Raw genomic sequence first — 121,896 nt, forward strand, 5'->3', positions numbered from 1 at the left:
CAGTATCTCTTACAGCTCTTTCAATTTCTTATTACTATGTATAGACCTCAATATGATTTAAGTATATATTTGTGTGTAATTGTCATTGATATTTATTCATCTGGCTGGTGCGTTGTATAGTTAATAATAAGAATTAAAAGACTCACAGATTTGTGCATATGCTTTACAGTGCGATATAATAAGATTACAACAGCAGTGTGGTTAGGGCCTTAAACCCTTTTCCATAAGCAATTCTGGTCTCAGATCCCAAGTGGAGACACCTCTGGACCCTTATTCCAGCAAACACAACTGCATTAATGGCTGCCAAACTATATACAGTATATATAGACACCCAAACAGGTCATTGTAATTGTCATAAATTCATTTGGATTAAAGTGACAGACAAATTAATTAATAAAAAAACAAACATCCTAGTGTAAAAATTACACAGTGTAGGAGAGTACAAACAGCATGAGTAACGAACTGTGTGAGTGAGGTGTGGTAATTACAGTATAAATCTGAACACAAAAAACTGTCTCCCATTAGGAATGACAAATGATTAATAGTTACTTTGCTGCAAAATAATCATTTAGAACCGGATTACAGTACTGACAGGTCTATTGGAAGGTAGCTAATGTAGCATTTGTGTTTGCACAATCATCTTAAATAGGAAAAACAAGCTACTGTGCCGGTTTGCTTTGGTTTTTGTCTGTTCAGATAGCACTAAGCCAAAAAGTCATACACGGATGAAACCACTGTTTTTCATTAAATGCATCTTGTTGAAAATCAACGGCAATTTTGTTTTTAATTACTATAGGACGCCCAATATAAAAAAAACTTGACTAGCTTCTAGAATGATTTGCTCTGTGTCAGATTAATTTAAAATCCATTATTATCTCATTACAGAAAATAGCTCAACCTGCCATTTTACTAATTAAGAGACAGCGACAGCTACTGCATCCATGATTTTTACAGTGCAGACTAAAATATGAGGACAGTGTTCCAGTTTTCCTTCTACTCTGCCAAATTATTTGAAATGAAAAATAAAATATTTCTGCCCCTTCTGGCAAAACAAATATAATTCATTCAGGTAAGTCCAAAGGCAAATGAAATATTAATGTCAGTGGTACTAATTACATTTGCTTAAATGTGCTTTTAATCACTTCTTTAATGGCCTAAGGAGTTCCAGGCAGCAACTAAGAGTGGGGTTTAGCTTGTTCCCCAAAAAATAATCGATCAACTTTTCAAAACTGTTCACTGCAGTGCAACGTTAGCCCTGTTTCTTCTAACTCCAAATAGGTCTGCTATTTTTGTTAAATTCGGTGGAATATATTTCTCTTTTCCAAACATACACTGCTTTGCATCTTTTTTAGTGGCTTTTACAATGCCGGATGGAAATGTTTTAATCTTAAATGAAAAGTCGTTTTGAAAATCTGTTTCTGTTTAACAAATTGCATGTCTCCTAGGATGATTAGGCCTATTTCCTTAAAGTGTGCATGTCTATAATTCTATATTTCTATAATTTCTCAATCAAGTGAGGTACATGCAGGAATTCTTCACAGCTGTTTGGCTGAATAATGCCTCCCATGATTTTTATGTTAAGTAACAGAGTGAAACACACTGAGGCTTGCGTTTGATGAAGGCTTCAACTTGCCCACCAATTGCAAATTACAAACTCAGCACTTCATGTGGTATTTCCATCACATAGACATAAGAAGCCTCCAGCAAACACAAAACCATTGTCAAGTACCTGGGATCTGTCATTTGGTTTGGTAGGAGGGCTAAAGTTTTAATTTGAATCTGGTCTAAGACTCCAAGAAGGAAAATGACAAAATATGCTTCACTGGCAGTACACCAGTTGGAAAGTTTTTGTACATCCGCCTTCATTTAAAGCAAATTATCACAACTTCATTCCTGAGGTATCCTGAAACTCTTTGAATCCTCTGTCAAATTAAGGCACCACTGAATTCAAGATGTGTCAGACATTTGAAAAACATGGTTTATTGCGCTGAGACAAGTCCTTTTTCCCCCCCTCAACGAGCCATAATTGGGAATCATTTCGCATCAATGTGGAACTCCCCTCTGTAGATTTCCAGACAATCCACCCCAAAACGAACGCTGAACGTGTCAAATTCAATCAGACAACCTGGAATTAGGCATACATATTCATAGAATTTTTGTGATTAATTAAAAAAACAATTCCCAAAACAAAAGCACTGATTTTTTAAGGTTTTTTATTATTAGCACTATTGCTATTATTATTATTACTACTACATATCTTGATTTCCTGCATAGCATGCCATTTATCCGAGTTTATTCTGCCATGTTCTTATAAAGAACTTGCTAAATGCAACATAAACAAATCAGCTGAGCCACCACAGCCTAATCAAGGCAATCAGTGGTGTTTTCAAACGTGTACATCACTTGATACGTAGGGCTGGTTTAATCTTTGTCTATGGTTTAATTACTTGTTTTTGCATTTTTATGTGGGAGGGTGATGATGTTTCAGACATCTTATCACCTAGCTGGGAGGATAAAGGACTTTTCAATTACTTTGTTTAGATGCTAATGATTGTATTTCATTAGTAGCCACTCTCATCCCTCATCATCCGTAAATGAATGAATATGCTGTAATTTAAATTATTCGAATTATGAAAATTGCTTTAAAAGGCGACACCGGTATCATCATTTTCAGCTGTGACATAATGTCATTTTAATTTAGATAATTGTTTTAATTGTCAGCGGTCCCATGGTGCACTAATTATTTAATTGTATTGTCTTTTCTGCCCTCTTTTTTTTCCCTCTAACTGAAGGGTATTGCATCTCAATAGGAATCTCTTCAAGAAGTAAAAGAGAAGAGAGTGGGAAAAACATGAAAGTTTCAATACGATGCACCAAGAAGGCCTGCTGCCTTCCAAGTTTCCTAGATTAGTTCTGTTACATTTATGTTATCTTTAGAAAGCCTGCATCAGAAATAGCAATAGTGGTTATCCCAAGTTTTGAACAGGACGTGCAATTTCTTCCTAGCAGATACTTTTATGAACATAGTATATCACATACAGTAGTACCTAACTCTTTAATGCTGTATATTTGTCTTAATCTCTGACTTGACACAGCAATGTATCACTGGTATTTTGTACAGATATCAGCATAGCAGATGAGTCGATCAATGCTTCTTAAATTAATTTATGTAACAGGACAGAGCTGTAGTGATATAAGCTCATTTTTCCCTCTGTGTAAGCTTATTATTCCCAGACTCATTATGTGAACTTGGATCACATAAATCCATGTTAGATGTGTCACTATAGCCAGCAGCAAGAAACACGCTGAAGGTGTGACAAGACAGGTACCTGAAAAAAAGGATAAAATGGAGCATTAATACATTGTTAGTATGCAACTCTAAGGAGGAAATTAATTGCTATTGAAAGAAATGGAAAAAATCACAGGAATTAAGTAATGTCTATTAATTCATATCAAAGTCTCTGAAACACTGGTCTTGCACAAGCAGAGAAGCAGAATGTGCAAGCAGAGTATGTGTGGTTTATCAGACAAAGTACTCAACTAAGATTTTTCAAGTATCAACATACCTGAAACACATCTAATTAAGTGCTAGATTTCCATTCATACATCTTCTAAATGCCTTAACCAATTCCGAGTCGCAGGGGAGCCAGAGCCTTCCTTGGCGAGCAATGGGCGCAAGGCAGAATACACCCTGGATGGGACGCCAGTCCATCACAGGGTAGACGCAGGCAAACAATGACATGTACACACTCACACCAGGGCCATTTTTCCCAGGAGTAAATTTACCTACCAGGATGTCTTTGGACTGTGGGAGGAAACTGGAGCTCCCTGAGGAAACCAAAGCACCCGAAGGAAACCCGCATGAGCCAGGAGAGAACATACAAACTCCACACAGACAGCACTGCAGGTCTGGAATTGAACCCAGGGCCCCAGCGCTGTGAGGCCACACTGCGCCACCCAGAGCTAGATTTCTTTTTCATTAATTCTGCACATGTAGACAAAATGGCCACTGAAACCAAAACAGAATTAAGATCAAATAGACACTTAATTTATGTTATATTAAGGGAATAAAACTCTTCTTGATGAGTGCAGGGTTTAAAGGAATGGCATTATATCATATAAGCATTGATTCTTCAATTGGATGGATGTCTTTTAACTAATCAGTTTTAAAATACATTTTTTTTTACTAATAATAGTATTAATAAATTTAACACAAAGGCTAACATTATGCATATCACATGTGAGCATAGTTTGGAATGAAAAACAAAATGCTATACTGCTCAAAATATAAGATTAACAAATGGAACACTTAGTCATTCCACTAAATACACGGGATGAAGGTTTGCTTTAAAATCAGTAAAAAACAACAGTTGTGGCATACTGTAGTTGTGTATTACAGTACAGTTCTCATAGATTTCTACAACCTGGCAAAATATACGTCTTATACACCATCATTTCTTGGCAGAATTGGAAATGAAAACAGAAATGGCAAGATGCCTAGTTAATCCAGCTTAATTAATTTCTATAATCACAGAGAAAATGTTATTTATTTACAAAACAGCAAAAAATCAAAAATGCATTGAATGCTTTTTAAAGTGATGTATTTATTAGCATAATTATTACAAACAAATTTCCTGACAAATCTGAATAAGAAATAAGAAAAGTCATATATGTACTTTTCCCTATTTTGTATAGTAATATTTTGTATTGAACAGTGTTTTATAAAGGCTTTTTAATGTTCAGAAGATGTTTTGAATTTCCTGGACAACAGATCCTTTAAATATGCTCAGAAAAATCTGATCAATGCAGCATCAGTGTAGAAATATCTAATCACATTCACTTAGCAGCTCCAGTTTAAGTAATGAGTGGTTGAGGCACACTGGAGAGAACAGTCACCTGTCATTACTAGTGATCTATTGCATTGATTGTTTTCATGAGCAGTATAAACAACAATGTTTACTGTATATACCCACAAAAATCACTCCACAACCAATCAGTGGATTTTTTCAGTGAATGTATGACCATAACACTTATTTAATAAACATATGGTATATACAATGTTTTAAATCAAAAATACTTTATGGAAACTTTGTTTTTCTTGGATTGGGTGAAATCTTTCTGCCAGCTAGTGTTGTCAGGTAATTTCCTGCACAATACTGCAGATACCATAGCAGTAAATATGTATGTTAATGGAATTAATAAGAACTATGGCATAACCAATACAAATACAAGAAAGCTTTAATTCTCTAACATGTCAATGTCCAATAAACCCATTAAAAATTAATCTCCTCTGATAAATGCAGCTTATGCACTATAGAGACAAAGTACAAGGGTGTCCAATATATATGTGACACTTTTATACTTAACATATTTGAGCACAGTTATAACATTGACTCATGTTATTTTTTTGTCTTTTACAGGTGAGCCCACAAAGATTTGAATGATGGATTACGATGTGTCAACAAGAATTACACTGGTTAAACTCTACTTTAAATATACTGTAGTAGTGTTGCTGCTTTTAGAGAGGAATTATCATGCAAAAATGTTTTGTGCTGTAAAATGTGATGTGTTAAGCGTACAGTAAAACAAAACTCCCATATTTGTACTTCAGTGTAATTTAAAAAAAAATGTGGTTTTCTTTAACAGTCTTTTTTGTTTAATTACAAAAATAATTGCATTCGAAATAAATGGGACACCTTGTATCAACTCACTCCATTGCATTTAACACCTCTACTTCCGGAAACGTCCAGAAACAAACATAGAATGATATTACAATTTGCAAATGTACAGTATCAATTGTGCAAACAAAACAGCTCTAGAACTCCAAAGGAGATAAGGCAAGTTTGTGGTCCATATAAATCCAATATCATTTCTGATAAGTGTGATACTAAACTCAGAAGCACAGTGCATACATCAAACATACACCCTTGATGGAATTCCAGTCCATCAGGGGTACATACACAACATAAAATAACACAGCACAGCACACAGAAACAATTTGGAGACCCCAATTAATCTCATTGTCTTGTCTTTGGGAGATGGAAGGAAACTAGTACTCAATCCAAATCTGATTATATAAAAATATCAAAAACTAATTTACTGTTTTCAAGATATTGATTGACATCACATGAAAAAGCTCTGTACAGTACAAAGCTAAAAATTCATCAACACAAAGATGGCCAAGACTTTTCACCAAATACCCATCCTTTGTCTCAATATTGTCTAACCGCTTTATCCATTACAGAGTTAATGGGAGCTGGAGCCTATACAGGCAAGCACAGGACACAAATCAGGACACACCATGGTTAGCCCATTGCAGGGCTCACAGACACATATACTGTACGCACGCACTCACATCAGGGCCAGTTCTCCCAGAAGCCAATTAACCACAATCTCTTAAATTCACTCATTACCTTAGAAATACAGAGCATAACAGAAATGCATGGTTATACTTTATAAATATTTATTTCACTATTGTCAATGAAATTAATAAGACCACAAAATAATAATATCTGGTACTATTTAAATTATTCTTTGTAAAGTTATCCCCCTGATAAAGAACAATTCAATTATATTACTTACAGTACATGAATATATCATAATTTAACATACATTAAAAGGGGGAAAATAATCTTAAAAACTTGAAACCAAAATTAAGCAGCCTAGGTGTCTAACAAGTTGAATTGAGGACATATTTCTATGGTAAACAACTTAAAAATTGAAAAATTATAAATCAATCACCACGTTTACTGCTATATTTTCTAGGACATTCTACATACAAATCTTAGATCTTGACACTGGCCAAGAGGTAAATGCAAAACTTTGACTAGACTAGATTTGGTTGAAATCATCATTATGTCCATCTGTAATCATTCCCAAAGGCTCCACAGTTCTATTAAAATGAAAGCTTCTAATTATTTCTGCATCCTATTGACACTTATTAGATTTACTGTGTCTCGGTACAGTGCAGGCTTAATTGGCATCCCAAATCATTAGAAATCGATTTTTTGCTTCTTAATGCTAACATTAAAACATGAAATTACCCATGTAACAGACAGGCAGTGTATCTTTGATGTGGGTTCTAACTAACCAAAAGCACATTGTATTCTGTATCTTCCTCCTCTTTCTCATCCGCACCTTACAGTTCATCTGATAAAACCAGGAAGCTGTTACAGCTTCTAGTTTCTCGTGAAAGCTAAGTAATGCTTCTCGATATCCGATTGGTTAAAAAATATATTGTGTATTGTGTACTTACAAAAAACGTCTTTCAATTATTTAAATTATTTTTCAAATATTCCACTGCGCGTCTGTATTATAATTCAGTCGGAATTGTTTGCTCGTTTTCACTCCACATATTAACAGAACACACAAATGTTGACTAGAAATTAAAGGAAATAGGACTCGAAATGCATGGTCTTGTTTAAATAAACACAAATGGCAGTTGGTTAACGGCATAATATCTTAAGGATTTTAAAGGAATGTGCATTGATCAATCCGAAAAAGAAAGTGATTAGTGATTGATATTTAAAAAACCTAAATTACAAATTCAAATGTATATATTTGTTTAGATATATAGTATAAATCACGTACTCATTTAAAGTCATTATTATACATTCTTTATGTCACATATTGGGTTCACATAAAACCTGCTACTACATTTTATGAACTCATAATTAATGTTACACCTGATTTATGCAATATATATATATAATTCTTGTACTGTATTTTTAAACCATTGAAATACAATAACTCTTCAAAAAAGCTTAATAACAATAAAAACACAGTCCCTTGCTATTGCGAGGCCTGAGGTTGCGTGCACCGAGATTCACTTCGTGCTTCTGCGTGTGCAGATGAACGGAGAGCTTGTGAAATTCTCAGATATGTAAACTAGTTTTTCCACTTGAGCTCTCGTGTAGACACACAATCAGGGCAAATTGCCCAAGTAGCCGGCCCTCATCAGAGAGACAAAGGTAGATGGTTAAAATAGATGAAAGAGTAATTTTTGTAACAAAAGCCCCAGATTTATAACAGAATAGCTGGAGAGAGCGTGTCCCTAATAAAAGAAACAGGACGCGTTTTAAATCGTTAGCTCTCCTATTCGTACGTACAGTTAAAAACTTTCTTTCACCTAGTACATGGTTGCAAGTTATCTTTTCTGGAAATACACTACGTACCATTTTCTAAAATTAAAAATTAATTTTAGCCTTATTTAGGAGATTTTGCATTCACAACTTAAGCCATGTTATCAACAATGTTAGGTCGTTGTTTTCCACGTAGTTTTCTACTTTCTACGTACTGTAGTTCTTACTCATATGTGGTCGACTGAGAAGATAAAGAATTTTAATGTTGACACCTATTTTAACTGTAACAGTGCTCTTCATTTTTTGTATTTATATCGTTTCGATGCCTCAAACTAACCTTGGTCTGGTTTCGTTTCACAGTTAAATGTATCACAAGTCTTTTAATTTTGAAGTAACATTAACTGCTTTTCATTGATTATCGATATCCTAAATATAGTTTGAGGGTGCCGTTGACCAGCAGTCTCAGAACCCGTTTTAACTCGGAGTCCTGCATTTTTTCTATTTAGACCTGGTAGTTTTCTATGGTTGTGTGTTGATTTTCATCAGAATCCGAAGAACACGATATTCCTTTGATTAGAACGAAGATGTGTGTAGTGTGCAATACAAACAATTTAAAAACTTAATCAAATTTCAAAGGTGGCGATTTCTCAATAAATTAGGATGCGTGACAAATGTAGTTGAAAACTGGGTTTTTCAACTTAAAAAGTAAGGTAGACTGGTACTAAATTAACACAATAAACGAGGAGCACGAAAAACAGTTATTTTGAGTCCTGACAACAGTGTCATTTACAGTAATTCATAGCTTTATATGTTTTATCAAATCCCCAGTTTTCCTTCACAGAATACTTTTTGTAAAATGGGAGCTATAATATAACTCCAGCCAGTGCTTTCGTCAATGTATTGAAAACATATTGGTGGATGCATTTAAAAACTAAGAGGTCTATAGGCATGCAGGCCATACTCTTTATTTAGAACAACTATTTTACACATTTCATGTTCTTATCACTCTCTCTTAAATGTAATATCATACTTATAAGACTTAAGAGACCGTTCTTCCCCTAACTTTTTGCTACCTAGCAGTTAGTTATTAACTGAAGTTCTGAAAGAATACCAAAGATAAGTCAATCTCACACATCTGTAACTAATCACCATCATTACAAAACTGGTTACATATACCGAACTCAACGGCCTCCTTTTGCATTTGTCTCAGGGGTCCCTTCTCTGCCTAGTTTCTGCCTTGCTACCCCTTGGTTCACTTAGTCTGAACGGGGTTTGAGCCTTGCTGTCCTAATGCCAGGAGGCTGCATAGTAACTAAGCGGGTTAAGTCAAACTTATCTCACCAAGTATTCCAAACATTCTCAAAGCATTAAAATTCTTGGATGTTATTGCCCTTAGTGAAATTTTTTTAGCTTTGTTTTTTTGGTTTAATATTTGCTGTGTCTGTAGTTAAACAGGAAAAGACTTTACGGTATCTTTTTCTGTATACACATTAATGTGCGTCATATATTCAAGAGTAGCCTTCAGCTGTCACTATGTCTTTATTAAGACTTTCTTTCAAGCTATTTTGACTAGGCAGTGTTCCAGTTTAGCCCAGCTCTTTCTGTCTGTAGACCAACAAAAATGTACTCAAGTCAAAATTGACATTTTTACAACAATATACAAAATTACCAAACAATACAACATCACAACCATAACCAACAAAGAGGTCAGGAAAAAACTATTTCGGGAACACATTCTGTGAAAACTATAATAAAATCAATAAGAAAATAATATATAATGAATAATCATCTATCAATTTTCTAACAACTTCATCCAATTCAGGGTCATGGGGAAGCTGGAGTCTATCCTGACAAGCAACAGGCACAATGCAGGATACACCCTGGCCAGGATGCTACTCCATCACAGGGCAAACACATGCTAACACCAGGCCAATTTTCCCAGAGGCCAAATAGCCTGCCAGTAGGTCTTTCTGACTATAGGAAAAAACCAGAGCACCCAGAGGAAACCCATGCAAACTTGACGAGAACATGCAAACTCCATACAGATAGCACCCCAGGTCTGGAATTGATTATGTAATTTGGAACTATTTTAAAATGTATTTCTCCAAATGATGCCTGGCTATGTCATTTTACCTTTAAATCTGTTTTTTTGCTAGCACAGCCATAAATTACCCATATTCATTGTGATTAGTGAATATAGATCAGTCTACTGGTTTAATTCATTGATATAATGCTGTGGGTCTGAAGCCAGAGAGCTTTTCGACCAGGCAGGAAGATAGATGCTGGAATTATTTGGAAGCTACAAATTAACCCTTCTCATTAATTCTGTAGAGAATTAAGAACACTTCAGTTACAGCAAACAGTGTAAATGTTATCTGTAGCACTGCTTCTGATTATTCAGGCTCTATTTTCTAAATAGAAACTCTTGATTCTGACTTGTTTAAACAAACAAAAAGAGAAAATAAACATGTTTTGAGAGAAATAATGTATTAGTAATGGCCAATGCAGTCAAAAGAGTTCACTTATCAGAATACTCTACTGTTTCACTTTCACTATTTATTTGGTCATTCTCCAGGCTGCTCATAATTTATTTTGCTCTTTTAGGGAAATAATTAAGACAATAGACTGCCCATCCATCCATTTTCTAACCACTTCTCCCAACCCAGGGTTGCAGGGGAGCCAGAGCCTATCCCACCAGGCAATCAGCACAAGACAGGATATACCTATGACGGGACACCAGACCATCACAGGTCAGAGTGACACACACACTAATGCCTGGGCCCGTTTTCCCAGAAGCCAATTAACACACCAGTATGTCTTTGGACTGTGGGAGGAAGCCCATGCGAAAATATGGTGAACATGCAAACTCCACACAAAGAGCACCCCAGTTCTAGAATTGAACCAAAGACTCCAGCAATGCTAACCACTGCACAACCGTTCCGCACTTTTACCAGTGCTGAAAGATAAACCTGTTGATCCCTGATGCCTACAGAGATGGACTGACTTGGCTATGTTACCTGATCTAAATTAATGTCATTTACTATGGACTTCTGAAGGATCAAGTAAACACATTAAATAGGAACTGGTTGCAAGTAAGAGGAGGTCCATCTAGCACTTTTAGTAGTTCGTGGCTAATTTATCGCAGGCCCTCATCCAGCTGCTTCTTGAAAGAAGCCAGTGTATTGGCTTCACCAACATGACTGGGTGGATTCTTGTTGAAGCCGATACCTTGGCTCCCTTGTACTAGAAACAGGGCACTTACAGTATCTCCTCTAGTTTCGATCTGTCAAATACTTTATCCATGCCAGCTTTTATATCATCATTTGAATCATGTCGGTTTTGGAAAATTCCCACAGGTATTTAGTTAGGAGATAAAAAATCAAGTACAATTATTGTAGGGGTTGAAGCAAAGGGGATTTTTTCTTGGCATTTTAGTTTTCAAGTATGCCAGCTTCCCCAGTCCCTCACTTCGTAATCTCTATATAGAAATTTAGAAATGTCCTTGTAAAACAATTAAGACACCTTTTGTGTAGTTCTCTGCAGGCAAGGAAACTGCTCAATAGTAATACTTTTGAGCAAATCTCCAAATATCTTTTTTCAGATATTTGTACAGACTCCTGTATCACGAGGATACAGAAATACATGGTAGCATTTGTGTTTTTTTCACTGTAGGAATGAGCTAAACACACTTGGAAAATTTAGTCTACATATGATCAAAAACATTCATGGGTATCAAAGACCGAACCATGTGTGAAAGAGGAGTAACAAATGTCTTGAGTGACCGAAGTATACATTACTGCTTCCTTATGCAGTTCCCTCCTCTTGAAGAATCTGTCAAACATTGTGCACCATCATTACATACAGTAAAGTCAAAACACTGTTAGACCCTCTTCCAAATCAGTCACAAAACATCAAAGCAGAAAATGTACCACCAAGTAAGGGAACGTCACATACACAGATAAACTCCACTTTGTCCCACTTTGCCCACAGAAATAGAAAATGAGACACACAATCAAGGGTATGTGCTCAGCAAATAAAAAATAATAATGGTCACAAACACAGTGCCCCTGTAAAAAATTGATTTCTGAACAGTATCACTAAATGTAGAACAATACTAAGGTCACAATCTGAGCTCTCAAAAACAACCATCAATAAAAAGAACTATCATAGTTAATGAAACCTCCAATTCCTGCCTCAAAGTAAATGCCTGGAAACTAAACAGGAAATAGTTTTTCTTCCAAAAATCCCATTGGAGCAGATGCTGTTCCTTCCTCGTCAACAGCCCTGCGTTCCAGACTTTCCAGTTGTTTGAGCATTAAGCTCCTTTTCCTATTCCCTTATGTTCACACAAAAGCAAAATCAGTTTCAAGATCAGTTGGTGAGCAGCAGCCACTGGACAGCTCGAGTCAAAATCTAGCCCAGCAACCTTTGAGCACATTGTCACCAACCCAGTTTTTACAACTAAGGGCTGCTGCTCTATTGACTGTGTGAGTATAGCAGCCATTTCAGCTAGCAGAGCTGAGTGTAGTTCTTACAGTTTCTTCTTCATTGGGGGTGAAATGAAGTGAGGTGACGATTTGAGTCCCTGAACTTTGTAATACCTTGTGATCTCCTTCTAGCACTTTCTAAGTACTAGCATCTTCCTCACTTTAGAACATGCTGGATTATCTAATCTGTAGCAATTGTGACTGCTAGGTACTGTAACACAACACTGTAAATAGTACTTCCAAGAGAACCAAGTATGTCTTACTTGATTTCAGCACAAGAAAAAATGAATTCTGCTCATTTCCCTGAAAGGAAACTTTAAAATACAATAAATAAATAAATAAATAAATAAATAAATAAATAAATAAATAAATAAATAAATAAAAGCAGACTCCACTGACCTGTGTTGAAAATCATCCGTTTGTAAAGGGCAAAGATCTACAACCTACTATTTTGCATTTGAACATTTTAATGCAATTTTCAACAAGAACACTTACCTGACCCACTCTTGAACTCTGAGAATATAAAGAGAGTCTCAGCTTTGTCAGTCAGCAGCAGCTCAAGCCCTCCTCTAAGTTGAGAGCAGAGAAGCAGCCTGGCTCTTCAAGCACGGTTCCTTTTTGTTGTTGTTGTTTTGTAAATATGATTCAAGCAGCACACGAAGAAAAATCCACTAAATTAATCAAGACTAAGGGGTTTGAAAAAAAAATTGCTCATTTGTTCAGTTCTACAAAAAGAAACATTTTGGCCAGGCATTATGAACATTCTCAACATGCACAAAAATAGAGATGTAAGGAGATTTAAGTGTTAAGGAAAAAAAGACACAGATTACAACAGCTGCTTTTGAACACCAAGCAAGACGTTCTCCCACCACAAGCTATGGTACAGTCACAGACAGTTAGAATGGGAGGTTTGCTTTATATCAAAGCCACCAAAAATACTCCAAATAATTGGGAAAAGGTAATGGACCAACTATACCACTGTGAAGGAGGAGATTTCCTCATTCACAGGGCCCTCATACTTTGTTAATGATCTCTGTTCAGGTGACAGGCATCTACTGCTGATTATATTCTGCTAAAAGCAGTGTGAAAGGCTTAGTTATTCTTAATGTTAAGCCAAGCCAATGAGAGGAACATTTAAGAGGTATTTGTTAGAAAGGTATTCACCTTTGGCCATCTCAGAAATTCTCTCAATGTGAGGATAATTATTGAGCTAAGAAAGTGTACGGTTATATAAATCCATATAATGTACAACCTTAAGATGGACATTGCAATCCTAAATTTAGGAATTTACATTAATTGTAGTTTGTGTGACATCTTAATATTTAGCAATAGCAATCGAATATGACTGTATTTTATGGAAGAAGAAAAACCTAAACTGGTTATATACTTTTTCAATGAGAAATTCAGACTCATCATTACACTGCTACTGACATTTCATATAGTATTTTATAAAGACAAATCAAGACGCACTCATATGAATAAATACATTTCACAGGCAGGGGATGTTTTTCCTTTCACAAAATATGAATACATTTTCAATGTGCTGTTCACTTGGCATAACACAGGATTTAGTTTTTTTTAATCACTTTTACTTAAATTCTTACTACATTGCAAACAATATTTTAATACACCTTATACTACCAAACAGCATGCTATTCTATATAGTGTCATTGTTATTTTTTTTAAATATTCTCTACAAACCTCTGGTGTTTAAAACTCATTTTTCTCCATTTGTAAAAGTCATTTATCGGTCTCCAACATAGATTAAGATATATACATCACTAAAAAACATTTCTGTAAATTTGAGTTATACATGAGGATGCATTTCTCTAATCAGATTTAAGTGCTGCATCTCACTGAGAGCACCCATTCCTTCCGTAACTTTGATTTGTTGTGCAGACCAGGTCGAACTACTATTACTGTAAATAAACATTATCAAAATGGACAGTAATAGCAAATATGGGCTTCAATATTGGCAGAAAATCAACTGATGAAAACTTTATATTCTAAATCCATCATACAAACCGTCTTTAAGTATAAAACAGGATCTCTGTAAGAAGTTTAAATGGAATAATAACTAATTTCTTAACTCACAACTGGCAACCCACTGAAGCTAAGCAGGTGTGAGCCTGGTCAGTACCTGGATGAGAGACCTCCTGGGAAAAACTAAGGTTGCTCCTGGAAGAGGTGTTAGTGGGGCCAGCAGGGGGTGCTCACCCTGCGGTCCATGTGGGTCCTAATGCCCCAGTATAATGACAGGAACACTAAACTGTAAACAGGCGCCATCCTTCGGATGAGATGTAAAACCAAGGTCCTGACTCTCTTTGGTCATTAAAAATCCCAGGGTGTTTCTCGAAAAGAGTAGGGGTGTTGCCCCGGTGTCCTGGCCAAATTTCCCATTGGCCCTTAGCAATCATGGCCTCCTAATAATCCCCATCTATGAATTGGCTTCATTACTCTGCTCTCCTCCCACAGATAGCTGGAGTGTGGTGAGAGCACTGGCACACTATGGCTGCCGTCGCATCATCCAGGTGGATGCTGCACATTGGTAGTGATGGAGGGGAGTCCTCAAAAGCGCTTTGAGTGGAATGTCCAGAAAAGCGTTATGTAAGTGTAAGCAATTATTATTATTATTATTATTATTATTATTATCATCAATAATAATAATAATAATAATAATTTTTGCAGCATATAGACATGTACATTGTGTGCAAAACTCAACAAATGACAACTCTTGGTATGCTAATATTATTTTGCATAACACAAGCACATATTTTTAACATTTTTACTGATCTACAGTGACTAACATTTGCATCTACTAACACCGCTGGAATTGTTTCTGAAACAAGTTAAGTCCAACATTGCTCAAAAGTATTATAGCAGTGTCTTAACTGCATTTTGAACCAAAAAAACTTTCTAATAGCCCACGTTTCTAACCCCTACTCCACACTGCTGTTTCAATGTAAGAGCCTAAAAACATCTATATTCGGTTCCTTTTTCTGCTATGGACCAGAGTTACAGTGATGGAGACGAGATGAGGAAGGAGGAGTTGTCGTGAGGCACAGGCCGAGAGCAAAGATCAGGTGGTGAAGAGGAGGAGAGTAACAGCTCTTCTCAAGTCATTGCCCGCAACCGCAGTCAACTGCTCTCGTGTATTAATTCATGAGTGCTGTGTGATTGCGCCATCTACTGGTGAAGAGCCATGGATAGAGCCATGGATGCAATTCTTTAGCAATGGCTGATGGGGGTTAGAAATGTTTTAGCACATTTAATTCTTTCTATTAAACTATTAAACAGGAAACACGAATTACTCAATTAACAAACACGGAATAAGTCATAATGCGCAACTGTTTCTTTCATCAATTGAACTAGTACGCTCACATGGCACATCAATAAAAAAAATGGAAAAATCCGTTTTAATAGGAAATTAATAATAAGATACAGTTTGCCACTGGATCTGAGATACAAAGTCTTAGGGGCGAGGAGAGAGTTGGGAGAAACGTGCTTGTTTTGTAGGAGCAAGCTGTTAGTGTCACTCTATTCAAGTCAGCCGAGCAGCATGCAGCAATCTACTGAGGTGGCTAAACCTCCCTCCTCTTCAGTGCCCCCTGCTGGTCAAGAGAGAGGTGACGCATATGCTCCTCTTCAGAGCAGCAGGAAAGCACTGCTGGTTCATGTCGCTGGGTGGTCCAGGAACTTAGAACATTAAGATCACTCATAAAATACGCATGTTCACTTTCTATGTGTAAGGGAAGGTGTACACAGAATTTTGCGCTTTTTGAGAATGTTATCTAACAACAGATATAACTCATGGAACCTAATGTATACACATGTATACACTACTGTTTCAAAGCATGCTACGAATTCAGGTGACTAGGCACTGTAAACCTCTACAGCAGAATGGTGAAGATGGAGTTACGATTCAGATAGTTCCAAAAGTAGTAAAACCTTTGATGAACAGGAATCATTTGGACTGTGGCTTAAGGTTAGAATTAAAACGTTCAGTTCAATGTATTTTAAATTTCAAGAATTTTAACATAAATTTCTAGAATGAAAAGAGTCTATATTGACACATTTTAAAAGCTGCTAGGGAACATTGCCAAAATTGTAGAAATAAATAAAAAAAGAGTTTAGAATACCAAATGGCACTAGGGGAATTTTGGCAGAAAGGGAGCTAGAGTAACATGATTTTATGACATATCTGTGAAACTGTTAATTAAAGTGCCCGTATTTGAAACTCAGGCATGCAGATGAAAAAAAATGGAACCTTTTCTGCAACAAAGCACAGAAAGACCTGCAATCTAACATCACCGTTAAACCTACAGTGCTCTGAAATGAACATCTCTGCACTCAGCGTATTAGTTTATTTGGAAAAGGGGGGCATTTTGTGTAATTCAATCACTCAAGAAAAGGTTTCAGCTAATAGCAAGTCTCTCTGATCTATGTTATAGCACAGCTGGGGTACTGCTTATGAGTGAATTTACTGTATATATATAGAAAGCCGTAGTTTTTCTGAGAATGTTCTTTACATTCAAAACCATTTGCGCACTTACACAGGAACAGTACACTGGGGTCTTACATTATATATCGGCACAAAGAGAGGTCAGGTAGTCAGGTAAAAGGAAACAGATTGGTGTTGTACTTTCTGTGTATATGTCGTGTTTAATAAGATCATCGGTTATTGCAATGCACACTTACGACAGTCCACAGTACCTCCGATTCTCAGCACTGCCTGGTTTTAGATTGTCATTAGCTCAAGCAAGATCTGCATCTGTTGGATATGTTAGAGGACAGGCTTTTGTCTCTTCCCCCATCACATGTATTTCCTCAAGTGTTCCTGGAATCATTTATTCGGCTGCCTTCCACACGAAACTGTGGTTCGGTTTCTGCTGCAAACACAGAGCCGGATTTTATTTTTTCTAAATCGTATTAAAGATCAAAGTTTGATTTTTTTTTCATTATATATATATATTTTTTTTTGGATACTAAACGTTTTATTAGTCAGAACAATCATGCATTGTATTTGTATATTAAAGTGTTTTCCCTCTGCTTTTCAGCGAATTATGTTTGTGGTGCAATAGAAATCAGATAAATAAATAAGCATGTCCACAATTTAGTAGTATTTATTATTTCGCAAAGGCTAAAATTATTTAGGAATTTGTAGTTGGGCGGTACAGTATACAGACCTAAATGTGCACTATTATAAAATCAAATAATGCATGTCACAGTCAGCCCTAGGCTTTGATGTGTTTGATGGAAATCAGTTGTGAATATGAATTTTATCTTGATCAACAACCAACATTCAAGCTAATTTCTCAGCATGTTTGGTTAAATTTTTTAGCATCTCTTCAACAATCCTGCTGACTAGAAGCTCACCAAATCTGTCCAGTCACTCAAATCCTGACCGCATTACAACACCCAAGCATACGTCTTTCAGTTTAAATTTTCCGCAGTTGCTTTAGTAACCTATACTGACTCAAAAGTTAGAAGAAACACCTAACTATAATTAGGACGTTAGATCATTATTCTCCTTTATACTCACTGTAAATCCCTTGTGTATTAGTAAGTATACTGTGTAAGTCCATGATCAGGTATCACATCAGACAAACCAACAGTACTGTCCTAAAATGCCTTAGAATTGATCAGAAAACACACACAAACGACTGCAGGTGTCAGTCTGGCTGGCTTGACCATGGAAGCAAACCTGCACTCTTTTACCTTTCAACAGCTAAATTTACAAAATGTCAAGCCCATTATGGTCCAACCCACTTGCTGTGCTGAGACATAGAGCTGAAGGCTCTTCACTGACAATGACATCAAACTGGCTGGTGATGTAATTTCATGCCAGATCCTCTTGTGGTCTTACACCGTAACAGAAAAGTTTAGTGTATATTCAATTCTTGGAATCCACCCATCCATCTATTTCCTCACTACTTTGTCTAAAATAAGGTCACGGGGGAGCCAGGGCCTGTCCTGACAAGAAATGGGCACAAGGCAGGACACACCCTGGACAGAACACCAGTTCACACATTACACACAGACACAAACACCCACACACTTACACCAGGGCCAATTTTCCCAGAAACCAATTAACCTACCAGCATATCTTTTGACTGTGGGAGGAATTCAGAGCACCAAGCGAAAACCGATGTGAATATGGGGAGGTAATGCAAACTCCATGCAGATAGCACCCCAGCACTGAAAGGCAGAAATGTTTTGAGAAGCAGAAGATTCCTGCAGTGGAACAGCTTTACTGAAGCACCCCATATAAAGACATTTTATCACAGGAATCTTGTTAATTTAGGAGTGATCATGACAGGCTGTTAAAGACGAATCACAGGAGGAAAAACGATTAATAAAACGCTGAATAAAAATATTTCTGAGCTGTCAGAAACGGTCTCTGGCTCAACCTCTGCATCCTCCTGGTTACACTCTTGAACCACTCCATTCACTGTAGGCTGATCACTCATCTACATCCTGCACCACGTAATGTGTTACATCTACTGCCAGAAACAGAAAAAAAATTGTTGTTCAAAACAAAAGAGAGGAGCATCATGTCTTAATTGCTAATGAGTTGTTCTCCATGAAAGTGTAATTAAGACGATTAAATGTACATCCCAACAGTTTGGAGGGGGCATTAACATCCGCTAGTGTTTTTTGAAGCGCTGTATTGAGTGTTTGTGGTACTTCAGTTTCCTGCACTGAGACTGGGCAGGTTATCCACTGTGCTGCTCCCAGTGATCTGGGAAGAAATAAGGAAAAGATTAACAAATCCATACTCGGTCAGGTATTCAAAATTCCAAAAGCTTTGCCACTTTATGTATCCAGATTGATATCACTTCATGAGAATGAAATGCTGTACTAGGCCATCTATCTGCTATGTTGAATTCAATAGTTTGGTAAAACTATGACAAGACGGGATGATGATTATAAAGGGACAGTGTACTTAACATCTTGGTGTGTCGTCTCAGGAAATGACAGCTCTTGCCATACGGTCAACAGTGACAAACTCCTCTTACATGCAAAGATTGAACCAGGGAGGCAGCTTCTTGGGGGAAGTTGGGGGGGGGGGGGGAGGGAGGGGTACTGGTAAAGATAATGTAGAAATCTGGACAACAGTTATACAGTACTTTACTTAATTAAATGTGATTTTACGTGTAAGAGCAAGAAGTTCAAGATTTCAATTTGTCCTCTTCTGTTCTGAAATTCTGTTTAACAACGCCATAAATCTTTTTGTGTGTCATAATCATTAAGCCAAACAAGGGATACAAATGCACCTATCTATAACAGATAACAAAAGATAACAAACTTCAATTAATACCTGTACACTACTGCTGCCTAGTCCAAAAAACTGTCCCCTCTATGAGCAGCAGAAGTGTGGAATTTGACATGTCAGGCAACAAAACAAGAAAAGCAACAGTGAGATGAATGGGAAATGCTAAATAGGTTTTGAGTCAGGTGCGAATTGCAAGAATAGAATCAGAATCAGAATAAGTGTGTCTCATGACCTGAAAAATCCCAGAATTCAGTTTGCATTAAAATGCTGCCATGTGCGATTTTAGAAGGAGTCCATTCCAAATGCACTGAAGATCTAATATGGTGTATAACGCATGCCCTGAGGTGTCTGTTACTAAATTAGCCATTGCATTGAGCCCAAGTAAGCATTGATTTTGTTGAATGATACCATTCCCTTGTCATTTTTTAGTCAAAACTGCCTTTTATATTAGTTGAAAACACTACTGTTTTACAGTATCACTTCTTAACAATCACAAACATTAAATAAAAAATAGGTGTGTTGGAAAATTTAGGGTAACTGAACACTATATCCAATGATTAAATACAGTTTTAACTGAGGTATTTAATAAATAACATTAATAAAAAAACATTATTTGCAATGTATACTTGATTTCAATTACTTATGGTCCTGAGACTGCCTCCTGTTTTGATAACAAACTGTCTGTGGATCACAATTGGATGGGTCAACCCCAATCACAGCAGGCTAACAGGTAGCTGGGACAGATAAATAATTGCAAGGTGAGGTATTAAAGAAAGGACTGTTAGTTTGGTGGCATGGTGGTGCAGAGGTTAGCAATACTGCCTCACAATGCTGGGGGCCTGGGTTAAATTCCAGACCTGGAGTGTTATCTGTGTGGAGTTTGTATGTTCTCCCTGTGTTCATGTGCGTTTGCTCCCACAGTCCAAAAACATGCAGGAAGGTTAATTGGCGCCTGGAAAAATTGGCCCTAGGCATGAATGAGAGCATGTCTGTTTATGTCTGTTTGTGTGCCCTGTGATAGACTGGCATCCATCCTGTCAAGGGTGAGCTCTGCCTCGCACCCGTTGCTTGCTGGGATAGTCTCTGGCTTCCCCATGACCCTCTATTGGATAAAAAAAAAGAATGGATGGATGGACTGCTAATTCACCTCACACACACAGGCTAGGATGTGACATTCTGTACAACTCAGAAAACAACCAGCAGAAAAACTCAGTCTTTAAACAGGACAGCTGAGTGTATTGCTGGGCTGTCCTAAGTAAAGCTTCGTTTGTCTCCCCTTTAACTAAATAAAAGAGCACAGCGTAAGCAGAGCTCATTAAATCTGGATGTGTACCAAGAGGGGGGCATAGGGGATTGAGTTACTGAATCTAATTCTTTGCTATAATGACAGTAATAGTAATATAAAAAGCAGGCAGCCGACCCAACCAATTAAGCCTCATGAACATCCTGAACCACAACGTTTTTGTTAACAGAGGCCGGCTGCAGGTGCATAGCAAGAAAGAAAGAAGCAATGAGGGTTGTAAACAAAACGCCACAGACCGTCACGACTTGCACGACACCACACGACAGAGCGCCCGATTTCCCGTTCAAAGAAAACGCATCTTGCAAAAGCAAATCACTTGAGAAAAGACGCATTTGAAATAGTTTGCTAACAATGTCCACGTAATTGACTATTTCTTAAAATAGGCTGGAATCGCTAGAATTTCTATGTGGTATAGTAGAACAGTTTCAGGTTTTTTAAAGGGTCTCCAATTCCAGCACTGACCTGATGGAGAATTGCTTAACGTCTTGGGATTTGATGAGATCAAGCTACAAGGTTTTCTATTTTTCAGGATCAACAGTATGACTTCACACACCATCAAAGCATTTCTGCATTCTTATACAGCTATGCATACAATTCCCTTTTTTGATATATATGTACTGTATATGAAGAGTGCAGGGATTTGTGTAAAAACCTAAAATTTAATAGATATTTAAACCCTGTGTGGATTCTGCTGTACACATCCTTTACACCACACAGTGTCTCTATCTTCTGCACAACATGCATTCCCTTCTCATTTATATTTATTCCTGCTAATAAAATCAAGGTAATTTCTGACTTGTATTACATTTTTTAATTTTTTCTGATGTTAAAAGTTATTTTCTGCCTAAACTGAGAGTTTTTAAGGTATCAAAGATCATAGATAAAATAAGTATATCACATATTTAGTATTATAATAGAAAACTGCTAGAAACTAAAATATACTGCAAAATTTTTAGGAATCAATGCTTAAAATACCTATTCATCAAAGGAGAACTTTATGCTCAAATCATAAAAGTAAAGTGAGTTTGAATTTCTTCCGTGACCTGTTTTTTACAATCTGGATAAAGCAGAAAGTTTAAGGGTAAGGCCAGTTTCTTCAAAACTATGCATCAGACAAAAATCACACTATTTAAATTATCTCCATACTGAGCAATTTGGAAAATTAGGCCCTTGAAAATTGATTGACTGGCTTTTTAGCCACAGACCTAGGTGGTAATGTGCTGCTCACACACATTGAAAGACTGTTTTACATTTACGTTTTGCAGTAATGAGATCAAAGTGGTACAATATGCTTCTGTGGCCAAGCCATACCTTTTATAAGTAGGTTTTATTCATTTATCTTAATGTAACAATAAAAAAGCACTCAGGCTCCATTTAAATTATTCCTTTTTCTGCAGGAAGGACAGAATAGGTATGAAAGGTTACATTCATTCAAATATCTGTTCTTAAAAATGCAAAAACCTTCTATTCAATGAGAAAATAAAAATTACAGTTCACCAGTTTCAGTGTGAGATATTGTGCTGCTGCCTCTGACATTGGGCTATTTAACTTTAAATTTTGTGATGTGACTGAACTGCATTTTTAAGTATGCTGCATAACAACAACAATGAACTATTAAGCATATGAGCACACAAGAAAGTGTACAGATTGCAGATCTTGCATTAGTTCATTAGTTCAGTTCTGTGTACACAGATGAACCAGAATTGCCTGATCAGATCTGGCTAATAACCCTGTAGAAGCCAGAATACTTATACACCACTATGATTCAATAACGATATTAACACATGGAGAAAAAAACAAAATTCTGTTTTAGGTTTAAGTAAGACTGAAATAACATTAGAACGCATGATTTGGTTAAAATGTTTTAGTGTTTCAGCACATAGTGTCGTTTTTAAGTAGTGTTTTTAACACTTATAGAGAGCGAAAACAAGCAGGACTACTGACAAAGACCAGCTTTCTTGTTATAACATACATGTACGACCCAGATGGTTCAAATATCGCAACCTAACACTGTGCACGAGAATGATGTTAATGCTTTAATTTCTTGCATATTATGCACATTCTAATGAGATTCAACTTACCCAAAGACAAGCTATTAATGCAGAGTAAGTGGAAATAAGAAGAAATACCTATTGTGTGCCTTCTTGTCAATTAGATCTTTTTATCATAATCTTGTATGGGGCCCTTTTCTTGAAAGGGTACACAGTATTTTCATGCCACTTGCCTTAATGAGCTGGGTAACAGGCTAAACCTCTGCAGACAGAACCCTTTGAGAGCCATTATGTCCCAGTCCTGCATTGTTCAATTGCTCTAGCATATTTTGAAAATAAACTCAGATAAAAGTATGGTTTTGCACCAACACAATGAATCAGGGCTGTTGCTGTGCCTCATCAAGATTGAAGCAAATCTAAGACAATCTGTATTATCTATGATGTTTTATAGGCTAAATACTGACTGCTTATATTAATAGATTTTTCTATTGCTGGCTGATTTGTATCTAGAACGTGACATATACATTTGCTTTTTGAAAATACAGTATTTGCTCCCAGCAAAGGATGCACCCATCTTTATTTTATAGTTTTTAAGGGGGAGTTTACATAGAAATGTACTGTAGCATTCTTGCCAATTACTGTTAACCTTTCCTAAATGGTAAATATGAAAATGTTCAGTCTGGTTCAGTGTAGATTAATGAATAGAGCTGTGGTGACATGCTACTCACAAATATTCTAATATACAGTACGTTAAACAGCGGGGACTGCTATTCATCTAGTGCTTCCGCTCTGATAAAATCAGATTTAACCAATTTATCTTTAATAATTAATCTATTTTTCCTTTGAGTTCACTCTGCACCTGCTGTATAAATATCAATATTTTGCACTTTCAGGCAGCTCATTATGCAAAAGACTAATCTACCTAAAAGTGCTGTGTATATTCTAAATGTGCTTGGTCTGCCAGATTGTGTTCTTTGTGTGATGTTACGTAGCTTGTCAGTACCGCACATATTAATATGGCATGCATAGCTCTATAATATTATATTCATTACCTGTATTGATCAAATATTCCTTCGTATTTATCTGTTTATTTTAAAATTTAGTTCCCTTTAAGCACGCCAGAAGATTTCTTTCATCTCTGCCAGCTTGCCACTATTTTGTGATCAAGCATGCGAAAACACAGAAACGCTAGCTCTTTTGCAGACTCTCATCCCCTTTCCCTTTCCATTCACACTGTGAACACTACAAAAGTGGCAAAAACAAACTTGGCCTCATAGGCAAAAATGAAAATAATCAAACGAAGGCTCCCCCAGATAGATAGATATTTTATTGATCCCGGGAGGGTAATTGCAGTACAACAGCAGCTTAACACAATCAACACAGCAACAGTGTAACGAAATGATACAATAATACAACAATACAATACATACAATACAATCAGTACAGTCAGTGAGAAGTACACTTAAAAGAGTTGCTCACAGTCTAGAATATACAAAGAACAAACCCTATCATGAAACAGCGAGCCCATGTCTGCTGTGGGCTCTTTACGAAGGAGAAACTGCTCCCCATCCCAGACAAAACTCTGAAGAGACAACATTCATCCCTCCAGCAGGCAAATTTCTTTGTCAAAAATAGCACCTAGTTCCTCTTACTAATTTACCCCAAACATCATCATATGGATGAAATGCATGGAATGGCTTAAAATAAAATCAGCCCAGGCCTTGGAAGTTTTTCCAGGGTGGAAAATATCCATTAAGGGAAGTCCCTTAGTTCAATGGAAGGTAATGACTAGATAATTGGCCTTTTTATTTATGCACACTGGTAGCAAAGACATTAAGCTTGGCGCCTGCAGTGCCTGGAATACACTCTAAGCCTCTAGCTTGGTAACCCTTAGCTGTTTACTGAATACATTGAGAGAGCAAAGCAGTGCTGAGACAGATGTCTGCTCCTGGCTTTACTGCACAGCTCCACTTCTGTGCACCTTTCACAGCTGAAGACTCTTTGAAGAGGCCTGAGATAGGAACAGTGCAGCAGGGGCCCCAGGACGTGAAGAGCATTCATTAAAACATGTAAATAGCCCCTACAGCGCCTGGGTTTGTTACCTCTTTCTCCTTTCTCTGTACTTTATCCTGCTCCACACATAGGAAGGCCTTCTGTCTGCCAAGCCAGGGAATTCACAGGGCTCCTGAAAGGTTGATGAGATTTTTTTTCTGTGTATGTATGTTTGCATTTGGGTCTTTCAGTGAAAAAGAGCCTTCCAACTTGTTATGGATGGGGGGTGGGGAGTTGGGTGGGGGTGCTGGTAGATTGTAATAGTCTCTGTATTCAATTCGTGACAGGAGAGCGTTTATGTCTGCCAGTGTTCATCATCTACTGTATTTGTTTCAGTTTTTTACACAGATCATACTCGATGTTGATACTTGCAGATAGATATTTATTGGGCTACTTCCCTCAAATGGCCATTTGGCTAAAGGGCCTGTAACAGAAAACTATTCAGACTCTTCCAGCATATCCACTGTTTTTCTGAGAAGGATGTCAACAAGCAGTGTAACTCAGTTTTGGTTCTCTCTGATAAGAAGGAGAAAGTCAACCTCTTTGGAATGTAAGAAGCAAAGAATAAATAAAAATAGTCCACCAGAAAATCAACTAATGAGTGAGACATAGTTGCTTATTTCAGCCAGTTACTCAGCTGATGGGGCCGCAGTGAGAAATGTAGCTGGAAAGAAACACTGTGCTGGTCCTGGATCCCTCACTGAACCCCTCTGGCTTTCTCTTCTTATTAGTAACTGATATAATTGAACCCCCCCCCCCCCCACACACACACACACAGACACACACATCTCCCTCCCGCCTGGCCTCTCGTGTACAGTAGCTCAGTTCCCACTGTGGAGGGCAGAATCCTACTTGGCGAACAAGAAGTCTGAAGTGACGCCAACCACTTGGGCTGACTTGGCAGAGCTAATTCTCTGTGATGCATCTTGGGTTGCAAACATGTTTTTCCCTGCTCCTCTTTGCTTATACTGTATGTTTTTTATGCAGAGGAAATGAACTAAAAATCACTTTTACCTACAAACATAAAATATTACCAAGCTGACAAATTATTGGTATAAATTTATTGATGACTTTAGTAAGCACATGCAATTCATATTCATTAATCAAGCTAATGGCAAATCATAGGCCCAGATAATGTAGTGCACATCACTTTTAAGATATAAGGTGATGGTCACCTTTACAAAATATATAATTAACAGTCACTATGAGTACTACAGAATTACAGAGTGTTATACTCCAAGTCAAATAACAAGAAACACACTTTCAAGGAACCATGTTGACCATGTTGTTACGTTTTAATGTTTTCCCATCTAAACTGAGATGCAATAATAACTAAGGATGGTAAATGAACACCACCTTGCTACAAGCATCCAATAAATTTCAAATCATAAAGTATTTCAATAAATCTGCATGCTACAGAAATCAAATGATAATGTTTTTACTGTCAGTAATAAGAGTTCACCTTAGTGAAAAATAGGACCTGCACAGACAGTATGTAAGACAAGAATTTAAATAAATGAACTAAATTTCTGGCATCTGTGTCATGAGATATTATACATGGCACAAGTCCTCCTTCCCAAATATTCACTGTGAAAATTCACTAAGTGAAAACAGACTATAAGGTTTGTAAGCAGAAGTAAAAAAAAGAGCAATGAAAATGTCAGTATTTCAGGATGATTTCTCTGGGTTTTTGTTTCTGGGACTTTAAGTGCTATTTTCAGGTATGTTACCTGGAAGAGAGTTAACTGTCTACACTAGCCTACAGTGCTTAGGGCCTCTCTGTGTGTGTCGATCCAGAACAAATTAAAACTCGTCTGGTGTAAGAGGTGCTGGTACAAAACTGGGGGTCTGGGTTGACCCTCCTTTGCACTGCTGTCACCTCCCCTTTCCCCTTCCTGCTGTGTGGGCTTTGTGAGGCCTTTGTAACCATTTTGTTTCAAACATACGGAGGGATTTAGGAAAGCACGGCCCGGCAGCTGATGTTTTTGTGAAAGAGTTCAAAAGGTCAGGGAGATTGTGTCGTGACTAATTCCCCCTTTGAACGTCTTCACCAAGGAGTCTATAATGATGGTGAAGAAAGCAGAGGGGCTCAGCGGTCAGATTATCATACAGCTACCACGGAGGCTGCTTTCGTGTTACAGACGGCCTCCCTCCTCGCTTGGCTGTTCCAACAGGAAAAGAGAGGGAACGCCTGCCGGTCTAGAAATCTGCACTGCAGACAGAAACGTCTGGAGAGCAGTGAAGATAGACAGTCGTGCACCTGACTAAAACCGTCAGCTACTACTGCAGCAGTCCAAGTCTTTCATTGCTGTGGATACACTGGCACACTAACAGTATAACTTCAGATAAATACTATTTTAATACCTTGCCTAGCCTATTTTAATTTCTAGGGCAGAAAAAAACATTCTCGTTTTCTTTTCATACTGATGTTGCTAGATTTGTTGCTAGATCCGGAATGTTACAATTTTAAAACAGGGGGGAATCTGTTTCTTTTGAAGAAACCCACTTGTTAATTCACACAGTCCACATAACAGCAAATCTACCTCTGTCGAAAGGATTGTTGTTGTCTGCACAACAAGGATTGTTTTCGGTGCCCTGACGTGCCTTTGAACCAGGAAGCGCAATCTCATTTTCAGCGCCATGTTAAAAGTAGCTTCTGGCGACTAAAATGTTAAATTTTTCTGCCATGCTGTCTCGCAATAATGCCTTCATTTGCCCGGACTAAGACAAGTACCTTTACCAAATCACATAAACAAGACAAAAAAAGAGCTTCTAGCTTTTAATTATGCAGCACAAAACAACATATTTCCCCCTTTCATTACATCAAACTCCAATCAAACGTGTTCTGTTACTGCAAATTTGCCTATTAAATGGACCACATTGGTCCATCTCTTTTGGTTTTCGAAGTGTATTGTTAAAATGGACCTCCTGCTAGGAAACCTATGACAGTCTGCAGCCTAGCAAAGCTTTTCTTTCCACCTCATTTAACTGCATGCAAGCTTGGCCAAACAGTGTTAAGTGGGAAAGTACATGCACTGAAGAGAGTATGTAATTATGTCTTTAGTGAAAGGTAGCCATCAGTGTCTGCACCTCCCCTAAGGAAAAGGACTAGCCATAAAAGTGCAGTCTGTACTCTTCCAAGCAAATGTCAGGCTCTTCCCCCTGTATTAAGACTGGACGGACTTCTTTTAGCAATCAGAAAACAGGAGAGAGAAAAAAATTTGGCTGCCATGGAGAATGGCAATCAGGGCTGTTTACACGTCTCCCTCACTATGTCCCACAATACTCAATCAAGCCCAGAGAATCCAGGCTAATTGGCTACCTTCTGTATCCTACAGCAAGTGCGGCAGGAAGCAAAAGGAGGGTAAAATGACTTGTTTGTCGCAAGTTTCAATAAGAACCAGGGGAGGTGGGGGTATAATACTCCAGCCACCCCCTTCTACCCTTTCCCTTTCTCTTCGTTTCTTGCAACTGCTAGAATCAATGAAGGATTACCAGCCTAGCCAAGGTCTTTGTCAGCAGCACCCAGCGCTGTTCTCCCAATTTAGTTCCAGCCCTCTGTAATCCGGCGGTAGCATGGACTTTTGTCAGGATCCAAAGCTGGAAACAGAAGCAATCGACAACAGACGAGCACAGTTGAAAAAGGTGGGAAGCTGGGTGTCATTTCAATGAAGTAGACAACTGTTTAAGTCCTGTTGTCCAACAGCAGAGTTTTAGACACAGATAAACAATGAGAATCCCTTTCAGTGTTGTCCCATCCAGGGTGTATCCGGCCTTGCGTCTGTTGGTTGCCGGGGTAGGTTCCTGTATTGGATGAAGCTGTTAGAAAATGGATGGATGTACATTTTTCAGAGCTCATTTGTAAACTGTTCAAGAATTATTTGTGCATTTCAAACACAGTGCTAGCATGAATAAATTAGGTGCTTCAGAGCCATGCATAGGTGTCTAAGCATTGTGTAAAATGAACTGGACAGAAGCAGAGTGTAGATTATTCGAAATTGCTTTCCAATCAGACTTGATGTCAAATGCATGTACATTTGCATTTTAATGCAATTAAATGACAAGGTTGATTTTTTTTAAAATTCACACGTGATATTTGCAGATTCCGAGCTACAAGTTATTTGGATTTATTTTTTAAATACAAACAGGTGGCTTCAACAATATTTCAAATGTGCTGTGAACAATCTTCAACAACATTCAAGCTAAATTCAGATCCTTTAGAATCACAACGTGTGCTCTCAATGCACTGAACCATCACCATGAATGATCATCACACACTTTCAAGTGCAGAGGAAAGACAATTTTTGCAAGAAAAGTAGGTCATTTCCATCATGCAGTTGGTACTTTCCAGATGTATCCTTCAAAACAGAATAAAGTGAACTGTGTATTAAACTGTAAACAGAATAAAGTGAACTGTGTATTATACTGTACGTATCATTATTATGTATCTATACCTGTAGTCAATTATAAATAATTAGGTAATGTGATTATACATTAATGTATAGATTTATTAAGGGAAATGTATTTTTGTTTGCCTTGGATAAAGGCGTCACCCATTTTAAGACTATTCTAATTCTAGGTATGCTTCAATTATGTATGTTTGTTGGCACTGTAATTACTACAAAGTACTGCAGTATATCTGAGAAACATGCAAGATTATTTTATGGGATATTAATACAGCAAGGCTATTGTATAGGGGTACAGTGAGGAGAAAAAATAGTTACTATTTTAGGTTAAGGTTTAGCATTTAGTAAAGCTAAGGTTTTGCATTAAAGTTACAGTGGAATGTTTCAATGCAGTATTGCCAATATTAATCCCAACAGTTTTAATTCTATAAACCAATGTTACCAGTGGGGAACTCTGATTTAGAGACCCTCAATCATAATAAACCTGTGGTTCCTCTCATGCTGAGCAGTTACTATCTCCACAACACATCATCAGTAGGATAAAACTGACCTGTTGCACGATGGCCTAATCCCAGCTCAAAACAAAAAACATGAAAAAAACAAATACATTTAAAATCCATTCATGATATAAGTCCATGTCGCTATGAAAAACCACCATATTCTCTCTGTAATAAATACCCTTTTAAGTAAACACATTTCTATTAAGGATAAAACTTATGAAGTTCCAATGAAAACTCTAATAATAATGATATTTTCTCAGTTCTTTTGTAAAAGGTGACTTTTTACCCGAACATTGGCTCAGTGTTAAGAGTTCTCTGGATCAGACTTATGATGAGCAGAAATTCCAGCATGGGGCTACAGCAGCTACATTTTCTTAGCTGTGATATAGTGATTCATTGAACTGCTCTCATTCGGCAGATTGCAGTGCTTTGAAACAGCAATTTAGCACATGCACTTGAGTGCAGAGGATTGGAATTAGTTTTACAGCCTGCAAACATTTACATTCCTATACAGAACACACTCATCTTATTTAACACCGTACAATAATTAGAATAAACTAGAAAATGACAGCGCAATGCCATCATCTTTGATCACTGTTCTGAACTCGGCAGCTGTGAGGAGATTCAAAGTGCCAGAGACTTCATAAGATGAATAGTTTTTAAAATCTTTCATTTTTGTGTTTTTACCTGTAAATGGTTGAGTAACACTTCTACCAATCCACCGGGTGGCTTGAACACTGCCACAATCAACATAACACTTATGGCATGACACCTCCATACCATTTAAACTCTCCTTGTCAATACTGTGCATTGTAACGCATACGGCCTCCATTGCTTGCGAGAGCTGGCTTACCAGAACGGTGACATCACCGCCCTTCTCTGTGGATAGCAGGGACCGCAGCCGTCGGGCTGACAGGAAAGAGGCTGGGTCCCTGTTGAGTGACGCTGGAGGCCTGGGTTTGAGTCCCCGACGGTGGGGGGCTGACCTGATGCGGCAGCGGCGAGGGCGCCTACGTGAATCCTGTAGCTTTACAGTATGAATGCTACAGTCATTTTCTGGGTGTGAGGGGTATTTCCTCCTGAAGCATCTTGTACTGTAGACACCAAAGTATGAAAACAAAAGCACAGATGCATCAGAAACATATACCTCTCAACTCTCTGCCTTCCAGGATGTGGTCTGTCTTGTTCTCTGAGCCATGTCTCTCACTGACAGGCCACCTACAGTCATGGTGGCAGCAACCAGGTGGTCTGCATGGCAGGGCATGGTCACACCTCTTACTGTTAATTAAAGTCAGGTCATTAAGTGTTTGTCACGCAGATTCTTCAATAATTAATTTGGACAAATTAAATGCTACACAAAAACTGAATACTCAGAATCCAACATTTTTATTAAATTACATGATTTGAACTCAATAATACATCTCCATGAACAGTACAATGAACACCAAAACCTTCTCACAAATTAAAATGTAAATAACAGTACATATTAGCATGATGAGCTACTGAAGTAAAACTGTTGCATTATTGGGCTTTATCATTTATAAAATAAAAAAACCTTTAAAATATTCATATTTACAATGACAAAATGAAGAATTGTAAATGTAGAGCTAATGGAAGTATAGTAAGAATACTAGTACCAGTACCAGTTCAGACAGAAATAAGTAACATAAAACCAGAAAGAACTCAAGTAAAAGAGTTTGAAAATAGTACAAAGCAGGATAAAAAAACATGGATATACAGTAAGCTCCCTCTTAATTCCCACTTTTATCTAATAAAAGGGAAAACTGTCACAGAAAAATAAGTCAATTATTTCCCTTTCCTGGCACAATGGATGGGAAAACAACAAATACTTCCTATAATGAGCTCTTGATCCAGTGATAGCATCATTAATATAAACCTGGCATTTTTTTGTGAAAGTTCAAGTAGGCTGAAAAGCCTATTTAACATTCATGACACAATTAACGGATTAAAATGGATGAGATGCCTATCAACACTTCTACTTTTGTTTATCGCAACCGTATTTACACGGCCATGCCTCGTTGCGATGGCCCAGGGTGACAGCCTGGCATCTTATCCACCCTGCTCCCAGGAGGCTCCTTGACAGGCTTTATTCACACATCTGGAATCATTTCCAACATCTGGAGACCACCGAAAGGTGCTTTTACATTCATGCTGGATGCAACCCTTTCAGATTGCAGCTTTCTGGAGCAAGTCTGTCAAAAGTGGATCAGGCTCTTCAAGGAAGCCAACTGGTTCATGTTAATGAAATGGCCTCTCCGGGCAGTACAGTTCGCATCGCTGTCTCTGTGATGGACTGGCATCCCATCCAGGGTATATCCTGCCTTGCACCTATTGTGTGCCGGGATAGACTCTGGCTTCCCTGTTACCCTGAATTGGATGAAGTGGTTAGAAAACAGATGGATGAAATTGTCTCACTTCTGTATTCTGTATACTGTCACTTCTGTATTAATCTGATTGGAAAATACCCATTTATTTTTCTGCCATACACAGTTGCAGTCATTGTGAACACAACATGCACTACTTTATTAAGTATAATAAAATTGTTTTGTGAATGTACACTTACTGCATTGGACACTGAACATTTTCCTGAGGTGATTGAACACTAGTTTGTTCAAACAAGTGGAAGTTAAAATTGTCATCTGTGAATTAATGTAAGTGAAAAAGTGCCAAAGCTTACATCTGCAGCATTAAGTGAGAACAACTTTTCAGAATCAGTTTTGGATTTTTTTTTCAGATAGGCGTGTCACATTTTGAACTGCATGCGTGTTCTTTGCTGGCCTTTATGGAAGAAACTGCAAAAAGAATACCTCCATAGTTCTAAGACAGACATTCCAAGAGTTGTTTTCAATCAAGAGCAACTTTGTATTTTGTTTAGCTGTAGAATGTGAAAAGTATATTGTTGTATATTGTTGTTTAAATTCTTAAAAGTTCACAGTAGTAGACCTTTTCTGCTTTACAGAGACACTCTTGGCAGCAATAGAACAAATCTGTCTAAGAGACTTGCATGGTGATTTTTGTTTTCCTTGACTCTTAAGATGTATCAAAAGATTGATATTCCAGAATGTTTCACTAAGACAAGCACATTATTTTAACATATTTCTGCTATTTCACCTTTGTCTCAGCTGCACACAGAAATCTTACCAAGTAAAATTGTCTCTGAAACTCATGACCCGTATGGTCAGTGATGCCAGTTTTCCATTTTCAAAACTCTGACAGGAACGATGAAAATCAGCACTTCTTAGTCTCTGTCATCTTGCTTAAGTAAAAAAAAGGGTTCTCCGCGTCTCATTACTCTCCTTTTGTTTTCAGTAAGTAGCACATCTGAGCGTCTGTGATTCTGAATACATTTCTCATTATTCTTCCGTAAAAACAAACAAGCAGTGAATTAATAAGAAAACAAATCACTGCGCCATGTGAAGCAAGACTTGTGAGAAAAAGAAAAGAAAAGCATCCAGAATTCCATCTGCACTCTAATTGTTCCATCTGGACCAAGCAGTTAACTGAAATTGAGTTAGAAAAAGAATGCTGTCTTTAACAGCTGATACAGTAACTGTAGATACACAACCTTCGTATCAGAAGTACCCATATTGTAGATTAATATGGCTAGTTTAGTGTCTGTAGTTAGTGAGAATGTGCACACTGTCTTATCTGTTTTACATAAATTGTGTTCATTAATATTCTTTCCCTTTAGAAAGGGTGTACTTTCTCCCAGGCAGAATGCTGATTCTGACTCAAAGCAGGCCAGAGATGGCACATTCATTGGTGGATTTCTACTGTTGTCTGGGTGCCAAAATAAGTGGTATTCCAGTGCTGGGCCAGTGCCTCTCATGTTGTTGGACCAGCCTTAGCTGTTCTAGAGGGCTACAGGCAAAACATCCTTTAGTTGTGTAAAAACTCATGTGTAATACAGTAAGGAAAAATCAAGTTGAAAATCTGTTTTCTCTCATTTTCCATTTAAATATGTTGTGTACACTGAGAAACAAAATCGGCAGACTTTTTTTGTCTTGCAAATGTCAAAACCCAGATATTTTACAAATATAATTTTCAGCCTCCATACTATAGAAATTGCATGTATTTATACACATACATTTTCACACATCCACAATTACTAACAAAGCCTTGTGCTCAGCTGTACCTCTGTAGAAATCTAAGGCTAATAGAGTGTATTTTGTCTACACTTTTTAATCTACTACAATTTATTGACATGTGATAGGCTTTCTATTTCCAAGCTTTCAAAAACAAAGATCTATGATTATTACACGAGTACTATACACACAACAGATAAATGAGACTTTTCTGGAACTGGATGGCATTATTTTCTATTAAGGATTTGTTATGCAGTAAAACAGGAATATAAGACTTGCTATGTTTTTAATAATATAACTCTGCAATTAATTTATGTACACATATGGTACAGGAATAAAAGAAGGCTCTCTGAAGGGTTCTTACAAGTATCTGCTTAATAAAGGAAACCATTTTTTTCTATATGTACTACTAAATTGAGATAATATAGGTTTCTATGTTGTTAATACAGTTTTTTATTGGCAAGATAGCTTCAACAGGCACAAGGACAATGCAATATGCTTCCTTTTCATGTTTTTGTTTCATTTCAGTTATTTTTTTTCCGGGTGACTGTATCATTTATTCATGTTCTTCAAGCACGGGGGCTCTGACAAGGCCAGAAGATAATAGGCAAACTCATTTATTCCGAGCTTTTTGAGCGATCATGTTTAATTCGTGATGACAGCTGTCTCCCATCCATTAGCATTGCAAATGAAGGCATTGTGAAAGGGACAAGCTACCGAGCATGACTCAATTAGCTCCTGTATCCAAACGAAGGCGCAGTGAATAGGGCGGGGTGGGTGGAGGGGGTGTCGTGGGGGGCCTGTTGATGTTGTGGGGCTGGAAACGGACATTAGTTGCCCCTGCCATTTTGTTTTGCTTCCTCCCTGCAACCTTCTAAGCAAAGAAAAAAACGAACACCCAGAACCACTCTCAAACTGTCTTCAACTTTAGTTTGGAATCGGTGTGTTAGAAGGAGGTCTGAGGTGAGGGTGAGGGTGAGGTCTGGGGGGAAGGGGGGGTGAGTGGACTGGGGCCTTTTTTCTACCCCTTTAATTTACCTCTCCCCTCCAAAGCACAGCCTGAAAATCGGCCGGGGAGGCCTTGTTTGTTTGTCCATTTGGAGTGAAGGTGGAGTGACAGATACTATACGGTTGTGCAACTTAACCAGCTGGAGAAGCATTCTCTGGGGGAACCTGTTGGGTTGAGGCTGTTGGTTGAAACCCCTCTGGGCTACTGCATTCAGTGGCAAGGTCTCTTTTTACGACAAAATATGTTGTACCTCGTGGAACAAAAAGAAACCCAGTGATTCCACATAGAACACAAGACCTAGACTTTTTTTTTAGGAAAACCCTTTCAGTAATTGTTAACAAATGCATGAATACAAATGTATGGATTATTGCTGTAATACTGCATGTATCAATGTCTCAAAACTCTCCCTGAATTTAAAAGGCAAATTTGTCATTTTTTTAAATTCAAACTTTACAAGCACGCAGTGTTTCTATGCCATTCTTCTGCATGAAACTAGATGTTTTTTTTAAAATAATTGCTAAGGAGGGGAGGACTTTGTTTTTGTGCTCAAGCCGAGCCTCATCATTATTTATATTGTAAGGGAGAAGACAAAAATATCATCGTCCACAATACCATTCCAAAGGGCCATTGTCATAGTAACCAAGCTGCACTTAAAAAGCAGCACAATAGAATGAATAAAACACGCCAGACATCATATCCAATAAAGAGACATTCATATACATCTTAAGCAGCAACAAAATGTGTTTTTCATTTTGAAAAATTAACATGTATTTTAGACATGAATAAGAGGGGGCGTTGATTATTGCTGACTGAGTAAATCATTTCCTTCACTGGACATGTTCCTTGATATTTTGTCCCCGTTTTGAAGTTCTTGGGTCAGTGCTGCTGTGTTATTTTGATCTTATGCAAACGTGGTGTACAAGTTTTGTACACCAGATGCTTTTGTAGCTGTGGAGGGGAGAAATAAGTTGTCTTTACCTAGAAGGCAAAACTACATTTAAGCTGACTTTAATACAAAATACACTTGCAAACCATTTCACAATCCCTTTGCCCCTAGCTGCAGATAAAGTCAGTATCGACTGATTACAGGGGAAAGGAGAAGGTTCAAAACTTAATGAAAATAGGAGAACTGTTTTTCAAAATCTCCCTTGCCTTAATATTTCACCATGGATAGCACATATATTAAAATTAAATACTCCTGTCATATTTTCTCATCCTGGGGGGAGAAAAGGACATTCACATTGTTTCATTGCAAAATCGTGAATCTGACACCCTTGAAAACCATGACTTATGGTGTCTTCTTTATAGTAGATGCAGTTGGGTTTGGAGAATCTATAAAGAAGTTATGTCTTTTTAAAGAATTCAAAAGCAAATCCCAGACGGTAATCAAAACATGAAAATTGTTATCTCTTGTATATTTTTAAGAAAGGAATTCATCAGGCTTTACCTATCAAAATATATTCTCTGTGCCTTGTATTAATATTCAGTTGATTAGCATTATATATATTTCCTATATCCCTTTATACAGATGACACATTTCAAAAATCAGATATGAATTTTTTATTATTCATTGTTTAACCAGCACATTAAACAAATTGATTACTTGTGTCTTGTATCCATGTTCTGAACTACAGTAGACCCTTTGACGCTGAAAACAAAAATACCACCTCTCATTTCTTTAAAGATCCAGGCTAAATTCTTATAATTCTTAGAATACATTTGAGTTAAATACTTTATTACCAAACATTTAAATGAGACACAGCATATGGAGTGCAGATTTATTTTGAACCTCAATAGAAATCTATGAAATTCAGTAATCCTACCTGACTTCAATTAGTTACATCACTAAAAAAATTATCACTTCGTGGGGTGAGTGGGTGTTCAGAAAACCTAGAAGAGCTATCATTGTCCATCAGCTTTGGTTTAACAAATACTATTTAATGTGGCTAAGTGAATTACCACATTAATGAGTTTAAGGAGGTCAAATCTCCCATTAGTTGTCAGTTTTCAAGTAGTTTTATTTACCTCCAGGATAGGCATTTCAGGCATTTCATAATCCTACAAAGTAAGAACAACATACGCATACCACAGAAATAAATTATTGGTCTAAAGAAAATCGATATTTTTTCTTGTTTTTTTATAAGAACATTAATTCTGCAATTACATTGGGCTGTATTTTACTTTGCTTTCACGTTGACTGGGAGTTTTAAACTAGAATATGTTGTTCCGTTTTTATATTTTAAGAGTGTTACACATTGAAAGTACCAGTTTTCTCAGAAATAGCAAATGCAAAGAACACTGCATTTTCCTTGGTGATCCTCAATCGAAAGATGGCAGTTCTACTTTCTAAAGAGTTAAGAGGGTGTTTTTTTAAGACCAGACTCATTCAAGGAAATTCCCCGACCGACAACTTTCCCAGTCTGACGACCGCTGTTTACTTTGTTAAAGACACAATGGACAGGAAATGCCGAGGTCACACGGCCTGGCCCCTTATGTCAGCTGATTTATATTGTATCAACCCGACGGCCCCTCGCCAGCACTTTGGCCTGAAGTATCATTTGTCGTTGTTCTCTTTTCTAAATTACTGATGGATGCCCATATAGGTGAAAAGTGCTGAGCGAGGCCGTTGAAGGCACAATCATTTTAATGTTGCCTGTCAGCCTGTCAATTACACGCGGTTTCTCATAGTTCAGGGAAAACCTTATATCCCGGGATACGTCTGGGACCCGCCTTTCACCACTAAACAAACCGGCAAAGAACGATAACTTAAAAATGTGAGATGAGGACCGATTAATGACGTGGGCTGTATTCCTGTGTATCGAGAGTGGATTGGGCTTTATATCTCCAAACCTTTTATCCATCATTAAATGAACAGTGGTAATGGCTGTTGGATGTTCAGTGAAAACGTCAGCCAGCTTGTAAGTACAGTAGCTGCAAACAATGGGGGGACCAGGTGTAGACTGGAAAAAGCCGTGAAAAGTGCATCTCTTCCAGTTTTTTTCCTCTTAAAAGGGTTTAATTCAGGTTTAAGGCTTTATTGTTTTAAAAATAAATGAAAACAGGGCCCAAAAAAAAAACGTTTTTACAGTTTAAAATATACTTTTAAAAACTTTTAGATGTAAATGTAATTATTTGTAATGTTTTAGTTATTTTGCGCACTAGATCTTCACGTAATTGAAGTGCATGATTTCTTATACTGCAATGCCATCATGAATTGTTTTTCATTCCATAACAGGAGAGCATGCAAGCTCAGTTAACGAATAGTTAACAATTTAGTTCTGCACTAAACTCATCCCCCAGCACAGAGAAGAAAAAAATCTATTTTAAGACCATATGTTACAAGTAACTTCAAAGCAATACTGTAACATTGTAACACTGTAACAAAACTTACAATACTGTAAGTTAAACATTATAGGTATCCATAAAACAATTGAGGTTGCCTTGCATTGGCCAAACTGTATTGGTATGAAAATCAAATTACCTGGATATTACTGATGCTTTTATTAGATCCCTGGCATATTAAAATGAGAAACTGAAATAAAAATAATACCTATGACAAAAGTTACGCACAGAATGGATCAAACAGGCACTGAGGGTTTGTGGGGAAAACACATGATTCTGGACATTCTGGGAGTGATGTTTGCAATATGCTAGAGGTTTTTTATATTAAAAGAAATTGTGCAATAAGAACACGTTAGTGACACCAGGAAAATACATTTAAAAACCTCACGTTAACTGCAAGTTGAGATCCTCATGTCAGTCACCTTCTACAACCAAGTGAGCAATCTCCTCTTGTTTCTTGCATTCTTCATTACCTAATAAGCTCTCAATAGAGGTTAAAATGAAAGAGATTGAAGTAAAGTGATATATATATATAAAGGAACGTATACGTAATATTGAAATTACAAGTAATAGTCCATCAGATGGCTCTACCCCATTTTCCTAAGTTGTAGGAGACACCCAGCTGTTATAGTTTAGGCACCAGAAAGCAAAGGAGAAAACCAGGAAGAACTAGGGAGCTTGAGGACAGCTGAAGAGAGCTAGCGTGAGAGTAAGATGTCGGATCGGTAGTGTAATGTTCTCTACAACCAAACTTTAATATACTGTATATAGTTCATTGTTCCACACCTGCCTCCATGTCATTCTTTGCTTCATGTGAAGATACAACAGAGATGGCTATCCAGAACTGTGCCAGGTTCATGTGGCACTGTTTAGGAATATCTGACCATCCATTTTCCAACCGTTTTATCCAATTCAGGGTCACGGAGGAGCGGGAGTCTGTCCCAGCCAGCAGTAGGCAGGATAAAACCCTGGACAGGATGCCACTCCAATCAAAGGCCATATACAGACACAGACACGCTTACACCTGGGTCAATTTTGCCAGAAGCAAAGTAATAACCTACCAATATGTCAATATGTGAGAGGAAACCGGTATATCTAGAGAAAAGCCACATGAACACATGGAGAACATACAAACTCTGCACAGATAGCACCCCAGGTCAGGAATTGACCAGGGCCCCACTGCAGAGATGCAGTAATGCTTACCATGATGCCACTGTGCCTCCCCATTTAGAAAGATCTGTTATCAAATAAGGTCAAGTGTGTTACATTAAAGGCAAATGCCAAGTAGTTTTTTTCCCATGGTCATAAATTTGCACTTATTTCTGACTGCTCCGCCAAGATTGCAGCAATGTGCTTACTTGTTTCCCAATCAAGATACTGTACACAGAGGATTGTTCAGTATGATATCATGCTTCTATGGTTTTGAAATTTGAAATTGCTCCGTTTGTTTTATTGTATACCCATCATATTTGAAGCTGCTATTTGTTTTAAGACAGAAGCCCTGTAAACCACTCAGGAGAAAATATAGACATCTACTGTCGACATTATCTGCTGATCTGTCCACCTGCAAAACCAATAATCGTTTGACAATCTGCAAGTTCTACAAATCCTTACAGGAGAGTTAGTGACAATTAGAGAAAAATATGACTGGTATATCACAGGAGTTGCTGTTACACTGGCAATTGAGAGGACTCTGGCTGAATCTGTCTCATGGATCCATTTTACATCTACCCCAGATGCAACCTGCCAATGGCAAACGTGAAATTGCTAGAGCTAATTAATATTAACATTCCCATAAGCCATAGCAAGGTATGCTTGCTCTAGCCCTGAATGGTGTTTCTTGTAACATATATGCAAGTCGGTTTCGCTGGTCAGCTGTATCATGCCCTAATAAGGGGTGTCTGTGACTACTTTCTTTTTAGAACAATTAGAAGTCTGTTTTTAAACTTCTGTTTACCAGCAATGTGAAATGGTCATTTTTTTCCCAAAATGTCCATAATTCACAGTGACTTCTGTTTAGTCTTGACACCATAATCTGACCACCATGCACGTTTTTTCCTTGTAAAATAAATTAGATGGATAGAACCAGAAACAAGCCTTTGGAAATGTGAAAAAAAAACCAGATTATCATGCTTGTAAGATTTGTAAACATTTTGGTAAAGGAATGGTGTCTGTTACAGGCTGCTATTTGGTTAATTGTGCTTTTCTTGTGTTTTCCCGCTCTGTCTCGTCATCTCTTTTTGATCCACTGTGAGGATGAGTATACTGTGGGAAACCTTGTGAGTTTCCAGTCCCCGCTATGGGAAGCTGAGGGACAGAAAGCTCACTAAGTACGCTGGATGACAAAGGGGGTGCTCATTGTAACATCAATAATAATATTAGACTGGGAACACCTGATGTTGTGTGGAGATCACACAAGGAGCTAGCTGCCATGCTTTGTCAACCCCCCCAGTTTGGAATAGAAATATATTGATGTGATGATTAGTAAGCGCTATATGTTTTGATTTTCTTATATGTTTTTTCACAAGCAAACTTCAGTTCATACATGTTTTGTAACAGATAGGTAACAAAATCTCTACAATCTATGGGAATACTGCATCATACAATCATATTTGACCTGTCAACACAGCTGATTATACAATAAAAATCTGTCAAGTTAAACAGCGGTCTGTGTTGTTGTGTAGGAGAAGGTTAGATTTTGCACTACACTGTGTGTTTGCACAAAGAGGGTTGCTGTCTCATGGTAAACCTTCTATGTCTCTTCATTAGCAACCTCTCAGCCCAAGCTAGTGTCAGCTGACCCTCATTCAGCCTCAGTCGGTCTCACCTGGTCTCAGTTGCACTTAAACACAGTGAGGACACAGCAGGAGGATGTTGATCGCAGACTTTTATCCTGCACCTTCCTACATTGAGGAGCCGTGGTAGCTCAGATGGCAAGGGCGTTTAGCTCCTGACTGGAAGATCCCACGTTCAATCCCAGGTAGGGGCAAGCGATGTAGCTCCCAGGTCCACTCAGCCTGCTTTCCAAATGAGGACTGGGGGTTAATCCTTCTGGGGGTAATAAGCTGGCGTGTGATGTTGTCCATATCACCTCCACCTCTGGTGCTGGATGGCCTGAAAAGGGGACCTACCCTACCTACCTACATTGAGTCATGAGAGCAGTGTCTCCAACCGCAAGAGCAGGTCCCTTTAAAAGTAAGCAAAGAAACATAAAGAAGCCTGTTATTCTACATTTAGCGTTCTGAAGCCCCCTCTTGATCTTCATGATTAAATTGCGAGCTACTGTAAAAGGCAACCTGATTGCATGCAGGTGTGGACGAAAGTTATATACAAAAGATCTTAATTGAAAAATAAAAGTGTTGAGATGAATTATATTTTTGGTGTGCTACATATACATCCTCTTTTCCTAAGTTTTCTGCAAAAAGCAGTGTGCACAGAAAAGTTAGGGGGACTCTGCATGCCTGTGCATTGTGAAACTAGTGCTATAGCAACATCTGTTTAATTGATGTAGCCTCTCACTTAATAGGAGAGTCATGTGGACAGGTAGGTCAGAAAATGCAAGATTTGAAGTGCCAAATCATTTAAATATGAAAAAGTATTGGCATATTGAAAGTATCTGTAAAGAAAAAGAAAGCATTAACCATTTCCTCTCCGAAATATGGAAGGAAACAGACTGCTATTCATACTTTTGTGTGCACCAGACATTCAGAATAAAAATACCATCATGTGTAACATGTTTTTACATGTGCAACATCTTGTGTTATGTTTATTTAGCTGTCCTAAGTGTATGCACATTTTCTTCATGATTTTAATTATTAATAGCTTGGGGCTAAATATTAATTAAGACATCTTTGAAATAGTACCTTTTAAATTTACTTTCACTTCAATAGAATCAGCTTGGATTGATAAAATTAAGAACAATGAAAATTAGCCTTGGTTGAGTCAGGGAATGTTTTGTTTGATGCCTTACATTAAAAGATCAGTTGTTTTCTATCATCTTTTAGTTGCGTCAGTGACATTCAGCCGGCCAGATAAATGAAAATAAACAGGACCCGCAGGCACAAACAGCCCAGAAAGATCGAGGTTCAGCAGGTAGACCTTGATTTCTGAAATCTTCTCATTATACTGTGACATGAATGACCCCCCCCACCTCGGGAACCGGCATCCATGGGACCTACTCGCATTCCTGCACTGTCCCAGAGTGTCCGAGTCAATTAAGAAGACATTGTCTCCTCCCCCAGGCCCACCCGACATTGAGGCCACCCAGGAGTCTGGCCTGATCACGCTCAAAAGCATCTCTGGTGGCCCATTGAAATGCAGTCTCCTTAAAAAAGAGAAGACTGAATAGAGAGTGTCGCCATGTCTCTGCTGCCCAGTCAAAACGGTGGCCAGCTGACACAGAGAACAGAGCCCCCCCACCCTCTCCCCGCGCACACACACACACAGCGCCCTTCCACAACCCCTCACAAAGCTACGAAGCGGAGTCCCTCAGTGATGCCGAAGAGGGGAGAAAGAACTCGGTGCCCTAATCTTGTTCAGAACAGGCGCTGCTCTGTGCAAAGCCTTGATTGCCGGGAAGGATCACACAAAGCACTGTTTACTCTGCATTCTTCTGCCTCTTAGCGCAGGGCAGCCTGGGTGTGATCACCCGCCACAATTAGGAAGGGGATTTCTCCCGCCTCTCCCAGGAGCAGCCTGTGATCTGCCGACTAGCAGTGTCCAGTGAGGGGATCCAACAGGGTTCTGCATTTAATCCGGCGACGACAACACAACACGCTCCCAATTTCTTTGACCTTATTTTATCTCTAAATTTCCTCTTCTGTATATGGTGTTATTAGGACGGGTTGTGTTAAGTTGTGCGGACTAGCCAACTGTGGGTTACCGAACTCTGTTAGTTTGTTGGCTTAGGCAAAATAGCAGCCCCTATAGTAGTTTGCCTGCTGCCTGCTGAGGGAGGCTCACAGTTACAACAGTTAGAGCTGGCTTGCTCTTTTAAATGGACCTGACTCTCCAATGGAGATGGTTGCCTATGATTGCCATTCTTGGGTGCTGTTATTTCTTGTAAAATCAGCTACGCTTTCAGAGATAGGAAAAACTGCCTGATTAAGGTCAAAACTAGTTGCATCACATACTCTAATTAACAGCTTGATTCAAAAAACAACCAGATGACACTAGTCAATACATCAGCTGATTGCTACTGACTCAAGAGCATAGTGCATTTCAGAGAGACTATTCCATGATGTCAGCAGAGTATATTTTTCTTAAGAGATTTCAATGTCCAACGTTGCATCACATCTTCACTGCTTTGGAATGAGTCAGGTTTTCCTCTTGAATGACACTAGTGCGTGAAACACTGCCTGAGAAGTCTGCATTCTTTTATTCATTGCAAAGCACTGAACCGCATTCAGATTTTCAGGTTCTGACATCTTGGCTGAAAGTTCCTGATACATCTTTATAATGAACGTAATTAATGGCATCAGTCCTTTATCCTCAAGCTTCCTATTTGTTGGGCTGGAGGTTATAAAGTAGAAAGGATGCACACATAGTTGAAATGGTTGTGTGACATCATATTGTGTGACATCACATTGTGAGACATTACGGATGGTGTTCCCCTCCCGCCACCTAAAATACGAGGGCTGAGACTGTGCATTCCAGTGAACTGTTCTCTTGCAGGAAAGCGCTCAAAGACAAACCCCTCAAGCAGCTCGATGCACGGATAATGAAGGGAGAGTGAGAGAGAGAGAGGGATGCAGGGGACGGCGCTTACTCCTGTGAGACATCAGAATGAAGATGAGGAGGGGGAGGGTTGAAAAAAACCAGCGCGATATGAAACATAAACAGCACAGGCCCAATCGGGGCAGGGTTTCGCTCACTGCAGAGCAGGAGATTGTACGGACAAAGAAAAACACTTTGATCTCTTGAGAACTAATTACTCATCTCTGGCTTCACTGTGCTGTCTATTAGGTAGCTTTCTCCTCAGATGGAGCTGCTCTATTGTGGAGGCACTACAGAAAATTTGACATTTTGTATCAAAGACTGGCACAGGTCTGGACCACAATAACAGGGCAGAGGGAGGTTAATACAGAGAGGAAAGAGGAAAAGGGGGCTTTTTATGCAGTGGATTAAAGTATCTGTCGAGTCGTACTGCCCCATATTTTACACAGAAGCCTAATAGCAATTACAGCTCTTTTTTACATGTTACTACTAAATTCTTTCACCAATTTGATCAAATTGCTGAGAGAAATTGGCACAGAGACGTTATTTCCCAGAGACTCCATTTTAAATAATAAGGGCAATGCTTATAAACAGTAAAAATGAGCTTCTACCTGGGTTTATATCTGGGAGTAATTTCATTATATAAATGCTACCTCTCCTTTCCAGATCTTCAACAATTTGTTTTCAGATTATTAGCTTAGAATTTGGTGTGGATTCTCAGACTTTTTCCACACAGATCTTGTCTAAACAGAGATATTATATGTGATTGCTAATATGAAATGCCTTTGACAACAGTGCAAATAAATACCACAAAGTACTTCCATCCCCAGCACATCATTAATCATATGTTTGTAGCAGTTTCTGACCTTTTTTGCTTATGAAACAAGTTCTCAATCCACTAGAGCTGATGACAAACACTCTGAAAATATTCAGTCAAGGAAAAAAACAACAAGAGTTAACAATAAATACCAAAACAGAAAAAAATCTAAGGAAACAGACAATGGGTTCCCAAAAGGTCTGCTCAAATGTGACTTATTTAGGTTTCAGCTCATCAGTTCAGTGGACAGAGTGCAAAAGATATCAACCAGAACAACATCAAACAATCCTACAGTATGTGAAGGCCACAGCAAAACAATTCACACTGGTGCTTTGTGTCATTGTTTGCTTGTGGTCTAAAATAAGAGCTAACAGAAAGCTCCTTCCAGATGAAAAGAGATAGTTAAGGGTTCAAGGCTGTTGATGCATGACTTTCGATTGTCCAGATAACATTTTTCTTGGAGTGGGTTTCAGACAGTGAGGATGAACTGAAGACTTGGTATTGATAAATTGTCATTCTGACAGAAGCTCCTATTTTTAATGGTTGTCTAATTGACTGCAAAACTGTAATGAAAAAAGTGAAGCTCAGGAAGCCCCTGAACAGGAAAAGGTGCAGGTTGGGTTCCTACAGCTGTGGAGTCAGTGTTGTCACTCACTGCAAGTAGAACTACTTGCCTTGGTGGAGTGAGGGGGCCAGGCTGTCTTTGTTATAATTTGATGTTTTTTGTGAAAGGAAAGAGATCGTTCAGATGTCTCAAAGTCAAAAAAAGAAAGCCTGCTAGGGCTCTTCCATCGACACTGAGAAAAAGAAGAGAGCTCTTCTTTGGAAAGCAGCATCAGGGCTGAAATTAGGAGATTTTTCTGAATTCGCCAAAACATGAGGAGAGCATACAAATAAATCAGAATGCACGCCTTCAAATTTAAAAAGTGGAAAAACAGTAGAGATGTGGGAGGTGGCGGGGGTTCAGAAAATTAATATTGAAAATCGAGTTGGAGCACTTTTAAAAAAAAACCTGAAGCTTTTAATGACCTCTAAATTCCCTGCCTGGTCCACTTTACAACCCATTAAGCCCTAACAATGGTACTCCACTTTTTTTAAACCCCAATCTTAATTAGCTCTACTAGATGAAAAGATACTCTGCCCTTGTTCGCGTTTGGGCCTACTGGTAAACATGTACACTAGTTACCATGGTGTCCCATTCACACACCTCCAGGGTGTTGAGAATGTCATTTGTTACAAGAAGCAAAGCAATACAAGAGGTGTCCTGGGACCAGACTCCTCTGTGGGAAAAGTTTCAAGTGTCAATATACAGGGCACCTCAACACCATGTAAAATAAGGAGGGGGGTTGTATATTCCTAGGGCTGAAGTATCACCAGGGGTCCCCTTTCTTGCCTTGTATTTAGGTGTTACTCCTGCCCCTTAATTTAGCTTGAATTGTTTCTTTTTTGGTTGAACCTTAATTTTTAAATGATCAGGCATCTAACAAAGAAAGGTATCTATAGCACAAGTATGGGGAGAGAAATGTAAATAAAAAAACACTCTGACAGATTCATCTGCTGGAGGAACTTGGTTTTGCCTCGTTTCTTGCTCAGAAGAACACTGTGAGTTGATGGATGAGCTGGAGTTTGACGTGAGAGCTTGCTGGTAATCAGTCCTTTCCCTTTAATTAAAAGTGGAAAATGAGTTAAACTTTTTTTCCTTCAGTTTAATCTTTGCTTTCTGCTACTTGGGTGTTGTGATTATAGAAGCTTGGAAATACTAACATTCACACAAACATGTGGAATAAAGTATTCTCCCAACTTCCCAGTGAAGCAAAAGGCTGAAATGTTTATACTGGATAATATGATGTATAAATGTGCATGTCTCAGGCCTCAGGACTGGACATGATGCTGAGAGGACAGGAAATACTATTCCCTTCTATTCTATTTTCTTCCTTTGAAATGTTTCAGCTACCCTCCACTCGACAAGCCGGAGGAACTGAACCCTTTTAGTCTTGAACTTTGAGTTTTGGAATTATCTGGATTTCTGCGTGTATGGCTCCTAAAATGTGATCTGATCTTCTTCTAAGTCATAATAATAAATACAGTCTTATTTAACAGACAATACACACAGCATTTTACATTGTTATATTTTTTTATTGAACAAATGGTTTAAACAATAATGGTCATTGATGGAAAAAGTACCTATTTTATTGTGTGCACTCCCATTCTTTGTATGCTTTTTTTGTGTTGTGTTGATTTATACTAAACAAAAACCTGTCACAAAAAAGGCTGGCATCAATCACCTAAACTAAAGCAGCTAAATTATTACATTATTATTAGTCAGATAAAACGAAAGTGTCTGAACAAAAGGAACTCCACAATGAGGATGTCTTTTGCAGCTCTACAGTGCTGTAGTTCACTTTTAGGTGTTACATGATTAATTGGAAACATCTAACACCTCTGTCCAGGCCTGAAAAGAGTTGGACACCTTCTGCACCATGAATGAAGTGTGCCTTCTAAATCAAATTCAGAAGGCCTTCATGTGTAATTAAAACCAGGATAGGAGACTGAGGGCCCTGATTGAGGTGTTAAACAGAGAAGGTGCCAACCTAAATTAGGACTGGCAGCAGTCCTGACTTGAGTCCGAGCTGCTCTCCATGGGTGATCCCCAACTCAACCATGACCCACACAGCTCACAACCTTCACTGGATCTCCAGATCAAAAGATCAGCCCAGTTTGGAAAGAAAACATGGGGTGGATTTGTCCAACAGGTCTCTATTACGTCACGGATAGGCTGTGACCCTCAACTGAACAAGCGGTTATTGAAAGTGATGTAATGATCATGATGTATCTATTGCTAGGATGTCTACAGGGAAGTATTACATGATTTCAGTGGGTCTCCTTTGGAAAGCAATCACTCTTGAAGTAATCCTTGGGCCAAACAGGCAAGGATGGGGATGGTTTCATTTAAAGAATGGTTCATCTGAGTGGGGAGATGGGGGCATCTATGAGCGTACTCATCACTTAGGGGATGGGGTGGTACTGACTTTTCCAAAACTTCTAAAGCCTTATTTGCAGGTTTTAAAAAAACAAATGCAGGTTTTCGGGGTGCATGATACAGGTCACTTGACATTTTTGTTACTGCAACATATTGCAATTAAAGAATCAGTGGCTCTTATCCAACCTTTCAGTGTGTGTGACAGTTTCAAGTGGGACTGTTTAAACAGAAGGGATATAAAAGCAGCTGATGCTTCAATGAAAAACTCTTATCCTGCAGATCAGACACAGGTCAATAGTGCCCTCTTCTGGCCAAAACAATAATATGTCTTTGAAAAGGGGAAAAATGAAGCTCATAAATTAAAGATAGATTGATACTTTATTGATCCCGTGAGGGAAATTGCAGTGCAACAGCAGCATAACACACACAACACAGCCACAGTGTAACGAATTATATAATAATAGTACAATACATACAATATAATAGAGTTACTCACAGTCTGGACACACAAGAACAAACTAGAACAGAACAGTACACAGAAAAATCGTATCACACATATGAATATAAATATAGATGAAACTATAGATATAAATATAAATGTATTGCACAGGTCCCTGGCATATATTGCACAAAAAATGGTTGTAAACGGGAAAAAGAAAGAGAAAGAGAACAGATGTAGCAGTAGATGTGTAGATGCGTTTAGAAGAGATATAAACTTCCTAGGATCACCTTTTACCCTCTTCTTACTGTACAGTCACAAGATAAAATTGTACCCATAGATGTGATTGGCACCAGTTTCCTCAATGTGTCTGTACAGTAGCTAAAACAGGACGTTCAAAGTAGAGCAATATCTGCTCGTTTCATAATCTTTGAAGCATGCACAAGTTAGTAGCACAGTATCTCCTTCCTAAACAGAGATTACTGGTTCAAAGCCATGCTATGTTACCAGCTGTTACAAAGATTCCTCAAAAATAAGCACAAACATAGCTGCTGGGTTGGGGTAGAAGCTGATCTCTTCTTGCTTTGCAACGGTTAAGTAGCTTGATTGCCAGTGTAGTGTTGCAGCCCCAGTGGCAGTTAGAATTGTTGAATCACTGCTGTTGGGGATTAGTTTTGAACCGATGCAGTGTGTAGTTTGCATGTTTTCCCTAGGGTTTTTGTGGGTTTCCTCCAGGTCCTCCGTTCTATTCACTGTACCACCTCAGAGGCATTGGCTCATTGGCTAGTCTTGGTTGTACCCCCCTGGAGTTTCCTCCCTGGTCCCCAAGACATGATCAAGCTTAGCGTCTCCAGATCACTCACCTGCTCGTGCCCACAGGCCCAAGTGCTTGTTTCCCACGGCGAAGGGTGCTGGCTAAAGTGCTGGCGAAGGATTTGGACTAAAAGTAAACATTCAGTGATGAGACAAACAAAATCAAAGCTGACCTAGACAATTTTATTGAACATCAGACAAGAAACGGTAACTTTTTTTAATACAAAGGTTTAAAAACTTTAAGCCCTTTAAATTGCTTAAACAACTTTTTAAAATTGTAACCCCCGACACACAATGTTCTTTCTGAATCAAGAAAAGCAAGCAATGTACGCAAACACAAACATTATTTCAACGTGACTAGTTTACAAATACAATTATTTTTGAGCCCTCACAAAGCAGGCCCAAGTTGATACAACTTATTCAGTCATCTCCTACGCAATCAGGTAGGCTTCTCAAACGTGCCAGAGAAAGTATATTAGGTTGCTCTTTTGAAAACGTATGTTCTTGAAAAATACCAACCATTTCCTAGTTACTTTAAATAAATAATTTGCATTATAAAATCCTGTCAAACCTTCCACCACCATTACAGAGCAATTACCATATATTATATATTTCTATATTTTTATGGCTTAGCCTTTATGTACAGCATCAAGAAAAAAACACTTTTTTCATTTTTTGTGATCCACAAATAATCAATGTTCTTTATCAAATACGTTAATACACATGAAGTTCTAGCCCAGCTAGAAAAAAATGTAAATCCCTATTTTCAACCCTCAACATTTCAATTTACTACATAATAACTGTCATTTTCCACATTGAATACAGATCAAAGTGTTTATGTACTCAGGAAACTTTGACAGTCACTGAAATTAATTTTTCAAACAGGCCTGTTGAACAAAAATGCCCATTGACACTGTGTACTGCTGCATGCTGACAGGAAGATACCTCGCTGTTTAGAGGGTGCAGCATCCACACACATTCAAAAATACTTTATAAACCCCCAGTAAATTAATATTGGGGTGGCTGAAGTCTGTAATCCAGATGTCACAAGTTTCAGGTTGGGTCATGTAATTTATGAATTTATGTCATTTATGTGAACACACATAAAGCTGCTGGACCTGATGGTATCCCTGGCCTGGTACTCAGAACATGTGCCTGGCAGATAGCTGATGTCTGTACCAACATCTTCAACATGTCCTTGGCCCAGGCCACTGTACCTACTGTAGCTGCTTCAAGACAACCACCATCGTGCCAGTACCAGAAAATCAGCCCCCACATGCCTAAACAACTACCGCCCTATTGCGCTCACCCCCATCATAATGAAGTGCTTTGAAAAACTACTTATTCCGCACATTAAAGCCAGCATTCCAAAAACACTGGATCCTCTCCAGTTTGCCTGGAAAACCGCTCCACAGAGGATGCAATCTCTATAGCTTTACACACCACACTAACCCACCTGGATAAAAGGAACACCTACTGTATACAAGAATGCTTTTCATTGACTTTAGCTCAGCATTTAACACCATCATACCCATAAAACTTTCTACCAAACTCTGGGCTCTAGGTTTAGATACAACCCTCTGCATCTGGATCCTAGACTTCCTCACCAGCAGACCCCAGACTGTCAGGATTGGCAACCTCACCTCCAACACACTCACCCTTAACACCGGTGCCCCTCAAGGCTGTGTGCTCAGCCCACTGCTTTACTCCCTGTTCACCCACGACAAGTTCAGCACAAACACCATCACCAAGTATGCTGACGATACCACAGTCGTGGGCCTGATCACTGACAACGATGAGACTGCTTACAGGGAGGAGATAAAACAACTCGCAGACTGGTGCTGAACCAGTGTAACCTGTGTAAGTTTAATGCCAATAAAGTTGAATTGAATTGAATGTAAGGAGCTGGGTGGTGGTGCAATATGGTAACTATGGTAACAAGTCAACCAGCAGCTTGCCGAGGATTGGCTGGCCAAGGGCTATAAGTGAAACAGTGACCCCTGCAGGCTTGTGGTGATGTCAGCGTGGGGCGCAACACTGCCACTTGTCACTGAGCCCCCAATACATCATTGCAGAGCTTGGAGTGCCTGATGGGTAGGCAGGTCGAAGGAGACTGTCCTCTCCTTCTTCTTCTCTTGCAAGTAATGCCATGAGCCACACCGTAAACAGAAGAAAATAAAGCTTACAAACAAGAGGAGGTCCATCAAGATTGTTTGGTTCCAGTATCTAATGAAGCCAAGCATTTCATCCTGCTCTTGAAATAAACAAAGGTATCTATCACCTTCAACAGCATGACTGGGAAGCTTGTTCCATACACCCACAACCCTTTGTGTAAAGAAGTGCCTCCTGTTCACACTTCCTCAGTCAGTCAGTAATTTTAAATTCAGTGGTTACAAAGTAAAAAGTAACCAGAAATATTTAAAAGAATTAAGAAAGTGTGCCTTCACTGTCTTATAAAAAGATCCCCCTCATGATAAAAGAAGAAAATGGTGATGGATTTCCCAAAGAGCTCTACATCCATCCAATCCCAACAGAAGTAATGCCCACAAACCTTACAGAAACAGTTGCATGGCATGGCAAGAGGTTTTCACCATCCTTTTAAAATGCAGTTTTTTGGTGTGCCAAGAGGCTTTACTCATGACACTGAGGAATTTTCATCTCTGATTGCCCTTTCAAACTCCTTCACACTACTGAATGAAAGCAGTCGATGCGTTATCTATTTCCTTTCTGTAAGGTTAATAATAATAATAATAATAATAATAATAATAAACTTTATTTTATATAGCGCCTTTAAAGGTGGCTTCTCAAAGCGCTTTACAGGATGACAATAACAATAAATAAGAAGACTACAACAATAAATAAGAAGATTTCACAAGATAGGACACAATTATAATTACAACAATACAACAATAACAATAGAGGAGACCGTGGAAGGTGGTATTAAGAAGAGCAGAGGGGTGAAGAATGGAACCAGTTAAGTAAAGGCTTTTCTGAAGAAGAAGGTTTTGAGTCTGGATTTGAAGGAGTTTAGAGAAGGTGACTCTCTAATATCCTTGGGCAAAGAGTTCCAGAGCTTGGGGGCATAGCAGGAGAAGGCCCTGTCGCCCATACAATGTAGACGGGCTTGGGGGACAGTAAGGAGGGCAGAATTTGAAGAGTGGAGGTTGCGAGGTGGGGAGTAGGGCGATAAAAGTTCAGACAGGTATTGAGGTGCCAAGCCATGTAAAGCCTTATAGGTGAGCATGAGGATTTTAAAGTCTACGCGGAATTTGACCGGAAGCCAGTGCAAGGACTCCAGGATAGAAGTAATGTGAACACTTGCACTAGACCTGGTCAGGATTCTGGCTGCTGAATTTTGGACATACTGCAGCTTGTTCAGAGTAGATTTAGATACCCCAGGGAGTAGAGCATTGCAGTAGTCAATTCGAGAGAATACAAATATGTTGATCAGCTTTTCAGCCACAGTTAATGATAGCAAAGGGCGTAGTCTTGCGATATTTCTAAGGTGAAAAAAAGATGTTTTGACAGTATGCTGTACATGTGGGTCGAATGTTAAGCCAGAATCGAATATAACCCCAAGGTTTTTCAATTTTGATTGAAGCTCAAGTACAGAGCCATCTACAGACAGGGTTACAGGACTGGCTTTACGAAGTTGATGGGGGGTACCAATAAGCATGACTTCAGTCTTGTCACAGTTAAGATGAAGGAAGTTTTGAGTCATTCAAATTTTTATGTCAGAGATGCAATTAGATAGAATAGAGACAGCCACATCAGTGTCGGGTTTGGTATGGATGTATATTTGAGTATCGTCAGCGTAAAAATGAAAGCTGAGGCCATGTGATCTTAAAAGCTGACCAAGTGGGAACATGTAAATGCTGAAGAGCAAGGGGCCCAGTATTGAGCCCTGGGGGACACCAGACTTGACAAGACCAATTTCAGACCTGTACCCATTGAGAGAGACAAAGTGACAGCGATCAGTGAGGTAAGACTTAAACCATTTGAGGGCAATGTCAGAGACTCCAAACACAGTCTCGAGACGAGAAAGTAAGATGTTATGGTCAACAGTGTCAAAGGCAGCACTGAGATCAAGAAGGATGAGTATGGAAAGAGAACCAAAATCAGAAGCTATTAGGAGATCGTTGGTGGCTTTGACTAGGGCGGTTTCTGTGCTGTGAAGTTGATGGAAGCCAGATTGGAGGGGTTCGAAAAGGTTGTTTGTCATGAGGTGGTTATGTAACTGAAGTGTGATAGCACATTCTAGAATTTTAGAGAGAAAGGGTAAGTTGGAGATGGGGCGAAAGTTGTTAAGATTGTCGAGAGCCATGTTAGGCTTCTTTGGCACGGGAGTAATAGCAGCAGTTTTGAGGACCGTTGGTACAATGCCGGTGCTCAAGGATTCATGTATTATATTGAGGACAATGGGACAGAGAGAAGAGAAACAGGACTGGAATAAAGTGGTGGGAATGGGATCTAAAATATATGTGGTGGGTTTCATGCACGTAACTAGTTTGTTTAGGGATGCTGAGTCAAGAAGAGAGAAGCTGGAGAGACGGGAACCAGAGAAGTTGGATGAGGAAGGAGGAGGTATGGAAATTATATCCGTAGTGGAGAGAATGTGATGCCGGATGTTGTCAATCTTAGAACTAAAGAAATCTAAGAATGTGTTGCAAAGTTGTGATGAGGCAGGTAATGTGGTAGGGCAGTTTGGCTTGAGCAGTCTGTTGATGGTGGAGAAAAGATGTCTGGGATTGTTTTGGTGATTTTCAATGATGTTAATGATGTCTCCAGAGTTGTCCCCTTCAATTTATCTGAAGCTGACCATTTACCATGACTGAAGAGACCAACTGCATTTTAAAGTAAGTTCTATTAAGTTCAATTACTAAGTTATAAGTATACAAGAGTTATATGTGTTAACAAATCGAATGTGCACAATACTACAAGTACTGTCCAGTTGTACTGTAGGTTTATTTCATACACCTGTTTCTTGGTAAGAGATTAATGCTTGCTGTTTGAGCTGCTGTTCTATGTGTGGCTATGCACTGAAAGAAAAGGGAACAGCTCCCTCTCTATAAAAACCTGGGCAGACCTTTTTTTCCCCCTGAGAGCATCTCCCTCAATGGCAGTTAAAAAGCTGAAACATCTACAGATGCCATCCCTATGTCTGGCTTTCTTGATGGTTAAGACATAAGATTACATTACCCAATTAACTGTACTGCTCACAGGAAAATAAATGCTCTACCAACAGACAAAAATGGAAACAGCTAGATATAGTCATGTTATTTTATTTAATAACTAGGTGTAGTAGTAGGAGTAGGAGTAGAACTATGGTTATCATCATCATTCAGAAAAAAAACACCGGCTGAAATTATAAAGTGCATCACTAACACATTAACCTTTCCCTTTTGAGCTTCAAGTCCAGTTCATACTGCATTTTTTGGTATCAGTTTTCTAGGCCCAGATTGGATAATGGCTGGCTACTCTTTGGCAACGCTGAAGACAAGCACTGCACTCTCTAACAGAATGAGGAAGCAGAGTGTGCACAACATCTCCAAATCACACCCCCCTGCCCTTTCGCACTGAAAAATACATTTTTTGTTCAACAACTTTCAGCATTAAAAAGCTGGTAGAGCAGTTGTGGATTAGTTTCATGCTGCTTATATTAAAGACAGAGTAAATCTATTGCGTATTACCTAATTTGTTCAAGTGTCGCACTCAGCAGCTCACTTCATGTTTATTTCAATAGCTTTCTTTCACCAAGAAAAAAGGAGAAATTAGTTGCTATTGTGCCCAAACACCTGATGCTCTATGATATGGACTTTAATAGAAACCTGACTGAAGGACATTGCTTTTCTGTTAGATCACTCGCAACATGTCCAATTTAACAGTCATCCTGATTAAAGACATGCACAAGACATTGTACTTGTTATTATTTAATTAGCATCTAGAGCAATGGTTCCCAACCTTGATCCTGGAAGAACACAGTGTCTTATTGCTGCAGCGCACTGCAGTTCTTGATCACAGGCTAATTTTTCTGTTTTTTATTTGAGACATATTTGTAAACATGTTTTCAGCTCTTAAAAGGTCCAATGGGATCTGGAATTGGTGTGAACCCTATACTCATTTCTGAATTTTAGAAAGGCCTACATTTAGGTATCCTGCCTGTAATGTAACCAACTTGATCTTTACAGAAGGAGAAAGTTCATAATGGGAGCATAACGATGCAATCATTCCCATTGGGGGTGTAGCTGATACAGAGTCACTCCCACCTGTGCCCATCATCAATTGATCAAATAGTAAGAGCTATTCAGTTGGAAGTCACATCAATTAATCTGAGGAAAGGATGGGTAAAGATCTGTGTGCAGACATTGTGTGCTGAGTACCCATGAAGTCAGGTATTTTTGCTGTACTCAGGATTGGCTGAAGAAAAATTTTAAACAAACAAGAAACTCGATTACTATTGGAAATTCAGAGCTTAGTCAGCATGACAACTAGCATTGCTCTGCCTCATCAGGAGGGTTATTTAAATCGCATAATGGAGCCCATTTATAAATTAATTAAAAAAGAAAGGTGATTCAGTGAGGAAAAAAACTGTTAAATAATATCACCTGAAAAAGTCAGATAATCTCTATATTACTGTTTGGACCAGAAAGTAACTCGCTCACAACTTCAACATCTAATTCCACTTTTTTTTTCCTAGCACAGCAATGTCTTCAATATCTTAAAGTACCATAAGAGTGAATAAAGAGAAGCTCCAGCTTCTTGCCTGTCATGGACATCGTCATCTGATTGCTGTCCGCAAACTAAACCAGTAACTTCTGCTACATATATATGTACCTAAATACTTCTTATATATATATGTTTTTTACCAACGTGTATAGATAACTTAACATTCTCTGCAAATATGTTTATGGAAAATAAGGTATGTGGATCCCGGCATAATTTGGATTAATCATGGAGTGTCGGTGATACACTCAAGCGACTGAAGCATAAGCATTAAATCACTTCATTAGTGAGAGAGCAGATCGGGCGCAGGGTGTCATTACTGCACTTCTCTTGTGGTGACTGACGGAAACCTGACTTCATAGAGCTTCACTGACTTCACGAGCTGCTCTCCCTTTGGGCTTACCCTGAGAAGACAACTCTACCGCAGTACAACACAAACCCTCAGCTTTCTTGGGAGACGAAAACGAGGCAGTTAGGCTGTGGGTGGCTGGCCTTGAGCTCCACTGAACTGTCATGGGATGAGCAGGGATGACGTGTTGCATCTTGGATTCAGAGACTAGTGCAGCTCTATGAGAGAAGACAGTATCTTTCTAGTGCAAAACAGGATTTACAGCCTGTATTGCTTCACACAGTACAGTACAGCAGACCCCGTTACTCAGCCCTGCTGGCGACAAATGATAATGAGCACAATGAATTTACCCCTGTGCTGTCTGTTCAATGAAGCCTTGGAACACCTGTTATAGAAATGATAGTCATTTTCCTGATAACTATGGAAATGTGTTGCAGTTATAAGTGCTAAGTTTCTCTAGATGCTCAGTACATAAAGAAATGTTCTATAAAACACTGGCTTTTGTTAAAATGTTAAAAGATCCATATGATTCCTCTACCAGTGCAAAATTCTAAAGAACCTGTTTTTAACCTTATCAATCTCTCACACCAAAAATAAAATGCTGATTTGTTTCATTACTCCAGCATTTTTAAAGATCCTTTTCTAAACATGGAGAAGAATCAGAGGCACAATGGAAGCTACAGTACAGCCAAAGAGCCTATCTAGCACTGCTTTCTTTAAATACGACCATCGTCTAAAAATAAGCTTAGAGATAACTCACAGGCACACAGTCAATGTTTAATGTCACTTCAAAATCCCAAATTATCTCACCTTTGCTACCTTAGGCGGCTTGCACTGTAGCTGGAGTCAAAATATGAAAGAGATTTTGTTTTACACAAAGTCTGGACAGCATTTCAGCATGCCCAGCTGTTAAACTGACACATCAGTGCAGACAATTCATTTTCTGATAGAGGAATAATGCTGAGCTCCTTACTAAAAACTGGCAAAGTTATTGGATTTAAAATGACAAAATCCTCCCTCTCTGAGGTTTTTGGATAGTATTTGATTTTCTATTTGGCTATGTCTCAACAGGCTTACAGCAGCTGCCAACTACAATGGAATGCACCCTATCCCTCCTCAAATCATGCACCAGGAAATAGGAACAGGAAATTTGCATGCCATCAACGGGACAGGATTTTGCAGTGCCTGTGAGAAAGGTCTGCACTATACAACAGTAAGGTACACATGACCCTTTTTTCACCCTTCAGATGGGTCCAAAGCCTTCTTCTTTAAATAAAGGTAAAAGCACAGAATCCTGTATTGACTTAAACATCTCACTCCTAATATTTCAAATACAATTATTTTTATTGTGGAATACACATATTACCCATGAAACACTGAAGTGCTAAAGCAGTGAGAAAAGAGAGTTCTTCAAAGTTCTTTAATCGGAACCAGAGCACAGTACACCTGGAACAGATGCAGACTGCTATATGCAAGTCATATCCCACTCAACACTGAATTAGTGTGACAGAAGAGTGCCAAGAGAACTACAAGGGAAATACACAAAGAACGAGAGATCATGCATGGATCTTATCTTGCTTTAGGAACAGGTACTGTACAGGTACTGTTGGATGAAGCGGTTAGAAAAGGGATAGATGGATGGATCTAAAAATTACTTTAGAAATTTAATGTTTGGACAGCAATAGTCAGACATAGGATGCTTCATGGGTATTGGCTGTAAAACACAATGAAAAGGTAAAGAAGTACAAGTTAACCGATTTTTTATTAGTTGGTAGAGATCATGTAAACTTTTCTATTAAACAATAAGGTACCTGACTGTAAGAGTAACAAAACAGATTAGTGTTAATCCTTGTTTCGAATAAGAGAACTAAAATAGGAAGATTTCTGTGGTTCTGTTAGAGCAAATGCACTGATAAGCTCTAGTTAATGAATTCAACAATTTAATATTATGAGTCTACCTGAAATGTCCAGAGAAATTGGAAATAAGCTATTGTTTTGAGAACTAGGCACTGATTGGCCCGGGACTTAAGTGCTCATGGGTCACGTTTTTGGATCATCTCAGGAAAGAAAGATGCATACTGTAACTAGACATATCTATATCTAATAAAAGAATGAAACTGGACACTATTCCTGGCAAACATCAAATTTATCTATTTACTGCTAGCGAACTCACAGCTACCATCTGCAGACAAAATCAAACTGCAGTTCTCTCACTGGTGGAGGGGAGTCCTAAGATATAGACAACCGTGTCAAAAGATGATGAAAGACTAAATCACTAAAAAGAGAAATCCAGTCTCCATAGTGCTCTCTGAACTGTAGCACGTGCAAATGTCTGCTGTACTTAAATAAATCAAGCACCAGCCAAGAGTTTATCGGCCATCCCTCGATGAACACAGAGTTTCACCAATTTTCACTGTAACAAAACTCCATTTTCAGATTTGTTTTCAATTTCAATTAGGGCACATCCTTTCCAGCTGGATGGAAAAAAAAACATCCTCATAGCGTAACCTCCCACAACAGAGGTTCTATATATTTGTCTATGTTCTTAGACTTTTAACTCAATTCATTTATCTTACCTGTTTATCGCGTGAACTACTGTACTTGGGTAAACTGGATAATTATCACAAACAAGAGTGTTCTCACTTTGATGATTCAGGGCTCTGATACAGCTCTGTAAATGATATTCGGAGATTTTCTAGACACTGGGGAAGAAATGGCAAGTTTTATACGTAAAGTAATGGGAATGTAATTTTCGGTTTCCAAATTTGTAGCTTACTAAAAGTTTGAAAAATAAATTCTGTCTGGAAATTAAGGGGTGGGTATTCTGTATTTAGGATTACCACTGAGAGTAGAAGAGTGCTCTCCCCTGTAATGCTAAAGCTTTTCTAAAAACAAATGGCTTTTGACTTACTGGCAAATAAACCTGTGAAAGTCAGAATGCTACTTAAATGTCAATACTGTCAGACGTGGGAAATCTATGTAAAAATAAGTCAGACTTTCATTTTTGCCAGTACTCCTCAATCCAAAGATATATATACAGTATAAACAAGATGTAAACTTACTGGTGTCATTATTCAATTCTTGTACACTTTGATAAGTCTACTCAGTCTTGTCAATTGGTCACCATACTATGGCATTGGTTTGGAAGATTCGGTCCAGAGGCAAGAGCGCCGCCTACTGTTCCACCACTCACACCACTTTCAGTAATAACCTAGTATCTGTTACAGGCCTTCTACTGCATCCCAGTTCTGAGCAGGGCAAGCCTCGCTTAGCTTGTGAAATCTCATCTGATCAGGCTACGAGGTGGTAACACTGCAGACAGAATTTAAACAAACATACACATTAACACCGAGCAAGATCTGAGCCTCTGATTCTCATAGAAAACTGTAAGATCCCTGTGATTCGGGTTAAATCCATCTCTATGTACTGATTTAACGCGACAGAGCACAACAATATGGTAAAAATTAATACGTATGTATCAAATAAGAAAAACAAATATTTGTATTCTACAGAAATACGTTAAAAACAACAACAATGCACAAGCTTTTGCAAAACTAGTTAAAAAAATTAAAAAACTTTAATCTTTTTAGTTAAGAAATTATGTTCTCTGTGTACATTGTTATTTTCTATAAAAGAATCAAAGGTTTATTAAGACTGTACTTGTCCAGCCTACTGTAAAATGCCAGATCATTAGTTTGAAGCACAGGCTAAAACAACTGAACCTTTTCATCTTAAACTTTAAGGGAACCTGTTAACTGATTTTGAAGTATCCAGAATCTTCCAAGGCACTGACAAAGTCAACCCAGGAGATGTTTTCAGCATCAATACTGAAACCCGAGCCACAAGACACAAAATGGAAACTACATGGAAGTACAGTACATTAAAAAATGGGAACTGCTGGTGCTTCTTTATTCAAAGTATTGGGCAAGTTTAGAAAAAACTACCCAGGGAAATTGTCAAAGTTGAGAACCTGGACTCTAAGAAATTGCTGTATGAGATTCTCGGACCAATTAACTACTGACCTTCATATAAGCCTTATATCGAATGCCCCCCTACCATTTGCAACTTGTCTTTATCCATTTTCTAACCTCTTCATCCAGTTGAAGGGGTGCAGGGGAGCTGAAGCCTATCCCAGCAAGCAATAAGCAAAGGCAGGGCACACCCTGGACTGGACAACAGTCCACTTCATGGCAGACAGACACACACAGCACACACCAGGGCCAGTTTTCCCAGAAGTTAATTAAAATACCAGTACATCTTTGGACTGTGAGAGGAAATCAGAGCACCTGGACTAACACATGTGAACACAGGGAAAACATACAAACTCCACGCAGACAGCACTTCAGGTCTGGAATTGTACCCAAGGCCACAGCTCTGCAAGGCAGCAAGGCTAGCCACTGAGCCACTATTATGCCCTAACCTTTCTTATGTTCTTAAAAAACAAAACTGAAATTGTTCCTCACAAAGATTCTCCAGTCATATTTGAAAACACATCCTTTTTCAATCCCATAGGACAAGAAAAGCTGTTATTACATGCAAAACACTGATGAATTCTTCTCTATGGATAGTGCAGTGTTTTTCATTTTCAAAAAAGCAATCAAAAACATATTAAAATTATTATGTGTTTGCAATACAGCACACTGAAAGCTTGCAAGTTTAATGTCTTTGCTAGCAAAGTCATTACAAACACTGTGCTTGTAGGGGTAAGCATAATACATAATAGGGGTAAGCATAATTTTAATACAAATAGTTTTTGCTTTATTTCGCAAGCCATCTGTATTGGAGCAGAAAAAAGAAAAACGCTGCTCCATTAACATTAGAAATGCCACTGGTGTCATTTTCCACACCGTGCCTCACTGTTGATTCACTCGATGTGCTCCTCTCAGTCACTGACAGGAAACTAGCAGCTCCTGTCCTTCCACCTTTCCTCTTCAGTGCTATACAACCCATTACAATGGCTGGTGGGATTCTCCCTCCTGCTCTCATGCTGGTTCACAATCTGGACAAAAAGTGATGCTGCACACCACCTTTCTCATGGAGACTCTCCCTTCAGTCCACCTCTGCTCCCTATTCCCTAGGTAACGCGTTTTCTCCACTCCCCTTCCTATCCTAAGTAAAGCATTTCATTTTCATGAACAGCACACCCTACCAGACGCAACTCAATGCAGAGTGTGGAATGTCCTTAGTGTGGAGACCTTTCCAGATCCAGAAACCATTCAGAACGGGACACACAGCTAGGTGCATATGGAGGTGGCCTAAAGGATGGCAGATAGCCACAGCACTGTACGGCTTTCAGGTGGCAGTTCAAACAAACACAGGCGTCATTTAGAATAATGGGTGCACATGAGATATTGCTGCTCATTCCACAGAAGATACATTATTGGGCTTAAAGAAATATCTTAATCTGACAGGCTGGGGTGGACAAAACGAACCTTTCTAGTTTTAAGAAAAGGAGTCTACAAGGAGACCTAATACTAGTATTTAAAGTTCTCCAAAACATTGACAAGGTCAATCCAGAGGACTTCTTAAAAATGAGCAGTGAAACACAAATTAGATTGTTTAATGTAGCATTTAAAAGAAAGAACAGGAGACACGTCTTTTCCTAGACAGCTGCAGGAGTCTGGAACCAGTGACCCAGTGCCCCAACCATGTGGCTGATGAGTCATCAATTAACTACTAGACAGGCTGAATGGCCTCCTGTCATCAGTGACCTCTCTAATGTTCTTACAGGGGGCGATTTGACAATATAAAGCAATACACTGCAACACAGACACACTTAGGCACATCACCTTGTCCCATTCTGTTACTTTTCCTGGAAGATTGTGAAAGGTGAAGGTGAAATACTGAACAGAAACGCAACACAAAAAAGCACACCCCTTAGAGTGGCACACAGAACCAGAAAGAAATTGCACAATTCAAATGCAAATGATACAAAATCACCAGCACTGGTGCCAGAAAGTCTTACTGGGGGCCTCAACTTCAAATTCAAACACTGACTTTCTTTACAAAGTATATCAGTTTGCACTGTCTTCTGCAGTTTTAGAATCATTAGGAGTGCAATTCTTTCTTACATTATAACTTAAACTATTAGGCTTTAAAATGAGAGTGATTTAGGAGGCTCCTGTGCAGCTCAGCTGCCCAAGGTACACGCCCAAGCACAGGCTGAATTCCCTGCTTCGAATCTATGTCCTTTCACTATCCGACTATGTTTCAAATCCCTAGTGACAATGTACAAGTGTCTGCTGCTCAGGGTGGTCTGGGACTAGTCACCCAGGGCTTTCTAATCACTCAGTGATACAGTGCCCCCTTGTGGCCTTCTGGGCAACTGCAGGCAGGTGTGGATGCTGACATATTAAATTAGAATGGCCCAAAGATGGGCAGGGGGGAGGAGTCTGCCCACCCTTCATTCTCCCCTGTGTGCGGTTGCGGGGTTTGTAACAAGTCTTGATAAGCCAAGACATAAAACACACAAAACTAATCTCTTTCAAACTGGAGGGTTAAAGAAAAACTTCTTTCTAGCAAAATAAATGTCAATTTTTCAAATATACTGTAAATTCAAATAGTTTTTTTTAACTAACGGAATGATTTACAGAGCCAGAGTAACCACATGGTCTAAAGGTGTGACAAACAGCCAGGGCTTAATCAAAAGAGAGAAAAGTCACGAGACAGGTTGCCATTTCACAATCCTTCTTCAGTGCAAATCAATACAAAATAAGATTGGGCTTCCCCCCCGAAAAAAAGAAGGAATCCAGACATTTGAGATCACTATGAGGGAATCTTGTAGCTAGGAACTGAAATTAAATAAATATTCACTTCTTTCTACACTGTAAATTAAGTAAATGAATGTTCACTATAGTGTTTCAGGACTACTGATTATGACTCTTTTCTCTGATATTTCTAGATTTCTTGACTCTAAAAACCAAGTAAGCAACAAAGTCAAGCTTATTTATCAACTGCTTCACTCTTATTTCTTTTTTGATAGAGGCTTTGATAACTGAATGTTGCAAATGTCACCCCAGCATTATTCATGGCACAACCGCCTTACAAAACGTTCCAATATTAAATATGGTATGTTTATTCTATAAATGCTGACCTTTTGAAGTGAGACAAAAAAACGATCTCTGAAACCAGTGTTATAAATAATATCCCTTTCAGTCTCAACAGCTATTAAGAGACGACTGACTGCATTTTGTAAAGGAATTAAATCCACCAAATATTGTAACTCTATGGTGCCCGCTGCTAGTCTCTATAAAAGACAATAGGACAAGTGAGTAAAAAAATATACCCCAAAACTGTATTCAAAGGCATATAAATGTTTTGTTACATTTAGATATTCTATGCTCGGTCAAGATTACATTTTTCTGTAAAATTGAACACACCACACAAATTAATGCTTTCGTGGTTTTGTGCATAGTCACACCTCATAGGGCACTACTGAACAAAATCACTCATTTTTGATTGTTCAGTTTCTCTGCATAAAGCCCTGTAGTGTAATTACATGTCCAGGTTTTGCTTCTGAAAACTCTTTTCTTACACAGGTTGCCGGAATCTGAAATTTGAGCTATAAAAACTGCCAATAGTCCCTTGTTAGTCTATACAGAATGATCTGGCTCGAGGAAAACAAACTCAGTCACGTGAGTTCAATTAATCTCGTACTGTGCACTACAAAAGACACCTCACAGACAAGTACCTGAGAACAGGATACTTTGCTACAATATAAATCCTGAAACGTGTTCAGTATCATAAAACAAATCCTAATGTAGTTCAATCAGCTGTAATCTTAATACAGTCCAGCCCCAACAATTCTATTTGACATTTGTAAACTGCCTTTCTTTAGTTAATAAATCAAACAGATTTAAAATGTCCTAATGATTTCCAGAACTTGCTTTTCATGAATCTGGGAATACCACACTCTCACATTTTATAAGCCCTTGATTCTCTGCCCGTAAATATCCTCCATCAATATATTAAAGAACTGAGGTCATATAACCAGCACGATTTAACAAGAGGGCACAGGAAAAGCTTCACCTGAGGATTCTGTAGAATCCCTACACTTGGTCCACAATGGAACTTTTTCACATTAGGTTTTCCTTGCACAGTTTTCAGGAGACCTGCACTTCTTTAAGTACAGTTAATATTCTTTTGTCTTTGACAATGTATCAAATACTGCAGGAGCTTTTCTCCATCAGAATTGATTCTGATTATCCCAGAAAAGTCTGTCCTGTTAAGCATCACCGATTACAACAACAACTGTACATGCAAATGGAGAAATACAAGAAGACCTTGGAAAGTGAGATAATAGAACTTCCCCTTTCCATAACGTTAGGAAAGGAAACAATTACTTAATAAAAGCACCTTCTTCGTTTGAAGTTGTAGTCCTAAATTCAGTAATTTGGCTGTTAATGTTATTAGTGCCCACCTCCTTTTCTTTTGAAATCTCTATGCAGAATCTGAATATGCCTAACAAATGCTGCTTATTATGTTTAAGCAAATTATAAACAATCTATACATGGTCTGTCCTATAAAATCAACTGTGCACAAACCATATATCTCAATCCAGACATAAACCTCGCTGTACATCTCCTAAAAAAAACACTGTCTTGTCTTTTTCTTCACACAGCGAGATGACACAAAAGGCCGCAACTTTGTCCAGGCAGGGAAAGATGGAGCCAAGGGAAATATGAAAGAAAAGCTGAAATCCCACCTCCGAACGATGAATACTAAGCATGAACAGAACCACAAAGGAAGTGCAGTGCTCGAGAGGCACAGGGAGGGAACGAATGAGTGTGGAACAGCGGAGCCCTGCAATTGTTGTCAAGGTCAAGGGAAACAAAGGGAATGATTCACAGAGCCACGTTAACCAGATGGTGTTGTGAGGCGACCAACAATAAGGAATTAAGTAAAAGGAAAACCATTCAATAGCTGGGGCACCAGAATATAACTTTTAATCAGTACAACCAATACAAGGTAGGGTAGGGCTTGTACGATACAAAGGCAGACTCTTTGGTCTATGCTGTGCCATTTTAGTCAGATGAGCTTCAGACTTAAAGAGTTTGGCTCAGGTGGATGAACGCAATCTTGGAAAGAGTTTGTGTGCCTGAGCTGAAACCCAGAGAGGACTGTGTGGCTGTCTCAGGAGGTCTTGGGAGAAGATGCAGGGGTACTCTGGACAGAAATGGGAAAAGACAGCTCCCAAGTGAAATGTAAAAAAGATTCATTTCTAACTAGACTCCAGTTCCAAGTGAATATAACTTTAAAGAAACTGGATGGCATTTTAAATTAAAAAAAAATAAGCAGAAAAAACGTTTTTCAATATTCCAAAAATTTAGGTTATATTCTAATAAGCAGCAAATGATTACACATTCAGATTCATCATAAGAATTCCCAAAACTCCAAAATAAACGGCACTGCTTAAATAACTCAAGACACTCATAAACTGTATAAAATGTGTTAAAGGGAAACTTGAGTCAGGTGACATGTTCATTAACTGAAAACACGTTTTACACACGATCACACCCACACGTTATCCCTGTAAAACACCCACACACATTTACAGTACAGGTTTACAGACTACTCGACAGATTCACATAACAGATAAATAACAGAATGCATTTAAATATATATGACATATATATTAGGAAATTTCATTAAAAATAATTAAATCTAATGGATTCAAGTTTAAAAAAATACATGTAAAAGTATTTAAAAAATGAAAGAAAACAAAAATTGCTGATTATTTCGGTGGATAAAAAGTGGTTGGTCTCAATAACCTACCAAAAAGAACAGGGAAAAAAAGAAAATAATTTGTTTTAGATACACTTAAAGTATAACAAAAAATATCCAACTTATATATTTTATTACACTGTATAAAATATATAAATTCAATTTACATATATAAATATTTATTTTTCCCTTTGTACGCATTTCAGTTTGTTTCAGTTCCTATCGTGGCACTGAAATGGAAGGTATGAACCTCAGCAGTGCAGACATACTGTAGTACAGTATGTGCGACTGCGACACATGTTGGAAATCTGTAAACTAATAAACTTCTCTGATCTGAACGCAGCAGGGTTAGAAAAGCACAGGCTTCTTCTACCCGGGCTCTCGAGAGGTCGGCACGGATCGGATTACTGCTAAGGGAGAGCCTAGCCTGTTTTACCGCAGAGGAAGAAGCCGACAGCAGAGCCCTTGGGTCGCGATACCGTGAATGGAACGATCTGTCGGTCGGCGGACGCTTGTGACTATTGCTAGTGAGTTCTGAGGCTCGCTAGGTCTGGCGGTGTGCTGTGCTCACTCTCGGGAGCATGCCGCTGAGTTGTGCTCACGCTCTGGAGCGCTAGGTCTGGCGACCCATACCGGTGTGCTGTGCTCACTCCGAGGAGCAGAAAGGTCTGGTGGCCCGAGCCGGTGTGCTGTGCTCACTCTGAGAAATGGAAGATGGCCTCGGGGTGGTTATTGCTGTCGGCGGGAAGGCTGGGCTGCAAGGCCTTCGTGGGGGACGCTTTGTCCTGTGACTGCGAGGAAGAGGAGTGGGAGCTCTCGCTGGAGCTACTGCGCGTCTCCGTGCTGGTACTCGTCTTCTTCATCTTCCTCCGCTTCGCCAGGGGGGCCTTGTCCACGTTCTGTAGGCAGAAGCCCTCCCGTTTGCACTTGTTGAAGGCCTGTAGAGGGGACAAGGTATAACACTGCTGGTCTTTCTCCTTCAGAAACACCTTGTCTCTAACTGACCCTGCGCTTCAGTGAGGTACTTTTACATTCTTTAAAGACAGTACAGTGAGAGTTTTAAAAACCAATGCAGCTTTCCAGTAACGATTCTTAAACAGCAAAGTACATTTCTGTCAACTCACAGAAAAACATTAGCACACATAAAGCTCTAAATTTTTCTCAATAGCCACATTAGAGCACAGACATTTCATTCTTACTGCAACACAATGTGTTTTTTGATATTCCAGAAAGGACTGAAAAGACCCAAAATGAGCCAAACCAGGGACTGCTGGGAAACATGAAATTGGAAGCTTTTTTTAGTCTGTTTCTGTGACATAACTGTTAAAACCGAAGCTATGAGCTCATTTCATTTGTTCGGTACACCCTGTGCCTCAGAGAAGGCAAGTCAAAGATTACAGGAAGGAGATAAGAGATGCAGCCCTTGCTCTCACATGGAACGTGGCCTTGACGTAGGTGTGCACTGAAGCAGTAGAAGATCCCAGGATGTCGGGGGTCATGAGAGGATTGGAGGAAAGCTGGCTGCCATCCTGGAGCCACTCATTATACCTCAGGCTTGACATCTTAATTCTTTTGTTGGGGTCCACAGTAAGCAACTCTGTTCGGGGGAAAAAAAAGCATTAAAAAAAATAATGAGTACTTTTAAGACAATCAGCAAGTGGGAAACAAACACTGATGTGGCGTCGCCCAGTTTAAAATGCAAACCAACTGAAAAGTTACAGATAATGAAACCAGAAGACCAGAAACACCAGAAGATGGAGTAAAAAGTGCTATCATGGTGCCAAACTGCATTTTTTGGAAAATGATCCCTCTGCACATAAAATCAAAATCAAAAATAAAAATGCGTTCACGCCAAAGAATGACTTTCAATGTAGTCTGCAAATTACTGCACACCCAAAATGAGGGGGCAAACTTCAGACTTTAGATCTGCCTACTGCAAATAAAAGCCTTCGCCAAGAACAAAGGTTTTCTACACAAAATAATACTATCAAAATCTCAAACAAGTAAACAAATACAAAGTTGCCAACACATTTTGACTGTTAGCTGTAACCAGCACCCGTGCACAGCACAGCAAGGAGCTCTGATATTGCACTCCTTTTAAAAATTCATTGCCCTTTTCTGAGCTGTAATACAGCAGCTCCCCCACTCAATGCCAAGTGCCTTACCACAGAAAGAGATTGCAGAGACGAGAAAAGGATCGCTCTGCCTCCTTGGAAATGTATTCCATGAAATGAAAAGCTTTGTTGCCTGCTGCTGCAAAGCATCGCACTCAAGATGTGCTCTGACTTTCGGAAAGGAGCTCTTGGTTCTAAAAATACTCTCAGTTCCAAATTCAGTGGTATCAGAGGAATCATAAGTTCTTTTGTATGGGAAAGAAGTTCCTTGCGGAAGCTGTGTGAAACCATATGGGAGATGCTGCTACATACTGATATACAGTATACTGGCATGATAGTCTGCCTTAACTTTACAGGCCCTGGAACCCACCTAAGATGTTGTCACAGCTGAGTTAGCCGTTAATAAACTTTCATTTTTTTTAACAATACTGAAATCATGTCCACTGGAAACACACAAACAAGTATTACAGCAATTTGTTTTAAAAATAAACAAAGAACCTTTATAGACTCTTCAGCTCAGCACCCTGGAAGTGATCTCTTTCAAGCTGTTTGGTGTTACTTTGATTAGAAAACAAATAACAGTTGTAAAAGGTGCAGGGTTTTAAAGTAAGACTAACAACTCAGACCAGACACGGAATAAAGGTCCGAAGACGGGCCTCCGCTATGCAAATACAGAAGAATGAAAGATGCAGAAAATGATGAGATTACCAACAGAAATGAGTACTGTCAGCATAATAGTGTTGTTACAGAGAACAGTGCTGTAGTTGTATACTGGACCTTGTATCAAGTCCTTGGCCTGCTGGGAGACATTCTTCCATGCTTCTCCTTCGAAAGAGAAATCACCCTGTTTGATCTTCTGCATGATCTCCTCAGCGCTGGTATGAGTGAGGGTCTTCTCCTGACACTGGAAGGGCACTTGTCCTGATAGCATTGTGTACTGTGGGAAAGAGGCACAGAAATGACTGAAAGTGAAGATCTGAAATTTCCACATAAAAACAAAATACTTGCCCCTGCACATGTCTACATTTCAAGTCAACTACTGGGTGGTTTGCACATGTTGAATTTGATCAGTTACGGATCTCATCATGAAAGCTTAGCATCAGCAACAGTGTGCAGTTTGTTTTAGACACTCACAGGTCTTTGTGTAGTTTACAATTCTCACTTTCAATTCACTCAGTTGTGACTTGTCTCACTTGATGATCGTGTCCATTGCAGGGCACACACGGACACAAATCTGGATTTTTTAACTTCTGCCAGAACTTAGCGCACCTCAGACATACAGTAGGCAGCAGCAATAAGTCAGTGTGACCAAGAGAGTTCACTAATTGTCACAGCTTGGAGAGAAAGTACTGCTGTTCCAAATTGCATAAGCCCATATGTTTCCAGTTACTGAACACCTGTGATCAATTAATGTTTCTCACAAGTACGTTTTCACTGTCTCTTTCAAAGATGCAGCGTCCCGTTACTAGTTTCTTTATCTGCTCTGCAGACATTACTTGGTAACACGAGTATCACTGCAAGTGTATGCTTCAGATGAATGACTGTTCAACTAAAGGATTATCTGAAACTTTGTTGTTGTTTAGTTACAAGCTGTGCCAATGAAGGAATGAAAGTGCAACTGCCTACTATCACCTGAAGTTGTGATTTACAGTAGGAACAGCAAACACCTTGTCTGTTCCTGGCTGTAACTGGATTGACAGCAGTATGTAGAATTCCAGCAGGAGTAATAAAGCAGACAATATATATAAAATAATTATTAACCAAAAATAGAAGAAATGCCCCTTTCCTTCAAAGCAGTATCACAACTAATGCAACGTATTTTAAAAAAGCACTATATTTTTAAAGTCACCCGCTGTCTGTGTTCTCGATTTGCAATGAGTCCACTGATCTGTAGTTGCATCTCAGCACCACAGGTGCTGTCTTTCCTGTCTCTTTCCACAATGATTACATGTGATCAATTGTAGCAAAACTTTTCTGGGTTTTTTGTTCATCCAGGAATTTCACTTTTCTTCCATAATTTAAGTGTTTTAAAATGCATGGTGCACATGCTCTTCTTTTCTCAGTCAATCCTAGACATAAAGATCAGGAAGAGGAACAACTGCATACACAGCACAAAAGCAGTGATGCCAATGTCAAGTGATGAACCACTTCTCACCTCTTTCCAATTTGCATTAGTAGTGTTTCACTAGGTGTTTAGATAATAAGTAAAAGTGAATTAACTAAAATAATAAGCCTTAAAAACCATACATTTCAAAGAAATATTACAGGAGTCTGCTTCAGCAGTTTTTTCTTCTAAGCTCCATATGCTTCTCTGAGTCCTCCAGATTTGGTAGCTATACTGATAAACCCTGCTAAAAAAAAGCATGGTCTCAAACTGCCCTCCTTAAGGGTAACATGTTGCTCTGGATTGTGTTTAATCAATCAGATAATTGCAACAATTAAGCCATTGAGTGGTCAAGTAGATCAAATAGACAACTTCAAATAGTACCTCATTCTCATAGATACACCAAAGGTATCACTGATTGGTCAATTACATTATCATATGTATAGTGCACAGGAGGTCCTCCAGGACTTCTGGTGCTGGTTGTGCAAGATGGTTTATCTCTTATACTGGGGGTTAGAAACACAAATATTTCTAATATTTCAACACTGAACTTCATAGCTTCACCTTTTCACCTCTCTATACAGTAGCATCTGCCAGTGGCTGACATTAACCTTTGTTGGACATTTTCTTAAGCAGATGAGACTAGATTTGTTTCGACGTCCTTGTTTTCGACAGCTATTCAGACTTATTGCAAATCCCTTTTTTAAGCTACAACTGGGCTGGCAAGTCTGTTCAAGGCAAAGTCCACTTCCAGCAGCACAGTCCCATATCCAATTCCCAACCACGCTGGGCAGAAATACACAGTCTTCGATATTTTTATAGCGAACACTTGGATAACATCTGCAAAGCGCAAAAAGTACTTATCAGTTGTTTCCTGACACTTTACTTTTGTGGGTATTTGCTAGTTTTTAGTTTTTGCTGCTTTGTATTTCTTTCATCACATGACACTACCTAAATCAGCGATGCCTTCCTGAAATTCTAACTTTGAATGCAGGCACTTTCACTGTAACATCAGCTTGGCCACAGCGACCAGGTATAACCAAAACAGGGCACAAGGACACTTTTGCAACAAATTCCATATCTCATATTGATGTGGACTGTCAAAGACGTCTATGATAGTCTCTATTGCCATTCTTGCTTCCTCAATGAACCTAATATGCGCTTTTTCAACTCTTCCAGAAGGAGGGGAATGATGTTGAATGAAAGGTTGTGGGTTCAGATCCTTACTGTAGTACCCCTGGATTAAGTACTTTACCCCAATTGCTCCAGTCTACCCAGCCGTACAAGTGGGGACCGGTATTGCTGATGTCCCAATGGACTGGAGCCCCATCCAGAAAGGGGAGAGTCGTGTGGTCTGTCATCTGCTTAATGTCAGAGAAATCAGGATGAGCTCTGGCCTAAGAAGCCACTGTGGATCTGATATGGACTTAAACTCTTAATTTACAGCCATCAAGAAATGACAATATAATATACTGGCTGTAATAATATGTATAATGTATAATAAGACTGGAACTTGGTAGCAACCAAATACAGTACCTTAATTTACCTTACTCTCTTACAACACATCCCCTGGATTGGAGAACTTGAAACATTTTCTTAACCCAAGGTGAACAATTACAGTAGTTTCACTTCTTTTACAGCAGGGTTTTGTTGCTGGCTGGTACTAGCGAACACGCTAGTAACACTTCTATGGTTACGTGTACATTTTTTAATATGAAATAGTCCTTTGCAAAACCAGTTGGAGCAGCGGCAGAGCAGGATAGGCCTGGCTAGTTAACAGAAGCTGCTTCATCTTGTTTTACAATGCTGCCTCTGGCATCAGGTCGCTACTTTTGTTTACCTTCTGGAAAGATGGCAAAAACAAGGTCCTTTAGCTTCTTTGAGGTTTGAGCTGGATATTATTGACTGACATGAAACCGATGCCTCAACATCTGGATTTCCAGGGCATGGCTGTCTCATGCCACAAAGAAATGCCTGGATTTTTGGACTTTGGTATATTCAAATCTTTCTGGACACAAAGTTGGTAAAATGATTACTGAACAGATTAAAAATAATTGAATTCAACAGCAACACTATTCCAACAGTGTACTAGACATTCAGTAATCAAACATCGTCTTTAATACATATTGCCAAACAAGTTAATTTATCAATGATTTGAATTGATATTATTTTGTTTCATAAAACTACAGCTCTCTGTGTTTTGACATTTAAGTCACTGCTGTACTTTTCAATTTTAGATTTGCTGTTGTTTAACTAATTAGAATTTGTTTGCAAAGACTTTGGGCACATTTCTGAGAAATTAACTAAATCTAATCATGCTGGTCATTATTTAAGATAATAAATGCGTATTCGGTGTTCTTGTATGTAATGGGCTTATCTCAGAAAACTACTTTTCCTTACCTCTGTATATTTAAAGCATCTTTTTACTCATTTCTTCAGAGAAATTGTCTCTCACAATCAAATCACTGCATTACAACACTGTCCTCTTCAGGAGACAGCAAAGATCACTTTACAAAGAATTAACTGAACTCTTCACATAATGCAAGCACAGAAAAATCCTAGATCCTCTACAAGCTTTGTCACATATGGAAAATATCAATGTTGCAGGCACTTTCCTGAGAATAATGGTTTTCAATTCAAAAACTGGGAGAAAGTTAGGTTTTTCATCGAGAGAAAAACCATCAGAAGGAACGATCATCTTAATCCTGCCTATAGGCAACAAACCATCAAACCTACATTAAGAGAACTGAATCTTTGTGAAGATAATACAACCTCAAAAAGGCCTTCAAAGCTGACAAAACTTTTTTGTTCTAATGTCACTGATGTTAAGTGCAGAAACTTTCCAAGGGTAAATGAAATACTAACCAATAAGATGTTTTAAGAGATTCACCTCATTATTCTGAAAAAGATGGAATAAAAATACTGGTGCTCCATTTAAAGGGGCAATGACACAATACCCGAGTCCACTGCCTTGAAAGTGCACAGATCTGATGGCAGGGGCTTCACAATACACAGGGGAAGAGGAGAATCCGAACACCACGCACCAGGATGACTCCTAGACTCCAGAGGTCACAGGACTCATCGTATCCGTCGTACTTCAGGACCTCCGGAGCGGCGTAATGCAAGGTGAAGCACGGGGTCTTTAACGGCTGATTATCCGGTGGCTTCAGTCGAGCAAATCCGAAGTCTATGATCTTGATTTCGGAGCCGTCGCTTTCATCTGTGAACAGCAGATTCTGGAAAAAACAACAAAACAAAGACAAACCTGAAATCCTGAAGAACCTTTCAAGACACTCCGATTCAAAACACATGAAAACTGAATGATGGACTGAGAGCTTCTGAGTGAGTAGTGTGCCAAGCAAGGTCTTTATTCTGGAATAACAATTTAACAATTATTCATTTCAAATAAAAAGGAATTATGCACACATGCTAGTGCAACAGCAGTAATATTCACTGCCCTCCAAAATTATTGGGGCAACAATATCATCTTGGTGCCTCTCTTGAACTTGCATGACCAATTTTATGCATGGAATTTCTGAAACATAACATTTATACTATATTCTATTTAGTCTCCAAATTAATCACATGATCACAAGTACCAATTGTTTGACTGTAAAGTAAAAATAAATTTGCACATATCACATCTGACAAGCCTCCACAGTCAAAGAAAAGAAAATGCCTCCGTTTGCTCCTTTACAACAGAACTTATCATTATTATTATTGTACAAAACCTGCACAATTTTAATATTATAAGAAATAATCTTAATAAGATTTAGGACAGCACCAACAATCTCCAGTTCAGAATGAGAAACAATTTCGTGTGAAATTAACCTCAACACTAACATCACACTCATATTAAAACGTAGACTGCTTTCAGAGAAGTGCACTCACTGATTTCAATTCTACATTGAGAATCCTACTGATAGAGGAAACTGGTAGAAAGTACCATGCAAACACTCTTTTCCATTCAAATCAGGCACTCAGTTTGAAGTTTAACGAAGCAGGGATCAGCACAACACTGAGATGTTATTTTTAGAGATATTCAGCAATGTACTTTGTAGCCTATCATTACTAGAACTCCTTCACTTCCCCAGTCTGAAATGCCATAATTAGAATTTGTTTGAAGGGATGGAAGCCGATTTGGACTACGGCTGTATTTTAATGACCAATGTAGAACAGATGCACCGCCTAAATAGATTTAAAGGGTATGAGAAATACTTCTTAACAGATAAAAAATGTATATACAATTTACAGCTTATGTATTGTGGATACAGTGAGGCCCCTCCAACAAGAAAAACTCCCAGACAAAAAGTGCAAAATGCAAGAAAACATGACTTTGTTCTGTCGGGTCTTTAGATTGCCATGTACGGTAATTTGTAAATCAAACAGCTTAATTTCCACAGCAAAGTGGTTAGCATTGCTGCCTTGCAGCACTGGGGCTTTGGGTACAATTCCAAACCTGGGGTGCTATCTGTGTGGAGTTTGCATGTTCTCCTCTGGTTTGTGTGATTTTCCACCGGGTGCTCTGGTTTCCTCCCACAGTCCAAAGAAATTTTGGTTGATTAACTGGCTTCTGAGTGTGTGCAAGTCTGTGTCAGGACTGGCATGCTGTTCACGAATGGATGGATAAACTCCATCTTGGTTCTGAGTGAGCAGATCATGGCTCATGGGAGTGCCGCCTGTCTGTACCTCTGGCTTCAAGTCCCGGTGCACCACCCCGACATCGTGCATGTGGCTAACTGCCGACACCAGCTTGCGCATGATCCGGCTGGCCTCCGTCTCGCTGAAGAGCCGTTTCCTCCGGATCCTCTCTAGCAGCTCCCCGCCTTTCAGCAACTCCAGGACCATAAACGTGTGCAACTGGGAAGGCAACATGAGGCACGGATTCAGAAAACAACCTAGTAACAGAATGGGTAGTGAAACACAAACTAGGGGATACTAGTGGAAAGCACATGGAAGTGCGTGCTGAGAACAGGAGGCACTTCTTTACCCAAAGGGTGGCAGGACTATGGAACAAGCTACACAGCCATGTACAAGCTGATGCCTTGGCATCTTTCAAGAAGAGGCAGGGCAAGAGGACTTCTTTACCGAGAGGGTTGTGTGAGTATGGTAGAAGCTATTCAACCATGCTGTTGAAGCTGATACCCTGGTTTCTTTGCAGGAACAGTTGGATGAGATTAATTAGCTACTAACTACCAAATAGGCTAGAATCTCTCCTCTTAATGTAACCATACTTATGTAACTGATCCTTCATAAAGGAAACAGTGATAAACATACTTAACACTGATTTCGAGATAGGGAAAATGATAAATATTTTGAAAAAGACATATGAACAGTACAAGAAAAAGTCTCAAATTAAAACCATCAGAATTTAACTTTAGTGTAAATGTCAGGGCAAATGCAAGACAGTAAAACATTTATCACTTGCTAAGCTATAAGCAGCAACAGTATTTAAACAAAGTTCTACACTTCCCAAGCAGACAATATTATAGGCCCTGTTCAGAGAAAAAAGCATTCTCATTTCTGAAACTGTAAAAAAAAGCAATATTATCAGATGAGCAACGACAGCCTCAGTATATTCCATCTGTATTCTGATTTACCTAGTGCAACTGGAATTAAAAACTGGTGTCTGCAATAAATCACAGGGAATAATGAATTCTTTTTGGTTTGCCAAAAAAGAAATCAATCTGTGTATCTGAGCTTTAAGTTAAGAGTTATTACATCTCTAATTAGCCCGAGTAGAAGAAGAAAACATGAGAATGTTGAGGGCAGGCCGAGTTGCTAGATATGCTTTGATCTCCCTACTCGCGGAATGGAGATATTGAGATTGTAATAGCCCTGCCAAACTCATCAGCTCTGAAGTGGTGCTCTGCTTTCTCACAGAAATGAATGCATGCAAATGAACCCTTCCAGCTTATTTCTGTATTGAGCCCACTGATGCAGCAAGCTGGAAGTGGTCAAATACAACAGCGGCAGCTTATGAAATAATCTTTCTGGGGCCAGCTGCTTATTATCCACAGTGGCTGCCTTCCCACTACACTGATGTAAACAATTTTTTATATTTAACAAGAGTGTGTTATAGAAAACATCGGTCTTAAATAACCTTTTCTAAGTATAATGCAGCTAGAGGCCTCTACGTTTCTCTACTCAGACAATTGGATATGTACTCGTACAACATCGTAGATTGCACAACATTGATTTAATTGAATTTAATTAATTTAATGCAAAGTTCGACCTCCTAGTTCACTGACTGGCAAGAACCTAAATTCTGGGTCTAGTCTCAAACAGTCTGAGCACAGGTAAAACTTGTAAAGAGACTACTAAAGAGCAAGCACAATAAATTTAGTCAAAAGCTTGTTAATATGGAAATCAAATCGTGTAAAATCAAATTGATTATTTCCCTGAAAACATGAACATAATTGGTATGAATAATTACAAAATAATAATTCAAGAAACAAAGGATAAATGCCCCATAGACTGGCCCTACACTCCAGTAAAAACTACCATGTCAGAGAATTCAGATCCAAAGTGCACAGTAGTTCTGAAAAGAAGCTTGTTTTTTAAATACATCTTGAGTTTTCTCTCATGAATTGTCCGCTTTCTTTCATATACATTGTAGCTGACACTCGTAGAGCTGCACTGAATTTTACTGATAATGGAGCACAGTTTCCAAGTACTGTAGGCGTTAAGTGACTACTTTTGTTTTGTTTTGTAAGAAGTCAAAGGTCAGCTAGTCTTCAGCCAGAATGCTTATTGGCTATTGGTCAGCTTTCCCTTGCAGGATTAGGCTGGAGACTTTCTCCCCATTATAAAACTGGGACATTCTCTCTATATGGTTCCAATTTGCCAATGTGACAAAGGCTGAGTGAAAATCAACTATAAGGTTCCAAAAATATCAAGTTATATTTTTACAGATTTGAGCTGTCTACACCTTTGAAACGTGTCTGTGCACCACGAAACAGCTCCCCTGACCACTGCTAAATATTTCTCTCAGTAATTGGCTGTGCTGCCATGTAAAGCTGTCAGCTCCAGTTCAATCTTATGAAAGCAAAGCAGCAGTTTTCTGTCAGAGTTGATTAAGTATGGTCTGTATTCTAAAGATAATCAAAAACCCCATGGCTGAGCCAATAAACAATAATAACTTTTCCTTGCACAATGTTGACGAGGGTCAACAAAGGCCAATGGGTGCCCTTAAAAGAATCACCAATTACTTTACAAAACCATTCAATTAAATGGAACCATCATGCAGCACATTGCTTAGAATTAAATCTAATTTTAAGAAAAAGAGCACTAGCCTTTCCTTTGTTCTTCCAGGCAGGTTTAAAACTGAAATTTGAGAAAAAGAATTGCTGACACCATACAATTAGGTACCTGCAGAGAAATTCGCCCTGGGAGAAATTTTGGCTAGCTTTGTGAGGCATCCAGCAGGAATGGAGTCTGTTCTCGCTAATGAGCAAGCTTTTTTTTCTCTGACAACTACCTGTTCCTCTCAGATTGCGGGCAAGCATAATATGCCTGATTTACAACAGCAAGGCAGAGACTGGAGTTGCTCCTCAGGAAGCCATACGAACCAGGAAACCATTGTTTTTGTCTTGAAAACTAAAAAGAAAAGTGATAGTGTCATCTCACAATAAAGTTGAAACAAACTGTATTAAAAAATTACCTGATCGTGATAAATGTCATAAACCTTCACAATGTTGGGGTGCCCATCACAGAGTTTTAAAGCTGCTATTTCCTTGTGAGTTTGTGCTTCCATTCTAAGAAAAAAAGATACAAGTATAAAAAGTCAACATTTAAAGCAGGGGATCTCAAGCCCTGGTCCTGGAAAGCTCCAATCTAGTATGTTTTGTAGGTCACCATTAACTTGCACATTATTAGAGACAAGGAGGAATTCCATTGTGATTATTAAACTGGTGTTTTGTTAAATTAAGAAATGTCAAGTTCATTTAGTGTTAAATTCTATGTGTTGTTCAACCCTTAAGGTTCAGAGTTCTCTTAATTGAACAGATCACTTGTGTGATTCAGCAATAGCTTACAAGTGACATATAAAAAAACAGGACTGTGATTCTCCAAGACCAGTTTTGAGGAGCTATTTCAGAAATACTAGAACACAAAATCTGAGGATTTTTTCTGATTCAATATCCTCAAAATTAGAGTTACTATCATTCCTATTTAAAACAGTTGGTTTCTGAACTATCAAAGCCACATAGCCTCTCTTGTGCACACCAAGTTGTTGTTGAACAGAAAGAGCTTCAAAAACTTGTAAAAGTGAGAACTTTATGAAAAGTCTTAGATTTAGGTTATCGCAAGTACAGGTGTAGAGCTAGGATAGTGTCCATAAAACAGTATTCTGACAGAGATCATTGGGTGTTTGTCTTGAAACAACAAGCTTTTTTTAAAGAATACTTCAACAGAAGGTTCAGTTCTTCAATGGTAGCTTTACAACAGCCCCCAAATAACAGATTGGACAATCAGTAGCACAACAATTTTAATAATAATAAAAAAATATTTTTTTCACCGGCATTTACATCAAGACATTTTTTGCATCTGCCAGTCAGTTAAAAAACTTCACTAACATGTAGAGTGCCTCATCAGGAAAGCTTATCTTGCAGTAGGACCTGATTCTTCCTGAGAAGGAACGTGTCCACTGCTGGTTGTCCCCAGAGAAGTTTCGTACAATTTATACGACATGGCAGACAGAAGCAATCAAGCTAACTCGAAGGATCAAAGAGCGATGCGATGGATGTTTTGGCAAATCCTGACACATCAGGATCCTGAAAACATCACCCAAAGGGCTACCCTACAGGTTAATTTTGCGCAAGTGAAAACGAAGAGGAGAAAACACAAATGCTTAACGTTTCATTGCACTTAACAGTAAACAGGTCCATTGTTGCTGTGCATCATAATTGTGCTCTCTGCCCATGGCAGAGGATGAAGAAATAGGCTGGTACCTTTTGCTGATGATCTTCACTGCGTAATCCTGGCCTGTTTTCTTATGGGTGCACTTCCTGCAGATGGAAAAGCTTCCCTCCCCAAGCGGACTGTCTTTCAAGTCTAAGTCATAGTGCATATAAAACAGGGAGTCCTGCAAACAGGAGAGAGGGTATATGAAAGATGTGGGAGGCTATTGCTTCAAAGTCAACTTCTTAAACAAAAAACAGTTTCTGGTTTTTGATTATCTTTGACTATGAAGTCACCACGAATGATAATGATTGATATCTCCCACTGTGGTCAGTCTGCAGCTCCCTGACTGACTGAACATGTTTGGGATAACACTGAAGTCACCCACAGACACAAAATAGCTTTCAAGAGAAGGTCTTTGTATAAGAGAACGGACAATAATTTAGATTATAGGGGACAAGTCCGAAGGTTTCTGGTTTTCCTTCAACCTGAGCCCTTAGCTAGCTAATTGAACTCCTTTTGTGCTCACTTAGACAAGTTGAAGCCTTTTCTTGTTCTTGAGAAGGAGATTTAAAGAGACATAAAACCTGCCGCACAGTGACTGTTGCAGACTGGAGTTGGGCAACCCTGGTTTAAATTTTCTTGAGCAAGAAGCAGATGAGGGCAGGTGAATGTGGTTTTATAAGTGTAAGATTTACTAAAGTGGCCAAATAAGACCACATTTTTATAGACATTTTAAGTATTTACAGTAAAAAAACTCACAAACTATAATCCTGATACCAAGTATTAATGGATCAATCTGTTTACACGCTTCAACAGGCCTCAAACACGATCCTGATCCCACTTTCACCAAACAAACACGAAACGGAGCCTCTCCCTCTATTTCAATAAACCTGCAGGTTAGACACCAGATGTATGAGAAAACTTTACACTTCACTGCCACTCCCACACCTGACCAAAATGCCACTCAAAGTAGTGCCATTCCAGTACTCCTGTTTGTATCTTCTCTTTCTTGATTAACTGCAACATTGTTGACTGAGCAAGCATATTGTTGCATGAAACAGTGATGATTTGGGTATTTCACCAATTGCAAAGCATTGTTTTGCCAAAACCTTAGCCTGCTTTTCAGAAGCAAACAGAAAAAATGCTGCAGTAAAGAATCACAGCCCATCAGCATTTGCTGCATCACCAAACATCCAAATGTTTTTTATGCAGGCCAGTGGCTGGCTGTCATGCCTGATACTCAGAGGAGGAGTGAGCTGCCCTCCTGTAAACTACATGCTGGATTATTCAATGATAGGGCTCGGTGTTCTCTCACCTTCATCATGGCACTGCGCGCCACAGCTGTGGCCCCGGGCCTCTCGGCACCCCCATGAAACTGGAGAGGGTCATTCATCACGGCGTTGCGTTTGAACAGAATGGAAGGAGCAATGAAGGAGTAGCCCTGTGACACAAACACATTCATAAGACTACAAGTGGACCTGACAGAAGTATTCCAAATCCTCCGACAAAGTCATTGACAAAGCCAACCCAAAGGAACTCTTCAAAATGAATAGTGAAACACGAACCAGAGGACACAAACGGAAACTACCTGGAAGTGCATTAAAAAGCGAGAATAGGAGACATTTCTTTATCCATAGGGTTTTAGGAGCGTGGAACAAGTTACCCCAGCCATGTGGTTGAAGCCTATACTCTGGCTTCTTCCAAGAAATGGCTGGATGAGATCCTTGGATCAATGAACTACCAAACGGGGTTTGATGGTTTCCTCTAATATTTAACCTTCTGTTCTTAAATATTCTATCCAGATATGTGTACCAAAGCACAGCAATAGACCACAAGCATGTAAAGGTAGTGAAAGGTGAACTATATACTCAACCAATCATGGAAAAAGTTCAAATACACTGATATTCCCATCACCTCTCTCAAAATAATGTACTTTCTTTTGCTCATGAAAATGTCATTGTTCCAGGGGTATCCATAATTCAGATTATATAATAATCTAATGCAGGACTGTAAAATACCTGTTATTAATTAAATGAATAATACGATTGACCAAGTTATCAAGAATTGGGGAGCATCACAATATACTTTTTTTTCAAAAAGGCTAAAAAGATGCATTAATATATACATAAGCATAAAGATCAATAGAGACAGCCTAAATCGCATCATGTTCTTTAATTCTGTAAATGCATCTCTCTGTCTGGAGTCTTTATAAGTCACGTTTCATGTTCACAAGTTAAATAATCTTGCCTTTATCGTTATACACCAAGAACTCATTTTCATCCAATTTTGCTTTGTGAGCTTCGAAATGGTAAAGGTTTCTTTCTAACAGCTGCATGGAATGAACTGGAAATGATTGATAAGACAACTTTCTTAATTGCTGCATTTCATATTTGATTGCTTACTTTGATATTCCATTGCAGTCTATGTAATGCCATTTCATTTCATTTGACAAAAGACACAGTGATAAGCTAAGTTTCCAGGCTCGACCTCTGAATTGGTGTTTGCAAAAAAGAGTGGTAAAACATGAATGGCTCTGAACAGCTAAAAGCCAAGAAGAAGTTGGCAATCAGATGCTGAAAAATAATTAAGGAAGACACATTTTACAAATGCAAACCTTTCAATTTTGAGCAATGCCCTATAATAGATCTATTGATCTGGTAGAATCTATAGAAGTACAAGGATCAAAAAGCATAGAATATTTAGTGTAATATGAAATCAGTTGGCTTCAATAGAACAGTGTCAAATTATTCCACTATCCATAAGTTCAAAAGCTGCATCGTAATGTATTTTACGTCTGAGATCTTTTGGTAAATAAAGTAAAATTATACAGGCTGAGACTGTAACAATTATTTCAATATTGAAACAATTTTTTAAATAACATCTTCAGTTCCTGGATTGCTTTCACATGACAGCTCATCAACTTAAATGAAACAAAACATTTTCGATATGCCCTCTGTTCGCACAAACAGAATTGTGAATTACAGAAACAAAACCTGCCCTATACTACAGCGCATAAAAAGGCTTCTCGTAACTGTAAACTAGAATCCTCCAACATCACTGTCATCAGTATTTATGTTGGTCAGGAAGACTTGTATTGATGTTTTTACATAATATATATATATAATAATCGCATATATATAATAATATATAACTTCCTTTGTGACTCAAACGAAAAGTCCAGTCACCTGAAAAATCCGGTCCGAATTCTGAGGCAGAGCGGCTGGTGAGTAGGTGGGGTCCATTTCGGTGAACTCCTCGGCAAAGTTGCTGACATCCAGCTCGTCGCGGATCACCGGCTTAAAAGGGGCAGTGACTTTCTTAGCTGCCAAATCCTCCCAGTTTATTTTCTGCAACATTCAAACACCGATCAATCAACTTGTTGTTCTTTAACGCCCCATATAACAAAATGCCTCAAGGTAATTTCAGAACTTAATAACTACCTACATGCCTTATGATTATGATACAACACAAAACTATATAGAGGTCATATAATGCAAGAGACCATTTGGAGAAAACATGCCGATTCTTGTTTGAACAACATTTCCCAGAGACCCATGGGGAATGACCCACCATCCTCAGTCACCCGACCATTTGGTGGAAGACTGATACCCCCGGTAAATACTGGCTTCCCCATTGTTTGCCCAATCTGCCAACCAATCTGCAATCCATGCACTGCATCAGAAGGAGAAGGAAGTAAAAAAGCAACGAGAGACGTTTAAGTTTAACTACAAGAAGATGGGGAAGTCTACCTAGAGCTTGGAGAGAGCTAGGGATTTCTTTTATTTTGGAGTTTATTATTAACTCTGTATACTAAAAGTGCAACAAAAGTGCACTATTTCTTACCTTAATCCTGCATTCTGTGTGCCTGTCTTCCTACACCACCAGCTGTGTCACAATATTAATTAACTGAACAATTTAGTATTCTTAGAGCACTGAAATTATTCTGAATGTTCATGAACTACAGTGCTCCTAGAGTGTGACCTTTGATCTAGTGGCAATAATGATCCATCCATTATCTAAACCACTTTATCCAGGACAGGGTAACGGAGGATGTTGGGTGCGATGGATGCAAGGGTGGGATTGTGGAAATATTAAAAAAAACTACATATACTCATGCTTGCTCCTCAACTGATTGTTTAAACAGATGTCAGAACATTAGTGACAGTGGTTATATGAGAAGGCAGCAACAGTGTTGGAACACTGTCAAGGGCAGTACTTTACCTGGTAGAAGGGGTGCTTCTTCACCTCCTCTGCTCCTGACGGTCCTGAGCCCAGCCTCTTTTTGGGATCTTTGCTGAGGAGACGCTGAATCAGATCTTTGGCTAAGGGTCCTATTTCTGAAGAAAATGGTGGCTCACTTCTTAATATTCTCCTGTAAGGCAAAAAAACTAGGAATTATTCATACTACATATACCTTACTGTTGCATAGTATTTTTCATTGAAAAGGATCTCTGCAGATGAAGGAGTAGAAGGAGCAGACTCTCTTCATCCACAAAAAAAGTAAAGCTGGTAACAGCCTGGGTTTGCACAAAGCTGCCATGCTGAGGGAATTCACCAATTAAATGACATGGGAGAATCAATGAGACCTTATAAAGAGAGCTTAAACTGGAATTTAGCTGGGGCTCCAGAATGAGTTTCCATTCTGTTTTCAAACACTGCCATGACATCTTCAATGAAATTCTACTGACAGCTCTATTTAGCGTCTCACTCAAAAGCTAGTACCTCCCATAGATATGGGCTTGGAAGAGGGCAGTGATGGAAAGTCTGGCTGTAATATATAGTATGCACAATGAAGTACAGTGTGTTTAAAAAAACCATGGTTTACACACTGCAAACCTCTTACTTCGATATCTCTGTCTGCGAGTTCTTCTCTCCGTCCACAGTGAAGGGGGATGCCCCGGTCATCAGCTCGTACATGAGGACACCGAGACTCCACCAGTCCACAGCCTGGACTCAGGCACGTCAAGACACGCAGATCAGAGACAATGGAAACTCTACGTAGCTTTATCATCACAGCATTGTAAAAAACATTTTTAAACTAAATGTCTCTAAATGTGTGCAGTTTGTACAGGAGAGAGAGTACGTTTGTCATTTCTATAAATCAGGGGTGTCAAACTGATGCCTAGGGTCCTGCAATGGTTGCCTGGTGCCTGTGCCAACCAGAGTTGTCAATTTATCAATTATTATAATTATTCACTTATTTGGACACGTATGGAACATTTCTCTGGATCTTTTACAGTTGGAAAAACATCTACTTCATTAAAAGTTAACTATTAAAAACTTAAATCAGGTGAGAAGATTACAATTACGCAGTTAAATGTTATATAACAGCTAGATTTCAACACCTCTTTCAACAGGTTCTGTTCGCCCTGTACTCATAGCCAGATTATCCTTCCCCCAACTAAATGGGTTCACACTGAAACAACATTTCAGGCAGCTCATTGAAATAATGTGGGGATAGTCTGAAGAGACAGCAAGCCGTTTGTGCACTTCTAAAACTCTTAGATCCTTCCCTTGGGGAAAAAAAGCTCCTTGCTGTATCTTCATGGCAAGGAAATTAAAAACACTGCAAAGTGAAATGATTTTCTCAGCCTGAACACAGAAGAGCCCAGTGTGACTCTGCTGTGAATGGCATGCTTTTCATTTCTTCTCAAACAGAGCAGGTCTCCAGTTTTGGGAGAGGTGCTGTACCTTGTCATGGCCAGTGTCTCCTCCTCTGACGATCTCCGGGGCCATGTATTCAATAGTGCCACAGAAGGAGAAGGCCCTCTCGTTCTGGAAAACCAATATCAGCATAAGAAAACCCCTGACTTTATCTCTGCACATTTCCAAGTCACTATACCACCGGATAAAAGTATGGAAAAAACTATACATATTCAATTAACCAATTTAATAAAAGCATTTATATTCCGATCCAGAAGCATACAATTCTATTTGCACACAATCGCAGCAGATACAAAACTAAAGAAAATCTTTCATTATTTGTGTTGCTAAAACAGAAAGCAATTTTGTGCTATTATATGATTGGCACACTTCCTTGGAAAAAGGGAAAACTAATTCTTCAAAATATTTTTTTAGCTGCCCAGACAGACTCTTATATTAGTCTTCTTGAAGATTGATGTATTAGTTTCTTATTGAGGAAAAAAGTAAGTAAATCACTGAGAATCTTTAGGCAGACATTTTAATTGTTTTCTGATAAAAGACTACCTCATAGCATTATATGGTAACAAAATAGCTAATATGATCAAAGACACATCTTCTCCTGGCATTTTGTTAATATATTCAAATACACAATGCATCTATTTGTGTTTTTAGATCATCAAGTGTTCCGACTCTTGCAAAGTGATTTAGCTGTATACAATAAAATGTGCTTTTAGCAGTCTCTTATGAAACCTTTCACGAGCCCAGGCTTACATCCTGGCTTCTTTCAAGACACAGTTGGATGTGATCCCTGGATCAATCTTTAGCTGCTAACTACCAAACTGGCTAGATGGGCCTCCTCTCATTTGTAACTTTTCCTTGGTTATTATCTCTGCTTAGATATTTACTTTTCTGTCTTCTTGTGACAAAACTGTTTAAAATATAAAAGTATCAACTGGCTTTCTATTTTGGGTTACATTCAATCCATTGCACTCACCTCATCCACCAGAAACTCTTTACTGAGACCGAAGTCTGTGAGAACAATGTGGCCATTGCTGTCCAGGAGAATATTTTCCAGCTTGATGTCTCGATAGATAATACCCAGCTGAAGAAGGCAGAAAGCGGATTTTCAGAGACGTTTTCAGAACAAATTACCAGGTCAAATTTTTCATTGCCAAGTAGTATAAATCCTTGGATTGGAGTTGGATGAATGAAAGGATTAGTAGAAACGTTGGATGTCCTTGACACCTACCTATTTTCAGGATAGCAAATTGTGAATGTTTAGTACTATGCATTAGGGAAAATGAATATAAGCAAAGTCAATTCTGGCTTACGCATCTTTAACAGCTAAGTGCAATGCCTCAGATTCAATGTATGTCTGCACTATGCACTTTTTGCATGGTCTATCATGGTTTTTTTTCACTACTATATATTTATTGTTTTGGCTGTATTATTTATTATGTCAAAGTGTACTGTCTACATTGTGTGGTGTTGTCTGTTGTGTCATCTGCTGTACTGTATATATCCTGAGAGATCAGCATGAATACGAATTCCAATTTACATGTACATACAGTATGGCAATAAACTCTTCTACTCTCTACTCTCCTAAGATTCCAGGAAATTAGGATGCATGTGGAAAAAAAACATTTTATTGGGGAAGACCTATCATATACGATCAGGGCAAAGCAGAACAGAGAAGTACTTCCAGTCAAGTAGTTAATTTTAATGAACTTAGCAGTACGTGTCCAATCTGGTTTTCCTAATGGCCACAACTGCAACCATGCTAAGCTGCTTGGTGGGACAAAAAAAAAAACTGGTCATTGTATCTCTTGTGGGGAATGACCTTCTAAAAGTTCATCAAAACCTGTGAAGTTCTCCATTCTTTCACGGCCATTTCAACAAATTACTCAGGCGCCTGCCACTGACCTCTGCCAGTGTCCTCATTACTACACTTCAGCGCGTATGATGTACATCTATGGGAAGGATCCGGAGATTCTGAGTAGAAATTCTCCAATTATGCAGGAAAGTTATATTACAAAACACCAGCTTCAGATTACTTGACAAAAGTACGGCATCTGCTGTTGATATCTGAATGCATAGTTTAAGGGAACTATTGGTAAAAGTATAGTTCATCCTATTTTTTAAGTACAAGTATTTAATATCCTATATCCTATGAGTACTGAATAAGAAAGAATACAAATAACAGGCCATTCAGCCCATGAGGCTCATATGATTGCTTGTAGTCAACTGACTACAGATTCTTGCCTAGTGTTCCTTGTAAATAAAAATGTAAAGCTCACAAACAAGAGAAGGTGGTTCAGTCTCACAAAATAATATACCCAAACTAGCATATACATCACTAAAAATACAGTAGAATTACAGTAGAGGACAGAACTCATCTGACAAAGAAATCACCAAAACAGAACAAACGACTTTAATGACCTAAAAAGCGGCAGATTTTATAGCTGATGAATCTCTTGGAATCTCGAAAATAAACCCATTTCTAAGTAAGTGGGGTACGTGAACTCATAACTAATCAGGGGACTGCAGCAGATCAAGAGCAGTTGATCACTTTCGTGCCTTTACACCAGAACAGGAAAGAATCCACTCCATTACCAATGCAGTGAACCGCAGAGCCCAGGCACGCCAAAGTTCTAGTGAAGGCTAGGTGCTCTTACCTTATGGAGATGCTCCAGTGCCAGCACTATCTCTCCACTATACAGGGCCACTTCATGCTCTTTGAATCGTTCTCTTTGGGACAGGTGTGTGAAGAGTTCTCCCCCGTTCACGTAGTCTGCAAGGCAACATTAACAACTCAACCTCCCTCTTTCATATGCGGCTCTGAAAACCCACCTACAACAAAAACATTTTCCTGGTCCACTTGTGTGCATTTTTTTTTTATTTCATTGGTCAATGGACAACTGCCTCTAACATGCCCTTACAGAGATTAAAAGGAGTGTCTTGAACCTACAACACAATGCTGAGACCCCAGCAGGTTGATGGCAACCCAGGTCACACTTTCCTAGCACAGACACTTTCTGTTTTAATCAGCAGTGCCTAGTGAGAGTTCAGGGAGTAAACAACCCAGCAGGTTGATGTTCATTGGATGTTTCATTTCAATCTATGCTTCGCAAAGAAAATTAACATAATGCAAGGGTTCTGATCAACTGAGCAAGTCATTTGTTCAGGATTGGTCCATTCTGCACCAACCATTCAAAGTGAGATCTAAGCTATTTAATCGAAAGCAGCATCTGCTCAAAATATCACAATGAAAATAGTTACATTTTTTTTTTACCTCTCTGCTGGTTACTTATTTCTCAGTAAGACATGAACTGTCCACCCTAACATAGCTGATGATGGAAGATTTTAGAGGATACAGAATTTAATATAAAAGCTTATTTTTGAAAGCAATAAGTCCTGCAGTGCTGAAATTATACAGAGGTCAGCAATTAGGAAGATAACTGTTAAAACTAGTTAGGATGGAGAAACTGTACATTATATCTAAGAAACAAAAATGAAAAGCTCCTGCAAGTGGCATGACTTTATGATTTTATGACAGCATGTGATATATGGTGTGTAGGGAGTTAGACATGGGGTGCAGTTTTTAGGAATGGAATGCTAACACAAAAAGTGTTCTGACATGACAAAAGATACAGGGTGCATACCTCAATTTAATGTTGTATATACATTCAGGAAATCAATCCATAAAAGAGCACTATAAATTCCTACAATACAATTCTGAGCATAACTGTTAAGTCTCCATGTAAATCTCTCATAACTGGACATAGGAAGAGGAATGAGGAACACTAGCATGTGGAGATCTACCTGAACTTTAGATCTGATTTTCTATTGTTACCATTGCTAAATGCAAGACGATTAAAAGAAAAAAGCTGTTAGAGACTGGTCAGGCAATGCTCAGGCAAAATGAGAAGAGCACTGCTGTTCTGAGAGAAATTAGGCAGTTTTACTAAAGGGAACTGAAGTTAAAAAACTAGAAGTTTTCATTTAATCTTGGCTTCAGATCAGTCATTGCTCCAGTTAATTCAAACCAGAGAAAGGGGATGACGTGCTACAGTTACAAACAAGAAGCTCTTTTCACTTAAAAACATTATGTGAGTAGAAGTCTCATCTGTGTGATTCCTATCTGGTTCTTGTGTCACATATAGTAAGAGCTGATATTTCTCTCTGTTGTTGCCACTCAAGCCACTTGGTCTCGTTTTTTTGATTTGCAGCCACCCGTCACATGACACTACAACACCCTAAACTTCATTATTATACACTGTTCAACTGGAGACGATCTGAAAGAACTAAAAAGCAAATCCCTTGCATTAATGCTTACAAGAGAAAATGACATGCAGAAATAGAGTGCCAAACACAAAAAATTGGATTTTCCCCCAGGTATAAGGGACACGATATGGCATGGTGGGGTGGTGTTTAGCTCTAGTGCCTCAGCGAAGCTGTCCCATCCAGGGCGTAGTCCTGGCTTGTGCACTATTAGCGCAAACCGACCGTCATTGAGAACAAGGGGCATTCTAGCGATGGACAGCAGCCCAGCTGGGGGTCAGACAAGCCAGCGTGTCGGAGCAGAGCCGTACCCAGGATGAGGTGCAGCTTGGTGTCCGTCTGGAAGGCGTAGTGGAGGGTGACCAGGAACGGTGATTGCCGGATGTGCTCCAACACCTGCCGCTCTGTCCTCGTGTGCTCTGCGGTCTTGGCCTTCTGGATGATTGTGGCCTTCTTCAGGACTTTCATGGCGTACAGCTTGCCCGCGTCATGGCCGCTGACCTTCCTCACGAGGAACACCTTCCCGTAGGCTGGAGGAGAAACGTGGAAAAGAGGGGTTACAGATTATAATATAGCAGTGCCAATACCAGCGCTATCGTTCAAAAGAGTAAGGAGTGCAAAAGAATGAGGCATTGGGAAAAATCACATCAACAAACTATACTATCTCCGATTTCCAGTCATGACTCTACAGTACTGTCACTGATCACAGCAACTTAATTGTTGAGATCTTAAACCCAGAGCAGTGCAGATCTTACCCTAAAGATCGATCATTGTGAACAAACAGTACCTGTAAGGAGAGAACAGCCTGGGTGATGAAGCAATACCATCAGAATTTACTGCAATTCATTAAAAAGAGTCCTCTATCCAGTAGCAATGTGGGAGACTGAATCCACAAACTGTGCTCTCACCATGGGTTTCACAAATCAGAAATATTCATTGGTCAAAGAATCTCTGTCAAAGGTAGATGACAACAGGCTGTTTTGTGAACACAAAAAAGGATGGGAAACCCCGATTCTGCAATGGGAACAATGGTTTTAAACCAAGCCAATTGAAAACATTCTAACTTCACACATTAATGCACAGAATGCAAGGAAAAAATGAACAGAATATAAGCAGCAACTGTTAACTTGTCTCTTCATCTCTTCCCAGCAAGCGAGCAAATGCAATATGAAATAAGTGACTCAAACTACACAGTATCTCCTCAAATAAATATCTTTGAATCCAAAAAACATGCAAAGGATCAAACCAGTGACCAGGAGAAACAAGTTTCTTTATATGTGTACTACATTTATTAATCTATTAAAAAAACCTCAGAGTAGTGAAAACTACTGATTTCATGACTGCCAACAATAGCAAGGGGACGTTGAAAAGAGTACAAATACAGGAATATGTATATGCTTAACAGGAAGAGGCTTGGAGTGTAATTTCAGATCTAGTTAAGACTTCCTCTTTCAAGAAAAGGGAAATAAAATTTGGCAATGCCTTGGCTGAGAGATGAGTGTTAAATGAGGCCTTCTGTTTATTTTCTGTAATCCGGTTACACTCCAAGAGATGCCACTAAGGGCCACTTCCCTGTGGAACAGACTGGAAGGGGGAGCTGAACAACGAGTCGCAATGCTGTTTCCCGTCTCCTTTCCCTGCCCGTTATATCAGGAGGGATCCACACCTCAAACAGATCTAAAACTAATAATACTACTTATAACAATTTGCAAACAAAAACTGGACTTCGCATCAGATTAAATTAAACCTTTATCCCACAAACCAGTCACAAAGTAGCAGTGCCTTTTCTGCTTTCCAGAGGTTAGCAGCATTTTAAGTCACAGCTTCCCAGTTGATTTGAAACCCATCCAGCACCATCCAGAATGGTGAGCGGGGCAAAAGTTTGATTTGACTGGGGCTGTGTGTGGCAAAACTCTGTTTTGTTGTTGTTCGTTTTGTGTATAGCAATAGCATTTATTTGTAAAGTCTAGCTGCACAACTGCTAGTGAGGGAACCTGAAGAGTTCAGCCAGAGCCCCCAACACCAGGGAAACTTTAGAATACCACACAAAATAAATAGATTACACTGTGCTGGTGAACACAATTTTATTGGAATACATTTCATTTAAAATAGAAGCAACTTGGGACTTGAGCAGGACAGATGTTAATGCTGTAGCAGTGAAGGAATGAAATCTTTTTCCGATATTCTTCTGTCTACTTTGTCTTGGCTGAAGATGGATCTCAGTTTTTGCAAGACCACATACCAGGTTTAATCACATTAATGCCACATCACGCATATCCCTCAGCTAAGACGAAAAATCTCCCGTTCTTATTAAGCCATGACTGACGCACATAAGGTACTGCTCTTCTTCCTCCACTGTTGCGCTACTTTTCTAAACTTCACAGTTGGATCCAAGGGTTGCCCGAGTTAAGGGATCATCATAGTGAGAGCCTTTGTTTTGAAATCCAAGCCGATCGAAACGTGAAACATGACAATTAAAAATGAGAACTTCACACCTGAGAATTTTTAAGAACCAGAAGAACTGTCCTCAAACAGCGGCCTCTCCAATTCAGCCATGATCAGACAACATATTTGAACCTCATTATGACATTGTAGGTTATAAAGCTGACTGTCTTGTATATGATGTACTGTACAGTACAGAGACAAATTATCCATCTCCCAACTCAACTCATCTCTCAACTCAGACATGATTAATTGTTCCCCACCATTTCTGCCAATTACTGGGCACAATTTCCTCAATTCTCCTGGGGCAACGGTTCCATCAGATGCTGGATTTGTAACAAATCCTGTTTCAGGTACATTATTTCCATTTTGTGGGTTTTCCATTGACATCGTCTTCATTCAGTGTAAGGCCTTCACCCAACCAGCTCTCCAAGTTGGAGGATCTGCGTTTGCCTTGGTTCTTGCAGGGGAAAACAGCTCCGACTTTCCAACTGTGAGCTTAGGATGATACATACCATAACTCAGTTTAATTGTTTTTAAATGTAATTTTACTACAAGCCGCATCTAGATGATCATCTTTGGTTTAACCCCCAATTCCACTGAGAAAGGACCTGTTAAATCAGAGAATAAATAAGATTCTGTGAGCAGAAAGTAGCAGCAAACTGGCCACGTAGCCTATTTTATCAAGTCATTACAAAGACCTAAGACTTTGACATACAGTATGGATTATACCATAATGCTAAAGGTAAGCTAAGCCTCTAAATTGATGGTGATTAAACCCACCCTGTTACTTTTGCTATATGAAGGAAATTTCCTTATGTCCATAATCAGATTAATCTCAAGTCTACATGTCTCAACCTTTACTTTGTCTCTGGCTGTATAATAAACTTGAATCAAGCTAAATGTCTTGCACTAACAGATTTTTGTTAGTTTATAACTGGGAAGTGCTTTAAAAATTCCAAGCTGGGAACTCTTTTTCACATAAAGAATTGTAGAAATTTGAAACAAGCTATCCTGCCCTGTTGTAGAAGCCAATACTACGGATTCTTTCAAAAAGCGGTTAGATGCGATTCTCAGATCAATTACCTACAAGCAACCAAACAAGTTAAATGGACCAAATAGCGTATCGTTATTTGTTACAGTTCATTCTAATAATAATAATAATAATAATAGCTTACACTATGGACACTCCACTCAAAGCGCTTTACAGGTAAAGGGGACTCCTCTCCACCACGACCAATGTGCAGCATCCACCTGGATGATGCGACGGCAGCCATAGTGTGCCAGAACGCTCACCACACATCAGCTATCAATGGGGAGGAGAGCAGAGTAATGAAGCCAGTTCAAAGATGGGGATTATTTGGAGGCCATGATTATTAAGGGCCAATGGGAAATTTGGCCAGGACACCGGGGTTACACCGCTACTCTTTTCGAGAAACACCCTGGGATTTTTAATGACCACAGAGAGTCAGGACCTCTGTTTTACGTCTCATCCAAAGGACAGCGCCTGTTTACGGTATAGTGTCCCTGTCACTATACTGGGGCATTAGGACCCACATGGACCGCAGGGTGAGCGCCCCCTGCTGGCCCCACTAACACCTCTTCCAGAAGCAACCTTAGTTTTTCCCAGGAGGTCTCCCATCCAGGTACTGACCAGGCTCACACCTGCTTAGCTTCAGTGGGTTGCCAGTTGTGAGTTGCAGGGTGATATGGCTGCTGGCTATAGGTTCTATAGATTATGACATTTATAAAACAAACTGAAGATTACATTTTGGAGCTCATCATGGAGTTTTATTAGCTAATCTGAGAAAAGGTCATTTGAATAAAATCATACAAAACAAATTCAATCTCTTTCAGTTTAAAAAAAAACTGTTTTGCATTTTTCTTTTCATACCCATCCAATCTGGAATCGTCAATTATTTGTTTCGAAATGGATAAACCTTCGGCAAATAATTCCTGTGCTGTACGGGAGACATGCTCTCTGGACCTGCCCAACAACACTTTCACCTCTGAAAGGAGAAGCGATGCATCTCTCACTGGCATCTGCAGACACACAGGGGTGGCACAAGCCACTGTTTCACCAAGAGTCCAGGAAATCTGGACAGACTCAGCCCAACCTCACCACCACTGACTCGAGAATCATGGCACAGCTGGCTCATAGCACTGAACCAGGCTCGAACCTGCAACTTCTGGGCTCCACCTGCACCTCTAGACAGCACCTTTATTGGCTGAGCCACTCAGGACCTCAACTCTTTCATGTTGCGGTAAAGTAAGAAGGGAAAAAAAAATCAGAAAGCAAAAAAATCAGAAAGCAAACCTTGAAGATTTGATTGTTTATTGTTCTAATAACATCACAGTAAATTATGTTACGGCCTATCATGGTGCATTTAAGGGCAGCCTTGTGGAGCAGTGGACAGGATTCTGTACTTGTAACTGGAAAAAATTGAGAAAATGTATAAAAACAAAAATACTCACCTGAAAATACATGAAGGTTTAAGGTGTGTTCTCTTAAGTCTTCTCCCAGAGGGAATCTCTGAAGTACAGAAGCATTCAAGACTGCCGGTAGGAACTGATTACACACTTCTACTTGCATCTTAAAAACAAAAGCTCTCTGTCTGGTTTTCAGGTGAGGTCTAGCAGCACACTGCATTGTCAAGATTAGCTGCATGGTTTGAGGATTTTTTCAGTTCTGAAAACATGCAGGTCTACTTCAAGGGAGACAAACTTCGGTCCTCAAGGGCCTCCGTCCAGCAGGGTTTCTAGATCTCTTTGAATCTCCAGCATCTGAAGAAAAGAAGTCTTGAACTTCTCCAAATAATGAGCTAGATTAGGTAATTAGGGGCTCAGGTGGAAGGAAGACCAGAACTGAAGTTGTGCCTCTCTGGTGTTAATGACTGTATTCACCCCATTTCTGGAGCAAAATTCCACTGAGAAAAGTATATTTTGGAAAGGTATCCAGACGATGGATACCAGGTTCTGCTTCTATGACAAACATTCCCCTCACACTTCACATGCCGAAATGTGAACACAAGCCAAGTTAGGACATGTCTTTCCCACAGGACCCAATTCACATGAGTAGGTTGTGCATTTTTTTCCCCATTTTTAAAATATTGTTTTCAGGACGGTGCAGTTGGAGATATAGTTTGATTAAACACACACACACACACACACACACACACACACACACACACACACAAAAAGACAGTTTAATGAAAATTGTATAAATCAATTTGAATTATCTCAACTAAGAATCCTGCAGCACCAAAAAAGGCTGAGGTGACAAGTCACTGCCGACATGGTAAACGCCTTATTAGCAAAGATATTTTCACTGCTTGTGCAACAGTCAATATTACTAAAGTCCTTAAGGAATGCAGCTGCTTTCACAAACTGATAAGTCTGTAGACTGTGGCTGTCTTTCACTCGGTGCCAACATATGTTTGAAGATTTCAGAGCAGATGGGAATGTGAGCCCGTTGAGTGGGAAGACAAGTCTGAAACTTGTCACCTTGGAAACGATGAACATGGTGATGGAAGTGACCGTTAACTCCTTAGAGAGCCCACAATATATGGAACAAAGATGTACAGTCGAGTATACCGTAAAAATGTTCTTCCAGCTTTAACCAAGACAAACCATATTCCTTGGTTCTCACTTTATTTGGGTAAGAGTGAAACCTGTGATGCACGCCACCTCTGAAAGTGTAATTATCCACATTAATACACGTATGTACAAGGGAAATTGTATATATAAAACACAATGGCAAAGGATTTAAGTGCAGAATATCAACGTGCGTCACAAGCACTTCTAAAAAACACCAGAATATGTATTGTATAGTTTTTACAATTATACTGACAAAGCCATTAAGCTGAAGTGGCCCTGTGGAGAGGGAACGAACTTTCTGTACTCACCCTGTATGTCGTGCAAAAGCACATAACAGGTTAATGAATGTATAGTACGTGGTGTGGCTGCTGACTTCTGCCCAGCTGGTATTTAGAAGTTAGTGAGGGAAAAGTAGCAGAGGTTCAGATTTCTTCACCTCGACTAACCCTACCCCTAGAATAAAGCCTGGTCTGTTTGTCATGCAGAGCAGCGAACTGTTGGTTGACTGGCATTCATGTTTCTTTTCAGATTCAAATTATCTGACAGGTTCAGCCTGCCCATGAAAAGCCAATGTGGATGTCTAATTTTAAAACAAAAGCAGAATTAACTAATAATATTGGGCCTTTTATTGGGTTGATATTTTGAAGATTTCTTATGCGTGGGTTTTGACACCTGGCATGAAGGGGAACATGTAAGCAGTTTCTAGTCTAGTAGGCCATGGAGGAACGCGATGCAGAATTCAGTGATGAAACTGCTGGTATGAGAAACACAACAGAAAATGAGCACTTGTGCAGCACCTAGTCCACAAATGTTATGGTCAGACAAGACACTGACCTTTTAGCCCCGCATTGAAATGACAGTGGGAATACCTGTATTGTCACGCGTGATCAAACTCACTTCACGTGAACCTGAGCGCTCAGACAGACTGCATTTTAAACCTTACCCCATCACTTCTTTTTTTCCCTCCAAATCTTCTACAGCCCCCCTTTTCTGCCTGTGGTCAAGGCCAGTTTGCTTTAGGACAGGGATAACTGCATTGTAACACAGAGTTACCCTCAACAGATATGCAGAAAAGCATCCCAGCAAAAGTACTTGTCAAGACCTCTTCACGTGGATTCTGTTCCTACATACTGACCAGGACTACTGGCCTCTTTCTAAGAAAGCACTCCTGCACTGGTCCTGCATTACACCTCCACTCATTATTTGCCAGATCTTTACCCACTTCCAGAACAAACATGGGCACGGGGTCATTGGGGTCTACTACACAATGTGTGGACACCGCTTAGAAAACGAGAGCATTGAAATGGAGATGACTCACCTCCAGTGCCAAGCACCTTGAGCAGTTCGAAATTCTCAATTCCCACTTTCTCCGCATGGCCCGTCAGGTTCGCTGGAAAAGAAAAGCCAGACCTTGGTCAAGCAGGCAAGCTCAATCGGGCTTCCTCACTCGTATGTGGTCTGAGAAACAGCAATATGTGCAGCCCCAGCCACTTACAGCCTTCTTGCAACACATACAGTGGAACTACACTACGCACGGCTAACTATTGTAAAAATCGATTGTTACCGTTTTGTAGATACAGAAGCAACTCGTTTTCCATGTTAGATGACCGCAATTCCCTGACCCAGTAAGCACTGACAGTCTACACTATCATTAGGAGAGATAAAAGCACATGGTTAAGCTGCTTATGTGAAGCTTTTACTGTAATGTCTCTCTCTCTCTCTCAATGGGTTACAACTAGATTCAAGCAATCGGAAGTAACCCGGAATTAACGTCACTGCTAACCTGCCTTCTTTAGCTTCTCATAATTTGGAGCTTACAAAAGAGGAAGCCTAAGTGAAGGGCGGATGAAGGCAGGGGCAACCATGGAGAAATATACATTTTAGGAACCCTAATCTGCATGCTGGTCAATCAAGGAGACGTTCTCCCTGCCTGGTAATTTAAAGTAAATGCAATATGAGCTTGTAGAAGAAGCACAGCCACCTGCTGCTATTGTCCTATTCTGCTACAGTAAATCCCCAGTCTAAACACTGCTTAGATTTCTCAGTGGTCTTCCATTAACATACAACTTCCCTGGCCTAACAGTGCAGTGCAGGTGACAGAACTGAAATGGAAGAAACAGAAATTGACTAATGCAGTTTACTTGTACGGATTACATTTAATATGTTACAGGGTAATTTATCTAAATGACAACAGGAGAATCATCTTCACACACTTGAGGAGACACCATTAAATATTAATTATCAGAATATAAAAGCCTGGTTAAGGGCGATGCCTTATTATTTAGTAGTCATTGTTCAACACACGAATGCTGAAGATATGAAGCTCTATGTTCACGCCCACACGTCCCTGCTGTTGGTAGGCAATTAATGAACAGCATCTTCAGCCAGGTACCCTCAAAGCAGCCAAGCGAACACTTCCCCTAATCACAAAAGGATCTCGACTTAAGACTTCATTTGCACTCAAAAGCATGGACTGTGCGGAACTAGGAACAGTACCTCCAGATCAAATGAAAGGAAATGAAAAAGAGGAGCTGCCTGAGGGCAAATTGCAAAAGGCCCTCACTTCCTCTTGAGAAACGATCATGTGCATGAAAATACACAGGATCACAGGGCAGGAGACGGCTCTGGAAGGGCCTAAGAGAACACATCCAATAGTCACACAGCACTCTTCTCCCTGACACATGCTCTCTGCACCTCCAACATCAGTCAAGACTTCCGATACCTCCAGCTCCTGGCCACAGACCTTCTTATCGCCGTCGCTGCACATTCATTGTATATAAAATATAAAGTGGGCGGAGCGGTGGCACTGTGGCTAAGGATCTGCACCTGTGGCTGGAAGGTTGCTGGTTCAAATCCCGCAGCCGGCAGAGGAACCCTACTCCCTTGGGCCCCTGAGCAAGGCCCTTAACCCCAACTGCTCCAGAGGCGCCGTATAAATGTCTGACCCTGTGCTCTGACCCCAAGCTTCTCTCCCTGTCTCTGTGTCTCATGGACAGCAAGCTGGGGTATGCGAAAAGACGAATTCCTAATGCAATTGTATATGGCTGATAAAGTGATCTTTTCTTAAATGCCTTTGGAAACATACAGCCCTGTGTGATACAACATAACATTATTTGACAATGAGACCATCGTCAATTTCAACCTGGAATTATGTCTCCTCAAACATTTTGTGATATCTCTGGAAGTAAATACGGTATAAGCCTGGTTGATGGCTTAAATGCATGCAGGACCGAATGGTCACTGATCACAAGCTTAAACACATCTGGGAAACAGGGCTCAGACTTAAATTTCTAGCAAGTTTCATTGTAAATACCCCTGGGTGCAGCACACAAGGAAAAACAGGAAAGATCTGGGGTTCTTGTGCTATATAAATGTGTAAGAATTTAAATCTCCATGATAAGAAGCTTTACAAGGATGTACCGCTACCCCTAGTGTCTTTTCGTTTGCCTGACCTAAAAACCACCTGAGCACTGCCACACAGGAGATCCCAACTCATTTCTCATGTCACATTCCTGCAGCAATCGAAGTGGATTTTCCAGGAACAGCATTAATACAGACCGGGGGTCAGATTAAAGTCTGCGACCTGTATCACTTCTGAAAATATTTTCTGTCCCTTGCCGTTTCCTCACAGCGATACTGTGGAACAAGTCCCAGGTTCAATAAGAACTTGAATCCAGCAGGCAAATGTGAGTCGTCACTCATTGTAACACCTCTACTCACACCCATTAAAAAACTGATGATAATCTTTTCGTAAACATGCTGTTCTGCTAAGACTACTGTGAGATCTGATCCTGACTTCTCATGTTGTTTGACTTTAACATGAAGGCCTACTGTTGCTTGAATGTCACAATGACAAGACCACTGAGCTCACAAATGTGGCTCAAATTCAGTTTGTCAAACAGGAAGAAAGATTTTCACCACTCGCTTCACCTTTACAAAATTGAGCTGTTTCATAAGGAGCCACTGCTGTTTTGCTTTCTGTATGAAGAGAACAGATATTTGATGTGTTTATTGAAAATCCACAACTGCACTGCCGGTACATTAAATCCCTTACAAGACAATAACACATTTGCAGGAACAGCAGCTTGGGACTGATTTCAGGGACATCAGAAGATCTGTTCTCATTTGTGACATCAACAGGAGACAATACAAAAGAAGTCAATAAAGCACCTGAAATGAATCATGCAATCTCAAAAGAAATAGCAGCAGAAATTCAACATATGATTGCTGACTTCAAAGCCATTAACTGTATTCATTTTATTCTGCATTCACTTAACTTGCACTGTAAAGTGCTGCTTTTCAATTTTTGCTGCTTTCATGCACATACTCATTTAACATCTTGTTTTTCTGAAACACTTAGATCTCACTGTTTTTTTGTATGGTCTACCTTATGTGTATTCAAGTAAAATATGTATTCTCTTTATGGCTGTATTTTATGGTTAAGGGTCTGATCAAGAATGGCAGCACAGAGGCAGAGTGGTTAGCATTGCTGCCTTGCAGGACTGGGATTAATTCTGGACCTGGGGTGCCATCTAGATGGAGTTTGTATGCTCTCCCTGTGATGCATGGGTTTCCTGCAGGTGCACCTTCAGGAGTTCCAAAGACATGCTGGCAAGTTAATTGGCTTCTGGGAAAATAACCCTAATGTGGGTGTGTGCATGTCATTGTTTGTGTCTCTGTGTGCTTGCGATGCATCCCACCTTGTGCCCCTTGATTGCCAGGATAAGTTCTATCTGCCCCGTGACCCTGTATTGGATAAAGCAGTTAAAAACTGGGAGAAACACTACCTTCAGCATTGTGCAGTTTTCATCATCTATAGCACTTCTACTGAAATCTTTGCATCACACTGCGCCCAGCAGCTAGGATCAATCGCTGCTGAAGCAGACACACTAACCTCCCCTCCTTCTGAATCGGTCACACACTGGCAGAAGTGACAGACCCAGACGGAGCAATAGTGGGACACAGCTGATAACTAGAGGGAGACTCACTTGAGAGTGGGCACAGTGCTTACTTACAAATTCCTCTTCTAAACTCAAGACTTCTCATTTGCAAAGTTCACACTGCAGCTTGGGAAGGGAATTAAAGTTCATTTAATTCTTCCTTTAAGCGGGCTTCCTTCCAGAAGAATGCCTTACACACTTTAAAATAATGGAATTTGCATAAATCTTGCTGGCAGACACTCCTTTTTGTATATTTGTGAGGTCAGAGGCTGTAGCAGTATGGCCAACATGCTTATTTTAATGCACACGTGTATTCCATTGGGTTCTCCATACATCCAATTACAATTTCATATGGAAAAAGTTAAACCAGACAGGGTTGCGAGCTGTGAAAGTAATTCAAGAAGGAGTGAAAAGGCAAAAATAAAACCCCAGTGCCAGCAAAGAACAAGGCATGCTTTAATTTACTAAAAAAAATATCACAGAACAAACAGTTTCTTACTTCTACTGAAGCAGAATAAGCTATTATATATTTGCTTCAGGCCATAATTACTTACTGAACAAAAGCGGTCATACAGAGTTCCAACAAAGAGCACAGAGCTGAGCCCATTCCCATTTTTGTTTTCTTGTGAGCCTTACAAAATGCGCCTTTCTTCTGGGCTTGGTTTGCTTATTAATTAATAAACACTGTGCAAGCACCAAAGTACACAAACACATTAGCTGCCAGTATCTGCAGTGACAACAGCCGCAGGACACTTCAGAGCCAGCTCAAGCCTGCTTTTTCGAACGAAAAGGAGAGTAACTGCACTTACTTGTCAGCGGCTCACTGAAAAAGTGAGCCATCTGAGCCCCGTATTTTAAACGCTGACAATGCAGGTATAGCAGAAATACAAAGACAGCAGAGTGCAGTGACAGCTGTGGTGGTATTCAGGCAGGACATGGGCTCCTCTTCATCCTGTGCTGCCTCTCACTACAGAGCTCTGTTCCACAGCACTATCGGATGTGGGTGCCCTCTTCCTCTCTTGAGCTCAGAAGTGCTGATTAGAACTTTCTCTCTCACATGAGGCTAACTTCAACTGCAAGCAGCTCCGTGGAGACCCAGGGAGATAATACAACAACAAGCAACCTATGGCATGCCCCAAATCATGAGGGCCACAGGACAAATGACAGCTAAAATTCCTTTTAATGGTCAACTCTTGATCTTACCAACAATATTCTAGGTGAGTGGACTACTGTGGATCTGTAGCAGCTCCTCTGATAGCACTTTTAGTCCAAGGTGCTGGCAGTCTTGCATCCAGAGCAAGAAAGGACCACCTCCCTCGCGCATCTGCTCAGCAGCTTCTGTCTGAGGAGCAGTTGAGTCCAGAGGGCTTCAAAAAACCCATCTCGCAAATTCAATTATTTCTGACAGAAGTCTACCCAGATTTTAAGGGGGAACACAAAAGACTTATCACCAGATGAAAAAAAAGACATCAGCAGTTTTTACATTCAAATCACGCATGCCACACAGGAAAAAAAAACAATTCCTTGAGCACAGCTTTCTCTCACTATTGAATATTATGCAACCTTCACTAGATTCATGTTTTTAACTTCCAAATGCAATATTTCTTCCCTTGATCTGCCTGCATGCTGTCAGAAAAGAAACACATACTACAGGGCAGTATAATCTTATCCGTCATTCATCAGCGAGTACAGGGTGGCGAACTGTGCTGCCAGGGAGCACTTAGATTCTGTTTTTTGTTCTAATTTAAGCTCTCAGTTACATTAATTGGCATAATTATTGGTTCTGTTGGAAATTTTTAACAGATTTAAACCATATTTTTTCAAGGCCTTTAAAAACCACTCGGTTCTAAGGTCAAAAGCAGAGATTAAACTCAGGCTTGGATCTATACAGTATAGTTAAAAGCATGAATTTAAATCAAGGAAAAGTTGTTACAATTGCTCCATGAATTAGTAGTACCACATTCAGAGTACCGTGTGCAGCTTTGGTCACTACATTACAAAAATATATTGTTACTCTGAAACCAGTCCTGTGCTGATAGGCTTCAAGAACAGTCTCTTTTCAGTCTTGAACAGAGGAGAATACTCTAAATTGTCAAAGGTAACAGACATCTTCAGAATCAACAGTGAAACACAATCCAGATGATAAGGGGAAGAGCATTCAAAACCAAGAGCAGGAGATACTCCCACCACCTTTGTGTATAGAAGGGTGGAATAAGTTACCCAGCCTCGTTCCTGGAACTGATACCCGGGTGGCTTCCGTCAAGAAACAGCTGGATGAGAGCCTTGGATCAATTAGCAATTAAATCCAAATTAATAAAAGGGGCTGAATGTCTTCCCTCATTGGTAATCTTGCATGTTAATACTGAAAGAAGTATTGAGGTGTGCCAGTTAATTAAATGATCAGGTCAAATTCAGCTCATGTGAAGCAAAATACAAAAGGCCCTGCTGTCCTCCCAGCATCTCCGATCGAGCGCTGTGCACTGGGCTGACATCAGTATAAATCAGTGCTCCGTCTTCTCATAACACGCCTAATTACACAGCTCCCGAGCTTATCAAACTACTGCCGACCGATTCCCAATTGAGCTACATCTTAACTGTACTCACACACCATTGACATGGAAGTCCAGCTGCTTGCTAGCACCTCTGCACCAGCACAGGTTAAGTAGATGAGGCAGACATTGGCTTGTAAGGGATCCTGTGCGTCCTACAGCGGTGTGGCACAGGGAGATCTTGCCTGAGACAGGCCTGACATGGGGAAGCATAGGCTGGTAAGGAAGAGAGCTGCAAACAAGGCCAAGCTATTCCAGCTTTGAGAATCGAACACACCCGGCGTCAAGTGGACCAATCAAAAGCACTCCCCCGGCTACAAAGTCAAACTGTTTCCCTTTCTGCTCCTGAATAAACACAGCTCACTCATTGTGATCGGTACAGAAACAGCTCAATTTAATTACCCATGATGATAGCGCTCTGCCCAAGGTACATTTCTAATGCACTGGCAAACTGTCCTGCTGCTTGTATTCTGGGCTTCAAGACTGCAGTTGGAATTTATGTGGAGAGTTTTATTTCACTGGACTACATTCTCTGAGGATTCTAAATGAAATCTCTGAGGACTGCAAACTAAATTTGCCAGGAGAAGGCAGACACAATATTCAGAATTTTAAGGTTTTGATCCACAGAACATTGTTTATGGTTTATACATAATATACTCTATAGGCTTGTATAATTCATTTTTATAAATTGTACTATTCATTTTTGTGGTGTATTTTTCAGGAAACCGTTACGATTAAGCAGGTTTAGTTTTATTTCCTTGGTTTTGGTTAAATGCTGGGGGGAGGGGGAGTATATAGAGTAACAGTGCTGAGAAAGTCTTATTTTCATTGATGCCCTGGGATACTATGCACCTTGTTCTAGCACCGAAATGCTTCACCCCAGAAAAGCCTTGTAATAAGGATAAAGCTCTATTTATTTTCAAAGAAATAAAGCAATTCACATCACTGCATCGTGAAAAATGACACGTCTTAACTGCTGCTCATGAGCTCAAAGTGAAGAAAATTCAGGACAGTGGTTAAAGCCCACTGCCATTCTAACGACTCAGCAGCTCCTTTTTTAAATCCCGTTCCTCAAAACCCCTTACTGTATTTTTAAGGTCTGTCTGACTTTGCAATAGAGGGAATTTCTGTCAGGCAAGAAGCGTTGCAGAGAAGTGCAGGACTGTTTGGATTCTATCAAATGCACTCCAATGTCTGTAACAGCCAGACATGCATCTGCTGTTAACCATGACCTAACAAACATGCATCTAAGCAGCAGGACGAATTACAGGGAAAACAAGCCACTGACTGGTAGAAAACTATATAAAAGCAATGCAAGAATCACCTCTCAGCCTTCTTCACAGAGAGGATGACACTCCTCCATATGTATTAATGATGGCAGCCACTCTTTCACTCACATACAGAGGCTTCAGAATAGTATTTAAAGGCCATTAGCACTGTTACTGGAGCAGCGCAGATGAATATACCGTCATAAACCGTCATAATAAACTTTTATAAACAGGGCGTATAAATTCTCATAGAGTTAAGTAGGTCTTTTCTGTGTCCTGCGATTTCAAATGCTTTGTTTTAATACAGCCTGTTCTATACAGGTATACAGTTGAAACAACTGATAACAAAATCCACACCTGTTAATTCTAATAGGGTACAAGATGGCTTTTAAACTGCAAAACTACACATTGGACTGACCGGCAGTTTCAGCATTTAGTACTGTCTGAGAGTAGTAGCATCGCTTAAAATGCACAGCAGTTTGAAAGTTTCAAATGGGGTCCTTATTGACAGAAGGCTTCCTGAAAATGTTTTTTTTTCAGGCTAAAATAAACATTTATTAGGCTAATAATTATGAAGTCAAAGAATAAACCCATGATAACTAGGTTAAAGCATTCACCTAGGTATACAGACTGAGAGCCCGAGACAGAGACTGGCCTATATTACCATTCTGGAAATGCAGCCAGAAAGGGAATTGTTGGGATGGCAAACTCCAGGTCTCCAGAGTGGCCAGTATTCCTGATTTTCATGCCAGCTGAGTTTATTCTTCTCAAGGAACTCAGCTGAGCTAACTGCTTTCTCAGCGGGGACTACTTTTCAAACTCCCGCTCAGTGCAGTGCAGAGATGTGGCACCTTTAAAAGAACCTGAAAAGAAATGCTATGGCTTTCTAATTAATCAAGCCACCAGATCCTCGTCAGGTCACTGAAATCTAGACAGAAACACCAACTAAAGTGCTCCTCAAGGGATGGAGTTTTACAAGGTCAGCTAAGGTGGTCTTTTTGATATTGGCGACAACAGACACACACTGGAATCCCTATGCAAACCAGACCCATCAAATACCATTTGACTTGAAGGAAGAATGAGTCATAAGAAAACAGCCTGCACATCCCAGAGAAATTTTAGCACTGATAGCAGCGTAGTCAGGAACACAATGGTTGTCAAAACAGTGATACTGCAGCATGACTACAGCACCCCGTGAACCTTAACAAATTTTGCAAGTGCCTGGTCAAGAGTAGCTTCCTCCCACAGATCTGTACCCGTCTCAATCTTTATTACCCGATGAGACCATTTATATTAGTCACTTCATTTAGGATTGAACACAAATCTACTCTAAGAAAATAAGAAATAATCATAGGAAACATAAATATGGAAGAGTATTTCAATACAAAAAAAGTATTGGTTATTTTGTGACGGATTTATTACTTTTTAAAATCTGTGGAATAGTTTTGCAAAGCAAAACACTGTGTCAAATAAACCAATTGATTACTGCTATATACTGTAGATAAGAAGAGCCATCTCTATGTTGTATACTTAAGGAAAAGCAATGCACTGCACTGATGTGAACACTTCACCAGGAGTGGGCAGCGTCTGTGAAAACTGTCAGGAAGGACAGCTTTAAGATGCTTGGGTGCCAGATTTTTGCAAACAAATGCACGCGGAGTGTTGCACAGGTTATAAAAAATGTTCTCTCAGTGCGATACACAAAACTGGGATGGGCACAATTTAGATCCTGCCCCTCTTTAAAAGGCTACTGAGATTTATCAGTACAGAGCTTAAGACTTAAGAAACAACAAGGCTCTCAAATTTAAAGTGCAATGGGATTCTCTGCTCTCTGGCTGCAAGTCTTGTTTTTTGGATAACTGATTTTCTATATGTAACTAAATCGGGTACCATGAGATAATGCCCTCTTTCCCAAAGGAGGCTGCGTTACCATTCAGCTTCCAGAAGGTGGCGAGGAATTTCAACCTAGTGTGAATGGGCAGCACTTCTGCCCCTTATGCCAGCTCCAGCTGAGGCTTCCCTAGTGCCAGAAGAGGCTCTGTGCATCAGGCAGCTCCAGCCTCTCACAGGCTTCTCAAGAGCAACAAATATGACCTATGAACCAGTCATGCTGTATAACAACAGTGGCCATCGCAGAGGTTCTCCCCATACAACACTAACATTGAACCCGCTTGGCTGGAGCTGCCGGATTTGATTTCAACGGCATGATTTATTATCCTGGTGGAAAACAATGGGATCACTCTGACGTAATTGGACAGCTTACCCACAGGGATAAATGAAGCCCGGCACATCCAACAGAATCTACCAAAAATGAAATGTACGGCATAGCTTTTGTCTTTTATACATTTACAATTGATAGTCATGAACCCAGCTCATTCGGAATAGTCAATTGTAGTTTTAACACGTCCCAGCACACAGCTACAGACCCCTCACAACTGAAATTAGGAGAGAATGGGGAATAGCAGACAGACTCCTCCAACCCGCCTGCCTCACCTCTAGTGTATGACACGGACTGTAGAGTTTGTATTGCACTCTGTACCCCTTTAACATACTCCAGACAGGGCAGATCGGTACAGGATGTTAGGCACAGATGGGAGAGGAGGCATGCATCTCAAGTCTGCTAGAGACACGAACCAGGTTTGAACCCGTGACACCCAGAACCAGCTGAGCCTCTTAGGAGCCCACTGTATATACAGTATGGCTCAAAGAGTGCATTCAGCAGGGCTTCCAAATATCTCATCCGTTAAAGACGAGGGGTACAGGGGGCAATACGAGCTCTTCAGACTGTCTCATCCGGTAAAGGAGAGGGGTACAGGGGGCAGTACGAGCTCTACAGTCTGTCTCATCTGGTAAAGGAGAAGGGTACAGAGGGCAGTACGAGCACTACAGTGTGCACTTTGCTTGGATTCCCTAGAATACAGCTCCCAGTGGCTGAGCACTGCCAGGAATGAGTGACATTGAGTTAATAATAATTACTTATACTTATATAGCACTTTTCTGGACACTCCAATCAAAGCGCTTTACAGGATACTCTACAACTCTACAGAAGCACCCCCTGCTGGCTCCACTAACACCTCTTCCAGCAGCAACATTCGTTTTTCCCAGGAGGTCTCCCATCCAGTTACTGACCAGGCTCACACCTGCTGAGCTTCAGTGGGCTGCCAGTTGTGAGTTGCAGAGTGATATGGCTGCTGACCATAGTTGGGCAAAGTTTCCCCGAGACTGAGTTTGGGTAAAGAATTGTCAAACAACGCCAATAACTTCCCAGTCAACCGATTCTCCGATACCACCAAGAGTGCTTTTTAATATGCTGTATAAACTCACAAAGCAAAACATGGCTGATGACTATGGCTGCTGTACTTTCTAAAGGGTATATGCATTTGTAAAGAAACATATTAGGAGATTGCAAAGAAAAAAAATAGTCATGGCATGCATTCAACTTAACTGGATCTGAAGTTAGCTGAAATACTGCAAAACCATGATTCTCAGCAGGATCCAGACATACACCCCACACCGCACTGTGAAAACGTGACCATGAAGAGAAAGAGGACTTCAGAATCCTGGGACTTTCAGGTTATGTGAGCAAAATTCTCTCTAAGTTTCCTCAGTGCATTTAAAAACTCACATGGGCACTTTTGCTGCAAGTGCAGAGGATGTGTTGTCCTCCAGTCACCTGGTTCTCTACTCGCTAACCAAACAGCATTACAGATCAACTCCCTCATAGTCTGCTCCCTTCACAAAATCCTCTCATCTCGCCCGGCTTTCACTGTAGCCCAACTCTTACGCAGGCCTCGAATCTTAACAGAACCCTTTACAAATAGCTAATATGGACATGCCACAAACCAGTCTGCTTCAAACCATTAAACCAAAGCTGGGTTCACATTTACCTGCACTGTCACGGACAGAAACCCTCTACACTCTGAGAGGACTGCAGATGCTCTTCTTCACAATTGTCTTTTAACTAATTCTGCACCCCACTATATTCAAGACAAGGAACAAGTGCAACCAAAGCCTGATAACAAGTATGCTTTATAAAAACAAACTAATGCTGTTTGAGGTGAACCCTGCTAACCACCAACAATTTCAGCCCGTCTTGAGCAAGTTGACAGTCTCCACCTAGATCTGCTGACTTCAAAGAACTCAACCCGCAAAGCCCACAACCTTCCGGAACGATGAAATACAAGAACAGAAAGAAAAAAAAAACAACAACATTTTACATGTTAGAGAAAACCAGAAAGAGGGCAGCAGCACAACATGGTAAAAATGTATAAGCACACAAAGAACACAACAAGCAGATCTCATAGATTGAGAAACTGAATTTCAACTAAACTCCCTCGCCCAGGAACATCAAGGTTTCATTCGTTTTCATATAACAGCCATTCGTCGTTGGGGATTCAACAAACCTCTGCTCTTGCTCGTACCTCAGGTTGCTAAATGGATTACTTGACAGCAGTGCTACCATTTTCCAGTCTGCTCTGGACAGATTTCTAAAGCTAAGGAAAGCTGGGCAAGGCTAATAGCGAACAGTGAGACCTCTGTGTATGACAAGATGGCTGCTTTAAGAGTTATTGGTGGACCAATATAAAGGCAATCTTCCCTCTACATCAAAAACCTAAAGCCAGTACCCCAGTATAGCTGTGACATTAGATGAGTAACCTTGTGTTCCTCAATTTATCCCTCCATCTTCTAAGCACTTCCTCCAACTCAGGGCTTCCCACCTTCCCACAGAAAGCCCATGTGAACACGGAAACAAGATACAAACTACACAGAGATATAGCACCCAGGTCTGGAACTGACCACTGACCACGGCGCCATCCTACCGCCCTGTATTTTCCCATCCATCCTTTATGAGGAAGTTGCTCAATGCAGGTGAGGGACAGCAGACTCACACTGGAAAGGAGCCAGTTCATCACAGGCTGCATGTGCACACACACCCACAGAATTACTAGAGGTAATTAAACTAGCCAGCATGCCTTTGGAAGGCAAAAACGCATGCACACTCCTCCCAGCAGACATCACTACGCTCAGACCCAGGAGCAAAGAGCTGGAAAACAGCATGACTAACTGCCACATCACCATGCTGCCCTACTTCATTATTTTAAGTTCTGACAGTTGAGTGAAATAATAGATACTGGAACAAAGATGTACACTCTGTTCACACACAGGTGTCCCAGTTCTGTTCATTGCACAGCAGGAGTAAACTCACTCTTCCACTGCAGCACAAATGAGTACAGGGACGGCTCGACTTCACACTAACCGTTGCTGTCAAATCGTTCCCCAAAATAAAACTGCATACGCCTTTTATGGGATTTATCTTGGTGCTTTTGGGAACGTCATTCAGATTACTGTACATCATAGTTCTCCAACAAAACTGGATTAGTTCTGGAAGAAAAAAAAATTCTAGCACAAGGGGACTTGTATGCTGTTAAGAATTCAGCTGTCAGGCTTCCTCCAGGAGACCGGTGGGAGGAGAGAGGATGACATGGGCATCAGGAGGGCCACCACATGCTCTTCTGATTGGTAAAATGGCACTGCATTACCAATTCACTTTCACTCAGTCCCTGGCACCATGCTAAAATGATTTTCTCTTCTCTCAAATAATACGCATAGAACATCTAGGCAGAAATCATAACAGAGAACAATCATAAAGCCATGTCAGAAACTTGTAAGTGGAAAATAAAGCAATCCACACAAAGCAGCTGAATCAAAGGTCAAGATATTACACGTGGAAGTGAAGACAGCAAAACCAGCACTTATATTATTTGTCTGCACCCAATGTGCACCAGCCAATGCTGTGGTTAGGGAACTGGGAATTAGAAAAGAACACTTTTCTAGACGAGCTGTTGACATGAAAGCAGAAAATGATCCAATTTTCCCTTCTGAAGCTTTACAGATCACAATCTTTCTCAATGAAAATCTGAAATCACCCATCCCATGTGCTTCTGACTGCCCGGTTCTTCCACAGGCATGGTTCTGGGCAGTACCACAGGGTTGTGGCTTTGACTGGAGGGGGGGTTAAATATCCCTCGTTTAAAAACTCCCTCACTGGAAAGCAAGCAGAACCCCCTAGAATCCCAGAAGCAATCCTTCCCATTGATCCCTTTCAGCAGGAAGCTGCTGAGCACCACCTTCACCTGCTTCGGCAGCATGAGCGAGACCAGCTCTCTGTTAATACTGACCACTTCTATATGGCAAAAGAATAAGGAGGTTAATTCCACACTGAAAGGAAGGAACATCGTTACAGCAGTTGAGCCGTCTGCAGGTGAAAGGGAGAGAGAGGGAGGTAGCAGAGATATAAAGCATAGGAGGACTACAGCCATATACCAAAAACTCACCTAAAGAAACTGCCCTTTACAGTCCCTTGGACAACGTGCTTCACAGGCTCTTTAGGAAGAGAAAAGAGCTTGCTGTAATTGGTCTGTGATGCACAGGATGCATTGTATCCAAAAACAGGCACCCAAACCAAAAGACAGGACTGGAGACGATGAGAATCGAAGATTAGCCTAAAGCCCTTAATATCCCACCCACACCCAAACACTTACACACCCCCCTCTCATATTACTTAAAATCTCAGAATAATTAACATTCAATCAGGAATTAGGATTTAACAGCTACACACTCTGACTCGGCAGCAGTATTTTTTAAATTAGTTTGTTCAGTTCTGCTGAAGCAATCATGTACACTGGCCAATTAACATCTCCTGTTCTCTATGGAATCTTATTTGAAAAATCTGCGTGATTCCTACTTAGTTAGAATGAGCTTGTCATCTGTCAAGCTAATTACTTCTGGGGATGGGCCTACCTACTAACAAAGAATTCTTAAGTGTGATTTGCAGGATGCAAGGTATATATTATATAATACAATTACAATGCTGCAGCATCTTGCATCTCCACCAGGATCCCAACGTGCTTCACAGCACAACCTCAGCTGAACTGTCTGTAGCCCGGTACAGCACTGCCATGCCTTGGGTTGAAACACGGCAGTCATTTTTACATCAGCACACACACTACACAGCCTGAACACAGCGGGGAGGGGCAGGTTGGTGCAGGAGGCAATTACCCAGCCATTTTCGAACTGCTTCACCCAATTTCAGCAAAGCAAAGGGAGCAAAGGTGGGATACACCCGGGAAGAACTGCCAATCCATCACAGTGCACACAGACAAACACATACTCACACCAGGGACAATTTTTCCAGAAGCCAATTAACCTACCAGTATGTCTGTGGACTGTGGGTGGGAACAGAAGCACCAGAGGAAACCGACATGAAAACACGGAGAACGTACAAACCCCACACAGATAGCACCCCAGCAACTGAACCCAGAATCCCAGCGCTGCAAGGCAGGAATGCTAACCACTGCTCTACCGAGCTGTGCCAGGAGACAATTTTATAACACAGGAAGCTTTATACAGGATAACTTGTATTTATACAGCAAGAGGCATTCTTCTGAGCAAGCCTAAGACAACACATCAATGTTGATATACCGTATAGTTTGATCTGCATCTCTTCTGATTTTCCTATGCAAAGCTTCAAGCAAGGAAGAATTCTGCAGTAAATACCATACACGTTACCTCACAGTCTGACAATGCTGGGATTTTAATCTAGCTGGCGAGCTGTGATCTGAATTACCTGGGCACAGTTCAGTGTAATTGCTTAAGCCATGTCCTAGCAGTCAACAAACTGGAAAACAATCCACACAGATCAAAGTTTCCTTCTTCCCTTCATAACGCGTATTTGCCACATCATGTTTTTGAAATGCAATGTATCAATCCTCAGGAAGCCTTACAACTGACTCCTCCAAATCCGTGATGCAGCCTAGAACGTGTAATTGTACAAAAGCAACCTGGGAGACTAAGAAAAAAGATGGAGAATTACAAATTAATATGTATTTTCTTATTTGATTGTGAAATCAAAACAGGAGTATCGCTAGCTGGAATATCCTACTGCAAAACTCCAAAGATCAGTCTCAGAAATTGCAGAGGTTAAGAGTAGAAAGGTGAAATTCAATGTGTACTCAGCTTTAGGAAATACTGGAAGAAATTTGATCTGCATGCCAAGTCGCAAAGAGTAGCTCTAAGTAAAATGCCCCAGTTTAAGTACACACTCCATCAGTAACAATGAAACTGGGCTTATAAAACATTGGGAACCAAGATTCCCCAGGGAAAGGGAATTATGATTTTAGTCACTTCTTCTGTCAGTACCAATTCTATAGTCAGAATGGGTTTAGGCATTAAAAATAATTGAGCAGACAAAGCTTCTGCTTGGTAATGCACTCTTATTTTAGAAAAACATTTTAAAAAAACATTAAAAAAACTAAAGAAATCTGAATGCATGGCTAATGTCTAAGGACCAAACATTTTAAGACCCAAGAACAGCACAGACTTTCTTATCACTTGATGACGCTGCAGAGATAGCATAGCAAAATAATGAGACGCCAGGCGTCAATACTGGCCCAGACACATAAATGAAGCCACGCAGGGCAGGCAAGGTTATACACTTCTGGTACAGCCTGTCATTCCAAAGGACATCGGAATCAGATCATGAAAAAAAAGGATGGAAAAATATTTGTAGACTAACTGGGAACATTAGGTCTCCTCCAGAGTTCTGTTTGGACATCTTAAAAGGTTTTCTGGGTACATCTCAACCACAGCAGACTTAGGAAAGGAGACGTGTGGGTCACTAAGGAACGTGACACATCCATAAACTTGTGGAGAAGCAAGGGAGACTTACAATATTCTGGATCCTAACAGATTTCCAGTTTAAAATCTTAAGGCAGCTGGAGGCCCAAGTGACACTCCAAGCTACACTGACACAAGGCCTGATCTGCAAAGACGCTTCAGTGTTCCATGTGGCTCAGAGGATGCTAATCTTGGCTGCTATCCACTGCAGGAGTCCAGATTTAGCATCCGCAGTTCCAGAGGTGAGGGAGCAAGGAACATCGGGTGCTGGCACACCTCCTGTCACAGGGCCACGAACCCTGTGAGGCCAGGAGGCTGTTGAGCTGAACTCCGTCAGCCAGGGCTAATTCGGCAGAACGCACCCTTTCATTTCCAGACGACATGGCAATTCCTCCACCTATATTCTCCATCGCTCATCTGTGTCTTTACGCCAGGTAAGAAAAAAACAGGGAGTAATCTGAACAGTATAAGGGGGAAATACAGACCCAGTAAAGGAAAGCACTACGGAGGTGATGTCTCATCAATTCTCAGCAACTCAGAAATTACTCAGAAAAGAGTTGTTGAAAAGAGCTGTTTAGACTGTTTTGATTCAACCATCTAAAATAGACCTTTGGTAGGGGTAGAACTGACCTGCCACAAATTGCTATGCAAGCTAATATCTCCACAGCAAAACCATCTGGCTGTCAGTCTCAGATGTGAGTGAATACTGTTTGCCCTGTAATCGCAAACATTGATGCAAGTACACACAGAGAAGCAACACAGAGAAAGAATGCACAGAAAAGTAATCCCCTGTGTGGTTCACTACACTGAACGGCTCCATTCAATCTCTCATTGCCCCGACAGTTCTGGCACAGAGACATTTTCATGCACCACTGAAGAATAAGGACAACATATTTAGATCACCAGAGGTAACCCTAGAGTTATGGACTACAGGCACTGCCAACAGAGAAACACTAGAACATACACACCATCTCCTAACAGCTACTTTGTTAGGGATATAATTAGAACTACAGACTGCCAAGGGAAGATTAAGTAAATAAGGGAAATATAAGCTAAAGACAGCAAGTGTGCACAACTACAATGGTCTGATGCAAAAAGTCAGGATGAAATAAAAACATTGTTCAATTTCTCATCTCCAGTAGTAACAACAGTGAAAGCTTCCAAAAAGCCTATTTTGAAACACTAAATTCTCATAAAAATAATCTAAAACTGGTCCACATTGAATTCTCATTATTAATTAATAATTTTTAATAATTTTCTTTTTTCTTGGACCGGTTTAACACTTTCCTTAGCTCTCGACCTGCTGATAATTTGAAACGTGTTTTTTTAAGGCTAACCATGCTGTCAGTTCATTAAGCCGAACTGTTTCAGCTCGGGGCACAATTTTAACACCCCAAACATTTTGCAGCATACCACATTATTATAAAATAAGCAACATCATTACTGCAAGAAATAGGCTAATATTTGTTTAAAACGTAGACTGCAATTTTAATGAGACACACCCAACTTCACTTTTTTAACTACCATTTCAGTGGGAGGTGTGAGCTTGGTTCAGTGAACATGTTTAATATTTGGTTTAGAGCTGGAAACATGATCTTCCGATTCCACAGTATGCAGTTTGGGCAGCATGGTATTAAATTGTATTTGTATTATATTTAATGGACAATTTCAGCACTTTTCTCCCAGTCTAGTTCACCCACACAACACCCCTTTTGAAGAGTGCCTCTTTCAATTCTTACATTCAAAAAAATATATTTGTGAGAACATTAAATCAGGACTCAATTGCTCTAACTAGACCAATTTTATCCCTTCCCTCCTCCAACAGTGTTGAGCCACCCACTTCTGAAGATTAAGTTACAGCTGGTTGAATATAAATATATCCAGAAAACCTACTACTGGGAAGTTCCCCAGGGCCAGGTTTGGAAAATTCTGTTCTGGAGACAGATCAACAAAGTTTGCAATGAAGTACTCCCAACTCATCGGAGCTCAGGGAGGCACTCTCGGGGCCGGACGGCGGAGCTCGGAGCTCGGGGAGGCGCCCTCGGGGCCGGAGTATGGCACACTGGAGCATGCTGGTTTAAGGGTGGCCTATGAAACTCTTTAAACACAATAAAATTAACAAACAAGTTTCGCTCCCCATCTGCCCCGCCATCAGTAACCTTGAACACTTTACAGCAGTGCCATCTGGATAAATCAGCAGTGAATCATCTGCAAAACTAGAGTTTGTTCTACTTTTCGAGCTTTTTTTTAATTTTTTGGCTTTAAGACAGTGAAGAGCTACTCCACAGGAGAGTTTATCACCAAATCCTTTTTGGCCTTTTTTCAGTAAACCTACATTTACTGAAAATAAATATTCATTGCACTGCAATACAAATATCAGATATTTTGAGGATGTCTCCTGACAGCCCAAGCTCAATTAAAGCATTAACTGCTGGTGCTGTCTGTTAACTTTTGTGACATGCTTAACATGATAATGACCAACCTGGGAACCAAGCGCATTATTAGACCTTTTCAAGAAGAGGACATGAAGACATGTAAGTTCCTAGAAAAGATAGAGAGAAATGAAGGACGCAGGGAAAATTCATTTGCGAAACAGATTTGCTTAAGAGATCTAGTTTTGATCAGCACTTTCAAGCCAGTCCAGCTGTAGAAAACCCTTTTCCTAAAGTCATGGTATTGTCATCTGAACTCTAATTGTAAGCCTCTCTGATACCAAAATGTTAACTGAGAGGCTTTAAATCCTGATAGTTTCAAAGTCATCCTTCTTTACACCTCATAAAAATGAATGCTGTGCATTGTGAATAGCCTACTTTAACTGTACCAGCATTTACCAAACACAATTTTTTTTTTTTACAGATATACTGGCATGTAAAGTGAGGAACTGCTTTTGCAATGTTTCATTTCGCAGGCCAGCTCTACTGAGGCCAAACACTCTGTCTCAGCGCAGAGCTCCGCCTCGTCCTCTGCACTTTCAGTGCGTCGCACTCTCACGGGAAAGCACGACTGCCACACACGTGCAAGGCTCGGCACGTCATCCGACTGAATGAGATCCTGGCCTAGGACCAGTCGGTGTTTGCCTACGAGCGTATTTACATTCACCCACAATCAGAGAGGTGCAACTGGCCCTTCAGAGTTCATTCTCCAAGTTAAGCTTCGCATCAGAAACAAACTTGGGAATTCTTTAAAAATGTCACAGCAAATACTTATATCTTTGCCATTCTTACTGATCCAACATGAAAGAATGGGACAGAAGCAACAGCACCACATTGAGATTTAGACTTAATGAGTCTTCATAGAAGCTCTGTGTTAGACAACCCGATAAATAAGTCTCGATGAGCCAAGCTGTCGACTCGCAGACTTGTAAACGCATGACCAGGCTGGAAGTACTCGCACAGCATGCCTCCGCTGAGTTCAGAATGTTTACACTGAAGAGGCAAACAAAGCTCCTCATGCTCTCAAGAATGGCCGCCATTTATTGTCTCCCGTGCAAATGGCAGTTTGCCCGACACGCTGAAGAAAAACAACTGCTGTCTGATCGCACCCGTCTCGGATTCACTGGGAAGATCAAAGGAGGTGTAGAGCATGCTGGGCTCTTTGTTCAATGTTTCATCACAATCTGATGTCCAGCAAAATGCTGCATAAGTGTAAAAATTCTTCTTCTTATTATTATTAGTTTCCTTTAACACAGTGACATCTCCTGCATTTGACAAAAGACCCATGAGAATCTTGACCGTATCAGGTTTCCGAGTACAAGAGATGAGCATGACCAACAGGTAAAAAAAAAAAAGATATTCAGGATAGATTTTGAAATTCCCAACTCTCACTGGTTCAACTCCTGCTTCGACCAGCCAAGACCTGGCTGAAAATCCCTTTCAGATTCCATTAATTCAATTAGCACTTGATTGGTTACACATGAAAAAAGACCAGCTGCAGTGTGTATCTCTCAGAGGAATGGGAGATTACAGACTAGAAGTGGAAAAACAGAAATACTGTGTGCCCTCCAGGTGTTGTAAGTATGGTAGTTAAGTGTCCCACTTTATCATTTAACAAACCATTAACAGGAGTATTTTCCTGATATTTGGTTACTGATAAAAAAAGACCCATTCCTAGCCCTTTTCCTGTGAAAATTGAAATCGACACAGACCTTCACACTACTCTTATCGCAGCTGCCCTTTTTCATCTATAATTAGAGGGATCCACACAAAATATGTGCTGGGGCAGCACAATCTGTCAACAGCAGTTCTTGGAAGTAAAACTGGAATGCTATTCACACACAAAGGGCACACAGAGCACACAATACAGAAGTGTTTTGTCAACAGATCTTGATCAAAACTAGAGGAGATGTATGTTTGCAACATTCTCCATGTATCAAAACAAAAATGGTTAAAAGATTTACCGTTTGGGTATTGAGGGAGTGTTAGCATGTCTCTGCCTAACCACAGGGGCATAAAAATAGCAAAATTAATAATGCTCCCATTCATGCCTCTCATACAACTCCTAAATGAAGGGGGACAGGCGATTATAAACTGTCTTGCATAACTGCATAACCAGTGATGCGACTGATGTAAAAATATATATATATATAAATCAGGAATGTCTCTGCTCCGTCTCCAGCAATTTGCCAAGTAAAAACAGTTTAGAACGTACTCTACTTTAAAGCTCCTGCTGTTTTAAGAACACCTTCTTTAGTATGAAAAAATATCATAAGAATGCCTCTTGGAACTCTGACACTTTTTCTGGTCACTGTCAACTTCCGTTTCTTTTACAATGAATAAAGCTGCTTCAAAATGCAGCTCCTAAACCTGCATAGGTTAAGATTTCTTCCCAATCCTATACTGCAACTCAAAAATCCCATAGGATTAAATTCAATCATCCCTCAGGAAGAGCCACTGATTCATGAAGGAGGACTGAGTTTGTAGGAATCTGTACAGAACCTCTTCAGGAACCCTACAAGGAGCTTATTCCTGAAGGAGTACTTTGGGATAATTAAAAGATTAAAAAAGCAAAAGTATTTTTCCCTAGAACCCAGTAGGATTTCTCCATGTTTCTCCTTTTATGCTAAGAACCCTTAACAGGGGTCCTTGGCTCCAGCAGCCTAGGATCTCATATTTGGACCATGTTTTGTTTTTTTTTTAACTTTAAGCTAGTTTGGGTTTGGTCAGTCCAAGGAAAACCAGGGATGGCGCTGAAGGACCAGTAGTTGGCACTTTTATCTCTGAACCAAATTTCCAATCCAAATAGTCAATATAATAGCAGCATGGTGGCACAGCAGTTAGCATTGCTTGGCCCTTGATTCAATTCCTAGAATGCTATCTGTGTGGAGCTTGTTTGTTCTCTCCATGTTCATGTGGGCTTCCTCTGGGTCCTCCCAGAGGGCTTCTAGGAAAACTGGGCCCCTGGTGCGAGTGTGTGCTTGGCAGTGTCTGTGTGCCTTGTGATGGACTGGCATCCCATCTCATGCCAGGATAGTCTCAGGCTCCCTCATAACCCTGAAGCAGATAAGCTGTGATTGAAAAGGATGTGATGTCCCAGTATGGTAACCATGCAGTAGGAGTTTCCATCCTTCATACAAGACAGTAATCCGACGCCCTGATTGCTTGGTTATTAAACATCCAGAGACACTGTTCATTGAGGGATGGGGCGGGAGGAGGTGGGATGGGCCCCCTCCTCTATGCAAAGTGAATTTGGATCCTTGAACAGCGCAATATAAGTGCAACAAATAATTAAACCCCCCGCTGTCACACTCTCCACCGAATTCTTCTTGCTGAAGCACCAGAGCCTGCAGCCAACAATTTCTGCTTGCACACCACATGGAGAAGCAGTGCGTTTGATCTTTTTCATCTCTAACTTAGTCTCCTTCACTCAGCATTAAAAAAAAAACAGCAACAATTTTTAAAAGAACTATAATATCCACCAGCAGAATCACTCAGCTGTATCCACACATATTGTTAATACTGACATTAGCATGTTTCCCAGGGGATATATGATGGCCGTGAAACAAAACCAGGGAAGAAATCCATTTTCATCCAGGTGTTACAGTCACAGCATAGTTAGTGAGGAGCTACTTTTCTAGGTTGCAATATAGATTTCTCCATCAGAGACGCTTCTAGCATTAAAATGGGTCAGATGATGCACTGAATTGAAACAAGAGCTGTGCGATTCAAGACTACATTTTGGACTGAACTCGTGTTGGTAGACGTGACCTCAAGATTTTCACTATCAGACGGGTAAAGCACCCAGAAAACAGAAAGGATCATCCTTCAACAGATCAGAGCCACAGAACTAATGAAACAGTCACAAGCAGCCAATGACCAAAGGAAGCCATTTTCTTTGCACAGATATTCCCACTTCTCCTTTAACTGCTATGCCTGTCTTCCACTAACCTGAGCGGCACGCAATACGCGCTGCTTTCTATTCATCAGACAGGTGCTGCGTCTCCTATCACCTGATAACGCACATTTCCCTGCCTTATTCCCAGGACGACAGACAGCTTTCCCCCGATCCCGGATTTTCAGATTCGAATGGATAAGACTTTCGGTCCATCTTTTACGGCGTCATATTTCCTCCTAACTTTAATTCGGTATAGAGTGTTGCGCAAGATTTGAGCCGGCAGAGAAAAAGCAAAGATCGTTCGTACCACACTTCCATGATGGGTTTTCTCCTCAGACAGGAAAAACCTCATCTGCAGAGGAACACAAAATCGAACTCCTGCCTTATGGGTTATATTGCAACTTCCTGAAGCGAAGAGCCCTCGAGCAAATATAAGACTGATTGATTGTTAATGATTTGCAACACCTACAGCAGGGGAAGCAAGTCAGTTGCTCGCCTTTAACAAAACGACAGAAAAGTTGCATACCGGAGCGCAAGGCTGGAAAGTTACTGTTGCATTCACCTAGGACTGTTTCGACTAACCCACGACACCCCTCAGACAGTAACTTCCCACCAGATGAATCGGACCCCTCTTCGCCGTCTGATTATGGGTCTTTACTTGTCAAATGTTTCCGCGATGTTTTCTCTGAACTGAGACCTGCAGTGTGTCCATGTGTGCGATACCGATCTTATATCGGGATACATCACCTCCGCAGCCGGCAAACCTCACCAGGCAAAACTGAAGTCGGGGATGACGAGCGGTGGGGGGAGCAAGAGATCGTCCATGAAACACTTCTCGTAGAAATCCCTTCACACGAAGGCCCGGAGCAGAAAAAGTCAAGACGATTCTCTGCCAGATAGCGCTTGCACCGCTGCGCTCACTGAACAGTCCGCGAATGCACATCGCTTCGCAGCGCTCGATCGCTCAGTGAACTTCTACCAGTAACTATAGAAATATAGGAATATTACGGGTTTACTCATTGCAACAGCCTTTTGATTAATTTATCATTTTATAGTGAAAGACCCACTCCTCCTCCAACTCGTAACACCTCCATCGATGTGTATTCGCCAACCTGCACCGCATAGCTATAGCTACTCTCTACAGTTTCAGAAGCGTTACCATTCAAAGAGACGGATGCTCACGCACGGGTCACTGCCAACATAATTAACCGCCGACGTTTTGGGTTGGAGAGAAACTCAGAACTTACCATTTTTCAGCTCATGTTTCACTGTAAACAGGTCACCTTCTCCCGACGAACCCTCCATCGCAGGCAACACGTTCCAAACACGCCGGCGCCTAGATAAAATAAACCGTGAAACCACACTTCCGAGTGCAAATCCGTCTGAATGAACGGATATATAAGATATACGAAGTGAAAGTACTAAACAGTAAATCTCACTAATTCTCTACGACTGGGCAGGTCTACTACTACAACTGCACTATCTCGTACAACCAAGCCACGCTCCGCCCACCTACTGCAGAGATTGGAGTTGCTAGGCAAAGGGAGAACCAGCAATTGGCCGATTTTGCTGTCAAACACGTACCTCGTACGAGAAAGCCCCTCCTTAAAAATAAACTACCCCGCGTCTTTGCTCTACTCTGATTGGTCCATCCCTTGACAACTAGTCGCCGGATTGGACGCCCGCAATGACACTCAAAGCGCTCGCCCTCCAGCCCTCAGCAGTGCAGGTCGCCACGGTGGGATGTGTGAATTCCTCAGGACACTTCCGTAATCATACGGGCGGGTATACTGTTGCATTCCTTCCCACATGAAAGCGCACGTCAACAATGCAATTGCATTAACGACCTTTTAGGCGTAGGCACACACAGTAGACATTAATGGTTGAACAGGCATTAGGCTATGAACGGACACCTCGAATCGGAAGAGTTCTTGAATTTCTGGAACAAAACGTCACCAACGACTAATTCGAGCGCTTGATTCCTTGTGAATAATAATTGTTAATTATGTCATGACGCTAGTAGCAGTTTACCAAATTCAAAAACTATACCACAAATTTAAATGATTTACTTTCAGTAAAATTTATTTTTAAAATTATGTATTTAATTATTAAGAGTGCCCTTTTATTTTCTGCTGAATAGTATTAACACATATATATATATAACATAACTTGAACTGACAACCCTGAAGTGCTAACTAACCACTTCAGCTAACTTTAGCTAACTAAAGTGTCAACTTCACAGCACAGAAACCGCCCTAGTCAAAGTCACCAACGATCTCCTAATAGCTTCTGATTCTGGTTCTCTTTCCATACTCATCCTTCTTGATCTCAGTGCTGCCTTTGACACTGTTGACCATAACATCTTGCTTTCTCGTCTCGAGACTGTGTTTGGAGTCTCTGACACTGCCCTCAAATGGTTTAAGTCTTACCTCACTGATCGCTGTCACTTTGTCTCTCTCAATGGGTACAGGTCTGAAATTGGTCTTGTCAAGTCTGGTGTCCCTCAGGGCTCAATACTGGGCCCCTTGCTCTTCAGCATTTACATGTTCCCACTTGGTCAGCTTTTAAGATCACATGGCCTCAGCTTTCATTTTTACGCTGACGATACTCAAATATACATCCATACCAAACCCGACACTGATGTGGCTGTCTCTATTCTATCTAATTGCATCTCTGACATAAAAATTTGGATGACTCAAAACTTCCTTCATCTTAACTGTGACAAGACTGAAGTCATGCTTATTGGTACCCCCCATCAACTTCGCAAAGCCAGTCCTATAACCCTGTCTGTAGATGGCTCTGTACTTGAGCTCCAATCAAAATTGAAAAACCTTGGGGTTATATTCGATTCTGGCTTAACATTCGACCCACATGTACAGCATACTGTCAAAACATCTTTTTTTCACCTTAGAAATATCGCAAGACTACGCCCTATG

At 39.8% G+C, this 121,896-nt stretch overlaps 1 protein-coding gene and 1 long non-coding RNA gene across 13 annotated transcripts; both read right to left on the reverse strand.

Annotated features, from left to right (window-relative positions):
* Positions 1-56,132: 56,132 nt before the first annotated feature.
* rps6ka5 (ribosomal protein S6 kinase A5) lies at positions 56,133-120,463 on the reverse strand. Of its 12 annotated transcripts, none has more exons than XM_088648798.1 (19): positions 120,208-120,463; positions 96,516-96,587; positions 94,076-94,133; positions 89,470-89,688; positions 87,553-87,668; positions 85,872-85,979; positions 84,926-85,009; positions 84,078-84,181; positions 83,456-83,606; positions 82,420-82,581; positions 80,550-80,675; positions 79,282-79,415; positions 77,994-78,087; positions 75,020-75,190; positions 73,375-73,566; positions 69,004-69,163; positions 67,546-67,709; positions 66,812-67,050; positions 56,133-56,607 (listed from the first exon to the last, which is right to left on the reverse strand). In XM_088648798.1, exons 2-19 carry the CDS (start codon positions 96,570-96,572, stop codon positions 56,397-56,399), a joined length of 2,550 nt encoding a protein of 849 aa, XP_088504924.1. In that variant the 5' UTR covers positions 96,573-96,587; positions 120,208-120,463; the 3' UTR covers positions 56,133-56,396. The 12 variants fall into 12 exon arrangements, 10 of the variants coding, with proteins under 10 accessions (XP_088504924.1, XP_088504928.1, XP_088504926.1 ...); XM_088648802.1 differs by lacking the exon at positions 120,208-120,463 and adding an exon at positions 107,842-107,860; XM_088648800.1 differs by lacking the exon at positions 120,208-120,463 and adding an exon at positions 100,947-101,181.
* LOC148653596 (uncharacterized) lies at positions 91,229-94,033 on the reverse strand. The gene is made up of 2 exons (XR_015941718.1): positions 92,779-94,033; positions 91,229-92,211 (listed from the first exon to the last, which is right to left on the reverse strand). It is a non-coding gene; the product is annotated as an uncharacterized LOC148653596 (long non-coding RNA).
* Positions 120,464-121,896: the final 1,433 nt, after the last annotated feature.

This window comes from Lepisosteus platostomus, chromosome 10 (assembly GCF_059453375.1).
Source record: "Lepisosteus platostomus isolate fLepPlt1 chromosome 10, fLepPlt1.hap1, whole genome shotgun sequence".
Classification (NCBI taxonomy): domain Eukaryota; kingdom Metazoa; phylum Chordata; class Actinopteri; order Semionotiformes; family Lepisosteidae; genus Lepisosteus; species Lepisosteus platostomus.

Coding starts and splice junctions, on each gene's coding strand:
- rps6ka5 (XM_088648797.1), bottom strand. CDS start 120,265: ATGGAGGGTTCGTCGGGAGAAGGTGACCTGTTTACAGTGAAACATGAG. Junction 82,582..83,455: donor AGAAGCACCCCTTCTACCAG/GTAAAGTACTGC, acceptor TGAATGTTGCAG/AAAATAAACTGGGAGGATTT. Junction 67,051..67,545: donor ACGTCAAGGCCACGTTCCAT/GTGAGAGCAAGG, acceptor TCCCCTCTACAG/GCCTTCAACAAGTGCAAACG.